General features: G+C 39.1%; 1 protein-coding gene and 1 long non-coding RNA gene across 2 annotated transcripts; one reads left to right on the plus strand and one right to left on the minus strand.

Moving 5' to 3' along the window:
• The first annotated feature begins 1,405 nt into the window (after window positions 1–1,405).
• LOC127647091 (uncharacterized) lies at window positions 1,406–2,260 on the plus strand. The gene is made up of 3 exons (XR_007970995.1): window positions 1,406–1,530; window positions 1,769–1,848; window positions 2,179–2,260. It is a non-coding gene; the product is annotated as an uncharacterized LOC127647091 (long non-coding RNA).
• Window positions 2,261–14,268: 12,008 nt separating this feature from the next.
• farp2 (FERM, RhoGEF and pleckstrin domain protein 2) lies at window positions 14,269–91,199 on the minus strand. The gene is made up of 27 exons (XM_052131178.1): window positions 91,079–91,199; window positions 89,683–89,947; window positions 53,962–54,066; window positions 49,736–49,778; window positions 49,569–49,647; window positions 49,393–49,490; window positions 48,488–48,602; window positions 44,359–44,506; window positions 43,813–43,908; window positions 42,443–42,606; window positions 42,288–42,356; window positions 42,072–42,129; window positions 41,735–41,948; window positions 33,202–33,383; window positions 31,335–31,424; window positions 30,968–31,101; window positions 30,755–30,836; window positions 30,187–30,424; window positions 29,901–30,031; window positions 26,329–26,397; window positions 26,154–26,243; window positions 24,427–24,509; window positions 23,053–23,171; window positions 22,699–22,862; window positions 18,805–18,912; window positions 18,528–18,679; window positions 14,269–16,558 (listed from the first exon to the last, which is right to left on the minus strand). The coding sequence occupies exons 2-27, from the start codon at window positions 89,884–89,886 to the stop codon at window positions 16,465–16,467; spliced, it is 3,129 nt and encodes a 1,042-aa protein (XP_051987138.1). The 5' UTR covers window positions 89,887–89,947; window positions 91,079–91,199; the 3' UTR covers window positions 14,269–16,464.
• Between the last annotated feature and the right edge of the window lie 44,248 nt (window positions 91,200–135,447).

A 135,447-nucleotide genomic window follows, 5' to 3' on the forward strand; every position in this document is an offset into this window, starting at 1 on the left:
CATCTGCCTGGACAATCAAAACAATTATTAGTTTTATTTTTCTTCAAAATGATCATTCATTTATTGCTGCAATTGTTAGTCAATCGTTTTAAAAGATGATAGTTGCACTTTATGAAATATGTTCTCCAAAGTTCTAAAATTTCAAATTTTGTTCTTCAAGATTGTTTCCTCCCTTCTTTCCATTTATTTATTTATTTTGTCATTTGTGTCATGGGAAGAAATTGGCAAGTCAAATCTTTTCTAAGTATAAAAGTTTCATATATTTAGAAAATAAATCAGATTTCTGTTTTTGTTTCAGGTCACTTCATAATAAGTGGAGAAAAGGAGAAAACAGCTCTATGTCATGACTGCCCTGGGAGTTTTCATTTATCCCTTAAGTCCGTTTTGCATCTGGCAGGCTGACATTAGGGGCCTCTCCATTCCTCTTGCCTTAATGTATTGAGCTTTATAAAAGCTTGCATAAATAATGCAATATGAATAATGCAGGAATGTTTCAATATTTTCTGATCTAAAGTCAGATTTTAGAAAAACATAATCAAAGAGGGCAGGTCTTCAGTTTAATCTAATAATGAGTGTCTCTCTCATTTATCTGCACAAAGTGTTGCCATTCAATTCACGTGGGCAGATGTTGAGTGTGTGTGAATTCAGCCAAAAATAAATACCAAGAAGCCTCTTTTTAATGTTGCACTTCATACTCTGACAGAGAGAAGTTGAAAAGAAACTTGCCGCTGAAATAATGTCCTTGTCCATTTTGTATATTCAGTTTAGCTTTGTACAAAGCACAACCCACTCAGAGGTTACTGCCAAACCAAGCAAACCTCGACCAAAAGGGCTCCTTTTAGATTTGTGAATGAAAGGGGCAGGGGCACGTCAGTGAAGATGACTGTATTTTGCCCATTAAATTTCGCCTTGCAAAGGTCACACCTTAAGACTAAGATCAGCTATTAATGACTTTATATGTATATTTTGAAGTTTTCAAAGTTATTTTATCTTTGTTTAGTATGATTATTAGACCATGCTTCCCTGCAAAGGCAAAACACAGAAACTACTGAAATATGGTATCTTATTCTATGAGCTATCCTTTGACAGGCAGGTTTGGCACAACTATATAATATTCAAAGAAAGAGGAGTGAGACTTTTTATTTTCCACATTTTGCTGGAAATTTAAAAACTGAAAATATTTTTTATTAGTTTAATTGGTAGCATAGTTACAGCATGTTTGCTTTGTATTGCAGTATAGAGATCATTCAATACATCATAAAAACTGCATAGATTATATTTTTGCTACATTAAATACAAAAATGTCTATTTCTCTTCTTTAAGATTGTTCCCTCACTCTTATGCACATTTGCTATTATATTATTTTGTCTATTGTGATATCTATTTTCTTTTTTATCTCTTTAGTCTTTGCATTTGGCAGGCTGACATGAGTGGCCTCTTCATCCCTGCTGCCTTAGCGACTTGCAAGGTTTGCTGGAAAGGCCTGGTTGCATGATCCTTCTGCACGACTGGTTCATCACAGCAAATGAGGTCAATTGTAATTCTAAATCATACAAAACAGAACAAAGAAGCAAGGCAGGAAATGTAACACGTGAGCCAAATTGCTTTAAATAGAATAAATTGAATGGATAATGCAAAAATGTTTGAGATTTTCTCACCTAGAGTCCTTAAAGCCTTAAACACCTTAAAGCTTAGAACAGCATGTTCAGAGAGAGTGAAGTGAAGTTTAAAATGACAATTAGATGTCTCTCTCTCTTTTTATGCCCAGTGTTAACATTTCATTAGCGCCTGCATATGCCAAAGCAGCAAATTGGTCTGGGAAAGATCCTTCTCCACAACTGGCTCAAGGTAGTGAGACTTAGACAATTAAAATCCATTTTTATCTGTTTCAGTGGTACTGTGTTTCTGATTTTTTTTTAGGGCAGTTTGGACATTTAGCTTTCTTACATTATCATTCATTGCCTGCTGCAACTGTCAATCCATATACACTGCATAATTATGTTTCTACCTCATGAAAAATGTTTTACCATGTACTAACATTTTTAACAATTAAGTTTGTTGCCTTTTTGTGCATCTGCTTTAATATGCTGTTTGTCATTTGTGACATTTGTGATCAGTCAAATATTTTCTAAGTATATTGTTTTTAGGCAATAAACATAATTTCTGTTCTTGTTTCAGGTCACGGCATAAGATGTGGATTAAAGAGAAAACAGCAAACAGCTGTTGGCATCAGGTCACAGCCAACCTGGGAGTTTTGTTTGCTTGGCACTTTTTGTATTAGACTTCAACATCCCCTTGCCACTGCTGCCCAAGAGATTGCTGCCATTGCTGTGACAGAGCTCCCTGTCAAGGTAGCTCAAAACATTTCTGTCAAAACCACCCCAGAGTTTCCTACCGCTTCTGCCACAGAGGTTTCTGCCACAGCCATTCCAGTGCTCCCTGTCAGGGTCACCCTACTGCTACCCTTAAATACCATCCCAGAGTGCCCTGTAACATCTGTTCCAGAGTTCCCTGTCAAGCTGGTCCAAAGCTCACCCTTAATGGCTTCCCCAAAGGTTTCTGTTACTGCCACACCTGAGGTTACTGCCACGGCTGTCTCAGAGCTTGCTGTCACATGGGCAATCATCTGACAAGTTGCACCAAAGTTGCATGCTGCAGTAACAGCAGCTCAAAAAATGCGTTTAGTAATCATGCCAGCAGACGTTGAAAATCTAGAGGGTGCACAGCCATGCATTGCATGTCACATCTTGTCTACAACACAGAAAAAAAACACAGACTAAACATCCTTCACTTTCTCTCTTTTAAAGATGAAGAGGGCTCAGTGTAATCAGTGTTGGAGAGTTTCTCTATAAATAAACATAATTTTCTGTTTATACACATTGATAGTGTTGTACCTTTGTGTTGGTACAACAAGGAGACGTTCATTAGCCGACTGCAGGCTTCTTGTGGGTGTGTAGCTCTGCAGAATTGATTTTAGGTATGCTGGAGCAGACCCAGTTACTGTTTTGTTTGCCAGCATCAGAGCCTTCAATTTGATACGTGCATCAACCAGCAGACAGTGGAGAGAGACAAAGAGTGGTGTAACGTGCTCACTTTGGTTCATTAAAGACCAGACGTGTTGCTGCATTCTGGATCATTTGCAGAGGTCAAGTTGCACATGCAGGGAGGCCTGCAATGAGAGAGTTATAGTAGTCCAGTCTAGTTATGAAAAGTGACTGAACAAGCAGTTGTGTGTCATGTTCACAGAGGAATGGTCTTATCTTCCTGATATTGTAGAGTGTAAACCTACATGATCTTGCGGTCTGTGAAATTTAGCTTGTTATCGATGGTTACCCCTAGATTTCTCACCGTTTTGGAAGGAGATACTGTAGTTGTACCCAGCTGCATGGTGATGTTGTGTTCAACAGCAGGGTTGGCTGGAAAGTCAAGGAGTTCGGTCTTGGCTGGGTTGAGTTGCAGGTGGTTTTCCATCATCCAGGCCAAGATGTCTGCCAGACAGGCAGTGATTCGAGCAGTCACTGCGTGCCATCAGCGTAGCAGTGGTAAGAGAAGCCATGTGCCTGAATGATGGGTCCCAGTGATGTTGTGTGTATAGAGAAGAGAAGTGGCCCAAGCACTGATCCCTGAGGTACCCCAGTAAGTAAATTATGTGGCTTGGATACCTCACCTCTCCAGGCTACCTTGAAGGACCTACCTGAGAGATAGGAGTTAAACAGTCAAGCACAGTTCCTGTGATGCCCAGAGTAGAGAGGGAGGAGAGTAGGATCTGATGGTTGACTGTGTATTGGTCTAGACAGACAATAGCTGCTTGCTAAATATAAATTGAGGCCAATTAAGTAGCTGTTTTGACTTTTATCAAATTGTATTTTTTAAAACAACTTAATTTTGTTAAGGTGCTACAGTTTTAAGTAGGACTCGGTCTTAGATGGAAAGTAAAACAGTGGAACTGTGTTTTTGGCCTGAAGATTACACATTTCAAAAGGTTTTTGAAAAACATAGCTGTCGTGTTATCCTGGCCAAAGAGGAAAAGGACCATCAAAGCTATTATTGGCGTCAGGTCCAAAAGCCAGTTGTCTGTATTGGCCAGGGGTGTGTCAGTGCCCATGGCATGGGTAACTTGCACATCTGTGAGAACACCATGAATGCAAACAGATATGTAAAAATTTTGGAGCAACATATACTGCCATCCAGTACCATCTTTTCCAGGGACATCCCTGCATTTTCCAGCAGGACAACTTCAAACAACATACTGCCCAGATTACAAGTGTATCGCTGTAAGCAGAGAGTGTGGGTACTATTAAGCACACTTTATGACCTTAAGCCATCTTGCCAAAACTTTGGAGGTATGCTTGGTTTCATTGTCCATTTGGAAGACTCATTTGCAACCAAGCTTTCGCATTATGGCTGACGTCTTGAGATTTTGCTTCAGTATATCCACATAAATTTCCTTCCTTTTGATGCCATATATTTTGTGAAGTGCACCAGTCCCTCCTGCACCAAAGCACCTTCACCAAATGATACTGACACTTCCCATGCTTCACGGTTGGGATGTTCTTCGACTTGCAAGCCACACCCTTTTTCCTCCAAACATAACAATGATCATTATGGCCAAAGAGTTCCATTTTCGTTTAATCAGACCAGAGGACATTTCTACAGAAAGAAAGATCTTTGTCCCCATGTACACTTAGTACAAACTGTAGTCTGGCTTTTTTATGGTGGTTTTGGATTATTGGCTTTTGCTTGCTTAGCAGCCTTTCAGGTTATGTCGATATAGGACTCGTTTTACTGTGGATATAGATACTTGTCTACCTGTTTTCTCCAGCATCTTCACAAGGTCATTTGCTGTTGTTCTGGGATTGATTTGCACTTTTCACACCAAACTAAGCGTATCTCATAGACAGAATGCGTCTCCTTCCTGAGCATTATGATGGCTGCGTGGTCCCATGGTGTTTATACTTGCGTTCTATTGTTTGTACTTATGAATATTGTACCTTCAGGCATTTAGAAATTGCTCCTAAAAATGAACCAGACTTGTGTAGGTCCACAATTTTTTTCTGAGGTCTTGGCTGATTTCTTTTGATTTTCCCATGATGTCAAGCAAAGAGGCACTGAGTTTGAAGGTAGGCCTTAAAATACATCCACAGGTACACACCTTCAATTCATTACATCTCCTATCAGAAGCTAATTCTCTAAAGGCTTGACATAATTTTCTGGAATTTTCCAAGCTGCTTATTGGCACAATTAACTTTGTTAAGTAGAAATAAGCTTCTGACCGACTGAAATTGTGATATAGTCAATTAAAGTGAAACAATCTGTAAACAATTGTTGGAAAACTTACTTGTGTCATGCACAAATAGCACAGTTGATGTCCTAAACGACTAGCCAAAACTAAAGATTTCTAATATTAAATCTGTAGAGTGGTTAAAAAATTTGTTTTAATGACTTCTGACTTCAACTGCAGGGTTGGGTGGGTTACTTTTCAAATGTATTCCACTACAGATTACAGAATACATGCTGTAAAATGTAATTTTAACATATTCCGTTAGATTACTCAAGGTCAGTAACGTATTCTAAATACTTTGGATTACTTCTTCAGCTCTAGTAGATTTTTTCACTTGTTTTGAATATAAAAACTCTGCAGTACAGTAATACACAAAAAAAATCATGTTCAAAAATCTGAAAAACCTAAATATCTTATGCAGTGTTGTTTCTAAATCAAGATCAATCAAATCATTTTAAGATATGTATACAGAACAACAATGCAAAAATTATTATCAAGAATAAGATTTTTGCCCTAATATCAAAGGTCTTTTGGTCATAAAGAAATTATGATCCAATGTGAATTTTCTTGATAAAAAATAAGATCATGCCTGGTAACGTGCATGGCTAAAAACAGCATTTTAGTTTAGCGTAAAGCTGATAATTTACACATGGTTTATTTTTATTTCTTCTGCTCCAAACTTACTTCTGTCTGCTCATATGAATGTAAAACATCTTAAGAAAGTGTTTCACCGCTGTTCAAATGCACTTTGGATCACATCATTTATGTATAAATGTTTTCCATCTGAAAGGACTAAATATTAAATGAACAAATTGACAATAAAATGCAAAGTAATCTCTTCAGTAATCAAAATACATTTTGAATGTAAATGTATTCTAATTACCAATAATTTAAATTGTATCTGTATTGGAATACAGTTACTTATATTTTGTATTTTAAATACATAATCCCATTACATGTATTCCATTACTCCTCAAACCTGTTCAACTGTATATATATATATATATATATATATATATATATATATATATATATATATATATATATATATACTTGCAGGGCCACTATACTCAAAATTTTATAATTAATTAAATATTTAAATTAATTACCTAATCACTAAATAATTCAATAAATGTTACTTGTATTTTTAACTAGCTTGTGCCATTTTCATTTTAGCAATTTATTTTGGTTGATTTTTCAGATAAGCACAAGCTTTATGTCTTTTCGTTGTGATTTAGCCCACTGTCGTTAAATTACATGCCAATAACCGTAACCCTGAATATGAAAAGATATGAAGCTCATGCTTAAATGTAACAACCCAAAGTTAATGCTAAAATTAAAATGGATGCAAAATAATGCTAAAGTCAAACCTTTAATGATTAATTTAGCTATATAATGATTAATGTAATCATTTTATAGTATATTTTTTTAAAGATTTAATTTCGAGTATCTTGGCCCTCCATAAAAAAGGGATGGAAAAGAACAGAAAGTAACAAGATCAACGGGGCAGTTCTGTCAAACACTGGAACATTATGAGTAGAAAATTGAAGTTTATCTTGACAATCCAGTTCCTTTTTTTCTGGTGGCACTTGAGATTTCCTCTGTATCCCAGTTTAAAGAAAGCCTTTAAAGATGATTCTTATGCCTGGTTTACATAACTTGTGACAGTTTATCTTGTCAAACCTCAACTGAACAGTCAAAGAGGTTGAAGGTCTATTTATAACAAGGCCAATGTTATTGCCCACATTTACATTACATTTAAAATATATCAAATCCAACTGTCTAAATAGTGTCTTTTTTTATTAATTCTTCATTTCCAGCAGGACCAGTTCAAATAATTTAAGTGTAAAACACAACATAGTTTCAGCTTTGCTCATTTCAATTGCATAATGGATGTCCTAAAACAGTATCAGAAGTAATTTTCAGTAGAATTGTCAGTAAGCTTTAACACACCACACCTTTTTATTCCCTGAGGGATAATGCGGAGGTTTTCTGAATAAACTGTACTTGTTATTGCATGCCCATCATATGACCTCTTTCTCTTCTTTTCCCATACGGTGAAGGCCTTTGCTCATACCTGTCTTTTCAAAATCTTAATAACAGATAGAAACACTGATCATCATAGATACAAATACAATTTTGCAGACTTGCAAATAAACAGTTACCCTGAAAACCTCTGAAATAATCTATTTATTTTACATCGGCGCAATATTTTTATACAATGATGCTCCCTACAGGGATAAATGGGTAGCTACATAGTAACCACAAAATCAGACCATTTCAGATTATCCTAAGGGCATCTTTAGATCCTAAATTGGCAAAATGCAATTATAGAATTGGAGCACACTAAAACAAATCCTATCAAGAGGAAATAGCCATCCAAAATGGAGATGATTTATGTGGAAACCTCCTCTCCAACCTTCTTAGCAACACAAACAACAACCAAAAACAAATTGCATTAGCCTGTATAATAAATCATTTGCTTTAAGAAAACATCAGAGATTACTAGAACCCTGGATTCTCCAATAATACTGATGTTATTTCAGACTATACAAACCCTAAAATAATCAAGTAAGCTGGAGGAGAAACATATAAAGCACGAAGAGTGTTGAAAAAGTTTGCAAATTGACATCCGTATTAAAATCTGTTTAAAATAAGTAATCAGAATGTGAGGTCCAGGATCCACTGTAAAATCAAGCTTTCACAAGAATGGACAGACATCTTATAGGGCAGGAGTCTTCAACTTTTTTTCAGGCCAAGGATCCCTTGGTGGATAGAGTCGGAGCATTTTCATACCCATTGAATAAAGTATTGCATTTTAAGCTAGCCTTTAATAACACGCATTTAGTACCATATTAATGTGTATAGTATTAACGTACTTTGTTTACTGCTTATATTTCAAAGTCATTTAAATAAATTTTATTGATGTACAGAGTACTTGAACATGCCATTTTAATCTAACTTTAATGTGGGAAAAAAAAAAAAATTTCCCAAGCTTTAGCTTTTGTTAAATTTAACTTCATATTGTATTTTTGTTTAATGCACTTTCAATGGTTATATTTGAAAAATTTGGTTTGAGATCAATCCATAATTTATGGAATCGCTGCAGTACCGCTGCAGACCCATTAGGGGTTTGACCCTGTTTGACCCCCAATTGAAGACCCCTTTTAAAGAAATTACAGAAAGAATTCTACAAAAATATTCTATGCATATATAACCTCCAAATAAGGCCAGCAGAGCATATTAGGACTACCTAAAACAAAAAAAGAAGGTATTTCGTTGTCACAGGGGGGCACACTTTTCAAGTAGTTATAGTTGCAGGCCAGAGACCTCCTAAAGGGGTCAGAATCCCAAAAGGAGTGCAGGGTTACTCCAGGAGGGGGCGTGGTTAACCCAAAAGGGGGATGCACCAACTCCAAATGGGGTGTCACTTCCACTCACAGTTAAGGTCAGAGAAAGGGTTAGGTAAGGGCAGATTGGAGCTCCTGCCCCTTTTTGGAGCAGTGCCTGCAGCTATATAAATTTCATCTCATCGGATAAAATGAGGTGGGAAAAAACACATGTTTGTTATGTCAATAAAACTGATGCGATCTTGTGATCTTCAATCAGTAAAGGGTAGAGTAAAAACGTGAGGGGGAAAATCATTCTTAATATGAGCATGGTGGCCAAAAGTTTGGAATAATGTACAGATTGTGCGCTTATGGAAAGAAATTGGTACTTTTAGTCACCATAGTGGCATTCAACTGATCACAATGTATAGTCAGGACATTAATAATGTGAAAAATTAAAATAATATATATATTTTTTTTCAGAACTTCATAAACTACTTAAGAGTTCTCATCAAAAAATCCTCCATGTGCAGCAATGACAGCTTTTCAGATCCTTGGCATTCTAGCTGTCAGTTTGTCCAGATACTCAAGTGCCATAGATGTGGCTGTCTTGTCGGGCACTTACATGAACTTACAATTAAAAATGTTATTTTTATTAACTAACATTAAAAAAGATGAATAAATGCTGTAAAAAGTTTGTTTATGTTATGCTAAGATAGTTTATGATACCTAATGCATTAATTAATGTTAACGAATGGAACCTTATTGTAAAGTGTTAATGTTAAACGTAATTTTTAACTGCTCCACTAAATAATTGCATGTACTGTACATGCAGTGCTTATTTAAATACACTATAACATTATACTGCACTCTTAAGTGTGACATATGCGGACAGATGGATGGACGGACGGACGGCTGGCTTTCACTAATGGTTTTCCAATATGGTCACAAATGTATTATGCATCCCTAGTCTCAACCTAGTTTTTGGCATTAAAGGATAATTGATGCTGGCTGTTTAGTTTGTAATACATTTAAAAGGGTAGTTTTGTTGCCCATGATCAGCTTTTGTAGTCTCGTTAGGATAATTGCACTTTAATTTTGTTTTTATAAGGAATTCGAATTTTAGATCTATATGTAGATCTTTGACCAGAAAGTGGCACACCCAACGATCACCCGTCCTAGTTAGCAGAGTAATAAACCCATGTTTCAGGGAGTTGTTAGAAGGCATACCAAGTTCAATTATCCCAGTTAAAACACTCCATAAAATATATAATTGTATGGGGCTCCAGTGTTTAGATGATACAGAGAGTAGGAAAGATCAGTTGTTAGATTGCCCAGTCGTTAAAAAAAAGTTCAGTAAGTCAAACAAATAATGAAATCAGATGCTGAATTGATACAGCGAGAGTTGTCCCAGTTATCTCCTGAACTTTGAGATCAAGAAGTGGATGTTGTATTTTCATAAAACAGTGCCACTTCCACATGAATTGTTTATTACAATTTACTTTATGCAACACAGAACAAGGAAGCAGAGGCTCTAATTATTTTCCTAGCAGACAGAGGGTAGAAAAATGAGAAAACTGGAGTGGAATTCCAGTAGTCCCCGGAATGGATTCTCATCTTCTCTGAACCAACAGAAGTGGAACTATCCTCTGGTAGACCTTCCTGAACTTTTTGCTTGATAAAAAGGGGCAAAAAATGTAGAGTTCACTGCTTATCTTAGAAATAAACATCTCGTCATGTATAACAGGTAAGAATTTTTAAATCTTTTAGTGTCAGAATCCTCATCTGAATCCTGAGGAATACTTCACCCATTGGATCGAATTGGTAAAGGCTCTTTTGGAGAGGTCTACAAGGGCATAAACAACCACACAAAAGGTGGTGGCTATTAAGATTATTGATTTGGAGGAGGACGGAGGATGATATTGAAGACATCCAGCAGGAGATCACAGTGCTCAGCCAGTGTGACAGCCCTTATGTCACCAAATACTACAACTACTATCTGACGGTTGGTGGTCGTTCTTTCTTTTAAAATGCTGTTTTAAACCATCTTTTCCCATTTTACAGGACTAGTTCTTTCAAATGTCATGCTTTTTCTGCCCAAGCTGCTCTTTGCTATACAACAAAAGCTGACAGTAACAAGTAGCTGTTATACACCCAAAACAACAAAAAGCCTCATAAAAGTGGACATTTCAGCACTCAAACTGAGAAAAAAGGCTTCAAAGTTTTTTTTTAATTGTCCAGACAAATACTGTATATGCACACATTGTAATGCGAGGATTAGATATATATACATGAATCTGAGCATTGTTGAGACAAACCTGTCTGTCACAGCCTGGACAGATCATAGTCTAATTTCAGTCATTCATCTGATTTGGAACTCAATTTCAAATTTTTTAGTTACTGTATTTTGCCTTTGCACAGCAGTATTCTTTTAAGGGATTTAATTAAACGTCTATTTAAATGATCCTGCAACTTTACAGGAATGTTTTTTGTGTGTGTGTTTCTCAGGGGACTAAACTATGGATTATTATGGAATATTTGGGAGCTGGAATTGGAGATGTTAGTGGGTTCTTGAAAGCAAGAAAGCACTGAACTACTGAAATGACTGAACGAATTACACTGGAAAATTATGAATATCACTACATTTGATATTAGTATCAGAAATGAGGGCATATTTTTTTCTAACCATATGAAAACACTCTGACCTCCTCACGATTCTCTGGTCAACCTCCTGCTCCATTGTCCCATCCCCTCACTTGGGGCAATACCTCCTTCCCTATCCAGAGTATGCACTCCATCGGTTTCCTGCTGAGAACCATGGCCTCAGATTTAGAGGTACTAATCCTCATCCCAGCCACTTCACACACCTAACTAATGCTTTATTACTAATTTCCACATGTTAGAATAATAGTTAAAGCTGAAGTATGCAATTTCTGTGCCACCAAACCGAATTGAAAAAAATAATATATATATATATATATATATATATATATATATATATATATATATATATTTTTTTTTTTAAAACAGCTTTCTGAATATGCTCCCCATCTGCAATTGTTCAAACAAAGAGATAGTCCTGCACCAACTCACGCCATTGGTTGAGAAATGTTGTTGGGGCAGGTATAAGCGGGTCTCAAAACAATTTTCACAGCGCCACAGAAACGGTGTTTTCAATTTTCTAGAAAATTAACCTTACCAATATTTGTCTCTGCATATTAAACTGGGAGATGGAGAAAGTATATTAACACAGAAAAAAAAAAATACTTCAGCTTTAAGTCATAACAAATATGAAATAACACAAATTGAAGGATGAGAAATACAGTAACTAAAAATGTTGAACTCAAAACTACCTTATATTTGGATTCCTCAAAGTAGCCACCATTTTCACACTCTTGGTATTCTCTCAACCAACATTATGAAGTCCCACCTGGGATGCTTTTCTTTAAGGAGAACCTTTGTCTGCTTTAAACCTTCTCTGACTTGTTCAACTTATCCATTTAAATAATTTCTTTTATAAACATTTTAGTTTTGTATAGAAATTCATACATAGACAATTTACACTCACTGAGCACTTTATTAGGAACACATGTACACCTACGATTATCTAAACGGCCAATCGTGTGGCGGCAGCAATGAATAAAATCATGCAGAAATGGTTCAGGAGCTTCAGTTAATATTCACATCAACCATCAGTATGGAGAAAAAAAATGTGATTAAGTGATTTTGACGGTGGCATGATTTTTAGATCCAGATGGGCTGGTTTGATTATTTCTGTAACTGCTGAACTCCAAAAACTTAAAAAAACAAAAAACATCCAATGCGCAGCAGTTTTGTGACAGAAATGCCTTGTTGATGAGAGGTCAGTGAATAATGGTTAGACTGGTTCGAGCCAACAAAGGCTTTAGTAACTCAGATAACCACTCTGTACTATTGTAGCCAGCAGAATAGCATCTCAGAATGTTGAACCTTGAGGCGGATGGGCTACAACAGCAGACCACGTCTGGCACATTATTAGGACCATAGTGTTCTTAATAAAGTGCTCAGTGAGTGTATATTGTTTTCCACAAAACTAATTTCAAGCATTAAGCAAAAAACTTTAGATCAGAAGATCTTTGTCAGGTGTGTTCAAAGTTTTGCCTTTTACTGTACATGTACAAAGTGGTTTTTTTTTACCTAATTTTTAGAGTACTGCATTGTGGAAATCAAAAAGTTTTAAAATGCATAAGGAATACATGTATGGTTGAAATTTAGCTACGTGTCCAGATACCCTTTATAATACAAACTCTTGCAACAATTTCCTTCAAAACTGTGCCAGCGGTGTACTATCTCTTACTGCATTTAGTGTAAAAATATTAATTAAACTTGGAAATTTGATAGGCTGGATGCTTTGCTGTTTGCATCCCATAGAGACCAACAGCCAAAGAGCTGCTAAAAACAAATTCATCACCTGCTACACGAAGAAAACCTCATACCTGACAGAGCTCGTTGATCGATACCGGCGCTGGAAGTCAGAGGGCCATGGGGAGGAATCAAGCCCTGAAGACATGTACGTATGCGTCCAATCCATATTTCTGCTTTGAATCAGTGTTACCAGTGAAATCTGTGTACAGAATGTTAACTTCATACGTTTGAACTCAGGGAAGGGGAGGGGGATGACGGAGACCAGTGTCCCATGTGGACTTTTCCCACTGTACGGCCAAATTCTTTGAACAAGTTACAGAGAGGCCTCAATCACTCAGACAATAAGGTAATATGTGTTTTAAGGCATAATTATACAACATTTAATTTCAATCAAACACAACAGCACTCTTGTTCATGTGATATGGCTTCATTAGTTTTGAAAAAGCTATTTTTTTATGTTGAATAGTGGCATTACAAAACTCATGGTTGCCCTATGAGTTGCATAGCAAGTGATCATCTTGCTATGATCTATAACAGACAACAGAGGTTTTGAAGAGTCACCGTCTCTGACGACTTTCATTACGCCCATCTTCAGAGAGGTAACAGGGTTTAAACATGTACTTTTGGTAATGAGCCTCCAACCACTACTGGGGCATCTGCCTTAACACTGTGGATTAGCATTCTGACATGTTTTGTTTGCAGCTGATATAGAAGCGGCGTGGAAGTGGTGTGTGTGCCCTGGAGGAGCTGGAGAACGCCTTCAAACTCGCTGAAGAGTCAAGCCCTGGAATCTCTGATCTGTTAATCAATCATGTCATGGAGAGAGTGTGCAAGTAGGAATTGGTTTTAGACACATGCAGTTTTTAAAAGTAATGTTCCAGGTTCAATACAAGTTTGTGTATTCATAAAATGAGAAAATACATTTAACTACAATAAATAAACTACAACAATGTAAGAAGGAATTTAAGTATTTCTTGCTGTCTGCCTTTCTGAAAGAAATGGCTAAAACCAGACTTCCTTGGTTGGTTGTGCTTAGCTGGTCTCACAGTCTGGCCAAATTGGTCTTCAGCCTGACAAGTGCTCAAAACCCTCCAGAAACCAGCAAACCTGACCTGGCTGTGAGACCAGTAAAGATCAGCAAACCAACTTAGACTGGCTAAAGCAGTGAAGAATCAAGAATGTGCATATAGAACATAAATTACATGGTGAAATACAGGTGAAAACTCAACTGGGGACAAAGGAAGCAAAGGAAAATGGTTTATACAGCTCAATTTTATTTGATATTCCTTCAGTGTAATAACATGGAACTTACTACATGCAGTGTTGTACAGGAGCAATGCCTCAGCAACATGCTACACAAAATAAATACCGGTAGTAACAAAGTTGGAAAGAAGCGATTTAATCAAAACTCTGTTTTGTGCCTCTTTGAATGAGACAGGAAACTGAGGTCTTTGAGTAAACTCCCTTTTCACACGCTAAGCAACCTGGGATGGAAAAGAGTTTTTCATCTCGGTTATTGCCGGATACAGAAAAAGAGGGAAAAAATTATTCCAGTCCTTGCATAAAATGTAGTAAAATGGGTGGGGACCATGAGCCCACACAGTGCACTTACATTTGTGAAATTAGAGGGATTTTAAACACATCAGATTAGCTGAGCTCATGTCAGGATGATAGCTGCTTATGGTATATTGTTGAGTATTGTTTCAGGCTAATGCAATAATTTTATTTAGGTCTTTGTTTGGACCCTGTGGAGCATGTTAAAGGTAAAAAGCCAGAGAAGCCTTACATATACAATAAATAACAAAAAAATCTCCCAAATAAAATAACGTACAGATCCAATCGTAAAGTGAAGCCAATAAGTAAACATAACACTGTTGTCTCACATGCTGTGGAACTCTGCTTTATCATGCTAAAATACAACAGATAACTCAACTGGCCCTCCAACAAAACAAGGCCATAAATATATATATATATATATATTTATTAAGATATGCCTTGCACAAAATGTTGGTAGTAACAAAACACGAGGCTATTGTATGAAATCACGATCTCATTGCTATAAATATATAAATCCTGAATGCAAAGTAACATATGGGAACAGGCAGCATATGGCCATTGATCCTAACTTCAACATCAGGATTTAGGGACTGACTGTGGACAGTAAAGCTATTGCATTTGGGCACTTGTATTTGTTTCACTGTGATAACTTGAACTTTGATGTTTTATGCAACTTTAGACAAGTTTCCTCTTCCCTGTGTTTACAAACTGAAACAAAAGTACAATATTACATTGTGGATGACTCAAAATAAATTAAAAAAAAGACCAAAAATAGTGAAACAGAACTTTGCATTTATGAATGCATTATTTAAAACATCACATTGCAATTTAGTTTGGTTAACAAATACTTCTTGGTCAGTACTAAAAAAAAAAAAAAGATTTAATCAAATCAATGCTGAGATATTTAAATGATAATTCACAAAGAACTTAAAATTCAACTAAATATTAACAATCAAATAATAATGACCTTCATGACATACTTTTCCCATAATATGACACAAACCAGAACCAAGCTGGAGGAGGACAGCAAAAGTACTGTACAAGCTGTTTTCAAGCACTTAGTTTTAATATGGCTACCTCATCATTAAAATAACATTTCCATTCCTCTCCAATTATTTCCTGTACAAATCTCTCTTCTTTAGTAATTTAAAGGGTTGAGGCACATATCCACCCTATCACACAACTTAAGTTTGTGAGCTCCTACCAACACCCTGTGCCTGTAAACACTCTCTGACCAACTTGCTGTGTTTCTTCATCATTGAGGCACTTTTTATAGTGCTATTGTCTTTCATCCCACTTACTGTACCAACTGGACTTAATACAAACCTCCTCAGCTTCCCGCTTAGTAATATTCAGTCACTGTTGTTCCAGGACAAATCAATGAAATTACAACATCAGTTTTTCCGGTCCTTTGGGACTTGATTTCTACTGAAATAACTGGCATAACAAGTCTCTGCTCCGACAAAGACTGAATGTTCATTAAATATTGACCTAATGACTGTTTCAGCAAAAACCATAAAAACCTGAATACAGTAAAAACACCCAAGTGTGATCTTAGCAATTTTCTCCCTGGATATTAAAGGACAACACACAAACATAACTTATTTCAGTCTAATGTGGTTCTAGAATAATTATTTCAGTTTAATATGGTTGTAGAAAAGGCAGATGCCCATTTTGTGTTTCATTAGTGAGATGACAATAGGAAAAGAAAATATGCAGAGCACTTAAAATTTCAATAAGCAACTCTAACTCCCAGTAAGCAGAAAGATAATGGACAGTCCAAAGTCAAAAATCAGACGCTTCTCAGCACCACAAAAAAGGATAAAATAAAGGTGATTGGTCCTGGCAGACTGCGGGCCCAGCCCGCAGCTCCAGGAGTTCAGTCCGACACACTCAGCTGCCCCAGTTTATCTCTGCTGGGCCTTTGGGTACAAGCAGACTCATGCGTCCAGTGGTACTTGCTGCACTTTTGATCACCTCCATCCATCTAAAGACACACATTACAGAACGTTTTAGAATAAAAAAAACCTTCCTTCAAAATTATTCTTTCACTTCTTACTTTCATTAAAGAAAGAAGGACTGTCAATAGTACACATTAATGTAATACTATATTCTACAGTTGTGGCCAAAAATATTGGAACCCTTGGTAAATATGAGTAAAGAAGACTGTAAAAAAAATCTGTATTGTTTATCCATTTAATCTTTTACTCAGAATATTAACACAAATCTAACCTTTAATTGAAGTAAACTAATTGAAAGTTGGGAACAATCTCATAATTAAATACATATTTCTTTCCATAACACATTTGCCACAATTATTGGCACCCCTTAGAAAATGTTATGAGTAAAATATATCTGAAGTACATTCCCATTCATATTTAGCATTTTTTAGTACACCTGGGTGACTAGTAACATGCAATTGTTCAGCTGTTTCACAGGGGTATAAATATGAGGTAACACACAAGCCAAATTCACTTAGTCATCAATCACAATGGGTAAGACCAAAGAATAAAGTTATAGAATTAAAGTTTTCTACTATTAAATGTCATGAGTAGCGAAAAACTTAGTTTAAATGTATTTGGCTAAGGTGTATGTAAACTTTTGATTTCAACTGTATATCATAAGTTGTTTGGGAAGGTTAAAAAAAAAAAAAAGCCTCTTAGCCATGGTTAAATATGGTGGTGTATCTTTATCATTGTGGGGCTGGTTTTATGCCAGAGGTCCTGACATCTTGTTTGGATACATGGCATCATGGACTATCAAAAAGCAACAGATAAAAAAAAATCTAAACCTGACTGCCTCTGCCAGAAAGTTTGCTTGTCTTCAGCAAACTGTTTGCGGGCCTTCTTGTGCATCATCTTTAGAAGAGGCTTCCTTCTGGGACGACAGCCGTGCAGACCAATTTGATGCAGTGTGTGGCATATGGTCTGAGCACTGACAGGCTGACACCCAACCCCTTCAACGTCTACAGCAATGCTGGCAGCACTCATACGTCTATTTCCCAAAGACAACCTCTGGATATGGCGCTGAGCATGTGCACTCAACTTCTTTGGTCGACCATGGCGAGGCCTGTTCTGAGTGGAACCTGTCCTGTTAAACCACTGTATGGTCTTGGCCACCATGCTGCAGCTCAGTGTTAGGGTCTTGGCAATCTTCTTATAGCCTAGGCCATCTTTATGTAGAGCAACAATTATTTTTTTCAGATCCTCAGAGAGTTCTTTGCCATGAGGTGCCATGTTGAACTTCAGTGACCGGTATGGGGGAGTGTGAGAGTGATTCCATTCATACCTGAGACCTTGTAAAACTAAAGAGTCACATGACACCAGGGAGGTAAAATGGCTAATCGGGCCCAATTTGGACATTTTCACTTAAGGATGTACTCACTTTTGTTGCCAGCGGTTTAGACATTAATGGCTGTGTGTTGAGTTATTTTGAGGGGACAGCACATTCATGTACACATTTACATTAAATACATTTTAAATAAATTACATAATATATCATATCATGTAATTAATTTGATAATCACTGTAGTGGCTTTTTCCTATAAGCCAGGGCCAGGTGGCAAGATGTTCTTTACGCATAGTTCGTAATAAACAATGTCCACACATCTATATTCATTTCAACTCCTTTGCTGTCTTTTTAATGAATATATATATCTCTTACATTGTGTCACACGTTGCTCTATGGTAAGAACCGCATGTTCCCGCCACCTGTGTGTTGTATCATGGGAAGTACCATGGGAAGTTTAAATAACAAGTGACTACACCCACACCACTGGTGCACACTGCTGTCTAGTGGTTTGAACAATAATTTAATTTGGCTCCTACAATCACCTTTTTCAACTGACAGCCGTACAATAAAATGAAACAAAGAATAAAAATAAAAAAAGCATAAATGTGAATTAAAAAAAAAGTTGATAATATATTAATAAATGGAAATGGATTTAATAGCTTTACCTTTCAAATGTATACTCGCTCTCTGCCCTAAAGAAGTAAACATGGGATTTGAATTGTAGCTTGAAGACATACTCCTTATGGATGCTATCCGATTCCCCTGGGGTGCTCACTGTGTAACCTAGCAACGGCAGACTGGCCAGAGGAAAGTCATCCTGGAACAAAAACAATAATTAATGATAAATTATCTGGCTCTTTAGACCTCCTACAGGAACCTGATGCTTTTAAAAGGAATTTCAAAAGACACAACAAATCAAAGAGGTGGTACATCTTCTCATACCTGGTGTGTCTTGTAGAAGAACAGACAGAAGTTTGTAAAGACGACCCAAAGTTTCTGCCAGCCGTTGCTGTTCTTGAACTTCCTCAGGAGGTAGCCAGATAGCTGGTTCTGTAAAAGAGGGCAACAGGAGCTCAAGATTTCAATTGATGCAACAGCAAGAACTCCATATTCACAAATGACAATTAGTGCTGCTTTAGAGTTTAATTAAATGGAAACTGTTCAATGGGAACAATGGGAAGTCTTGATTTCATTGGCAAAGTTCAAACTCGCTCCACAGCTTGGCTATACTTGCCAAATCTGTGCTGTTTCTGGGGTTCATTCAAAGCAAGAATGTACTTGGTCAGAGAATTTCTGTCTAAATAGGAACAGTTTGAATTTTATAAGTCTTTTATAGTGGTTTTCAAATGCAGTTATGTCTGCAGAACTTCATCCAGGTTTAAAATACTCTGGTTTTTAGATAATTGAAGGTCACAGTGCTTTATTTTTTTGTATATGCATTTGTTTCAGGTAGAAATTAGCCCCAAATCTCTAAGATCACGATGACTTTTAAGGGCCGTTTACACTGACACCAGTTTGCAGTTTGAACCAAACCAACCAGTTCTGAGGTGAATCAAAACATCACAAACTTTGTTTTGAGCAAAACATTTTTTAGAAAATCTGACAAAAGGTACAAAGGCTGTGTATTTACCATCTTTCACTAGGGCTCAAACTACAAACCCATGAAGCATTGCGAATGATGTCACTGACTAAAAAACTATGGGTCTAAACACTGATCAACCACAACATTAAAACCATCTTTCTAATATTGTGTAGGTCCCCCTCATGCTGCCAAAACAGTGCCAACATGCATCTCAGAATAGCATACTGAGATGCTGTTCTTCTCACCACAATTGTACAGAGCGTTTATCTGAGTTACTGTAGACTTTGTCAGTTCAAACCAGTCTGGCCATTTTCTGTTGACCTCTCTCAAAGGCATTTCAGTCCACAGAACTGCCACTCACTAGATGTTTTTTGTTTTTGGCACCATTCAGAGTAAATTCTAGAGTCCCAGGAGATCAGCAGTAACAGAAAAACTCAAACCAGCCCGTCTGGCACCAACAATCAACCATGCGATTATCTAATCAGCCAATCATGTGGCAGCAGTGCATAAAATCATGCAGATACCAGTCAGGATCTTCATTTAATGTTCACAGAAACCATCAGAATGGGGAAAAACATTTGATCTCAGTGATTTGGACCTTGGCATGATTGTTGGTGCCACATGGGCTGGTTTGAGTATCACTGTAACTGCTGATTTCCTGAGACTTTCATGCACAAAAGTCTCTAAAATTTACTCAGAATGGTGCCAAAAACAAAAAACATCCAGTGAGTGGCTAGTCTGCGGATGGAAACACCTTGTTGATGAGAAAGGTCAAAAGACAAAGTCTACGGTAACTCAGATAACCACTCAGTACAATTGTGGTGAGAAGAATAGCATCTCAGAATGCTGTTGAGATGTGGGTTGGTGCTGTTTTGGTGGCACGAGGGGGACCTACACAATATTAGGCAGGTGGTTTTAATGGTGTGGCTGATCAGTGTATAAAACTATTGATTTAAGGTTGTTGTTTATAAGTATAGAAACAATATATTTTAAGTTTATTGAAAAATATACCAATATGTACAAATATATAGAAGGGAGTGAAGGGAGAACGACTCTATAGTCGTAGATTAGTGTGTCATAGGAGCATGCGGTCACTGAGACATGTTTCATGTTTTGTTTTTTTACCGCGGTTCTCTGATTGATTCTCTTTCTCTGCTGTACCATGGGAAATGTAGTTGTTTACCATGAATTCCACTATCAAACAAATGTTTTAAACAATGAGGTTGAGCTAACACAGACGAATGGCTTCAACAGAAGCATTTATCATCAATGAACAACCTCCTAGCTCATGGTAGGTTTGTCTTTAAAGTTAAAAAAAATTATATAATTGAAAATCAATTCGTCTAAATCATTTTAGTTTTTACTTCTGGAACCAGACTGTTGCGCTCAATAAATCTCTTGATACAGTTATATATTGCAGTTGAGTAGGAATGCCTTCAAGCAACCAACAGAAGAGTGACACGGCAACCTTCGAAGATTTCATCACTGTCTGTGTTAACTTGTCTTTCATAGACTTGTATAAAAGTATCAAATCCTTTATGTTTGTAGGACTTCCTTGTAGAGGTATCAAATATTTAAACGAATAGATTTAGATAAAAGTGTCTTCAAACTTTTTTCAGGCCAAGGACCAATTGGTGGAGAGAGATAGACAAACCAGGGACCCCCTGTTACATATTGTATCAAATCAAATGTGTTGGGTTTTAAGCCAGGCCAACAGTATAATACATATAAATACCATAATAATATATATATACATAGCAATGCCATCAAAATAAACATTATTGAGGTACAAATTAATATACATATTTATACACTATATTTATATACTTAAAACATTTTAATGTGGAAGGGACAATGAAATGTTAAGCTTGGTTGAAATTATCTTTTGTATTTTTGTTTAACACATACATTTTTTCACACAATGTTTGAGATCAAACAACACTTGGCGGCCCCCAGCATTACCACTACAAACCCCCTGTTGAAGATCCCAGAGTTGATGATTACCCTTATATTAGTATTGACCTCACTGGTACCTGGTTCATGCGCAGGTAGTCAATGAGAGAGAGGTTCTGGTTTCGATACCAGCACACATGTGTGATGGTGTTTGGTCTCTGGCCCTGACCGAGCAGGTAACGAGGGGGGAGCTCCGGAGACATGGCTGGTGAACTGAATACTGAGAGCGAGCAGGCAGGCAAACAGAGCACAAGCATGCAAGCATGGGGGGCGGGGGTGCAGAGTAAGGGATGAGGAAAAAAATGGCAACAAGGAGCAAAAGAAAAGAAAAGACAAAGTGAGTTAGAATGTTAGCTTTCTATCCCTGAGTGGGGGAAAAAAAGACAGATTGAAAAATCATTATATCTTCAAGAAAATAAATGTTAGAAGACCAGAAGCATCCATGATTAAATTACTTAATTCAGTCACTTTCATTTCAAAAGACAGCTACTGTTAATTCAAAGGAGAGAAATATAGAGAAATAAAATGTTACAGACATAAAAACATGTAGGGGAAGGAGGGAGAAGCTGCTACTGGATGGAGTGTGATTGGAAAATATGAGGTTGAATAAAGACAGACAGATGCAGAAAAAGATCCTGGAGTCTTTGCCCCTCATCCACAAGATTCGGTTGCAGTCCAGACCTCAACAACCAAGGCTCAGAGATGGTATTTATGGGTGTACGTACATGTGTGTAAATATCTAAACGGGTAAATCTCAAAAACCTGTCAAGAAAACGTCTGTCATATTTCACTCCTACATCTGAAGAAAAAATGAAGAAATTATACATTGCATTAAGAAAATGAAGCTTAATTTTAGGACTATTGAAATGTTTTGCATTGAGATATGATTTTCAAAGCAACAATGTTACGCTCATTAATGCAAAAATAATATTTAAATGATCATTTTATACAAAGTGGCAGAATTTTTTGTACAGTAATTTATGCTGGTTTTATTGTCATTACTGTGTATAATTAAATATCTGTGTCTTGATAGGATGATTCTTATTAGTAATGAGAATTTCTGGGTGTAAATGTGCTTATCTCATGAAAATAATGTTAAAAGGCAAAAATCTTAAAAGGTCTTAATGCAAGTACAGGTTCATTTTCTTTTTGCAAAATATAATGTATATTTTTTTCTTTAGATTGTGCAGTGAAATGACCCAGAAGTGTTGTATGAGATTCACCTAAACACATTCTAGTTTTGTACTCTGCATTTGCAGTCAATTGAGCTCCAAGAAAATGTGTGTGTTGTAAAATTCTACCTCCACGGCTAGACTGTGGTCAGACATGGAGACGCTAGTGTTGCGGTGCCAGCACACATGCATTGTGGTGTTGGCCCTGTGGTGGCTCTGCTTGTCCAGAGAGCAGCGGGAGGAGTTCATGTCATCTTCTGACTCCTGCTCCAGAGACACCTCATCTGATGACCCTTATGATTGCATGGAAGGAGTGGAGGAACAAAAGACAGGAGAGAGAGAGAGAGAGAGGGGAGGTATTGGAAGGGGTAGGGTTTACATCTACTTAAGGAGCAGTGGTAAAGGGATATAAAAAAAAAAAACATCACACACCTGCACAAGTGTGGACATAGGGGAATTCACAAACCGGCTTAAAGTACTTACTGTTGGAGCGGTCATACAGGCTTGGGTCCAATAGAACATCTGATTTCTCCTGAGACTTCTTCGACATGTCAATGGCCATGTTCAGATCTTCGATCCATTTGTTCATCTCTACTTTGGAACTGTGAAGGAGAGAAAAAGTCTCTTCATGAACAGCAAAGACAAATAGTTAAAGAAATATTTGTTTCTGAGATAAACTTGGGCTCGTCACACTTGAAATATAACTTTGAACTTTGGGTTAACGTACTCCTGAGTTATTTTTTCAATGTTTCACACAAACACACAAAGCAAAAATGATTTGTCATGATGTTTAGTTCCCGTCTCCGCAATAAATGCATCCGAGCAAACTCAAGCTTTGCTTGTGACGATCAGTGTGTAACTTATTTTCTTTTGGCTGTGCTGGGCAATGAACAATCAGCTTGATTTGATGTTTCCCATTATTAAAAATTACACACACCTTTCATGGTATACATGGCACTTCTACATGGGAATGAAACCTTTAAGTTTAGACTTAGTTATTTTATTAAGTTGTTTTTGAAAAGCATCAACTTATTTCACATTTGTTTTTTACTGTTCTGTTGAAATCTGAAACAATCTAATTTTTTAACAAGCTGATGAGTGCTGTGAATGCGAATAGAATAGTTTTTCAAAATTGCCCATTGTTTCTCACATCAAATTTCTAAAAGCATCATGAATGGCTTCATTAAGGACTTGAATTGCCGAAGGAATATTCTGGGTTCAATAAAAGTTAAGCTCAATCAACAGCGTTTGTGGCATAATGTTGATTACAATAAAAATTCATTTCAATGCATCCCTCCTTTTGTTTAAAAAAGAATAAAAGCAAAAAGACACTTACAATGGAAATGAATAGGTCAATTTTTAGAAGGTTTAAAAAGGCATAAATGTTATAAAAAAGCTTATAATTTTATAAAAGCACTTAAATGAATTATCTTAAAACTTTAGTATTATTTGAGCAGTAGTTTAAATTATCATTTTTGCGGGATTACAGCATTGGCACCAAAGTTCTAAAATTAGATTAGCGATTTTTTAGCTCTGAAAACATGTTAACACATTGTTTACGTCGTGACTATACTTTTGAAATAGTGAGTATTTGAATGTTTAATGTAAATGGGCATTAGCCCCATTTACTTCCCTAGTAAGAGCCTCAGTGTAACCCAGATTTTTGCTTTTTTAAAGAGAGTCAAAATTATTTTCAATGGTAATTAATATTATGCCACAGATGATGTTGATTGATCTTAGCTTGTATTGAACCAGGAATATTACTTTCAGTGAAATCAGATTCCCAGGTTACGATTACCAAGTATAGTGTGATAAGCCATACCGAGAGCTGTAACTCTCATTGAACATGTATCTCACCTGGCTGCCACCACGATGGTCCTCTGAGCGGAGTATATAGTGAAACAGTGAGGAACAGACCACTCATTCTCACTCTCCTCCACCTGCAAAACCCACCAACACAAAGAGAGGCCTGCCAGTCAGACCTACAGGACTCTCTGTATTATAGGCATTCTAGGAGAAGTATAAGTGACTGATCCCATCCACAAAAAAAACAAACTACTCATTGACATCCTGACTACTAGCAATTCTCAGGTCTATTGAAGCCAGAGAGGAAGGAACCAAGAGGAAGGTGCAAAGGTAGTGGACATTCGAGGTGTGTTGCTTGGGAGTGGGAGATTGAGGGTGTTTCCTCATACTCACCGGAGCATCCAGCACAATAAGCTGCAAGCAGGAGCGAAGCACAGACATGCAGGTTAGTAGACAGAGATGCCAGAGGCCATTCTACTGTCACACCCAACCATTAAACATTATTTAACAAACGTCAAACCCTCACCACATCACTCTATAAATTCCTAATAAATCCTTGTGTCATGGTTCTACATAACTCCTTGTAAGCAAATCTTAAGCCGTTTACACAATTTATGGCACAAATGCAGTGCTATTGTTTCATAAAAACTTTATTATAAATAAAGCATCTGCAGCATGTACACTACACATTTTCCATCTCTCTGAACCTCAGAATAAAATTGGTCATTTTTGGCAGCTGTGCCTTTAAGACTTCCACGTAAATGCCTTCATTACTGAGGGATGAGTCAAAATTATTATCTATTAATGGACAGCATGACACAGAGGTAGTACATTAGTACAATATACATTAGGTTAAAAATGACCTGTAATCCTACTTTGAACCCATCATATCAGTGCATTTTCACATAATTCTGGGCCAGGACAGAGACATATTCAAATTCTGTTTAACAGTAGATACTGCAAATAAGACCTGAAAGACCACTGCACTATAAAAACAACCCTACGATGACAGATAGTTCAGATGTTTAGAGCATCATTTATCACAGACTGAATGTGTGCGTAGTTTTAATCTGAGAGAACCCTTGCAAGCCACATTAATTCTAAATTCATTACATCACAACATAATCAACACTGAGAGAGCCCCCTTCTCATTTTTTACTTTGGGCAAATCCTCAGCCCAGCATGAGTAGACTGTTTGGACAAATCTATTTATTAAAAGGGCTTTTCAGGCAAGCTGGTTGACATGAGAAATTAGACTCATTGATGTGGAGTGAGTGCTAAATCTTCAACTAAGTAAAACCAAGCTGAACTGTGTTTAATGTCTTTGGTGGGTGGGTGAAAATAGTAGTTAAAAAAGATGAATGATTATGACCAATTAATAATGTTGTCACTTCATCTAATTATTATCATCCATTATTTAAAAAAATAAACAGCATCCTCTCAAATACACATTTCTTCTCATCAATGACTTGTGTAAAGAGGAGAAAGAGGTAGTTTATTATTTGGTGACGGTGGCTATGTTACTGCAGTATGTATAGTGTGCACATTTTATTCTGTATGCATAGAATAACCAGATGACCATAGCCAAAGAATTATACTTGATTTATACTTAGCTGAAAAATTTACATAAGTTTATGTGACAACAAAGAAACTTAGCAGTTTGAAATGTGTGTTGTATAATGCATTCAGTTTTAATAAAATAGTAAGCTGTATAAAGTGTGTACTATGCAGTAAGCAGTTCACTAGTATTCCATTCTGTGTCTAATGGGTAAACTCACAATCATGCCACGCAGAGGAAGCTGTCCGTGAACTTTGAACTGATTGGTTGCTGTCACTCCTTTGCTTGTGTAAAGCAGAATGTCTGAAAACTTTAGAGATATATATATATTTTTGGTCAGCAAAGTTAAAAGTAAAGACTGCCAAAACAATAACAGATTAGAAGTTAAATCTTACTAGAAAAAACATCCTTTGCTGCAGACCCTTCTTGGTGAGCTTGAAGAGACAACCTTCCCTAATGAATTCCTGGAGAGCAGAAAAAAAAAAAAAAAAAATGTAAATCACAGGATTACAGACTTTGTGTATTATAACAGTGGTTTGAGAATTGACTTGAACACAGTGTCTGAAAAAACACTTAATTATTTGTATTTATTACAACGTAACTAACTGCAAATCCAGTTACCCAGGACTCTCAGGCTTTGTTCACACTGCAGGAAAAATCTGATTTCTTTTCTGAAATCAGATTTTTGTGACTGAATGTTCAAACTGCAGGTCATATGTGGACCGATCAGATTTTTGCTAGCATGTCCACATTAGTTGTCAATCTAACTATGCAAACTTGCATATGTTCAGCATACATGAGAGTTGTCACATACAATGGCTTAAAACAAACCGGCAGAGGTGGCATATGTAGATTATTGCTGCTAGGGTTTACAACAGTCCTGTTTTAGGTGGACGTCTGGTATTTTTTCACAAAGGTACACCTATTTCCCTGTATTTTAGCAGGTAAGGGATAGTCCTGTATTCGAAGGCTTTGTGTCCCAAATTAAAGCATACAAGGGTCAGACAGAAAAAGTCATTAAGCGGACCCCTGTTCTGTATTGAAGCGATCAAAATACTCAAGCGTCCCGTATTCGTGTGAGACATTCAAAACCTTATCGCGTTGAGGTGGCTTGCAGCTGGTGTGTGTTACCACACCTTAGCACAACTCTGAGTAAATCCAATGTCTGTATTATTTTAAAAGAGGTTTGCACTGCTTTGGCTGCCCTAAAACATATACATTGCACAGGGGTACATTACATTCAGAAGTGATCTTTGCAATGCTCTATTCCACTAATAGATTTGACCTTCCACTGTCAGATGGCTGAAAGGTGTTTTAAAATGGTCATTCTGAACTAACTTTATTGAAAATGATCTTGTAACAGTCCTATAGTGTGGCCTTCATTGCCGTTTTCCCTTCAAGGTGGCCAGAGAAAGCATAATTTATGATGCTTGGAACACAGTATACAGTTGAAGTCAGAAGTCTACATACACCTCAGCCAAATACATTTAAACTCATTTTTTCACAATTCCTGATATTTAATCTTAGAAAACATTCCCTGTCTGAGGTCAGTTAGGATCACTACTATATTTTAAGAATGTGAAATATCAGAATAATGGTAGAGAGGATGATTTATTTCAGCTTTTATTTCTTTCATCACATCCCCAGTGGGTTAGAAGATTACATACACTTTGTTATTATTTGGTAGCATTGCCTTTAAATTGTTTAACTTGGGTCAAACATTTTGGATGGCTTTCCACAAGTTTCTCACAATAAATTGGTGGAATTGTGGCCCATTCCTCCAGACAGAACTGGTGTAACGGAGTCAGGTTTGTAGGACGTGTACGCTTTTTCAGTTCAGCCCACAAATGTTCCATCGGATTGAGGTCAGAGATTTGTGCTGGCCACTCCAATAACTTGACTTGGTTGCCCTTAAGCCATTTTGACACAAATTTGGAGGTTGTAACTGTGGCAGACCCTGTACTAAATTTAAATTAATAATTTTAAAACAAATTTGGGTGCCAGACAGGTTAAGGCCAGTCAAAATGAATACCTTTATCCCAGACAGCTCTAAAAGCCAGCAATTACATGCATTATATGTATTTTAAATAAATTCACGAAAAAGTGTTTCAATTTCCAAAGCTTAAGTATATTATTCAAGTAGCAAAAGATTCACAGTAAGCAAAAAGCAAGTCACAAAAAGAACAGCATATAATAATTAGCACATAAATTACAACAGAACGAAACATACAACAAAAATTACTAAAGTGTGGGAGTATGTAAAAGTGTGAAAAGAGAGATTTCAGGCCATAGGAGAGTTTTGAAATTGTGCACGATGAGTCCCAGAGAGTTTGCATTTACCTATATGACGACTGTGGGCAATGCTGCAGGACGCAGAGTGAGAGACCAACAAAAGGGAATAAAGGTAGGTCAGCTAGGAATCACCTGGTGCTTCCACTTTAGACCTTTAATATACAATTACACCTTGACCATGGAGCTCTTCGGCGATTGAAGATCCTATTAACTCATGCCACTCCACTTTCAAAAAGTTAAATCAACGGCTATGAAAAATCCAGGCCTCACGCTCTGTGATAAGCACTGTCAAATTCGTCCCTTTGTTGTTTCTTGCACTCTCTCCTCTGATCGCATTCCTAATCCACATCACAGTACACAAAATCAAACTTTCTCCTTAGACAGCTTGGCACAACTCAATTTCACCACACAGCAGTTTCTAATCTCTCTTCTTTCTGAGAATGACCTCTCCCATGTTCTTCACGGTTACCTTTATTTTGACACCTGGTAATCTCACAAGCAGCCTTTTAGGTGGTGGTGGTGGATCCTTAAAGGAACCATACACAGTTTTGCTCCATCACAAGGTATGCTTGGGGTCATTGTCCATATGGAAGACCCATTAACGATCAAGTTTTAACTTCCAGGCTGATGTCTTGTGATGTTTCAATATATCCACATAATTTTCCTTCCTCATGATGCCATATATTTTGTGACGTGCACCAGTCCCTACTGCAGCAAAGCACTCCCACATGATGCTGCCCCCAACCCCCCCAATGCTTCACGGTTGGTATGGTGTTCTTCGGATTGCAAGCCTCACCCTTTTTCCTCCAAACATAACGATGGTCATTATGGCCAAACAGTTAAATTTTTGTTTCATCAGACACTCGGACATTTCTTCAAGATCTTTGTTCCCATGTGCACTTGCAAACTGTAGTCTGGCTTTTTTATGGCAGTTTCAATATAGGACTTGTTTTACAGTGAATATAGATACTTATCAACCCATTTTTTCTTTGCAGATTTCTTTTGATTTTCCCATGATGTCAAACAAAGAGGCACCGAGTTTGAAGGTAGGCCTTAAAATACATCCACTGGTACACCTCTAATTCAGTACACCTCCTATCAGAAGCTAATTGGCTAATTGACTAAAGACTTGACATTTTCTGGAAGTTTCCAAGCTGCTTAAAAGCACAGTTAACTTAGTGTATGTAAACTTCTGGAATTGTGATATAGTCAATTAAATGTGAACAAATCTGTCATTAAACAATTGTAAAAATGACTCCTGTCATGCAAAAGTAGATGTCCTAAACAACTTGCCACAACTATAGTTTGCTAATATTAAATCTGTGGAGTGGTTAAAACATTTGTTTTAATGACTTGAGATAAGTGTATGTAAACTTCTGACTTCACCGGTATGTCTTCTAATCACAACACCTGACAAAACAACCCATTGCACAAAATGAATGACGTATAAACCTACGAATGTGGTTTGGATCAGGCAGATTTTTTCTGCCTGTGTGAACATAGCTATAGTAACTCTTTATTTTGTAGGATGCCCATGTCTGGGATTGATCTCACAATGTTTATGGTATTGGAGAACAACTCCAGAACTACTAATAATAATAGAACTACTATTCTACCATTATCCAACCAACAAAAATAACAAAAACAAAACTCCAAATGCAAGCTAAGAACTCACTCTTCCTGGAGCTGTAAGGTTCTCAATGCCTATCAGATCCCTCTGAAGTTCTGTCAGCTTCTGGAAGTTCTCCAATCGAATCAGACTGCTCTGCAGCTGAGTAGCAATCTCTGCCACCTCTTTCAGGGCCTCTGCAGGAAAATCAAAGTCAGCACACATGAACATTAAATAAGTGTGAACTCCAAGTCGAGTCTCATAGACTTCATCCGTTTCAACACCTAAACACTACAAACCAAAAAACACCTTTTAAGGTTTAGCTGACAGTTTATTTTTTTAGATGGCTCACCTTTGCAGTCGTCATAGTCTCTGTGCTGGGGAGCATAATGCTTGCACAAGCGTTCCAGAATGAGTTTGTAGTGCATGAGCCTCTGGATGGGCTTCAGCAGGAAGGTGTTGAGGGGCAGGTAGCACACCTTCTGCAGCTCAAACTCCTTATACACCGTCTCCAACTTCTTCACATGCTTTGTGGCTTTCTCCAGCTCTGTTAACACCTCATCATGCTTCTGCAGGTAGCCTGTGAACTCCTGTGGAAAAGAAGGTGTCAATACCTTGCCATAAAATATGGAGCATCTTAATACTTACACCAAAAATTTAAATAGTTTCTCCCATACCAGCTTAAAATGAAAACAACTATAAGTAACCCATTGTTAGGTTAATTTCCTCGAAATAACTAAAAACCGTGGCTCTGTGGTGCCATTAAAACAATGCTCTGTTTGTTTGAGTATCCAAACAGCCAAAATGGCAAAATTGGCTAGAGGCATAGAAATAACATACTTCACCTTCAAACTCAAATTAGCCAGGTTTTTTTTATGTAGAAGTATAATTTCATAATCTCATATAATGTATAATCTCACCTTTAGAGCACACATGTTACGCAGCATTACATCTCCAATTCGTTGGTAATCTCCTTTTATGTGAGCATTAGAGCGCCCCTCCCTGCAAACAAGCAAAAACCAACAAAGACCAAGAAAAACATCTTTCCCACCATTTAGGAAAAGCAAAAAATCTTTAACATCACATATGTCATAACAAGTGTGTGAAATGTGTTAAATGAGATGGGTAAATACCAGAGAGCCAGCCTTTGGTCAATCTCTTTGAGGAAGCCTCTGTGGAACTCATAGATGGGGTCAATGTTGGAGAAAAGGAGAGTCATGAGACCCTCAGGCATTGCGTTTTCTTTAATCACTGCACTACGGAACCACTGAAAACACAAACATAACAGTGTGAGATTAAACACACGACCCAGCTCAAAAACAACAACCTCAGAGATCTTATAACAGGCACACATTAAACATCAAAAAGATGACACAAACACACACCATCTAAACAGAATAACATGTGCACAGGGCTGACAGAAACCAGACAGGCCTCACACACAGTGAGCTAAACTCATTACACTCATGATGAGTCATGATCACAGGAGACTCTGCTCACCACTGTGATGACCTCCAGATCCTTCAGGTACGTTCGCTCTGTCGTCAGAATCTCTTTAGCAATGAAGTAAGCTTTGTCGGTAGGGTATCTCTGAAAGTGATAAGCATAAAATCCCTCACTGATATGTGTTGTTAAAATAATAGTTCACTCAAAAAATTACAATTCTGTCATTATTAACTTACCGTTGTCAGTTCTATGACTTTGCATTCAGAGGAACACAAAAGGAAGATATTTTGAATGTTTATGCTGCTCGTTTCCATATAATGGAAGAACACAGTGACCAGTGTCTGTTATACTCCAAAAGGACAATAAAATGTCCCTAAAAAGACCATAAATGTAGTGCAAAGGATTTGCGTGCTACAGTCAAGTCTTGAATCCATATGATATAGCTTTGTGTGAGTTAAAGACCAAATGTTTAGTTATTCACTGAAAATCTCCTCCTTAAATCAATTGCGCTTTCGCATATTCAAACCTGTTGTATAACATGCAGTTATGATACCATTTTGTGTTATTAAACAGATAATCAAACCAAAAATTCTCTCTTATTTCACTCACCCCCATGTCATACCAGACGTGTATGACATTCTTCTAATAATCTTAATTTATTTTCTGCAGAAGAATGAATGTCTCAGCCCTGCAGGTCCATACATTGGAAGTGAATGTTGACCAGGCCTTTCAAGCTCCAAAAATCATATAAAGGCTGCATAAAGTAATCCATACAACTCCAGTGTTTAAATATGTCTTCTGAAACAATGCAATCACTTTTAAATACACGTTTCTTACTATAAATATCTACTTTCACTTTCATAATGTCAAAGTGAAAGCGGAGATTTACAGTAAAAAAGGGCATAAATATCGATCTTTTTCTCACCAACACCTATTATATCTCTTCAGAAGACAGTTTTAAACACTGCAATCTTATGGATTACATTCATGCAGCCTTTATGTGCTTTTTGGAGCTTGAAAGGTCTGGTCACCATAGACACACATTGTATGGACCTATAGAGCTGAGATATTCTTCTACAAAATCTTTGTTTGTGTTATGCAGAAGTCATACATATCAGGGATGGCATATGGGTGAGTAAATTTGTATTTTTGGGTGAACTATCCCTTTAATGCGTGACTCATTTTGACTTGGCAAATTTAAATGTGTTTAAATGTGTTTAAATTTAAATTAGATTTGAGAGCTGTGGAGGAGGGGAAGATATCCTGTTAATTTAATCAACTGAAATTCTTATCTGTTCCTGACACAAAGCCATCGTATGGCTTCAAACATCTTGGTATATAGCAGACGTCATATGGACAACTTTTATGTTGCTTCTTTGTCCTTTTTTGGAGATCGAGTGTCCCTGGTCACAATGCTATTTATTTTATGGAATAGTGCAGTGTGAGCATTTTTAAAAATGTCTTCTCTTGTGCTCCACAAAATAAATTTAAGACATACAGGCTTACTATGATATTATGGGGATGACAGAAATTTTTTGGGTGAATGCCACAAATGAAGGGTCAGGTTTGGACAGTTAACCAATTCAGTTTTGAAAATGTTGTTTTTATTTTGGCAATATTTTAAGCAAGTTTTTAAGTATTCAAGAAATGTTACTAAATATGCATAGTATCCATGTCCAACACACTTGAAGGCATTTATGGTCAGCTGTGCACACCAAAGTTAGCAGCGAGCCAAAAAGCTTCTTAAACAACCCAAAATCACATGGTCATTATCTTTACACAACAAGCAAAGCTTTAGTCCCATCAAGCACCACAAAACCCAAAAGGGCATCTCACACTTGTTAATCAAATCCCAAATGTCCCTGAGATGAGTTTTATGCTCTTTATCAGGGCCTGGCAGGCTGGCATGCAATCAGTGTACCTTCCTCCTGCCCTCTTCATCCTCTTCTAGTCTGGTAGTGCCCACCTCATTCAGGATGGGGCTCTGCAGGGGCGAGGGTGCCTGCCCGGGAAGACTGAGGGTGGACATCTGGAAAGAGGGTGACAGACAAAGCGGACCTTTGGAGTTGAAGGGAGACAGCTGTGGGCTGTCAATGGCAGAATCTGTGGGGTGATAAAAGAGATGGAGAACATGAGTTAATACTTCAGACTACAAGCATATAAAAATAGATCTAATCTGAAAACTTGGGTCATCTGCTGTACAGGTAAAAGGAATAGAAATGCAGTAGCAGGAATCTATGTTTACAGAGACTGCATCCACACAAACACGTTTTCGTTTATATATATAAAAAATTTAAAATAAAGTCTACACATTTCATCCACACAGGAACGCTTTCCATAACCTCAATTTGGACAACGAACAAGTTAGAGATAAAGTGGCCGTGGCCAGAGACATTTAAAACTTGTTCTTGCCCCGATTCCATTAATTCGGAACAGCTAAAAACTGTGTAGCTGAATGTAACAAACAGCCCCAATTTATGTGAAAACATTAATTTTTGCAAACTTCAGCAATGAAAATGTCTCAAGATTGCGAAATCCAATTGTGATGCAAGTATTTAAAAACCGCTGTTTTTTTTTTTTAATACACTTCTCATCTATATCATTCTATCCAGTCATTTAATCTTGAATGTAATAGAATTAATGGATGTTATAAAAAGCTAAGATAGTAGGAAAAAATTATTTTGGGCACCAGTTGATGTATTTATTCATCCTGTAGCACTTCGGTGTTGCTCTAACAAACTATGTGAAACTACTGTTAAAACAGTGAATGACCTGATATACCAAGACTCACAGCCATTCCTTCAGCGCTATATATATATATATATATATATATATATATATATATATATGGAATATATACACATTAAGGAATGAAGATTAGAAACTAGCCCCACACATGCATAAAGAGAGATGGATAAATATTAGGAAGAGGAAATGTATTTTTCCCCTCAAAGAGGATCAGCTCATGGGGGAAAACAAAAATGCGGAGGCTGGGCATAAACAAGGAACAGAATTCCAGAAAGAAAAGTGTGGCTTTACGACCCGGAAATAATTCTTGCAGAGGATTATCGGCAATACTGCTGGTTTGGTGAGCCGGCAGTGGTTTACAGTTTAACAGGAGTGTCCCGGTGGGGATGACATAGGAGAAAAGGGGAGGGGGAGGAAAGTCTACAGCTGGTTTTTGGCTGCCAGCCTGTACAAACACTGAAGCAGTGCTCTCTACACTAGAATGAGGCTGTGGAATGTAGCATAAGTAGTGAAACTCGAACAAAGTTCAGGCAGACTCCTGCTTTGTCTACTTTATTCTTCCATGAATAAAGACATTTTAAACTAGGTTAAACAAAGACATTTAACCTAGTTTTGGATATTTCATAATTTTTAATGTTAATTTAAAGGGATAGTTCACCCAAAATATTTATTTTTTATAAGAATATCTCTGCTACGTAGATCCATACAATGCAACTGAAGGAATTTTGAAGCTCCAAAAGCACATAAAGGCAGTGTATAATAATCCATACAACTCTAGTGGTTAAATCCATATCTTCAGAAGTGATAAGTGTGGGTAAAAAAAAGAACAGATTAATATTTAAGTAGTTTATGATCAATCCCCACTTTCACATTCTTCATGCATATAGCCAACTACTTGGCAGTGAGAAGAATTTATAGTACTTTTCATACAAAGTGATCTTATGTCTTCAGAAGACTTACAACATGACGCATGAGTTGCATAAACTACTTTTAAGAGACTTTTGGGCCCTTTTTAAGCAGTTTTATCAACTGCTATTGTATAGAATAGCATTGTTTTTTTTTTATAACTATTTGTTCTGCACAAGAAAGAAAATCATATGGGTTTGCAATGACATGAGGGTAAATAATTACAAATTTTTTCATTTTTATATGAACCTTCGATTACTGCTCACCCATAAATCTACTTAAAATGAACGATTAAAGACATTTCTCAATGAAGAGGTTACCCTTAAAAGCCAAACCCATGATAAACTAATAATGAAAATAAAAATAAATAAAAACAGATCCTTAATTAATAGATTACCAGTCAATTTGCAACAAAAAGCGGAGCAGGGACTGGACTGGAAAAGAGGATGCGGAACTTCCGAACTTGAGCGAAAAAATACTGCTCAGAACTAACCTAAATTAAAAATATTTCATTTTTAGTCCCTGCAGTGGAGTCCAGGATGATGCCAGACACGGTGTCTCTTGGCCTCTGTCATCATGGTGTTAGTTTCAGCATTGCTTCTTGCCTGCTCTTCAGGCCCGTTTTTACATAACAGCTCCTGCAGGATGTCAGCGCAGGGTTCATAACAAACTTTCAAAATCAGCAGCAACAGTTCAGCAAAGAAATTATAATAAATAGAAGGCTGCTGAAGTTATTATTGACAGTGGCACTGATCTGCAAAACAGCTCCTATAGTTTACAATGAATTAAAACATTGGAAACCACCAATCCTGACAAACTCAAAGTAAAAACCTCAAAGAAAGTTTTGCAGCAATTTAAGAAAACCAAATTAGATTTTTGTAGTAGGTTACATATGGACACAGGTTATTGTATGTGTTAATGTAGTTGTTGTGTTTTAAACTATTTAAAAGGACTTGCTGTTTAAATGTTCCTTGCTTCACACAAGTCAGGTAGATACAGGAGAAAAAAATGTTAAGTCTGCAATCCCAGTTACCCAAAAGTGATTATTTTATTTCAAAGGGAAAGTGTGAAACACATTAAACACACACATAGAAGTTTACTCTATTTTCACATTAGTACATTAAGGACCTTGTTTTTGCATTAATAGCTCTTAATTCCAGAAATAATTATACAAAAAAGCTATACTGAGGAAACAAAAAGTAAAGCACAAGGCAAGAGTAAGGGAGGGCAAGAATCAGAGTAAGGCAGGTCTGGTCAGGCTCTTTCTTTTCATGACCTTCCCCAAAAAGCTCTCTCTAAATTTTACAGAGCACAACTGTACTTAATCACATGACAATTAGGAACACCACTTTTCATTTGAGCCTTTAAAACAATCATGTTTCTAACATGGTACACAGAGTGTTATGCTAAAACATGACAAAGTATTTGACTTTCATATGAAAAGTGCTTGCTTATACTGTCTTTGACTGAATTTGTTCAGCAGTTATTTTTATCAGTACTTACAAACCTCTGTATCAATCTTATGAAGTACAATACAAACATTTTGTGCAACATATTTTGCTATAATACATTTTTTTTTAAAACACCATCAGCCTTAAATACTAAATATTACTACTTTTAAATTGAGATTCTTGGCATCAGTGTATCAATTCTGAAATGATAAAAAGCTTACAGATAAATTATCCATTTATAGTCAATTTTTTGCACGAAATGGAAAGAGGATGCATAACATGTAAAGTGGATATATATATAAAATAATTGTTTGTATTGTTGAAATATATTTGAAATGCTTAAAATTAATGGGGCGAGTGCTTTAGTTATGTACGTTTTTTTTTGTTTTTTCTCAAAACAAAAATTATCCATTATATTTATTATATGGACAAAGTGCTCTTCAGGCAAGGTGTGGGGGTCAGAACATGTTTTTGTAAAAACACTACTTTAACTGACGTTGAAAGACTGATCACACTGCAACATAAGCGCATAATGAAATATTACATTAATCAGGAAAACAGTGGCAACTCAACTGGAATACTGTTTTTGACAGTAAAACAAGTATAAACTAAAGGGTTAAACATTTGCCAATGAACTGTCTAATACGAAGACAAAAAAAGGCCTTGATTTTCTTTGATCTTATGCACAAACACACAAAAATGTTTTGTGAACAGCAACATGAGAGTGAAATATTCATGAAGACTTCTAGACTAAAACAGCCCTCCGTTACGTAAACAGCAGATAATAGGAGGATTACAACTTGAACTAGATTTCAATACATTATTGAAATCTAGTTTCTATTAGGGCAGGCTTTGTAAAATGAGTTATTTGAAGTGAAAACTCTATATATATATATATATATATATATAAAAAAATTATAGAATATAATTGTGCCTCATCACTTGATAGGTTAGTTTATAAAAAAAAAGATTTAGCCATACTTTATAATAACTTTCATTATAAAATAATTTAACATTACAACACAATCTAATGCTTAACAGGTCATTAGTTAATGTACATTCAAATAGATAGAAATCTTATGCAATTTTTATTCATATCTATTTTTACATGTTCATTTTAGGATGCAAATGAACTACTGATCTGTTAAGCATTATACATTGTGTGCAAATGACTTAATGATAAAACCTTTTATAAATTATTGCCACAGTTACCCTACATAACCAATACAGCATACTACAACCTCACGTCATATTGACTGTGGACCAGATCGGGAGGGGGGATCCAAGAGAGTTCATGATGGGGGATCTGAAAATTCAGCTATTGTGGAGGCTGTTAGGTGGATAGCCAAAAAGTGCCTTGCCCAGAGTTTAAAAGCAGCCCAGGACAGCTTTTGCTTGTGAGAGTAGAGAGAGGCCCCAAATGGATGCATAACAGAACTAAATGGGCCATGTTTCGTTGGCTCTCAAAATGACAATGAGAATGAATTCTTTTGGTAATACTTACAAAAAGTTTGTTTTGTTTTCTTTAAAACAAAATCACCATTGTTTGCAGCAAATGGAAAAAGTTCAGAGTAGAAAGTTTTCTTAACCAACCAGTGAAATATCTACAGTGGGTTAAAAAGGCACTTTTTTTTTTAACAACAATCCCTTTTTGTACTTTGTTAAACCCTCTATTTGATGTATTCCCTGCTATTTCCTCCTCCTGTATGGTTTGTGGCATTAATAAAAAAAGAAAAAAGAGAGAAACTACTGCTAAAAATCATAAAATGGGGTTTGCCAAAGAAGTGCAAAGGACAGAGGAGAATGATTTACACATGGAGGTAAAGATGGCAGGATATTTTAATGAAAGCTCAAGAATGAAAAGTAGGGGAAATAAAAACTAAATAATAAAAAATAACTAGGGAAAAACACCACTGTGATTCAATGTACTTACGGCACACAATCAATGTTATTCACTCCAGACCCAAGAACAGAAACCCCAGGCATTTATGTGGTCTGGATATTGTTATTGCATTGATATACAGAAACAAACAGCACAAAGCTGATGTGTAATACTTTGCATCATTCACAGTAGCGGATCCTGGCATAGGCGATATAGGCAGGTGCCTAGGGCGGTAACACTCCCTGGGGCGGCACGACAGGGTACCTGATCGATCGCCCATGCACAGAGCTCGCAAGATCGCGATGGGTGAAAGGTACCCCAAATCATGCCCACCCACGCCGAGCTTGTGATGGGAGAGAGGTGCCCCAAATCATGCCACCCCACACAGAGCTCCCAAGATCGCGATGGAGGAAAGGTGCCCCGAGGTTAAGGAGGGGCTCCACATCGGATCTCGCCTAGGGCACCAAGTGAGCCAGAACTGCCACTGATCATTCAGAGTGGCATTCATTTTAATGCATTAGACGAGGCATCAACGTGGCATAAAAGATCAATAACAATTTTGAACATGCACCTAAAAGTTATTGAGAACCACCAAATGATTCAGAAATAAACATATGTGCCTAAAAACAAAATACTCCAAAAAGCAAACCTGCAGTACTATAAGTAAATAAGCAAAAAAAAAACAACACTTCAGTAATACTGAAATGTACTGAATATCATTACCAGAATCAGTTTATCATGTTGAAAAGGCCACTTAAAAGGCTGAAGCTTCACCAATGTTGTATAAAAATCTATTTAAGAAACAAACAAATGGCCATTAACAAATCATTACTTTTGTGGAGAAAGAAAAAGTTCACTAATCACTACATTCACAGAAATGTGTCTAAAACTGGTCATACTGTTGATTATAGGAGCTTAGTTGTGATAAGAACTATCCATTAAGGCTTTTAACAAACAAACTGGTCTCTATAGTTCCCCCTGCTTTCCAAGCACTGACCAGGGAGAGCTCCTATGCTTATATTGTGAATGATGTTATACATCATTCAAGTCCTGTATTACATTCACTTTCTTTGCAGTGGTATTGACAGAATATAACAATACTCTACCACTTACATTCATTGATGATAGAAAAAAAAAATTAGAAGTACAATTAATTAAAAGGTTTCTTTGGACTGAAGTGCATGCATAATATATGGGTCTATGGAAAGAAAAATGTGCAGCGAAGCTGTTAATAGTTATAACTGAAATGGACCCCAAAACAAGTCCAGACAGCAGGGGTCAGTGTGGAATGAATCGTTCTAAAATAAAACAAATCTGTGAAGTAACTTTGGCTCAATTTAGCTTTTTACAGCTATGGCCGTCAGTTCCACCGCTAATAAATCAAAGCCCTGAGCAGAGAGGTTTACAACTGTACTACTGACCAGCAATGGAATAGACTTATGCAGTCATTCCGATATAAAAGTACCTTCATATATGTAATATACTAGTATCTTAAGCTATCAGACAATTGTATGTGTTCTTTCCTCATTAAATTTGATTAAATGACAAAGTCATATAAGTGATGCAATCTCATGAGATGAAAGTCATAGGTGTTCCAGGGGTATATTTTCAGTGATTTGTTTGATGCATTTAAAGCTTTAAGTGTTAAGAACCCATTTCAAGTGATTTTAATAAGTAGAATATTAAATGTTACCAATTTAGCTTAAAAAAAGATGACAAGCCGAAAGGTGAGCACTTTGCATCCCTGAATATTGTGCACATGTATATCTAGGACAACAAACATGTAGGTTTCACTTTCCTCCTCAGAGACTTAAGTGGAGTGGTTTGCTAAATATTCACTATTAAAATTATAATTAATTCACTGAAGTCACAGACAATCATAGGGACAATTCAGATTTTGTATCAAAGCCCCAAATATTCATAAATTATAGAAAGTCGGTAGCATGATATGAAGAGTGCATAATATGCATTAAGAAGTTGTTCTTAATTCATTATAATGCACTCATAACAACCTATTTAACTACAGTTAAAAATGATAGTGCCTTTAAAGAGAAACACAATCGACCAAATTATGTGTCACAAAATGAATTACACTCTCTAAAAGGTGAATAGGTAAGAATATAATACATTATGACTTTGGTTACAATTATGTAAAATGAGTGTATTATAATGCATTATGAATATCTTAATGAATTTTATATATACAGGATGCATAGAAAGCATTACGTATATTAAAGTGGCAAATATTTGTAAGACTATCACTATTCTTATAATTTTCTCCTTCAAAAGGTCATAGCGCAAAATTAGCTTTTTATCATCCAGACTACAATGATTAAAGACCAAAATAAAAATTGAAAAGCAATAAAAAAAGTACAAAGTACAGAATTTAGTGACAAGATATAAGTACACTTAAAAGGGCTTGAAAGAAATAGGAAGTGCCAAAACTATTTGTACTGATTCTATCAGGGTGAGGAGGAGAGTTAAGTGCTTAGTTATGTTCTGCATTAAAACCAACCGTTCATTCTGCTGCCGTTTAATGGGGGGGAGGGCACATTACATTTTAAGTTGAGTGGGGCCTGGGGTATCCCCAAGGCCTAGAGCCCTGAGATTATGGCACTCGAGCAGAAAGTTGTCCACCCCTGACCCCAACAGTGGGTTGCTGAAAAAGAGGTTCTGATCTGGAGGCAGACCTCCATCTGAACCCCAGTCAGAGTCAGACTCAGAGCTGCCATTGGCAGACCCATCAGTGGCTGTGGGCGGATAACTGAGCTGCTCTAACTGCTCAACCAGATCATTGAACTGCATGGCAGAACTGTCTTCGGAGCGCACCGAATATGCAGGAAAGTTAACCATGGAGCTGGCCTCCGAGAGGTTCTCTGAACCCGGCAACCGTAAGGAGGATGAGGAGTCAGGTCCTCCAAAGCCGAGAGAGAGCGAGTCACCGGCAGAACCTAGCTGAAGGTTATCTAGAGAGCTACACTCAGAGCGGTTATTAACCAGTGAACTGGTCTCAGATCGGCCAAAGCCACTCTCAAAGAAAGCATTGGCATTGCCATTAAGGTCCTCAAGACCTAGAGTGTATGTAGTGGCCTGCACAGGGTTTCTATCGCCATATTCAAATTTCTCAGCATTCTCATCATCAAACCCATAACAGTATGCCTCTGCACCACCAGCGTAAAATGACATTTCGGCTGGATCATCATCTATGTACTCCTCACTAACGTGCAGTTGACTGCAGGCCACTGGGATCTGGTATGGTATCTGTCTGGAGCGCATTAACTCTGCCTCAAATGCCTCGGGTGTAAGAAAACCCTTTTTCGCCACACCTCCTCCAACCATTAAGACACCCACCCCTACTCGCTCGCTATCCTCATTGCCATTTTGGGAGGGCCGTGCACTAAAGGAACTACTCTCTACACACACAAACGAGGGGCCGCAGTCTCCTGCTGCCTGGTTATGAGTGGCACCTGGGAAGGCGTAGGAGGATTGAGAGTTGGTCTTGAAGGGGTCCTCTTTCATTGGGCTGGGGGATCTGGCAGGCTGCTGCCTCTGCTCGAAATGCTGAGGCTGGTCCGTGTTCTCCGTCCGCATGGGTGAGCTGGGTGTGTGCAAGGAGTGGAAGGAGGCGGTTGCAGAAGGAGGAGACAAAGGGACCCTCAGACTGTCATTGAAAGACAGATGCTGAGATGAAAGTTTGAGGTGAAGAGACAAAGGGGTGGATGAAAACATAGTTAGTTCTTCAAATTCCTATTGGCTGTCAAAAGTGTGGCTATGAGTCCGATTTTGGACTTGGACTATACTGACCTGTTTTGGCACATCAGAAGCCAAGGAACGAGCCGACATGCGAATCTTACTGTTCCTCCTGTCAGCAAAGTCAGTGCAAAGACAAGAAACACAGAGCACTGCAATTAATGCATATGGGCTCACAAAGGAAAGAGCAAATAGTAACCTTCAAGAAAAACTGGTTTCAGGTGCAACTTAATTTTTGGGGCCATTGTAGTTATGACAGTATGAACTGACCTCTGGTAAGGAGTTTTCCTCAACCCACTGTCCCTCACATACTCAACCAGTTGTTTCTGCGTCCTTCCACTGTTAAATATACAAAACATATTATAACAAATCAAGTCAATCTTCCATTCTAATACCAACAACCCCACATAAAAACACAAGGGCACCTGTATCTGAAGGACGATCCTCTGCTGAAGAAGATGGCTTTAGATTTGGGCTGAGGCTGGTCAAACAGACGGAAAAAGGAGTGATGCTCCACACAGTTCTTCCAGAAGATCTTACACTGATCCCGACTGGCCATTAGAAATTCCAGTGTATCCTGATGAGGACCCTGTGGAACAAAAGGTTGAGCAGTCACAGGAGAAAGGATTGATCTTGAGAAATATTTTTCATCTCAGATGTAAAGCAACATGAGGAAACATATGGTCCTGATTCTTAGCACCCCATGTAAGTGATCCCTACAGAATAACAAACGTCACTCTGAATACATTTAAAATGTTTACATGGGATAAGAGATGGCCCCATTCAACCAAGCTCCTGAGCTTGAAAACATTACAGCTATGCTTTATTATGTGCCAAGTCAATGCTCTGTTGAACCTTTTATTGAAAGACACTAACTGAAACCTTCAGATGTCTCACCGCTATGCCTGGACAGTCTCCCAGGATTCTCCAGAGTTTAAGACTAATTTCACTGCTTTGTATGTCTTAGACATATCCATGAACATTAAAACAGCTTTTGTTTTGTTGGAGGGGTGGTGGTATGTATTGGTGTCTTGACTGAACTTTCACTCAAATGAAATAATGTGTCCTTGTTGTCCCATTTAGCCCCTTATTAGATTTTATTTTGTACCCTTTGTGTTGAGGTAAAGTGTCTAAGGGTGCTTTCACACTTGCACCTTTGGTTCGCAACAGTGATCGAATGAAGTCAAATTTTGGTTAGTTTGGATAATGTGAACGCTGTTTTACGAACTCAGGTGTGCACCCACAAACCGCACCTTGTCCTGCTTAAAAAGATGGTCTGGGGTATGGTTCATGTGAACTCCTGTATGGTTCTCTGCTGATATGAATGCAGTCTTATCAAAACACGGAAGTGAACTGTTTGTGATAACGTATTTTTTGCATCTTTGCAGGCTCGCGATAACATTTATTGTGGTATAATTATTTCTCATACCTGCTTCTGTCCCCTTCAGAGAGCAGCTCACATTCTTCACATCTCTTACAGCATATGCGGGCTCGCAGCTGACAAACACTAATGTTGTTCTGTGAATTGCAAGTTTTCGTGGTAAATCCAAAGAGACAATATTTAAAACTTCACTTAACACAGTGACCTCCGTTTGTTACCAAGTTACAGTGGTAAACCGCTGCCACTTGTAGGCACGTTGATTACGTTATCGGACTGTGGTTTAGACCCAAATAATATGATGCGAAAAGAGACGAGTGGGAGGAAACGAACTCTGATTCGGTCCAAGCAAGCGAACCAAGTGTGAAAGCACCCTAAATGTTTGTGTAGATGTACATCTATAACTTTGGTACCCACATGAACTTCTGGGTGCAGTTTAATTAAAAATCTTTTCCTCTTGAAGCTCAGCTTCCGAATCTTGGACCAGTTGAAGGTGTTGATTTTGGTGTGACCCTGAAAAAGTTAGAAAATTACACAATGGCTCTAAAATCGTATTAGATGAGCCATGTTGTAAGCTGTTGTAAACTAGCCGATATACACACACCTGTGACTTCACATCAATTGAATTAAATATAAAAGAACATTGCTTGGCAACTGTAAAAAGTATACAGTTAGGCAAACAAACTAAATTACTTACTCGCAAATGAAACCCCAAAAGGGTGATAATAGACCCTGACAAGGAGTGGAGGCATTGTTGATTTATTATATTGCTGTAGCCACCATTTTATAAATGAAAGCCATTTAAAGCTGTGAAAGCACAGTAATTTCACCACGGTTACCACTTCACAATAACAATATTCCTTAACCATGGTAAAAATCACAGTAATGCAAAGCCTCTAATGGTTTATTTGCTTTAAATAATATTATAATACATATCCAGTAGCACAATAAAGTTACATGTACCTGAAATACCTGCAGGCCCATGTGGGCTACAGCCAGGTTGATCTTGGTACCTTCTCGATCAGCGGCAGGATGGAAGCGCACCCCATACATCTCCAGTTTACGAGCAATCTCCAGAACTTGGAAATCTGACTCTGCTGGGGTCTGCCCACTACAGGAAAGTGGAGCAAGGACAAGAGTTACAGAACATATTTAAAAGTTGCTGTAAGCGATTTCAGTCTTTAACCACACAAACTCTAAAGCTGCGTACACACTGCAGGTCGCCAGCGGCTGACGGTGAAGTCGCTAGTGGGCGTTCCCACTACTGGTTGCCTAGTAACTTTTATAAATGACATTCACGGATGTCATTCCATTGCTCTTGACAGCAAATCGCTTTTCTTGGCGCTAAAAGCAAACATTTTGGGAGGGAAAAGTCTAAATATAAATGGAATCAGTACATAAAATGCTTTATTAAAGATGAATGAGAAACAAGGCGTGCTCTTTGCCATAGCGGCTGTTTATCTGCGGCGAAAACGCAAACGCTGGTCTGTCTGGGTCCACAAAACCATTAAATCTCGGAGTCAGCACGGCGAGTACCACCGGTTGGTGCAAAAGCTGCGGCTGGATATGCCATATCCATATCATAGAGCACTAGAAAATTGCTAACAGCAAGAATTAGCCTTTTATCCATCTTTCCGTTACTGCAGGAGCTGAGAGAGAGAGAAGGATCACGTGAGGTCTCCCGTCTTCTCTCCTAATTGGCTGTCGCTTCCGTTAGTCGCTCTTCATTTGAATAAAGTTGAACTTGTCTCAACTTTCTCGCATCGCTGAACACGCCCACATCTAGTCGCCAACGGTCGCGACAGCTCGTGTCGCCGGAAGTCGCTGTGCTCTCATTGAAAATGAATGGGATGGAGCCCATGTCGCTGGCAGTGTGTACGCAGCTTTAAGGACATGGTAACTAGGGCTGGGCGATATGGCCAAAAATATTAATCACAATATTCTTTTTCATTTAATTCGATATTGATATGCATCATGTTATATATACATTCACATATGCAAATTGCAAAATTTTCTTGAATTTCCAATTTGGCAGGAGAAAAAAAAAAAACCTAAACAGTCAAAATAGTCTATAAAAAAAAAAAAGAGCATTGGGAGCCCAGAGACAGCCAAAACAGTGGTATCTGAGGGATCTTCTACTAAAATATTACAATATTTTATAGGGTTTATCAATCGAGTGCAGTTGGATATGAATGTAAAAAGATCTGTTTTTTTTAGTCACAATGACAACAGAGCATATAATTTTTATATTAACATTTTTATATTTCGTTATATTCAGATGCCCAAATATGGGGGCATAGAGGCCCTTGTGATGGAGAAATTATACTGTAAGGGGTTCAGGGGTATAACTGATAGAAAATTTAAGACAATTTAGACAATTTTTGTATTTTCAGTAAAGCGAGAAAGACTAGGCTACAAACAAGTAATTTATTATATTTCCTTGTCATCCATGACAGAGATGATGACATCTGATTAATTTCACAAAATGAGAAAATAAATATGTTTGTTTATTATTAAAGGCTCCTAACATGCTGATTAATAAAGCTACATTTTGAAGGAAAAAACATCATGGCTAAAAGGCACTCTGGAACTGCGTTAGCTTATGCAGCGCCTCATGTCTACTCTGATGCAGAGAAGAGAGGAAACACGTGCAGAGCGGGACATGGTATAAATAAAGCGTATATAAATAAAGCACTTTTGTTTTGTCGCACTGCTCTGAAGAGATGATGAGAGGGTGCAACTGTCGTCATGATGTCTTGTGGTCCGGATGGAATTGATCCGGGATCCGGATTGGCGTAGCCTAATCTTTAGCTAGGCAGCTGACGCTAGCCAACCCGATGTCAGCAAATACAAACAGACAAATATCTGTTCTTTAGTCCAGAATTTCTTGAATAAATCTTTAAGCAAATGATTAAACAAACTGTGTGTGGGAGGGAGGAGGGCAAACATTTTCCAGTAATTTTGTGACAGGTTCTGGCTAAACCTTAGCAAATGCAGTGCCAGATCATCAGTGTACTCTAATTTTGCTCATCCGTTAAGCTGGTAAATCTGCTTAAGCCCCTCCCCTTCCCTTTTGGCCACATGGCTAATAAAGATGCCTGAGCCACTGGATAACAATCACAGCCTTACATAGGCACTTGCACTGCAGACCTGCAATACTTCAATAACAGTCAAAGCCACATATTTAATGCACTGAACTGCACCATTGTTTTCAGTAGGTTTCATTAAACTAGTTTTTATATTTTGTGACCAGTGCTTGTCTTTGCAAAACTCGCTGCCAAGATGTTAGGATGTTCTGAGTGACTGCTTAAGGCCCCAGTAAACTTACTGTGAAGTTCTTCTTCATTCTTCACTCAGAGCCAAAAAGCATTTCGAAACAGCTGAGCAACAGTACACTGTTTGTGAACATTTATACACCAGCCACACCGCTGGGGGAGATTTATAAAGAGAAGCATTTACATGAGGATGCACAAGACTACACGTAAAATTTAACTAATGTGAAATTAAAATGTGTTAAATTACTTTATGCCTCATTCTATTAGTAGAATTCACTTGAGATCATTAAAAGAAGCTGTTTTATCTACTTGATTTAAATTAATATATATGCAGTAGGTAATGTGTAATGTGTTATGTTAACATTCAGCATCCATGGCAATAATGTGCTAATACACTATGAGCAGCCATACTATGCATTTATGAAGACAGTGATTCTACTGCAACGATGGGTATATTTAAAGGGTGTTAATGGGAATAATACAGACAAAAGAATGACGATAAGATGCATATCTCACTTTGAGTAGTTAAGTGAACAGCTTTCTGCTGCAAACAACACATGTGTGAAGCAGCATATCAAACAACAGAGTGAATTGGCACTTAAGAGTATCTGAGTAGATTTGATTCCTTTTGTAGCTGGTTCAAACTTCCCTACATCTCGCTAATAACTCTGCATGCTGGTGTGTTCATGTGGACTGACCGGAATAAGCTGTCAGCCTCAAAGTATGTGGAGCTCCAGGTCACTCCTACCAATGACAAGGACTTATGGCAGTATGAAGATGTTTATCAGTCGGTACAAAGTTTTCCTGAAAGTTTACGCTGGCGAGCGGTTCCAAACCACCAAAACAAACTCAAAAACATCTTTGATTTTAGTTCTTCAACTTCATATAAGGTATACAGAAGCTTTTACTGACCTTTCTAATAAGAGTCCACCTCCAAGTCTCTATGATATTCTAGTTCCTAGATATGATTCAGGTCCCACTTCCCTTGAAAAGTGATGGTATTTCTTTGCCCATTTTATCATCCACCAGGTAAAATGTTTAATGCTATTGCTTAGAAAAGCAATAGCATACCTCTCCTTAACAGTTGCACAATTTGAGGTATCGTTCATCTATGTCGAGTTATACGGCAACATTTTAAACTTAGGGTTAAGGGTTTATACATACCCCCCAAGTATGAGCAATAATAGAGATGCTTGGCTGAACAATAGCACCACTAAATACATCTCTAATATTAAAATACTGTTCTAACATTTCTCTCATCGTTTATTTTCATATCAGAAGAATGGTCCATTTAGAGCTTTCGAAAGGATCGTGTGTCCTACATCACCATGTCTAATTGTGTCTGGAAGTGCTTAAAACACCTATCATGTCTTTCTAAAGTTCAGGCAGATGGAGAAACCACAGCCTGCAACTGCCTCCAAATCCCTAAAACTGCCATATATACAACAATCACTTGAACATTATCAGATCTCCGCTCACCAAATAAACTCTGCATCAAATGGCAACAGACTGTCATTCAAGGTATGCAAGGGAGTCTGTATTTTAAGTTCAGTTAGATGTTTCACTTTAAAAATATGTTCCATCTAATTCCATGCTTTGGCAACTGCTTCTAACAAAACTGAACATGACAGATAAACTTACAGCCTTCTCAAAAATTCTATGAACTGAGTGCCAGCTGTATTAAAACAAGCTAAACACGGAGTAGCACGACAGCTCAATAAAATCAACAAATGTTGAGTTGTCCAACATTCAGAGATAAATTCAAGAGAACAATGCAAGAACATTAACTAGCAGGTCAAGATGATAAAAAGTCTTACAAGAGTCTGCGGTGGAGTTCCATGATCTTCTCTTGTACACGTTCCTGAAATGGCAGCAATTTATTCATCATCAGAAACTCCCTGTCCGCTATGTCATCGTAGTCACCGATCTCCGCTATGTGTGGGGTAGAGGAATAATTAAAACATTGCAGAGCTTCAGAATCAAAAATGGAATTATACAATTAACTAGTAAATTAATGATATCAACTAGTTTAAGTAGATAGTTTCTATTTTGTTTTGATATTTTTATTGGTGGTGCTTTACTTTAATTAATGACAGTATGATATGCTTTAGCTGTTAGACAGTTTGTACAGTAAAATCTTCTTGAAGTTGCATCTTTAAATTCATCCCTATAAAAGCGCCACAGTTGCAACTATACACATTCAGGTGCATCACATCTTGCACAGTTTTAGAGCATTCTGCTATGAGCGATGAGGTTTTAAAACAGTGTGTCAAGTTAATAATCCAACTTTAAAAAATGAAATGCATCTCAAGACCCCTTGGGGAATTGACAATTCAAAGTATTTTGAAGGCATGCAATGGTTTTGATGAGAAACACAACAAAATGCAAGTAATTATTCAGTGAAAACCATCAAGTTAATTTCATGATTATGAGCGCTGTGTGAGTAGGCTAGTTTACAGTGGTTCACTTGTTCATGCAAGAACTTCAGTTGTTTAGTGATTAAAAACAATGCATTGGAACAATATGAGGGCGAGTAATTTATTACCGAATTTACATTTTTGCATGAACTACACTTTTAAAATAATTAGTAACAGTTCAGGCAACCCACCTACAACCTACTTTTAAATTATGTAATTTTGCACATCTCTAGCAGCCTTAAAAATCATTGTTTAAGAGGACATGGGTTATGGCTTCAGTTACACAAACTGAATGCTATACATACATTGCACCAAATGAGAGGACAGCAGGGCAGCTGTGTTTTCTGTACAGAACAGTCGGCCATCCATTAGGTCCCTCTTGATTTGCAGAGAAAACAGGTACCTGTTGAAAAGGCACATTGCAGTTCACCATGGCTTTGTCAGTATAGAATGTATGGATGTTGATTTCCGTATGCCATACCTAGTAAATTCTTCCTGAAGCTGGCCAGGATCTGGAGGAAAGAACTTCACTGATAACCGAAAGAGTGTATTCACCGGCCCTGTAGATAGTAGACAAAAATGGACATGTTCTAAGACCCAAAAATTATCTGATCTCTAAAAGCAACATAAAGCAGAAAATTTACTCACGTCTCACTTGTTTCACTAAGAGCTTGGTGGCATCTAGCCAAACCTGTAGACACAAAAATAGTCCAGAGTAATAAGATTAGCATTTAACCATCTTGAAAAACATTTAAAAACAAATAAATAACAAATCTTTTATTCTTTCAAACACTTAAATATCTGGGTCAACAATAAGGATGGCACGATTGCTTGGGGACAGTGTGAGAGAATCGGGCACTTGTCACTATATGCGAGATGCACTCAATCAAAATTAGTCAGAAGTCAAAATGGGCTGTTTAAAAAAATTATAAAAACATTTATATTGTCAAAAACTTGACATAACTTGAAGTCTTTCAAGTTATGTCAATGTTATCAAGAAATTAAAACTGTGCTTATTTTTTAAATGTGGTGCCTCAAATAGTTTCATCTGCTGAAAATGTAAATGTGAGCACTGCATATATTGTCTCCTCAAATGCCCATTGTTGGCCTGAAAAAAATATCAGCTACAAAAAAAAAAAAAAAAAAAACAAAACATCTACAGAAGTGCATATTGATAAAATTGTATATACTATCACTGCGACAAACAGATGCAGAGTGGATACAACTCTTTTCAGTGTACTTTAGCCGATGGATGTACAATCTTCGCATGGATGCTCAAACTTAATAGGTGTGTGTGTGTGTGTGTGTGTGTGTGTGTGTGTGTGTGTGTGTGTGTGTCCGTGCAGGTGCGTCCCTAAGCATAAATAAATAGATTATGTTTTAAGTATGCTCTGTGAGCCTGCACTGATGTTAAATATAGAAATAGATATATAGTTAAGTTATATATAATATGAATGTGCGTACTGAACATGCAAGATCATTGTCCCCCGTTTTTTTTTTTTTTCTTTTTACTTAAATGGTTATGTCTTAAGTTAACATATGCTTAAAGGTGCTATATATGTAAAATTGACAACAAGCATTTGAAATGGGTACTGCAGTCCAAATTCAAATTATTGGAGAGTTGTCTGCCCTGCCCCAGACTCAAAGCTTATGCAAGTTGCCAGAATGTTGACACGCAAATCAGCCAACTCCGCATCCGTTTTAAAAGGATTTCTGGGCTTTAAGCTGTCTCTATCTTCCAAAGGCATCTCCAAAATGTATCCTGGTTTTAATACGCCTCTGGTAATGGCGGTTTTTAGACAGATGACAAGGCTTTTTAGGTCGGTTGGAATCTGTTATCTCTGATCCAGTTTGTTTGCTGGTGTCAATGGCTACAGCATGCAGTGTTGTTTGCCTCCAAACTTGCTCAAATCTGACAAATCTAACGGTTTCTAAATACTATTGGTGAGTGGACAGTATGCGGGATCACACAGGCCAAAACATAAACCGAAATTCTGGCCTGCAATAGACACTTCAAAGTAGAATTTACTGGCTGTAGCATTGTTATCGGAGAAGCCAGTATTTCAACTTGGCATGTTTCCTAATTCTCTAATTACATATTATGGTAATTTTATGATTTAGTACAGTAAAAATATTACATATAGCACATTTTAATAAACCTTCCAGTTTTGTTAAATAATTTCTGAAATTGTTTGGAATCTTTAAAGGCCATTTTCTCAAAAACAAGGATTTATGTCAGCCACCATCTAAATGATTATATTTCTGCAAAAGTTCAGGATAGAAACACAAAAATATATCATAATTAGCCTTTTTACTTTAGTGCAAAAATATCAAATTGTGATTCTGTGTCACTGCGATGATCACTTTAATTGATTTTGTACATGTTTTGATGGCTTGCAACACTAACATTTGGACTTTTGTGATCTATTCATCAGTGTTGCTATTCTTCTGATTAAAGGCGCCTTCGCACTATGAAATTTCGGATGTTGAGAATGTATGAAACCGGCAAAGACAATTGTCAAGCAACTTCTTTTTACTGCTGCACTTTATACTCTGTGAGACTCAACACTAAAATTACATTCTTGTCCATTGTTAATATTCAGTGCAGCTATGTACGAAGTACCACCCACACACAGGTCACTGCCAAACCAAGCAACTTTCCATTGGCCACTGGAAGTCATTACACAAAATTCATGATCACACAGATTCCCATTGAGATGACTGTATTTTGCCCATGGAATTTCACTGTGAGAAGGTATGTGTGACCGCACCTTTTAATATGTCAACAATGTAATTTCAAGCTGGTGACCTAGATAGATTAACCAAGGTTTTGTCAAAATTGTGAGAATGACTTGTGATAGTCTTGGAAGCATGAGTTAGAATGAGTTGAAAATTCTAAACAAATGAGTACAGAATCAGTATACTATAAGAAGAAATAAAAATCAGTATCCCAAAATTTGCATAAATACACATGGATGTAAACCCAGTTAGTGAATAAATTTGCAGGGCAAGTAAAAAAATCTGCACTACTAGCCCAACATGGCCAGCAAAACTTTTTTTTTGGTTTAACCACATGTTTCTGAACTTTGCAGCATGTTCTGAAACTGAAGAGAGAAATATCAGTCACACAGGCCACAGATGAGGGTAATATATGGTGACCACGCCTTGGTCAAAACCATACTTGAGAAGGTATTTTTTGGAAATGTATTATGGGCTGCTATTCAAATGCCTCAGGATATGCACTCTCTGAAAACACAAGCCTTTGTGCATGCCTGTGTAAAACACTGCTTTAGGGTCTATGTACAGTTTTCAGTGCAAGTGCCTGCAGAGTTTGTAGAAGCTCTCCTCCTCCTCTTAGCACATCTGGAGATGATTGCAGCAAGAATGCACCTTTTCTAACTCCACCTTCAGCCCTATCCACTCCACTGACCTCTCATCTCTTACCGAATCATCACAACAAATCAATACACACATTCCACACCTGATTCAAGTCTCTCCAAATAAGCAGGCTTAACAGATGTCCAACCAACAGATAAAAAAAAAAAAAAAATATGAATAAATCAACTTATACCCTAGTAATAAGAGCAGCAGTGTCTTGGTGGGGAAAACTGTGATGGCGTTTTGTCTGAGGATATATGCGCTCATGGATCATTTGCAGGGGAAATGTAAAACGCTTTACATGAAATCACTCAACAAGAATGATTTGTGACACTTTGTAGAGACAGAACAGTGGAATCTTTCCTCATACTGTTTGCTTGCCAAATATTCCTAAAACGATTATTCTGTGTTCAATATAAGTTAAACTCAATCGACATCATGTGTGGCTTAATGTTGACTACTGCAAAAAATTATTTAGGCTTGTGCCTCCTTTTCTTAAAAAAAAAAAAATAAAGAGTAAAAATCAAAGCACTTACAATGGAAGTGAATGGGGCCAATCTGTAAACTTTAAAATACTCTTTCAAAAGTATAGCCACGAGATGTAAACAATATATGTTTTAATGCGATTGTAATGTGCTAAAATCCCTTACTAACCTTTTATGCATCGTTATTTAATTTCACAACTTTGTTACCCAGACGACATAACGTCATAAACCCTAAATTGCTAAAACGACTGTAAAAACAACAATTTAAACAGTTTAAAATAATACCCAAATTCTAAGAGCCTCACAGTAACCTGTCTTTTTACTTTTTTTTAAAAGAAAAGGAGGGACAAGTGGACATTATTTTAGTGGTTATCAACATTATGCCACAAATGCTGTCAATTGAGCTCAACTTGTATTGAACCAGGATTATTCTTCTAGGTTCAGTACAAGCGGTTTTCCAACTTATACTGGCAACCACATCTACAAATGTATACATGGTGGTTGCTAATAAACATGCTAAACCTTTTCAAATACTATTTAAAAGCAACAAAAATGTAAGCCCTTTTGAGCCCTAAATAACTCCGCTTTGAACATTTTCTGGCTTTTAATATAACTCCGTTTCATTGTAAAACGCACAACGATGAACAATTTGCCACAAAGTTCAGCCATTTTACTTCTACATCACCCAGGATCACATAATCCTTTAAAAGTTTCAATGCACTCTGAAGTGATCCATATTGGTGTGTGTTACTCTCAATAAATGCAGTAGGTTTAATGATGCCCATTTTTAGTTATTCTTTAAAAATATCAAGCTGAGTTTTCAAGTTTGCATGTCTGTATCAGCCAGGTTTAAACGGAGCAGCAAACCTCTGAGGCCCAGAGAAAGGCAGCGCAAACAACATAATACACCTCCTCATCTTTTAAGAGCTTAGGAGGGTTTTCAGAGAAGCGTACTGTTCACAATCCCCTCTTTGTTTGAGCAGGGGGACTGTTTGTCAAGTGGTCACTTACCCAGTTCATCTGCAGGTTCTGGAACTCCAGTCCAAAGTAATCGCTCTCGATGAGATTGATCCGTCTGAACACTTCAGAGAAAAGAGTTTGACCATCCGCCTTTGACTATAAAAAGAGGGAAAGATAGAGAGGGGGAAAATATATTTATAATTTTTTTTAATACCATAACTTGATTTTGTAGTTCATGTAATTTAATATTAACAAACATTCATTTGGGGAAATGTTGGTCAAATTGAAAACTGTCATTATTTACTCACACCGTTCCAAACCCATACCACTTTCTTTTTTTCCATGGAACAAAATAGTTATAGTTAGGCAGAATGTTAGCAACTGACACCCTCAGTCACAATTCAATTGCATTGTATGTCAAGTCATTTTTATTTGTATAGCACCTTTCACAACACACGTCGTTTCAAAGCAGCTTTACAGAAGATTATGCATTAACAGAAGATAAAAATGCAATATCTATGTCTTAGTCATCATTGTGTAGTTTGATCAAATATGATTGTGAATCGTTTTAAAAATAAGCCATTCAATGATAATTGTATTTATAACGCCAGTGAGCAAGCCGAAGGAGACTGTGGCAAGGAACACAAAACTCCATAAGATGTTGATTAATGAAGAAAAATACCCTTGGGAGAAACCAGACTCACTGTGAGGGCCAGTTCCACTCTGGCTAACATCCTGAAAACAATGCAAATATTACTTATGTTTAGTGCAGGTCGTGGTTTAAAATTACTAAACCAAGTATGTGTTAAGGGTCAGTGTTTAAACAAAGATTGTGTATGAACTGTAAGATTAATAACTAATGTCTAATCTAACTGCAGAAGCTGATGAAGGGTTTGTTAGCAATTAATTGATAGTCTATGTATTCCATTTCAAGAGTGTAGTGCATCATTAGATCGAGGTGATGCAGGCAGAGATCAGTGAGATGAATCACAGTTCAACCTGGCCAGTAATTTCGTTGAGGTCCAAGGTTCAGGCAATGGCATGAAGTCATATGGATTTGGAAATTGGAACAACATGTGTGGTTAAACATTGAAAGAATTAAAATTTTCAGTGAACTAACCCTTTAAGTTGCATTTGATTTTAATACATTTGAAAAATGCTTGCATCTAAAGCAACTTACATTGCATCCGCAAAATATTCACAGCACTTCAGTTTTACCACATTTTGTTATGTTACAGCCTTATTCCAAAATGTATTAAATTCATTATTTTCCTCAAAATTCTACAAACAATACCCCATAATGACAACGTGAAAGAAGTTTGTTTGAAATCTTTGCAAATTTATTACAAATAAAAAAATAAAAATCACATGTACATAAGTATTCACAGACTTTGCCATGACACTCAAAATTGAGCTCAGGTGCATCCTGTTTCCACTGATCATCCTTGAGATGTTTCTACAAATTGATTGCAGTCCACCTGTGGTAAATTCAGTTGATTGGACATGATTTGAAAAGGCACACACCTGTCTATATAAGGTCCCACAGTTAACTGTGCATGTCAGAGCACAAACCAAGCCATGAAATACAAGGAATGGTCTGTGGACCTCAGAGACAGGATTGTATCGAGGCACAGATCTGGGGAAGGGTACAGAAACATTTCTGCAGCATTAAAGGTCCCAATGAGCAAAGTGGCCTCCATCATCCGTAAATGGAAGTTTGGCACCACCAGGACTCTTCCTGGAGCTGGCCGCCTGGCCAAACGGAGCGATCAGGGGAGAAGGGCCATGAACCCGATGGTGACCAAGAACCCGATGGTCACTCTGACAGAGCTCCAGCATTTCTCTGTGGAGAGAAGAGAACCTTCCAGAAGAACAACCATCTCTGCAGCACTCCACCAATCAGGCCTGTATGGTAGAGTGGTCAGACGGAAGATTGACAGCCCGCCTGGAGTTTGCCAAAAGGCACCTGAAGGACTGACCACGATAAACAAAATTCTCTGGTCTGCGGAAACAAAGATTGAACTCTTTGGATGTTTTTCAGTGGCAGGAACTGTGAGACTAGTCAAGATCGAAGGAAAGATGAATGCAGCAATGTACAGAGACATCCTTAATGACAACCTGCTCCAGAGCGCTCTGGACCTCAGACTGGGGTGAAGGTTCATCTTCCAACAGGACAACGACCCGAAGCACACAGCCAAGATAACAAAGGAGTGGCTACGGGACAACTCTGTGAATGTTCTTGAGTGTCCCAGCCAGAGCCCAGATCGAACCAGAGTGAACATCTCTGCAGAGATCTGAAAATGGCTGTGCACAGACGCTCCTCATCCAACCTGATGGAGCTTGAGGTCCTGCAAAGAATAATGGGAGAAACTGCCCCAAAATAGGTGTGCCAAGCCTGTAGCATCATACACAAAAGACTTGAGGCTGTAATTGGTGCCAAAGAAAACAAAGTATTGAGCAAAGGCTGTGAATACATGTGATTTTTTTCTTGAAAGATTTCAAACAAACTTCTTTCACATTGTCATTATGGGGTATTATTTGTAGAATTTTGAGGAAAATAATGAATTGAATCAATTTTGGAATATACTTTTGTAGGGCCTTGCCCCACTGAAAATGGCAGCAGAGACAACATGGCCCTTTGTTCTATGATCAAAGGTGAGACATTGAACTCTGTTTCCCAGAATGCATCGCAACCGGACGGAAGTCCCGCCCATGGACTCAATCTCAGACGTCATTGGTCAAAAGCGGCCTATGACCGATGACGTCATCTTAACAAAACTAGCGCTCACATTTGAGATCTCGCTCTCTGCATCCAGCCTGACTGTTACACCTACAGCTTCGCTGTGCTCTAAAGAGACATATCTACACCAAGGAATTTCCCTCCTTCTGGACAAAGACAGACCACGTTTTTCTAAACCTCACCATTTGGCCACGGAAGAGTAAGATTAACTTAGCTTTGTTCCAGCCGTGTAGTGTACAACCGGTTCATTTCATCTTCACTGTGAGACAACAGTGAATTTATATAGAAAACGGAAAAGGCGACCAGCTTCCCTTCTCAATCATTTTCCCTCAACGTTGACTACCTCTCACGTTTCTCGTGATCACCGGACACGAGAAACAACACAGAGACGCATCTTTTCGCTGACAAGCGTGAGACCAAGGACCCAATCCAGATTGTTTTCTCCTGACCGCTCAATGCAACAGGAATCCAACAGACAACCCTGCTGAAATCGCACAGGATTTCACAAGTAAGGCTTGATATCTGGGCAGATTTAGTTTAGAAACTATGACTTTTCTTATAAACCTAAATGATATATATTTGATTACTGAATGTTTGATGTTTTGTTTACATTTGTATGTTAACCACGATTGCTGAATGTTTAATGTTTTGCTTACAACTGTACATTTAACTACGATCACTGATTGCTGTTTGGAGTTATGAGATCGTCATTTTTGGGGAAATGTTTATTTATTGAGTGATTTGAATCAACGATTCAATCGCGCTGTTACCAGCGTGTCTCCTCTGTTAAATTGCATGAACCCCTGTTTGTTTGTTTGCCCTCTCTCTCCCTCTCTCTCACACACACACATTGAAATTCACGGAGCGAGCAGCACCGCGGTTTATGTGTGAATCAGGCTGGTGTTTTTCAAATTCTCCCGCCTGTTTCGTTCAGTTCCTTTGTGTGTCTGCTCATTACCACCCGCAGGTGGTATTAGTTCTGTTGTGCTGGATCTGATCCAGCCGTCTTCACATAATCCACACCTTCACATAATCGTTGGCTCCACCCTTTCCGGCCTAGCCCTCCATTTTGACTAGTTCCTCACGAGGAGTTTAGTCCACCATTTTGTGTCTTGGTTACCGACTCAAGACACACACACACACACACACACACACACACACACACACACTAGCATATAGCTCCACCATTTAGTTAGGATTTCCACCTTATGTTTTAGTGTTATATTCATTTAGTATTGGCAGTGTTCATTACCGTTTGATTATAATAAAGCTTGTTATATTATAATAAGTATTCCTGGTTTGTTTGTTTGAATATTGTGTTGAAGCCAGCCTCTGCCACGTCAAGAACTCCTGTATTACTTCAGTATTGTTAAATTGTTGCTGTTAGAAGCCAACTGTAACCAGATTACTGTTGGGTTCATATGGCAACAATTTGACTAACTTCGTCCCCTTTTGATTATTTTGATTCTCAATCAAAATACTCAATCTGCAGTGTAGAATTTTATGAGACTTGATCAGTAACTTACTATCATTTTTCTCTTGTCAAAGAGTGGTGCCCCAAGGACAGAATTTAACGAACTAAATTCTATTATTTAATTTCATTATTAATTAATAAACAAATTATTAATTTATATCTGATAGTAAAACTGATCTAACCAACCTGTGAGCCTACATAAACTGGTGCCCGTGTAACATTGATTCTAATCAATGTTCTATTAATTAATAATTGATGGTTGTCTATGATAATTATTGCTAATAAACACACCCGCTCCAAAACTGTGAGCCCTACACTGTAACATAACAAAATGTGGAAAAATTGAAGTGCTGTGAATACTTTCCGGTTGCACTGTAAGTTGCATTCAAAGCACATCAGCAACCTTGACGTTGCCAGTGCAATGCTGTATCAGTTGATCTACAGGAACAAAACGCAAACAATGTTACATTTCTTCCTTTTATTTTTGGAGTATGGGGTTATAAGGGGAAAAATAATTTTGTGGAACAGTGGCTACGTCTGCTATGAAGTTGCTGGATGTTAGAGGCTAATGGGTGTCAGTGGGAAATATTTGTGGGCTATCGGAGAAATTCTCTACAGCATGCAGCCACGACTAAACCAGACATAAGGCCACAACTCAGTCAGTCTCTGAGATCAGCTGGATTGTCTGTTGTAAATATCTAGCTGTGAAAGGCTGGCTGAACATCTGTGGACATTTATTTATTTTTTTAAGTACACAGGCGGTTCAACCTGCTTAAAGAGAAAAGGGTTTTCCCTGTAAGCGGACTCAGGGGTTTGTCATTACAAAATGAAAGACTAATTACTATGAACTAAAAACACAGGGCTTGGATTTTGCCATTCGAATTTGTGACTTTCTGGGAAAATTATACAGAAGACAGCTGTTTGTAATGTAAAAATGTATTTTTAAGTACATAAAAACTAACTTGAGTTGGGAAGATTGTTACCCTCTAGTTCTTTGGTGCAATCTGAACTTGACTTATTCTTTCTGTCAATAATAGCTTCTTAAGGATACTCTTCTTAAAAGCAGGTCAGGTAAGCGTCATCCAAATGGCTTCTTCACACCTCTGCCAAGACCCATATCAACATGTACAGTAACTTGATTTAAAAATATGCAGCTTGAAACTCAATGCACAAGTACTGCTGGTGTGATCACATCTTTGTTAAACACGTTGTCAATGTTCTTTCCATAACAAACATGTGGAAGGTGTGTCATGTGCTTGAAGGGTTAGTTCACCCAAAAATAAAAATAATGAGTTAGGTCATTTCAAACAGTGAATCCAGTACTGGCCAGAAGCAATGATTTAAAGTAAAAAAAAATAATTATCGATTTGTTTCAACCTATCGGTTTTCTTCAGAAGACATTATTGATCGACTGGAGTCATGTGGATTAATTTACTGATGTCTAAATATGCCTTTTGGACAGTCAAATAACCAGCAGACTGATGGCACCTGAATACTTGCATTCTATGGACAAAAAGAGCCGAAATGTGCTAATACAAATAGTCACTTCGGTTCTGCTGAAGAAGTCATACACATCTGGGATGGTTTAAATGCAAGTAAATAATGAGAGAATTTTCATTTGTGGGTGAACGTATCCTTCATGATATAAAAACCATTATAAATGTAAACATAATAATAATTAAAACATAAATTTTATGTTCAAGGTGAACTTTCTTAGGTTGTATACACATGTATATGCCACAAAATTAACTTGCAGAAGTTGCATTAACAACGCATGTTAAGTGAAAACTGCTTAGAAATAAAGCAAACTAAACTTCAAGCACCTCTTGAGACAGTCTGAGGTAATTTGCAGCACTCTAATAGATGACAGCATTCAAGCAAACAGTTTTCAGACAACTGAAAAAGAAAAGTGATAACACTTTAAATGCACGTTCCATGAGACAAGCTCTTGATGCATGCCCCTGAACAAATAGCACATCAGAGATGTGTTTCGACAGCTTTTGTCAGTTCTTCAAAATATAATAAAGTGTATTTATCAAGTGTGTATCTTTGTGTCTAGCAGCATTTCACGTTATGCGTCATGAGACGTCTAAAGCTGGTTTTACACTAGCAGACTCAAAACAACTGGCTGAGGGTGTCTCATTTGGCACAGATATCATGCTTTCTTCAGTCAGAGGTATGAAACACTTGCCAATTAATACTGGTGAAGGGGTGACACACATAATGACTCAATGCAACTATCTCTCTCTGATCCCTGTCACATGGAGCTTGCCAAAATACAGTAACTTGAATAAATTGCAATTACTATAGTGATTTGGGACATTTTCAGACCTGTAGCTTATTTTATTGTTCTGAAACAGGGGCTAAAAGTGTTAATTTTTCTTCATGTTCGGTTGGCTTTCACAAGGTTACATTTTAAAATGCATCAAAACTGTAAAATGTACGCCACAGTGATTTTTATCCATCATTAGTTGCTTTTGCATTATTTCTGCAGAATGACAGAATCACTATGGATTTCAAACAGCGTTTGTTATGATATGCAGCGGATTGTGATAAAGTTCTGATCAGCTTCTCATCTTGTCAGTTGTTCTCAGTGACAGAATAATTTTTTCAAACAAAACATTTGTGTTTTTTTCAGTGCTTGAAGGAGTCCCGACAGTCAAGTGATTAACACCTGTAGAGAGGTGCTAATGGCCACTCTGTCTACCTTTTGATTATGTTAATGAAGCTCATTGAAAATCATTGGAAAAACCAGCTAGTGTAGAGCCAGTAGTGGAGTTACTTCGTCTCAGTGACAGGCAGATTTGTAAAACTACCAACCATGTGCACAATATAGGCTACCCACATTTGCCATGTGCTAACTTCATACTCTGGGTTACTATGCAATATATTTGGCAACTTCACAGCTCCACAGTATTTTAATTTCCTGATACTGTCGATCATCGCTTGTCAATTAGTGTCACAATCAGCATCGGGATATTTGTCAGATATTGATATCCGTTACATCATCCTATTGTCCCTCTGAGCACACAGACACTGTACAGCAAGCAGGAGTTTCCCCTGTTACAGTTCTAGTGTCGGACTAGCAGGTTTATGGGTCAACAGTGGCTGGGATTACTGAGCAGCAGATGTTCATGGTCTTTTGAATCTTTAACCCTCTGGGGTCGACGGACGCACCTGGATTTTTTCGTCATTACAGCGGAAACAACTTAAAATACTCAATTTTGGGGCATACAGATAAGTGTAAGACATCATTAGAAACTATAAAAGGGTCTACTTTTATGTGTAGACTCACAATAACAACAAAACCTTGTGCTTTTGTAAAATAAAGAAAAAGGTGCACTTACAGCAGTTTCTATGTTCAAGAGCATATATCTGAAACACGTCACAAAAATGAACTGTAACTCTGCGAATACTTAGCACACAAACATGAAACATATGTCTAAAGAAAGTTAAAAACAATTCAAATTTAAAACAAATATTCTCCTGCAATGTAATCTGTATGAAACAAAGCAATGTACAATTTCTCCTGGCTCAGCTAATTATCCCTAATGTGATCACACCCACACATATTCATATGTGCAAAAGCAAAAGCGATCAATGCAAATGGTAAACGCTCCCGACTGTGCCATAAAAAGCATCATGTTAATCATCAGATTCATTCACTTTCCTGCGGTTTTGGCATAGTGATGAATAGTTAACATTTTCTTCTTCAGAAGAGCGGGACTATGAACATTTGCATTTTGAAGATCGACTTAATCCAACCAAGGATACAATTTCGGATGAGTAAGTCTTTCCTTACATTAGTTAACACCTTCGGTAATACTCTTGTCTCTCCCTATGTGCACTGCACACTTTCATTATTTTTCTTTCATTTTGCACTGTCAATGTTTGTAATTTTGCCCTGAATGTCTCTTTTGCACTGTCTCACTGCTCTATGTGTTTTCAACATTGTTAATAATAATAACTGTTTCTTGAGCAGCAAATCAGCATATTAGAATGATTTCTGAAGGATCATGTAACACTGAAGACTGAAGTCATGATGATGAAAATTCAGCTTTGATCACAAAACTTTAAAACAATAAAACTTTTAAAATGGTAGTTGAGGTCTTAAGTTTTTAAATAAAGTCTTAATGTAACGAAAATGTATAGTCAGATTACTTTTAACTTAAACTTGATTTTGATCATTAAGTCTCCTCACATTCATTCTCTTCTGTCACACTCCTCATTAATATGCCCAGGGGAGGGGTCTTTGTCTCCTCAGGGGTGAAACACATCATTATTCATGATCGTCCATGCCTCCTTGCATGTGGCCTTTCTAACACTAAAAGTGCCTTACAAAAAAGTTAAATTACTATATTGTTTTGTATGAATGAGTGCTCAGGATGGTTTTCATATAATTTTGTAGCAAAAACTCTAGGATACAAGATCCACTTCTCAAATGTCTTGTGAACAAATGTTTAGGATGTGTTATATGACCTTATTTCAATCACCTAACATTTTTGTTTGTTCAAAAACCATGCATAATCGTTATTTTCTCAAAAATACAAACATATACATGTTGCTCACATATTATTTGTAGCCTAGTTTGTGCTGAATACAGTGTTATCAGACTTTAGACATAAATATGAATTTAAGCAACTGCAAAAAGCACAAATGTCAAGGTATGTCAAAACTTCTCCAGGGTCCAAAACACCCTCAGACCCCAGAGGGTTAAAGGAATCTTATCAGTAAAATTACTAAGAGTAATATGCAAATACATATGGTCCATCTCTGTACAGAATCTACATGACCAGATTATGCGTTTCTGAACTCTGACTGTGTTAGGGCACGTTCAGATCTCAGCGTGAGTTAGCTAGATCTTCCTTACACCCTCCAAACAAAGTTGAACAGGTAGCAGCTCTTGCCATGTTGCAATAATCCTAGCCACACCTTAACATTGACTGATAAGAAACACTGCAACTCATTAACTTGTCAAACTACAGAATTCAAAGATGCCCCAGTCAAAAATTTTTATAAATGTAATATAGGGCGCAACAAACAAAAACATTTCTGCTGGCCCAATAAAAATAATTTTGTGTACAAAATATATTTTATGTTTATGCTTTGATTATATTTATTTACAAGTCTAAGTGTAAGGTTGAGTCTGGAATGGCATGCTAACCATACTACTACAACTACTGCCATATGACAGATATGGCAGAAGTTCATAAGCAATTCATCAACATTCATAAACACAGGTTTGCAGCAAAACAATGGCATATGGTCCAATTTTTACAAACCTAATGATAACTAGATAGAAAATTTTACCTTGGTGACATGAAAAATCCACAGGAGTGAATGCATTTTCATGCACACCAATATGTTGTATACTAGTGATTGACAAATATGGGTATTTAAATGGCTGATGCAGATATCTAGAGAGCAGGATGGCAGATATAAATGGTGATAAACATAAGAAATTAACAACAGCAAATCAGATGAGCACAAAATGTCTAAAGTTTAACAAACACATATTTTATGCAATATTTACTGAAGTTTGCATGGTGTTTACCATCCATTGACAAAAAAAAAGTTGGTAGATTTTTGGAACTGACTCAAGGGAATGATAATACTTCTGTTAAACTGTGAAGTAAGCATGATTATAGACTAATGCAGATATTTGCAAAATGTCCAAATATTGGCCGATTAATTGGCCTGGCCGATATATCGCACTATCACTACTGAACACTTCCAAAAATCAGCTTTTGCTTACATAAGATATTTGACATCAAAATGTTAACAGGCATGGGCACATGGATGACCCAGTAAAAACACTACGTGTACTGATCCAAATACACAAAACCTAATGTTAAGTGTGTTGGTCGTAATCCAACACTCATACATGACCACTTATTTTAAGATGTTGTGACAACACTGCACTAGGTCAAAGTGACAGTTCCGTCTACTGACCTGAAACACTCTCACACTGGCCACAAGCCGGCAGTGGCAAATCCTTGTTGAGCCATGCAATAGCCAACTTTTATTACCTCTCTAGCTGAATATTTAGCTCAATAAAGAGGAAAGCGGGGAAGATCTCAGGAAATGTGCTGCAGATGCAGATATTTGACCAATGTTTTTAATCACTGTGGTAAGAGCATACATCCCAAGAACAAAAAAGTAACTGTAGCTGACCCTACTCTCAAGTTCTTGACCTAGAACACATTTAAGAGCACAGATTAACACACTGCCTCTCAATCAATAGATTCACTGGTACAGGCATCAACTAAACGCTTCAGGAATCTGACCCTAAAAATAAAAAAAAAAACACAGAGCTAGGTCATTTTAATTTACACAGTTAAAAAATGTGCCTAAGCCATACTGAGTCTGACTCCCTATTGTATGCATCACACTGAATGACTCTTAAAAGCATGTGCCCATCCACTGAGGCTAGCATAACAGCAGACAGCTGCACAGAAAGAGTTTGTCAGCAGTTTAAATGGGAGTTAATAAGGATCAGACAAGGGTTTAAGCCCTGGCCTGGGCATTATTCAGGCTGTCAGACAGGCATTACTGACCAACTTCTCCAGTGTACTGTGTCACCTGGACAATTAAATACACCTCGCTAAAGCCTTCCTGATAAACAGGAACTAAACTCCCACAGTCTAGTTCTACAGGAACAGTAGCTATAGGACAGTGCACATATAGGGTTTGGTGTTCAGTCTCCAACAAGCACAGCACCAAGAAACACATTATCAGTGTTGTTGAGGTGTAATAAGATTTTGTAAAATCTAATTAAATAGCTTATGTGTAGACAAGTTCCTAGGAGTGCAGAGAGAGGATCTTCGTGAAATGTAACACCAAAAATTCACTTTTCTTTATGAAAATTGAGCACACTTGCATAGTACCAATTGTTTAATTGTCTAAACACATTCAATAACTAGAACTACAGCCAACAAAACTGAAGTACATTCCCTTGGTCTTATCGATTATTTTTTAGAGATAATCAGTTTGACAAATATTTTTGAGATTTTCCACTTTATCGGTTCTTAGATAGGTTTACCACAATCTTGTCTGTTCCTCACACAATGCCATTTAATGACATCAACATATTTTATTCAAGTGTATGACTTGTATTTTAACTTTGGCATTACATAACCAACTTAATTTACAAGCTTGTTCAAGTGCGAACAAGTTATGCAGTAGCTCAACTGATTACACGTTGCACTTGCGACGCAAAGTCCTGAGATGCGAGTCGACATGAGCCAAAGGTGTTACATAAGTACCAAAAAAAAATACAATAATTAAAATGACGTGATTGCTTCTGCAGGTCTGTTTTTCATTTCACAATTGCTTTTCTGACACTATCTGTTAGGTATAAGGTTGGGGGTAGATTGTGTTGATTTTAAATCATTAGAGCATTAACCTTAAAAACCTTATCTTTTTTTGGGTAAAAATTTTAATTTTAGCACCACACGGTGGACAATTAACCTCTGAAATTTCGCTGCGATATGTTTAAGGAGCCACCTAATACAATTTTGCAACAATTTTGCCCCAGTCATGTTTTTATTTTTTTTCATGAGATGAAGTTAGACAGCCACAAAATTATTTTTTTTTTTAAATGAACCCATACTGTACAGTGAAGGCAAATTGTGCCAAGCATTAAATTCCAAACGTCTTAAGTTAATTTGAAGTTAAAATAATTAAGGAGCCTTGGGCAAGTGTAACAGTGAATAAAATGGGTTACAGTAATTTTGTCAAATATGCATAGTATTAGCCTCAAAACAAGCTGTTAACCTTCAGAGGTTATTGATGAATAAGTTGTGCCAAACGCACAAATAAAATGATAAATCGGACACAGAAATAAACATCAGGGATGTCATAAAATAATAGTTCACCAAAATGTTTTAATTCTCTCATCATTTACTCACCCTCATACCATCCCAGATGTATATGACTTCCCTTCTTCAGCAGAACACATTTGAAGAAAAATAGAAAAATATGTCTGCTCAGTAGGTCCTTATAATGCAAGAGGATGGAAACCCAATTTTTTACACTCCAAAAAGCACAGGCAATCAGTAATAACGTCATCCATATGACTCAATTGGTTAAATTAATGTCTTAAGTGATTAAATCAATTTTGGTGTGAAAAATATAAATATTTAAGTACTTTTTTAACAAAATCATTGCTTACATTACTGTAAGCAGCAGTATGCACATTACCGAGAGGGCTGAGGTCACACGGTCTTTCCTGCGAAGACATGGCAATGTTCCATTTATTGCAGCAGACACTCTACTTATGACTGTCTCCTGAGCTCTCTGTCTCTCCAAGGCTTGTTGTGGTGCTGCTGTTGCTCCAGCCTCTTCCAACTCCTGGTCAGAGTACTCAGGTTCAAATAAATATGGCGGCGCAAAATATCCTCTTAAATCGAAGTCTTCTCACATATTGGTTTCGATTACCTTGAATTTGTTTACTATGTTTGGTCTGTACAGTTCAGTTATATACATTTGGGATGGCATGATGGTTAGTAAAGGATGAGAGAATTATCATTTTTGGGTGAACTATCCCTTTAATTACCACAATTTAAGTTGTGTTGAGAAAACTGTCTGAGGAGCCCAAGACTATTGCGTAACAAGCAGCCTTATTTATATAGGAAAAATAAAAATAATCCTGATATAGATATAGATATATCAACAATCATGAGGAAAATCTTCAGATTATAGATATGTGAAAAAGGCATTGATCCCAAGCCTAATAAACTGCATCCGTATGGATCTTAAAACTGAAGTATGTAATTTCTGCACAACCACATGGAAATGCAAAAATAAACATTGTTTTCAAAACAGGTTTCTGAATAATATTAATTTCACCAAATTAACTGTAAATAGATATGAAATGTTTCTCTATGGAATGGCTCTGTAGTGAACTGAATATGTGCTTGAGACAATCCCATGACTTCAGACTCAAAGCCAATGATGGCCGCCAACTGGGCTGACCCAATGAAAAGCCCAATCTGTCACGCTTCAACACGCTCAAATTATATCAGAGTGAGAGATGGTAAAAGTTGTCATCTGAGTTGGGGGTGGTGGGGGAGGGGGGTTAAAGCAATCAAGAGATGCTGGCCCCTAGGATTTTCCTCATGGGCAGCTCTCTCAAAGCAGTCACTAATTTGTTCCACTAATTGTGTTGTATGGCAGACTTTAAAGGAATGATCCGGGTTCAAATCAAGTTAAGCTCAATTGACAGCATTTGTGGCATAATGTTGATTACCACAAAAATTTGTTTCGACTCGACTTTTCTTTAAAAAAAGCAATTATCTGGGTTAAAGTGAAGCAAGATCTTTGCATTTTTAAAGACAATTTTGTGGTAAACAAATATTAAGCCACAAATGCTGTCGATTGAGCTCAACTTGTATCGAACCCGGAACATTTCCTTTAAGTGGGCCAAATGAGTGAGTGCACTCAAAAAGTATTTTTGCTGCTTGTTCAATTGTTTTAGGTTTTTTTGTGCTAGATGAAAATAAAGGGGATACTTGTTAGTGTTTATTGTTTTATGTTGAGAGTTTTAGGGGTTACCATTATGGTGAAGAACAGAGCTTGAGCTAACGATGAGGACAGGTATGTCATACAAATTGATTGCTCGCTTTGTTGAGTAATTACTGTGCTAACCATAGCACAGTTACTTCACTCTGTAGTGCTTCCAATCAGCATGTATTTAACATGCTATCCTCTACTTTCAATAGTACATAAAGAAATAAGTGCAACGCTGATAATGAACATAGACAGACAAACAGAAGTTGAGTCAATAAGCCCAGACAACAAAAGTCAAAACAAAATAATAAATCCAACCTCTGATAAACCCCTCCCACTGGCTCTGCCAAAAAAATAAATAAATAAATAAATAATAAGCTTGGTTTGAAATGGAAAAACTTATTTAGGGCTGTCGCCATTATTAAATTATCGTCTGTTGTCAAACCGGAGAAGTTACACCCAATTATCTCACATTTGCATGATATGGACAAAACTGTCCAGAATGTTTAATTCAGGCATATTGAGCATATTATGTATTGAAAAGTCCCCTTTCTGCTGGACAGTGTTGAGATCCTTTGAAAATATGGTTACAATTTTGGGATTCCCAGGTCTGAATTCTTTAGGTATTTACAACTGCACCACCTGCTATTTTTGGGAGTAGCATACACCGCCCTAAGGGCCGTTACATAGTCAACGTGAGCAAGCAACGCGAGTGACGCGAGCGACACGCTCCCTTTCATAGTCTAAACAGTGGATGCAAGCAGACACACGCGTCAAGGGCGATGCGTGAAATGCAATACACCGCTCCCGCAACAGGGGGTAGTAGAGTCTGGTGATATTAGTAGAGTCGGGTCACGTCATATTCAGATCAAAATGGCAACTGAAGAGGAGTGCATATTGCTGATGTTACATAGGCGGCATCAAAGGCAGCGCAGAGATAGACGGTGGTATGTTCGCCCTTTAAACCAAAAAATTTGTCTTCCAATATTGTAGGCTACATGCTGTTACTGACGTTATTTGTTATTGACATTTGTTAGGTCATGTTCTGTGTGAAACATGTTAACAACATTCAGTAGCCTTCATATGAAAATTAATTACACTGTCACCATTTCAATGTTGGCTAGGCTGTACGTTCAGAAGGCCTAATTTTAGTATTGTATATGGATATGAATTAAAGTTAAAATGTGTAATGGTTTTCACATAATACCAAATTAGTTAAAATGTGTGAAGTGTTAACTAATAAACAAAACTCATGCTTCCAAGCGACCTTTTATCAATTTATTGGTCAGTGCTACCCAATCGTAGCACACTGTACTGGTGGGGAAACACGCCAGCATCTGATAAAAAGAAGTCAGCCAGCTGCTCCCTGACAAGTGCCGCTCTCCGGGAGGGTCTGCTGCTGCCGACTGAACACCGTGGTCCGTCGACCATGTTCCGGTCCCCCGAACTGTCATATAAATGCGGATGTATGCGTATAAGCTCGCATAATTTTTCCTCTTCGCCCGCCATTGTATTCAAATCTTCTTCTGTAAACATAATATACTTGAATTAAATGTACAATACTTGCAATGTCGCCCCCACCGACAATGCATAGTATTGCGTGCATTGGTGCGTCGCGTATCAAAAACTAGGACGACACAATTGGCTACGCATCGACGCATAATGGCGGCCGAAGCGTAGCGACGCGTAGCCTTTCAGACGCATACGTGTACTGATGCGTTGACTATGTAAGGGCCCTAAAGTGGAAACTGCCTTTGGAAAAGGTCATGAGGCATCAGCGTATTACTCCATGCTAATTCAGAGTCTGGGGAGGGAGCTTCAAATTCTCCTAAGAGATTATGAGAGACAGATTTAAACTTTGTATTGGAGGAGGGTAGAAAAAAAAAAAAACTTTAAGTCGGCATCTAGAGATGCAAGGGTTTGCCTTATGCAATTTAAAATGTAAATAGATTCTATTGAACCCCCTTTAGATTGTATAGGCTTGGTCTTAAAGACACACCAAACTGCTGGTGTTGCAATTCAGAAGATGGGGACACAACCCATGTTTTTTGGTGGTGTTAAGACCCAAGAATTTTGGTTGAGGGTTCAGAGATTTATATGTATTTGGCAGACGCTTTTATCCAAAGCGACTTACAGAGCACTTATTACAGGGACAATCCCCCCAGAGCAACCTGGATTAAGTGTCTTGCTCAAGGACACAATGGTGGTGGCTGTGGGGAACGAACTAACGACCTTCTGATTACCAGTTATGTGCTTTAGTCCACTACGCCACCACCACTCCATTTATATGTGATGTAATGGGCACTCAAATTTCATTTTGCAACACTCTGTATTTTAGACGATGGGGCGGTCATTAATATAGGGGATAAATACATAAAGGAATTGGGTTCTAGTCAGTGTTATGATTGGCAGACAGGTTATTCTTAGGGGATGGACATCAGCTGCAGCATCCTCATTTCAGGAGTGTGCATGGAGATGGGCAGGGTGGCGGCATTTAAAGAAGTGTTAGATAGAAGGCTAGGCAACCTGGGGGTATTTAATAGGAAGTGGGGCAGTTATTTGACCTTTTTGGAAGCCTCTAGGGGAGGGGCAGTGGAGATGGATTTATAAATGTCGATTACCGAATAACAAATAGTACACTGAAAATAAAATTTCAAATCAGAATTAAATTTCAAACACTGAAACTCAAAATTAATTATTGTAAGGGGACATTGTTTATTGTTGGAAAATATTTTTAATGAAAAATAAAAAAACTGAAATATCATCCTTGCATAAGTATTCAACCCCTAAACATTAATATTTGGTTGAGCCACTTTTTGCTGCAATACCTGCTTTAAGTATTTTGGGGTACACATGCACCAGCTTTGCACACAGTAACTAAGTGATTTTGGCCCATTCTTCTCGACTTATTTGCTCAAAGTTGTTCAGGTTGGTTGGGTGATGCTTGTGGACTGCAATTTTTAAATAGTTCCACAGATTCTCAATAGGATTGAGATCAGGACTTTGACTGGGCCACTGTAGGACATTTATATTTTTGTTCTTGAGCCACTCCAATGTTGCTTTGGCCTTGTGCTTGGGATCATTGTCATGATGAAAGGAGAATTTCCTCCCAAGCTTCAGTTTTTTTAGTGGACTGAAGCAGGTTCTCTTGTTCCATCCATTCTTCCTTTAATTCTAACAAGAAGCCCAGTCCCTGCTGATGACAACCTTCCCCACCAGCATAATGCTGCCACCACTATACTTCACTGTATGGATGGTGTGTCTTGAGGGATAAGTGTTAGATTTGCTCCACACATAGTACTTTGGGTTTTGGCCAAAAAGCTCTATCTTGGTCTCATCGGACCACAAAACCTTCCCCCACCTCGTAGCTAGGTCACTCGCATGCTTTCTGGCAAACTCCAGATGTGCTTTCAGATGGTACTTTGAGTAACGGTTTCTTTCTTGCCACCCTCCATCTCAGCCACTGAACTCTGCAGCTCCTTCAAAGTGATTGCTGGCCTCTCGGTGGCTTCTCTCACAAGTCTCTTTTTTGTTAAAGTGCTGAGTTTTGAGGAACGGCCTTTTCTTGGCAGTGCCTAGGTGGTGTGGTGCAGCTCCACTTCCTGATTATTGATCCAACGCTGCTCACTGGGATATCCAAACATTTGGATATTATTTTGTACCCTTTCCCTAATCTATGCATTTTTACTACTATATCTAACTTCTGTGGAATGCTCTTTGGTCTTAATTTTCCTTCAGATTCACAGCCTGACCAATGATCCTTCAATGGGATTTTTTTAATCCAGAAAATGTGATTGCAACTTTAATGATTTACAGGTGGATGCCAATGGTAAAGTAATTGTGTCCTAATAAATAAATATATATATATATTATGAAAGCAAAATATTTCAGAAATATAAAAAAAAAAATCATTTATATATAATATATATTTATATATAATATATATTTATATATAAAAGAGATCTTTTTTATATTTCTGAAATATTTTGCTTTCATAAGTATTCAACCCCTTTGCTATGGAAGCTGCCAGGTTACACCGATGAAAGAAATTGCCCTTATGAAAATACTTTAGCTTTGACCACAGGGATGTTTGTTGGGGGTCAGGGTGGGGTTGGGGATTGGGAGGGGGGAAAGGAAATAATGGGGTTAAAGTTGATTCTGTACATAAATGTTTTTGTTTTTCTGTTTTATTTGTTGGAATCAATAAAAAGTGTGAAAAATTATCGTCTGATCGCAGTTATTTGAGATACTGGCAATTATTGTGCACTTCAAATATCAATCACATTTAACAGTTCAAATAAAGAAATTAAGCAAATATATAAATGCCATGAATGGGTTTGTGTGTTTAATTTACTTGAGCATCTCTTTTATTGTATTATAAATCACAATGAGATGGTCAGTCTCACAATGATATATCCATTTATGTTCCCCGTGTTCCAAAAACAGGGTAAATGCATTTTGTTATAGCACAAATCATTCATTATTAAGCAACTGCATAGAGACGCAGCACCATTAAGGTTAAACTGTAATTGCTGTGATTAGACCATATATTAGAAAACCATATATTCCTATTTTATTATATGATTCCAAGTTAAATAGGAGTAAATTACTTAAGGTGTATATGCTTGAAACACCATAAGTAGTATGACAATTTGTATGACAAATATTTGTGAATGCCCTTACAAAAATTCAATTGACAATTAAATGACATTCGCAATTATTTGTTTGACAATTAACCTCAATAATCAGCCAAATTTCACAATCGTGACAGCCCTAATGTAAATAAAAAACAATTTATAGATCTTTAAAATTACCAGGCGCACACTACAATTTTCAAGGGGAGGACTCGAGGTCCCTTGAAGGTCTCTCCGTCAGCTCAATGTATTGCAATATTCATGCCTTAAAACCCACCAACAGAAGCTGCCCAAGAGTCCAGAGACACAACTGTTACCCTCACGCCATCCCTCACACTCACCCCTCTAAGCCGCCTTTAGCCTGTCAGCCAAACTATTTATGAGCTTGTTTGCTCATGCTGGACAAGACCTGCTCCACTCCCTCCTTCGAAATCCCATCCGCATTCTGCAGTGATTGAAGCAGCCCCCTCACTCCACTGTCCCATCCACAAAGACTCATTTGTGCCTTACACATACAACACATACCATTATATATTCATTAAAAAACACACACAAACAACCTTTTTTTTTTTTTTTCATCTCTTTTTCGGTTACAAAGCAGCATATGAAAGCAGCAGTGGTTCTCTCTGCTGTTGTTATGAGTTGGATAAAATGGCCCAGTAATACTTGCTCAAATGTGGCTGAGCTTCCTTGTGTTGTGAGGTCTGGGCGGAGCCTTGAGTATGCTAACCTATCCCATTCCATCCCTTGCCGTAGAGCTGCCCATTTACCTGATGTCACTGTGGTTTCCTCACAGTAAGTAGCACTTGCTTCGAGTCTAAACATACATTTTAAAACCTTTGACTCCAATATAAACAAAGGGATGTAGGACGACATGTAGATAAACAGAGGGAATGTCTACTTTGAGCCTTTCACAACACATTGTTTTAAGAAGAAAAAAAAAAAGTAGTGCAATTAAACAACCATAGAGGAATTTTGCCAGTTAGGATAAAAGTTGGCACAGGGAGCCAGCATACTTGGAAGCCATGTCTTACCTTCTGTTGTGCCATTAATGACATTTAAGTAACAGGAAATTTATTTTAATTTGACTGTTTCCAGGTCTGTGCAGGTTCACCGTTTCTGGCCACTGGACATTCTCAGTGGTTTAGCTCTGAAAAGGGGGAGCCATTTTTACAAGGCTTGAGCCAGTTTAAACATCCAATGCAGCAATTAGAGTCTATGTTTAGTTAGACATCACTAGAAAACAAGCCCAGGATCAAATTAGAAATGTGTAAAGCCAGCACAGGTTAGGTTTATGATCCACCTGACAAACCATATAATATTAATAATGTTTATCACATTATCAAATAATGTAAATAATCCCAAAGCAACTGATAAAAGATGTCAAGAAACAAGTTCATTTACATGAACACTAACCGCAAACTTCATTTCAAGGGCTATGTAGCCCTACGCCTTGGCCCTAGCCCTTAATCAAAATGAGAATTGAGACGCCACTTCACCTCACATGAATGCGCAAAACCGAGGGGGAGGTGTAAGGGGAAGGGGTAAGACAGAGAAATGTGACGCAGCCTAATATGCTGAACGATTAAAAATCAGCTAATTAAAAATCTGACATTGAAAGAAAGATCTCGTGTAAACATGTTTTAAATCATTGGGTTATTCTCTGCTTCTAATGTGCAAATACAAACAGGAATGTGGGCAACACTTGCGCATATCGGAGTAATGGGCCGATATGTGTACTGATCTGTTTTGCTTAAAAGGTCTGACCCCACATAGGAAAATAATGTAGGAATTATTAAGAAAATAATCATACATGTTTCCAGTTAAGCATTAGTGCTGTCAAATAAAAAAATAGAATTTAAGAAAAATACGCACATTTGAATGCTAAACCTGCACATTAAAATTTTGGATTTGTCCCAAGCACTGCCGATGACTTCAGGCCGATCACAATCTTGAACTAAAAAACTCTAGATGAACACAACAAAATTCAGTTTAACCAGGTGTCTCGAGTTCTTTTTAACTTGACATGACATATAAATACAGTGCTCCTACACGAGATGCTAAATAAACAAAAATAAAGCGAAACAAAGACATTCGTCTAGCACGTTTACATAGAAAAATAAATGGTAAACTGGATGGTTGCAAAAGCATTCAGTGTGATCAACCCCTTACACTAGGTGGAGGTCTTTAGCTGCAACGTCTTGCACTCTTATCAGTATTTCTCATGGTTATATGTATTCAATGCACTCTCTTTTGGACTAAGGAAATAACGTCAGTTTTAAAATAAATCATCTGACAAAAACTCTAATTTAATTCGAATTTAGAAAATTTTTAAGTAAAAATTTGAATTTAGTTTCTCTGCCCAATTGACAGCACTTTTAAGCAAGGGCTAAATTGTGTAAGATCGTGCCTGTAAATACACAATGTTACAAATGAATAAATCTTCAGAATAAACATAATATTTCGATTTTTCCCCACTAAAATTCATAGCCACTAATACATATGCAGACTTGTATAAGAAGTATTTGTCCAGACAAAGAGGACATTACGTGAGTGAGGTGTATTTATATCTCATTGGTTAGTGACATTGCACAGATAAAAGGGACTTTCCTCTCTCTCCTTCCACAAGCAGTTGTGAACAGACCCTCATTAGAGAGTATTTGGCAAGTGTCCTGGCATAGAGTCAGTTCAGTAAGAGACCTGCTGTGACATACTACCACACACAACCTCTCTTGCTGCTATCCTGTACTTAAGCAGGATCTTTGCCATAGTGCAGCATGCTCAAGTTCAGGCATAGGGTTATGTAAGGGATCACAGAAGTTTCGGTTTAATGACATCTATTTCTGCCATTGCCCCTGCAGAGCCCCAGCACTCCAGTACATTCCTCAGAAGGTCAGAGTAGGGACTGGCTGTCGCAAAGCATGCACAGGTCAAATTACATGCAAATATGCATGCATTCATCCATGCAATTTCTCTCTTTGTTTCAAGCACACAGTCAGCATATAGTAGACTAAATTATGAACAACGATTGTCTGATTTGAGATTTAAGTTATTGTTATGACCACAAATTTAGGTCAGAGCATAAATTCACACATGCTCCAATATGACTGAATAATCAACAGATCTGACTCCTGTAGAACAAATGCACATAAACATACACGTGTAAACAAGAGGCCGTTCTGTGACTGACATCTTGGGTGACTATTCATGGGGGCAGTCTGGGCTGTTGTAGCAGCTTCATCACTTCCTACTGGCCTAGTGAACAAGAACTCATGGGGAGCCAGACATCTGACAGTCAGAGTGTATTAAGTGGCCAAGACCCAAGAAATCATTCTGTTCTTCAACCAAGTCAATCAACACAATTACCAACAAGCAGTAACGTCTGCCTACACTCACAGAGTAAGGTGATTGTCTGCAAGTAACACACACATAATAAGCACATTGTCAGATGTTCACAAATGGCTACAAATCCTAAATAGAGGGTAAGATCAACCTAATCCAGCTAAGGGGTGAAAGTCCATAAATACACAGGCTATTCTTTGATTTCAAAGTCAGAGAAAATTATAACCTAGGCAGACGATGTGGAGCAGAGAGCAAACCCATATCCATAACTACACGCTGAGGCTGGGATGGCTGCAGGCCTTCAATGTTTTAATGGCAGCACAAATTACTAACTGGCGAGGCAGAGGAGCGGTTCAGAGATGGAGAGGATGTCAGTGGGTTTCCGTCTGAAGACTGGGAATGAGGTTAAGAGTCAGAACAAGTGACTGGTGCCCAATATGCACACAAACACACACGTCTACATAGACTCTGCTAGATCAACCCTCTTGGCCTTTCTGCTAGTTCTTAAAGGATTTTATCTACATGGAGTGTCCGCACATGGGGGCTGCCATGATAGAATCATATGACCAGCTGAATACTACTCTCTTTAACTCAGTAACCATCCTGTTATTTGACACTTTTACTCATTGATTTAAGTAATCATGGCTGACTGAGAATACTACATTTCTACAATCGCATCTGAAACTGAAAACTATTGATTTTAAATTATGCTGCATCCAAGTGTATGTCCAAGATGAAACCAAGACAAAAGTTACTGAGTCCACCTTTAAGGTGATAGAACAGTTTGCAAATCTGAAAAAAGATTTGGATATTTTGTTAACTTTTGAGAAAGAAGTGAGAACAGTGCTCAGAGCAGACATTACCATCAAAACCAGCACTGCTTTAAGAATTTACAACAAATTCATAAATATTTATTCTTACAAGGAGTGTTTCAGGTTTAATACAAGTTAAACTCTATTGACAGTATGTGGCATAATGTTGATTGCCACAGAAAATAATTTAGACTCATCACTCTTTACTAAAAAAACTAATTGTGTGCACTAAGGCACACACAATGAAACCTTGTTGAAATAAAGTTCTTGCACAGAAAACATATATACACGTTTTATAAGTATAGACACAATACTTAAGAATACAACATTTTACCATGACTCGTGATAAAAATCGCCTACTAACCTTGTCTATGTAAAGTTATCCAGTATTTCAACTCCATTGTCATGACGTCATAACACCGGTTAACCATGTAAGCATAAATCCCAGAAAATTATATACATTTTAAAGTAGTTTAAAAACAGTTTACATGACTGAGTTTCCGGTTTATATAATTCTTCTGTTTTGAACAAGCTGTCATGTTATTCCATTTATGATCAGAAGCACATCGAAAAGACGCGATTGGCACCATCTAAACAGAACAGCTTCCCCGAATACACCTAAAATACAAAGCTGCTTCAGGTTTGGAGTGCGACAACAAACATGCTCCCTTTGGTGCGGTTAGGCACTCTGGTCAATTCTGATGTGGTCAATTTCAATCTTATGTCCATGATCCGACTCATGGAGAACAAGCAGTGGAATCAACACTTCCTCTAAGAGCCCTCCATCATAAACAGCATGTTTGTAGCAAGGGTAGCAGAACTACAGCAAAGAAATGCTCGCACTGGTCTGTTTTTTACAATCTCATCAAGGTGTCCAGTGTAAAAGTCTGCTCTCATGACGGTTTCCTGAGCGATGTTAATGTCTCGCACCTGCGGAACAGAGGTTATGGTCATAATTTTGAATCCTCCGCTGTGGCTGTAATGCAAGCTCATGCATAAGGCAGCACTGTTATTGGATGGAAGCTTCCTTCTCATAAATAAAGTGGAGAAACTCTCAGAATCTAGTGACGTACATGCACTGTCCTACAAATCATAACCCGAGTTTATGCATTTTGAAGAAACGAAAAGACACAAAACAAAAACATAACCTCTTCCATTTAACAATAAACATAATGAGTCCTATCATTGTTTTCAGTGATGTGCAATCTGTACATATCTGTTCACATGCCAAAAGATGCATTTTGGGATTTCATTACCATTTTAAAGTAATAGTTCACCCCAAAATTTAAATCCTGTCATTTACCCTCATGTTGTTCCAAACCCCCTCTGTACACAGGAGATGTTAGACAAAGTGTTAGTCTCAGTCACCATATTCTAAATATACAATGGAAGTAAATGGTGACTAAGGCTAACATCCTTCCAAAAATCTCCTTTTGTGTTCCACAGAATAAAGTAATATGTTTGGAAAAACAACAAGAGGGTGAGTAAACTAAGATAGAATTTGCATTTCTTGGTTAACTATCCCTTTAATGTAGGCCTATAGAGCTGTTCAACTTGTAGCCTAAAAACCTGTAAGAGATTTTGCCATGGCTTCCCTCTGGATTTGCCAAAGGGTTTTAACAATTGTTTTTTTTTTTTTTTTTTTATTTATGAGAAAAACGTCAGTGGTAAACATTAATTGGCGATACGTGGACGTTTTGTTCTACAACATAAATTACATAATTTCAAATATCAAATGTAAATTTTGAAGCCGTATTGAATAACAAATAAAAAAAAAATACAAAATAAATAAACGGTGCCTTCAAATGTGTGTAATTTATGTTGTAGAACAAAACGTCCACGTACCGTAAAGCAATGTGTACCGCAGACCTTGTTTTACACAAGTTCAAAAACATTATAAAAATCCATAGAAAAATCCAGAGGGAACCCATGGTGAAATAGATTTCTAGGTTCGCCTACAAATTGACATCATGGCTGAACAGCTCTATTGTTCAAAAACAACTACCCTAAAATCTAACAACCTTAAAGGTGCAGTATGTAATATTAAGAAACCCTTGTTATTAATGACACATGTGGCCATTAAGTGAACTGCAGCCAGCTGCCTGTTGCTCGTGCTCACACTCCACAGGGACACGAGCGAGTATCGACAACAACAATGACGTAACGTACAAAGAGGCTGAACGTGATTCACTGACATCATGCTGACAGATGAGGTAGCATAATAAAACTACACCGTTATGATAGTTTTACAACAAACTTTGAGACTGCATATTATATTTGACTCTCCAGTGCTATAAAAGGGCTAAAGCAAAGTATAGGTCTGACTATGCGAGACTGTAGTTTGAAGTGATCACTTTACTTTGCATGATATATTGACTGCATTTATAGGATAGCCCATGTCGGCATTAGCTAGCTAGCTAGCTAGCTTTATCAATAGATGTTAGCTAAATCGTTTAAATTATTTGAAAGTTAGCACAAAAGGTAGCTTGCAATTCGTCAGCATTAGCAGGCAAGCTCAAGTTAGATAAAATCAATCATTATGGCACTATATTTCACATGCTTTGCAGTTATGCAAGCTTACCAGTCCAATAAGTAGTATGCCAATTCAGGGTCAGTTTTGATCCCCCAAAATCGAACGGAGGTACCTCCAGGAATCAAATACTCTGCCGATGTTCACTAGTTTTTGCTCGACCACGATCATGTTCCCACTTAGCCAGACTGGATTCAGCAGATAAATGTTTGTGTAGGAGTTGGTTTTTTGTGGGAGCCGGACGTTTGCTGGATTCCATCTCTAAGATAGCATTACCTAGTGTTGCATACTGTCTGGTGACACTGTTTAATAGCTCTCAGGAGTGCGCATAAATGTCCCATCCTTCTGATTTTCCTTGCAAAAGCGAACCGCTCCCTTCGCATGAAAATAAGTCTACAGGCTTTAATAGGCGACCTATGAAGTCTGGGATGGGCTCATTTTTTAAGTTGCATTACAAAATTTTACATATAGCACCTTTAAGTTTTATAGTATATAAGGTTTTTCTTTTTGAAGAAAAAAAAACAGCATAGATTTAAATGATCCTGTATTTTAACTCTTGACCTTTTTGTAGTAAAAACTGCCTCACCATCACCAGGCAATGCAACAGTAGCACATCTGTCTTCATGTTGCAAATATACAGCATATTATATATAATGTACAACTAGGGCTGGGCGATATGGCAAAAAATATTATCATAATAGTCTTTTTCATATTATTCAATATAGATATTTATCATGATATTCAATCACATTTGCACATTTCCAAAAAAAACAAGAAAAAACGAAATCCTAAAAAGTCTAAATAGTCTTTACAAACTGCGTTGGGGGCCCAGACACAGCCAATGCAGTGGTGTCTGAGGGATCTTCTATGAAAATTTTACAATATTTTATAGAGTTTATCAATTGAGTGCAGTTGGATATGAATGTTATAAGATGATCTGTTCATTTTGAATCATAATGACAGTGTGTGTGTGTATACATATATATATATATATATATATATTAATTATACGTACATACACACACACACACACACACACACACACACACACACACACACACACTCACACACACTCACACACACTCACACACACACACTCTCTCACACACACACACACACACACACACACACACCTAAAGGATTATTAGGAACACCATACTAATACTGTGTTTGACCCCCTTTCGCCTTCAGAACTGCCTTAATTCTACGTGGCATTGATTCAACAAGGTGCTGAAAGCATTCTTTAGAAATGTTGGCCCATATTGATAGGATAGCATCTTGCAGTTGATGGAGATTTGTGGGATGCACATCCAGGGCACGAAGCTCCCGTTCCACCACATCCCAAAGATGCTCTATTGGGTTGAGATCTGGTGACTGTGGGGGCCATTTTAGTACAGTGAACTCATTGTCATGTTCAAGAAACCAATTTGAAATCATTCGAGCTTTGTGACATGGTGCATTACCCTGCTGGAAGTAGCCATCAGAGGATGGGTACATGGTGGCCATAAAGGGATGGACATGGTCAGAAACAATGCTCAGGTAGGCCGTGACATTTAAACGATGCCCAATTGGCACTAAGGGGCCTAAATTGTGCCAAGAAAACATCCCCACACCATTACACCACCACCACCAGCCTGCACAGTGGTAACAAGGCATGATGGATCCATGTTCTCTTTATGTTTACGTCAAATTCTGACTCTACCATCTGAATGTCTCAACAGAAATCGAGACTCATCAGACCAGGCAACATTTTTCCAGTCTTCAACTGTCCAACTTTGGTGAGCTCTTGCAAATTGTAGCCTCTTTTTCCTATTTGTAGTGGAGATGAGTGGTGCCCGGTGGGGTCTTCTGCTGTTGTAGCCCATCCGCCTCAAGGTTGTGCGTGTTGTGGCTTCACAAATGCTTTGCTGCATACCTCGGTTGTAACGAGTGGTTATTTCAGGCAAAGTTGCTCTTCTATCAGCTTGAATCAGTCGGCCCATTCTCCTCTGACCTCTAGCATCAACAAGGCATTTTCAGCCCACAGGACTGCCGCATACTGGATGTTTTTCCCTTTTCACACCATTCTTTGTAAACCCTAGAAATGGTTGTGCGTGAAAATCCCAGTAACTGAGCAGATGGTGAAATACTCAGACCGGCCCGTCTGGCACCAACAACCATGCCACGCTCAAAATTGCTTAAATCACCTTTCTTTCCCATTCTGACATTCACTTTGGAGTTCAGGAGATTGTCTTGACCAGGACCACACCCCTAAATGCATTGAAGCAACTGCCATGTGATTGGTTGATTAGATAATTGTATTAATGAGAAATTGAACAGGTGTTCCTAATAATCCTTTAGGTGAGTGTGTGTATATATATATATATATATATTTGTTTTTTACAATAAATTATTCATATTTTTTTACATACAGATATCCAAGTATGGGGTAATAGAAGCCCTCGTGACTGAGGAATGATACTGTATGGGGGTTCAGGGGTTTCTCCAGAGAGATACTTTTGAAAATGTAAAAGTCTGAATGGACCATTTTTCTATTTTCATTAACGTGAGAAAGACTAGGCTACAAACTAATAATCGTTTTGTCTTCATCCTTGTCAGAGATGATGACATCTGAATAATTTCACAAAATTAGGACTAAAATCTATTTGTTTATTATTAAAGGCTTGGAACATGCTGATTAATAAAACTTATACTACAGGGGTGTTGAATGCTTGATTCTGATTGGTTGAGAACGTTCTAAGGTGTGCAATTATTTTCAGGGAAACGCACGGCTAAAGTAGTTCCAGGCAGGTCTTGACCGCATTACAGTTCCATATCACTTTGCGTAGTCAACTGTAATAACGGAAAATAGGATACAATTCATAACAAGAAGTGACAGCGACAAATCCACTTCAACTTCAAGAGAAAAAAAATGACAGACTATTTTGATTTTCCGGAAGTAAATTTTAATATTTATGGTGAACATAAAATTTTAACAACTGGGCGACCGCAGTATTGGATAGCCCAGATGAAAAAACAAATAAACGGAAGAGGACATAAAAGGCAGCCGGCAACAACAAAAGACATAAAACAATCAGCGAAGAACAGCTAGACCGACTCGAGGGCGAAAAACATGAAGAAAACACCAAAAAAACAACAGCTTGGGCTGTCAATGTGTTTAACGACTGGCTTAAGCCAAAAAATACTGTGGACAAACTAGAGAGAGACGGGGCAGACTCTTTAAATACCCAGCTGCGGGCTTTCTATGCCACTGTCCGAAACGCATCTGGCGCAGAGTATTCAGTGTCAAGTTTTCTCTCCCTACGAGCTGGACTGAACCGCTATATATCCAAATACAATATCATAGGACAGACAGAATTCAAATCATCCAACGATGTATTCAAGGCCGTCCTGAAAAAGTTTCGCAAGGCTGGGAAAAACTCCAGTTCTCATCATCCTCCCATTTTGACCGCTGAAATAGAGCGCATTCGCAACTCTATGTATCTGTCACCAGACACAGCAGCCGGGCTGGTTCGCAAAGTCTGGTTTGATATTCAGCTGAACCTGGCAAGGAGGGGGCGTGAAGGAAATCGGGAATTAAGAAAGCATTCGATCGTCATTAAAAAAGACGAAAATTATGATGAATATATTTGCTTATCTTATAATGCAGAAACAAAAAACCACAAAAAGCCCACCGATCCCAACAAAGACTGCTACCGAGGATTCATGTTTGCCAATACAGGGGACCCCCTTTGCCCTGTTAAAAGTTTCAGAAAGTACATCGCCAAATGCCCACCTAATGCCACATCCTTCTACCTTCATCCACTGAAAGTCCCACAGGAGGAGCTTGATGGGAGAGATTGCTGGTATTCCCACAAACCGATGGGTGTAAACTATCTTGGAAACATGCTTCCGCGTATCAGTGGGGCAGTCGGCTTATCCAAAGGATACACCAACCATTCATTAAGAAGCACTGCAGTTCAAATGCTGTCAGAGGCAGGGCTGGAGAGCAGACAGATCATGTCTGTCACAGGGCACAAGTGTGAAACAAGCCTGAGAAGCTACTGGGCACCTTCCGCTAAAGAAAGAAAGACATGGAGCTTGATCCTCTCAGGAAACAAAAGTACAAACGAAAATCAAGCCAAGGATCACCAGGGAAAAAAACCTCTGCTAACATGCAGCCCAATGCGCTTGATCTGCCATTTTCGATGTCTGACTTCACCATCAATGGAAACGTGCAGTTTAATTTTAATAAATAAATTTGAATTATAACGTATGAATTAATAAATAAATTAAATAATATGACGCACATGATTTTCTGTCTCATTATTGCAACCTCTGTCTCTCTAATAACTACACGAATAACTGCATTAGTCTGCTGTCAGTAGCTCAAACCTCCGATACTAACTCTAAAATGACGTTTTGGAATTAGCAACGGAGGCATGGGATTAGATGCGTAAGAAATTAGTCCTACATACAAGAGCGTTTTAATGACAAAAACTTGACAAACGTCTAGAATCACATCATCTGAACAATGTTTCGAGGTGTGGTAACTGTAGTATAAGAGGAATAATTGACTCCGGGCCGTTGAATTATTGAAAAATAATGCACACTTACTAAATTTAGAAACAAAAAAACGTTATGGTCTAAAGGCGCTATGGAAACGCCCCTCATGTTTACACACATGTGGGGAGAAGAGGAAACAGGTGCGGCCCGGGACAGGGCATCGGTGAAGCGCGTTTCAGTGCTAGAGAAAAATATTCAAGAATAGTCAGGATTTGGCCCACAAGCTGATATCCACCATGCCAGAGTGAATTGCAGAGGTTATGAAGAACAAGGGTAAATGCTGTAAATATTGACTTTTTGCATAAATTGAGTGTTTATGCCAAAAATAAAGCCTTTAAAACATATGAAACGCTTATCATTGTTTTCCAGTATACCATAGAAACATGTGAAAAAAATAATCTACAAATACTGCAGCAGCAAACTTAGCAAAACACAAAATTTATGTCACTGCCAATAATTTTGGCCACAGCTGTACATGTCACTTTCCTGTTCTTCAGTTCTTGCACATCCCATTTTCCCTTGGCACACCCAGAGCCTTGTTTCAATCTATGTCACTGGTTGGAGCCATATAAATCAACAGAATTTTTCTTTGGACTGAAAGTTCAGTTATGGGGTCAATTTAGGATATTTTCCCACAGCTGTCACACTCTTATACCTGGGTGTGCTTACGTGAACACAGCCCCATCTTGGAAACAGATGTGGAGTAATGACATCAGAACCACAATGCAGCAGGCACACACATGCATGTGTGCACACAATCCTGCTGAGAATAAACAAATCCCTTTCATGAGTAACCACAGAATGTTACCTCTAGTTTGGGCATCATGGAAAAGATCATGTAAAAGTAGAGTTGGCCTATGAATGATTAAACAATCTGCCTGATAAACATCCAGATCATATCAAAGGTGCAATTCATATGCAGCACTAAATTTTTAAACTACAACCAAGTGCACTTACCATGAACCACTAGCAGTACTAATTTAAGTGTAATGGTAAACAAATCCTAATGCACTCACTTAGAAACACTGGCAAAGAGTAACAAATGTTTAAACCGAAAGTAATGTTCTTTCATTATCTAGACATAATATGAATAGTCATTTACCTCCAGCTAGGGTTCTCTGCTCCAGCATAGTGTGTTTGGTGGTGCCACCACATTCCAGAGCCTTATAAACCTGGATAATCACCATTTCCACTCTCTCATGTTTGATCTTTGCAACAGAGGGGAATTCAAAGTGCACTGTTATCTGATCTAATCATGAGATTTTCTCATCCTCTACCAAAACACTTAGGTCTGACTTGGTCTCAAAACACCACATTCAACATAATTTAGATAATCGTCCATGTCAACCCTGCAAATAAAGTGTATCAAGAAGACGTTATGATGAATTCAGGTGCTTACTGCTGTTAAGTCAGCCATAACTTTTCCAAGTCTTTGCTTGAACAGCTGGCAACAGTAAAAGTGTTTTTAAAACCACAAAGTTAATCTCAACAGTGCACAACCCAGAAACACAATCTTAAATCTAATCTTGTCCATGTCATTTTGTCCTAAAATGCCTGCGTTACGATGTAAAAAATAATTTAAGCAATGTCTCCACCTTAACTTTTTTGTTTTTTTCCATAACATTTCTCCATTGTGATGAATCAAGAGGACATCAATGCAAAAATGTGATTTAACTAATGCATTTTTCAATGTGTAACAACGCCCAGGCTAGCACATAAAGTGACTTCAGTTCTCTGGTGTAAAACAGAGTTAAAGTCCCAGGATTTAAAAGCTAAAGCAATGTGGCAGCTGCCACCCACCGCAAACAGCAAGCAAAGATATACTACCAGAGGTCTCCGGAGAGATGGTTGTTTACATTCTTCAACACAGCCACAAATGGACAAAACCAAACACAGTACACTGGCAACAGAGCAGTGTGCATTTATTTTTAAATAAACTTAGGGTATATACTAGAAAACATATATTTGTGCAGTGTAAACAAACAGCAACAACCCAGACAACCATTCTGTTGTGCAAAGTCAAAACACAGCAACAACACATTTTGTTAAAATAAAGTTTCATGAAATCAGGTCTTTTAGACTATGATCTGTCCTGTGACAGACTGGTTTGACTCAACTGTCCTCAAATTCAAAGAAAACAGAGTGTGAAAATGGTAGTAGCTGCAAAATCCATATAAAAAAAAACAAGTACAGTGAGGGAAATAATGAGACAAACAAATGATCATTCTATAATTTTAATGGTAGGTTAATTTGAACAGTGAGAGACAGAATTACATAAAACAAATCCAGAAAAACGCTTGGTTCAATTTATAACATTTTAGACATTTTAATGAGGGAAATAAGTATTCGACCCCTCTGCAAAACATGACTTAGTACTTGGTAGCAAAACCCTCGTTGGCAATCACAAAGGTCAGACATTTCTTGTAGTTGGCCACCAGGTTTGCATACATCTCAGGAGGAATTTTGTCTCACTCCTCTTTGTAGATCTTCTCCAAGACATTAAGGTTTCGAGGCTGATGTTTGGCAACTTGAACCTTCAGCTCCCTCCACAGATTTTCTATGGGATTAAGGTCTGGAGACTGGCTAGGCCACTCCAGGACCTTAATGTGCTGCTTCTTGAGCCACTCCTTTGTTGACTTGGCTGTGTGTTTTGGGTCATTGTCATGCTAGAATACCCATCCACGACCCATTTTCAATGCCCTGGCTGAGGGAAGGAGGTTCTCACCCAAGATTTGACGGTTCATGACCCCATCCATCGTCCCTTTGATGCGGTGAAGTTGTCCTGTCCCCTTAGCAGAAAAACACCACCAAATCATAATGTTTCCACCTCCATGTTTGACGGTGGGGATGGTGTTCTTGGGGTCATAGGCAGCATTCCTCCTCCTCCAAACATGGCGAGTTGCGTTGATGCCAAATAGCTTGATTTTGGTCTCATCTGACCACAACACTTTCACCCAGTTCTCCTCTGAATCATTCATATATTCATTGGCAAACTTCAGACGAGGCTGTACATGTGCTTTCTTGAGCAGGAGGAACTTGCGGGCGCTGCAGGATTTCAGTCCTTCATGGCGTAGTGTGTTACCAATTGTGTTCTTGGCGACTATGGTCCCAGCTGCCTTGAGATCATTGACAAGATCCTCCAGTGTAGTTCTGGGCTGATTCCTCACCGTTCTCATGGTTATTGCAACTCCACGTGGTGAGCTCTTGCATGGAGCCCCAGACTGAGGGAGATTGACAGTTCTTTGTGTTTCTTCCATTTGCGAATAATCACACCAACTGTTGTCACCTTCTCACCAAGCTGCTTGGCGATGGTCTTGTAGCCCATTCCAGCCTTGTGTAGATCTACAACCTTGTCCCTGACATCCTTGGACAGCTCACGGTCTTGGCCATGGTGGAGAGTTTGGAATCTGACTGATTGTTTGCTTCTGTGAACAGGTGTCTTTTATACAGGTAACAAACTGAGATTAGGAGCACTCCCTTTAAGAGTGTGCTCCTAATCACAGATCGTTACCTGTATAAAAGACACCTGGGAGCCAGAAATCTCTGATTGAGAGGGGGTTGAATACTTATTTCCCGCATTAAAATGCAATTCAATTTATATAATTTTTGACATGCGTTTTTCTGGATTTTTTTGTTGTTATTCTGTCTCTCACTGTTCAAATTAACCTACCATTAAAATTATATACTGATCATTTCTTTGTCAGTGGGCAAACGTACAAAATCAGCAGGGATCAAATATTTTTTCCCTGACTGTAACTTTTTTTTAGGTCTGTCGCAATTACTAAATAATTGGCTGATCGCGGTAACTTGATTACCGTGCACTTTAAATTCCAAACACAATTTTCCATCCAAATAAGGGAATGAAAATGAATGGCACATTCGAGTGTCCCATTCATTTAAACTCTGACTGTCTCACTGAGCCGCACCGAGAGCAGCTGTTGAAGAGCGCGTGAAAATTAACCACTTCTGAACCGGACAAAAGTGCAGCAACACATGCGCCATCTGCAGAGGTTTGTGCCAAACTCCAGCGAAAATATAAACAAGGATTTTAGTGAATGCAAAGTGCTCACTTTCATTTAACGATCTTGTAATGCTAAATGTTATTTGTCGTTGTGGGTTCATACACGCAGTGTTAATGACACGCAGTGACACAGAGGAGCCACGTGTCAAGCCAGAGAATAAGAGCTCTTGGGTTTAATCAGAGAGCCTTAAAGTAATGTGTGAAAGTGAAGAATTTTAGATGGAGATATTTTACTTTTGCTTTAATACAACATAATATAATAACTATTCAGGTTGGCTGGGTGCCAACAACAAGAGTGTAAATACAAAATGGACCAAGACTATAGTTGACCAAAAAGAGAAACAGATATTTTAAGTATTTAAATTTTTTTATTTTAATTTAAATGTCATTTATAAATGTGTTGATAAAGTCTTAAAGGAAATCATGTGAAAGTTAAATTTGTATAAATTACTTCTACAGTTTATGAAGCACACACCTATGACAAAAGCACAACAAATTGTATGACAGTTAATCTTCATAATCGTAATTATTTGTTTGACAATTAATTGTCAGCCAAGTTTCATAATTGTGACTGTACTTTACAGTGATTTTTCTCATTTTCAGCATTTGCCTTTTTTAAGGCATAGTGGAGGTAAACAGACCCGGTCTCATATATATTAGTATGAGATGGAGTATGGCTGGGACAACGCGTCAACGTCATCGATGACGTCGATGCAAAAAATACGTCGACGCAAAACAAAGATGGCAGCGCCGGCGAGTAGTAGCAACACGAGTGGCTCCTCAGACTATCAAAAGTGCAAGGCGGCATGCACTCATTCCTCTAAAGTATGGGAATTCTTTAATTTAAAAGGAAACAATTCCGTGATATGTCGTCTTTGCAAAATGGAGATGGCCTTCCATTCTAGCACCACGGCAATGCACCAGCATCTGAAGAGGCGCCACCCGGGAGCAGCTGCAGATGACAGAGCACCGTAAGTTTTTTTCAACTCCCCACTTTGCACTCGATGTTGGAGTAGGCTATAATACGTTGTCGACACCTAAAGTTTTCGCTTATAGCTATTAATAATGCGCTTATAGCTATGAATGTCGTGAAAAATACATAGAGGACACTGACAACGCGCTGACAGACAGGACCAAGCAGGTAACATTTAATAAAGTCTCAACTTTCAAATTTGGTCATTCAAAGAAAATTAAACCATAAATAGGCCTACTATTTTGTGGCTCTTTAATGTGTCGTGACAGATTGCCTCAGTTAAAGCTGCTCGTGAACCGATCATCTTTTCCTTGGTTAATTTATAGCATCAAATAGGCTAAACATGAATGTAGCCTACATCAGAAGGACTGTTGTTTTAACCGCGGAAAGATGTCAGTACAGTAGCCTACAATCCATTATTCAAATTCAAATCCACCGACGTTAATCTTCTCTCTCCTGACTACTTTGTCGGACAAAAATGGCGTATTATGATTGATTGATCAGATCGCCAGTCAATCAAACTCCCGGCAAATGTTTTTTTTTTTTTACATTTTATTCACCCCCCACCCCTGATGAAACCGGTATTCCCGGTGTTGTCACAAGTCGATTAATCGAATCGAAATCGAACTGAAAAAAATAAATCGTTAGATTACTCGATGCATCGACAAAAAAAAATCGGTAGATTAATCGTTTAAAAAATAATCGTTTATCCCAGCCCTAAGATGGAATAATCATAAGAAAACGCATTTGTTGGCTCATACAAAACCATGCATCTTTTACTCCCATAGAGAAAAATATAGGTAGGGACAAACAATGTTAAGATTACGATTGTTCTCTCCATTTTATCCCCAAACATAACCACGATTTTAAAAGGAAAATAACTTTGGTTATGGGTTATTGACATTCAGCAGTCATTTGTATTGCATAAATGAATTAGGAATGAGTAACCACATTTTTTCACAGATGTTTACTTAAAATAGTGTTGGATAGGAGGCTAGCTACAAATTAGTTCATACATGCATACATTTGAAATTCTGTTGATTCATTGGTCTCTATGGGAATAAAAGTTGTCCCTTATATTGCAATTTTGCCATCTCACATTAATTATTATGAGTTTCCATGATACTATGTTTAAAATAAACAGAAACATAAAAGTATAGGAGCATCACAGGATGATCTAAAGCGACTCACATCAAGCTCATAGAATTCTTGAGCATCATCCAGGCCCTGGACACGGATCTGCAGGCCCCTGCTGTGGTTTTTCCCTCCTGCTCCCATAGCCGAGCTAAGGCTCTGTCCAGGCTCCAGAGTGCTGATGATGCCGGTATTGATCTGAGCTCCGAGCCGTGTGCCAGGGGTCTGAAGGGCCCGATAGGTGCCCTCGATCTCACCCATAGCTGCTCCCGATGCAGCCTACCCCCTCTCTCTCTCACACACACACATACACAAATCCTGCCTGGAGAGAAGAGCACAATCAACTGAAAAATAATTCAAAGAAATTATACAATTAATGATATGCAATCTCAAGTCAGATATACTGGAATTGACATCATGTAAAATCTACAATGACTACTTTAGGATTCAAAGAAACAATAATGGAAACGCTTTTTAATGCTTTTTCTATTACAGTATTTTTAGAGAGCAAGTTATTACACAGCTAGCCAGCACAATACCTGGGTGATGATGAACATAAGTCACAAGCTCACATTAGCAATTAAATAAATCCTACAGTATAGACATATTTACCACAGAATGTTTGCAAGAGATCCGTGCATTTAATGTGCACCACATGAATGTCTGCAACACGACCTGCTTGATTCACACTATTAGCCTAGATCTAAAATAAACAAGCTTCGCTTCAACGTGTCTTTAGATGTCTAAAGCAAAAGGGCTAACCTAATTCGATCAATGGATTCAGCGAGTTTCTAATGCAACAGGTCATTTGACTTGTATTCCTTTAAACCACAGACTGAATTAGAAGCCGTGATCCACTGAATACAAACTGACATTAGACATTTTTGAGACTTAACAATGCCTGAATACTTAGCAATTACTACAAATTTATTATTCAATCATCAGTGCTTCAATTACTATTTTATATAGGCTAATTGTAGTAATGAATAGACGATGGCAGGCTACATAGAAAATGCAAACATGTTAAAAAACGACGAAACCAATGAAATGAGACAATGAAAATATAACTTATTAATGCAATTAACTTTAGAGAAGGGTAAAACAATCGGAAATAAACTGCCTGCACCCAACTTTCACATTATAAAGTCTCTGCACTACCTTAACCGCTGACTAAAACACATTTTTGGCTTGCTATAGATTATATTTCAGTAACATCGACTTAAAAGTTACTTTTAAGCGACGAAAAATGAACGCACAATGTTTTGCTGTTTGTCATTACAGAGAAACAAAGAGTAAGAAATTTTAGTCAAACCACACAAACACGAGAACAGATCACAAAACTCTCTCCTATGCGACACATAGTCTCGTTAAACGCTTAAATAAGTGACTGCCAAAGTTACAGGATCATATTTCATATTTATAATCACTATTTATTGATAAATCGAGGTAATACCTTTTATTTTCGCCTGGTATTTCTTCAACTCAGTATGAGTTACACGTCCGACGGTCGTTGAAGGCGAGCTGCGGTCAAACCTGCGCTGTGATTGAACGAGCTCAGACAAATCCCGCCTCCTATTGGTTCAGACTCAACATGAAATGATCGGTAGCTATTGGCTTTGAGTTCTACATGCTACTGAATTTGATTGGTTTAGAAATGTCTTGATGTCCAAGATTCATTGGATGAGTAATGTATTGTAGTTTTCTGTTGTTGAACTTGTTTTATGATAATATAATATAATATAAAATAATATACGTGTTTTCAATTAATAAGAAAATGAAAGTTTAACAAACTATTGGTTTGTATCGGTATTGGAATTAAGTCCTAAATACATCCACTTCGTTATGGGTACAAAATTAACGTATTCAAAACTCTGTGCATTGTATCCTTTCAGGAAATGTAAATTGACAAGAATACACAGACAAACTGTGTGATCCCATGCAAATAAGGCCTGCTTCAAACACTATATGCACAAGTTGTTATTAAAAGCTGTGACTGAACGAGCATATTAAAGTGAAAAGCTGAGTCAAAAGACCAGAGCAAAGGATTTTAAAATATTAATTTGAGGAGGCTTAGTGGTGGTGCACACATTCAACAGCCACTGCTTCACACTATTTCTTAAATAGTCCATCCATGTCCTCTCTAAATACTTTTATATACTGTAAGAACACAGTGAGTGTTACAAACACAGGAGATGTAAAGACACACCAAACCACATAATGAACCATAAAACCACTGAGAGACACTCTGGTGATCAAATAATCTCCAATGCTCTAATCTACCATTGTTTGACTTGACTCTCCTCTCAAATGATGAATGAATACAAATCTTTATTTCCTTGTTATAATCATGATGTTGGGTTGTGTGCTAACCTGTCACTGACATGTAGTTCTAAATTATTGCGCAGTGTACATGAACATTACAGCTCCAATACATTTCGTTTGGTTTTGAGCCAATACAATAGATTATCATCACAAAATGTAGTTCAACAGAATGAAAAGAATAAACATGACCTATACACTAAATTACATAATAGAACAAATGAAATAATAATAGCAACTTCACATTTGCAAGCTGTAACAAGGACAGATGAGAGAACAGACCACATTATTTGTTATAAACAAGACCATCATAATAAATATAATGTAGAAATCTGATCTAATTACTTGAGAATGGAGTGTCAAGTATTGCCAGTAAGCAGTTTCAGAATGCTTAAAGCCCAAGTCAATAGGCTTGAAATTGGATAAATAATTATTCTCTAAAACCAGACACATTACAATAGGTTAAAAAAGACCAACTGATATTGAAGTAGTTTATTTATTATAATTTTTAACTGAACAAATCTATATTTAAAAATGTCTTCAGTCAAGTCTCTCTCCTATTTAAAACATGTTGTGGTCCATTGTACAAGGCTCCAGTTGCATTGTTTTAGTCTGCAGAGCATGATAGTGTTGACCAATGTGACGTCTCTGCTTGTTCATTGGTGATCAGGGGCCATATGTATAAAGCCACTTAGAGTAATATTTTTTCTTAAGTGTGTCAAAATTCTAAGAATTTCTAATATTTTTATTCTTAGACTTCAGTATAAGTGTGATTCATAAAGTTTCATAAGTGTCAAGTCTTGGTCTCAGCTCCTAAATTGTTTAATATAATTGTTTCAGAGTGCTGGAGAGGTATCCTCACCTACTTAGGAGTAGCATAGTGACTGTGTTCTGTGGGGACAACACACTCTACATCAAAGAACCAATGTATTGGACTTATGATCATGGAATTTGGGCAAATGTGTTTTGTAGTTTAGTTAAATGAAATCCATCAATATAATTTTAGCTACTGCAGCACATTTTCCCATTTAATAAATAAACTGAAACTCGTTGTTAATTAAGCATTTGAAAAAATTGATGGGCTAAACTTTCAGAGAGCTACAACGACAAATTACTCAAATCTAAATATATCACTTAAATTAATTGAAAATAATCAACAACAAATTCAATTGTGATTAGTTGAATATCTTTGCGCTGGCACTGCAACCTTTGTCAGTGATGTCACCCAACTTTACAGTAATGAAAACGTGTTTCTATGGGAAAAAAGTCATTTGAAAAATGGTACCGTGTTACATCTGAAAAGAGCCCAAACCCAAACACTAGCCTATATAAAATATTTAATAAGCACATTGTTTTGTGTGGGGTGTCAGGTGCCTTGAATTTTCCTTCTGCAGTTTAATGTGCTTTAGAGATGTTTAACCCCAGCTTATTACTTACATTTTACTGATATATTCTTATTTTTAAATATTATAAACTCAAATTCATGCAAGTTTCCATATCCAATGGCAAAACAGCAAGTGAGTCATTATTACATCAGATAGGCCCAAAAAATAAAATAAAACAATAAAACTAGGCTTACTTAATTTAGTGTGCACCAATGCCGCTCAACCAAATGGAGTGCTATGATAAAATATTGTTGATATGTTGAACGTCAAATTTACCACTAAATTGAACTGTGCTTAACTGAAATCTTACATGTAGCTGTAAAGAGATTACAGCAGATTGTTTTATTATCATTTCATTTCGTGATTTAAATAGTTTTTCTACATTAAAACTGTGAATACATTTTGTATCATAATGTAAAAAGCATATGCAATTTATTTTGCCAGATTTAGCACTTAGATTTTTTGTAAAATTTTTGAGGACAAAATTCATCAAGATGTGGAATAATGTTTTAAAATACAGGAAATTAAATTTGGCTCTCTCATTTGATTAATTAATGTATTAATCAACAGAAAATAACTTGCAGGCTCAATGTTGTCTGATTCAGTGTTTGAGGGTGGCCATTTTGGGTCAACATCATTGTAGTCCTTATTTCACAATACTCAAGTGTCACATCAGTCAGCTCTTAAGAATATGTCTTAGACTTTGCTGATAGTAGCTTTTAGCGTCTTTATAACAGAGGCGTGTCCAGATGGAGGGCATGGAGTGCATGGAGTGAACATGTTTTTTGAGTGGATTCGAGGGAAACACTGCGTGCTGTCATCCGAAATGAAATATAGCTTGAACGTGTACTGTAGATCTCGCTGATATGTCACATGATCCTCGAGTGCACCCTTTACGAGGGCTTGTGGAAATCAGGTGAGGGACCATTTCACCATCCACCATTTTCTTGAACGTGGAAGTGTTCCACGATTTGACTGTTTTAAATTTCCAGTCTACAGTGTTTTCAGTCGCATCAGCATATATTCTTAGTGGGTAATGTAATGTTTAAGGTATTACATTTGTAAAAATGGTCAAAAAACATGCCGATACTTCACAGAGTTGAGATGACTGTTTTTTCATTGACAGTGCCTCACTTCAGTGTGTAGATGACATGAAGCGATGGTCCGAGTTTTGTTTCATTTCTATCATTAATTATGTTTAGTTGTATGACACCCAACAATGGCACAAGTTGAGCCTGAAATACATTTTTACACCAAGTAACACTTAAATGTTTGTTGTTCTTCTCTGGATCACTAGTTTAGGCAATTTTTATTTGGTGTCTCGAGACCAAATACAAAACTGCCAATTTGAATCATCATGGCGCCGCCCACTGGTTTCCCAAGAAAACTGTGTATAAACAATGGCAACATTCACAACAAAAACTGTAGAAGTGATAAAATGCATCACTGATCATCTGTCCCATTATGGGACTTTTCCCACTGGCGACATGCAGCGTCAAAGTAGTTGGCAGTGTGAACGCAGCTTTACACATCCTTTGATGACACGGTGTGTCCACGGCATGCTTTGTTCTGTCATTCTTCTTAAAAACAGTATACTAATTGCCTGCTATAAATATTGTATGATTTGATGCATGTGCTGTACAATTATTGGCTGTGTCTTGTTTGGAAGGCTGTGTCCTCCGGAGGTCGCATTTGTCGGCCGCATACGTCATCGAGGCTGTCTTGTTTCAGAAAAGAGAGCAGGACACTTCGAATGTAATCCCCTACTGCAAGAAACGTCCTGCAGGAATGTCCCTCTACACGTCCTGGCCCCATTGCTTGAAGTAAAGAAGCCAGTACTCTCGTCTATCCCAACTAGACAAAAACTCTAATGCAGTAATCTTTTGCATATTTAAATCTTATTCTGGCCATGAACCGTTCATTTTTTCAGATATGAAATGTCTGATTACTTTTCCACATGGTGTTTTGGGAAGTGTGTGTCGATGTGTGCATCATAAGTATATATATATATATATATATATATATATATATATATATATATATATATATATATATATTTTTTTATTTTTTTTTTTAAACACATACATTGCCATGAAGCTTGTAAACTTTTGAAGGTTCTTTATCATAATCATTTGTTGGAGTTATAATTAATAATTAAATGAATACACCTACTATATCAGTTTTTTTAATTAGCAGAATGTTCAGTCTTCATATTGCCTGTTTTTATTTCCTTTTATAATGTAATGCATTCAGTATGATAAGATTAAGAAATATCTTCAATATCTTCTTTATTGTATCAAAATAAAACAATAGCCTACTTGATAGTATTATGTCTTATCTCTTCAAATTCAAAACTCACAAAATTGCACTGAACTACCTTGTTCATATTAGCAGTTTCCTTAACATTTATGCACTTTCAAGAGACACTACATAACAAATTATACTGAAAAAATACAAAATGTAAAAAAATAAATGCTATTTGGTGTCTTCCGTGTTTTGCATTTTGCAACATTTAATAACAGTTAATCAAATATTTTGGTAAGTAACTCTTGACATAAAAAAAATGCAGAAAATTTACATATCTTATTATTATTATTATTATTATTATTATTATTATTATTATTATTATTACCAGAGATGTTGAGTTACGCTTCATGCCACCCTTGAATGAGTCTGTGCCCCACATGGGCCACCCCAATCAAAAACGTCTGGACACGCCATTGCTTTATAAATAGCTCCAATTCTTACACAAGTCCTACTCTTTGCTAAGAATTTTTTTTACACTTAAGTCGAATCTTAAGACTATTCTTGAGCATTTCTTTTAATCCGTTTTTAGATGTTTTATACATACGGGCCCGTTTTCACAAAGAGTTTTATCTTACCACTATGAGTTCTTCGAGGACTTAACTATGACTTTTTGCTTAAAACCTATTCACAAAACTGCTACGAGCAAGTTTTAGTAAGGAAATCTTAGCCAGGTAAGGCGGAGTTGACCTTGCTGCTATGGATGACATCACATTTTATTAGTACACTATTTTAAATCACCCTCAGTGATTGGTAGACAGGGCACCGCTATTTGTCAGCTAAGACAATGATATTTACAGTATTGTAAAGGACCTTCACAGCAGGAGGACACAGGAGAGCGGTTTCTTCACAAGTAAGGCTTTAATTAATAATTAAAGCACTTTACAGAGCTTGCGACTAATGTACAACACCGGGCGCTGCTCCCACTCCACCACCTGCGAGACCACGGCTCCCAGCCCCCTGTCTGAAGCGTCCGTCTGTAAGACAATATGTAGAGAGAAATCAAGTGAATGTAAAAGCAGCCCCCCACAAAGTGTGGCTTTCACTTACGTAAACGCCTGTTGACACTGCTCCGTCCACTGGACTGGGTCCCAAATGGAACCCCAGATACCGTACCTCCAACTGTCCAATCGTGCACTTCTTGGGGTTTGCTGTGTGTCACGCCCATCGCAGCGACCTCAGAGCCGCCCTCGGAAGCTGCATGTGCAGCTGACAATCATTGCTGTAAATGATGATTTCATCTAAATAGGCAGTGCCGTAAGCTGAATGCGGTCTGAGTATTCAGTCCATGAGACGCTGAAACCGAACAGAGCATCAAAAATTGGTGTAATCAAAATGGTGTAGAGAAGGCTGTTTCCACGGGGCATCTGCCAATAACCCTTTGTCAAATCCAATGTCAAATAAAATCGAGCAGTGCCCAACCGATTGAGCAACTCATCAATGCAACTTAGGAACTAGAACAACCGGGCTGGACCGATCGTTGTGGGATTCCTCTGTTACCCCATATTGAGCATTGCATACAATTCTTCCTGAACGATTTTCTTTTTGTGCTCGGGCGATCGGATGACCCGGCAGAGGAGAAAACAGATCTGCAAACTCCTGTTGCAACTTGGCAACCTCTGCGACTTGACATGGTGAGAGGTGGTCTCCGCAAGTGACCGAGGTGATATGATTGGTTTTGTATTCACCTCCAGGCTGAGCTACGCCCTCTCCGGAACTACCGTAGCCAACGACACAGGGACTACCTCCCTCCATAATTTCAGGAGGTTGAGGTGATGTATTTGGTCCTTATTTGTTGAATCAAATGGTCCTTGCCTCTTGGCAAGTAATTTGGAGCCTGATATGGTGAGTAATATGAGCACTTTGTCTCCCGATGCAAATTCCTGCAGCGGAGTTCCCCTGTTTTACAGTCGGCTTTGACGTTCCTGAGCTTGGAGCAAATTCCCTCCTCCCAAGCTTTGCGTATGACATCAAGCATGCCGCGTGGTTGCCGCCCATACAGCAGCTCGAATAGGGAAAAGCCAGTGGTGACTTAATACCCAACATTTCATCAAGCTCGCGGAGTGTCTGTGACATAAATGTTGTGCCTTGATCTGTGAGGATTTCTTTCGGAATGCCCACCAGGGAGATTATTTTGAAGAGTACCTCCCCAGAACTGCATGCTGAGACGTTGTGTGGAGGCACTGCTTCTGGATATCATGTTGCATAGTCCACCAGGACTAATACATAGCAATGTCATGTGCTGACTGAGATCCATGCCAATTCTCTCGAAGGGGACCTCGATCAGCAGAAGGGGGCACAATGGCGCTTTTGGGGTGGCAAGTGGATTCACCAGCTGACATTCACAGCATGCTGCACATCCCCTGTGAAGATCACTGCCAATGCCCGGCCAATAAAAATTTATAATTAGCCAGTTCAGTGTTTTTCTCTCCCCTAAGTGACCTGTCATTGGATTATAATGAGCCACCTTCACGGCATTAAGAGCTGGGTTGTATTATCCTTTGTTTGTGTGTCCTGCATCACTCTATACAACCGCTCCTTTATTATAAACTATAAAGCTGGAGTTGTTGACCATAAATAACTCTCACTTGGTCGAAGGTGTGCCTGAGGGTTTCATCTTTCATCTGCTCCAGAGGGAAATCCCCTTCTGGAAACCCCCTGAGGATGGGAGGGGCCACAGCTTGTCAATTGACAGCACCTGCATATCACCCACCAGGACATGGTATGCTATCTAAGTGTCCATTTGGCGGGACTTTGTTCAGGCGCTGTTGGAGGAACGCAAGGATTACATCGATGCACTTCCAGAGTGTGGAGAGCCAAGGAAATTAATCTGAATTTATAAACTGTCCCTCGAATACGTATCTCAAATCAGCTTGAGACAAGGTGAAATTACGCTTACGTCATTTAGATCTATTGGCGCAAATCCGCCAAAGGGTGGATGCACGGCAAGATCTGTTTTTGAGATAATGTTTTGAATGGGCGCTTTGTGAGCATGTGATTCAAGCATCTCAGTTTTAAAACACAACACACAGAAGCAACATTCTGCGTAATATCCAAGTCCCCATGAACTCCGGCGGGGCGGGGGAGAGAAATTAGAATGTTTGTGTGTCTCGTAATTTCATCACAAGCCACTTTCTCTTTGTTTGTAAGAATAACTTTTATTTGTTATGTTGACTTTTCTGCTGGTTCCGGCCTCCTCCTTGCCATCCTGAACCTGTCACAGTCTCATATAGTGAATGGTTTCTTTTTTATGTGAGAACATTCTTATGTGAACACCACAAACAGAAACATATTTGGGTATCAACCCAGCGAACTCTGGAAGGGAATGAACAGCATCTGAATGTGTGTGTTCGTCTCTTGCAACAAGTGCTTTCTCATTTGTGTGAGAACATTGGTTGTGTGAACACAACACACAGAAACACATTTGTGTATCATCTCAGCAATTTACGGCTGAGAAATGGGAGGGTGTACAGACCTGAGGGGGTGGGGAATGAGCAGCGTATGAATGTGTGTGTCTCAATTTTTGTGACAAGCACATTTCAGATTATTAAGATAGCATAGTATATGTGAACACAATACACAGAAACAGCCTGTGTGAAGCCTCTGGAAAGGATGGATGAACCACGAAATTCAATCAACTTGAGTTGACGGCTGGTTTTGTCCTCTGACTCAAAGGCCAACGCTTAATGAGGTGAGTTAACATGCAAGCTGGATCTCCAGGAAGAATGGCACTATCTTTTGAGATGCAGCCTTTTGAAAGCGAGATATTTCCGGCTCGACTGGAGGGTACCACTGTAAACTGAGCTCCTCAACCACCCGCAAGGGGACTTGAAACAGCTCTTATCAGAGGCATGCACATGCTCCTTACCCTCACTGGGGGAAGGGACTGTGACATCCTCCATGGACCACTTGCTCATATTTGAAGCTGTGAGAGACATGACGTCAAACCCATCCGAACCACCAATGCGATAAGACCGTGCGCTCCGATAGAGGGCCGAAGCTTATCATACGTATACGGCCCCTAAGTGCCTCCTTGTGTGAACCCTCGGGATCTAACATAGAGGAAGCGGGTGGGAGGGCATGGGAGGTGTGTTCTTCTCTCTCAGAAGAACTGTAAACCTTGATCGGTGTGTACGGAGACTCATGCCCTCGCAGTGAGGGCATTCTGTCTCTATGAGAGCGCTTCAGCTTGGCCTAGGCAGTGAATGCAAGTCTCAAGCTCATCTGAGGGCTGGATGTGCAGCTCACATATGGAACACTTGCGGAACAACATCTTGAAAAAGACTCAAGACATAACATATTAATACGTATAAAATTATACAATATCTCCTACTGGAGCGCTAAGGGAAGCGGGGGTGTCTCGCTGAAGCGCTGCATTGTTCAGAGTCAGACCTCCTCTGGCAGCAAGTGGGGACACTCCTACGCCCCTGGCAGTGACTCTATCGCTCCAGTCGGTTGGGGAGTCCCATCCCTCCTTGCCTCTTGGACGGCGGCCGTTCCCGGGCTGATGGCGGTGGCGCTCCCCTGGGTGGACGGCAGTGTCGAGGACTCAACGACGGTCACCCCTCTTCCCTCCCGGCACCAGTGTAGGGGGGTTAAAGGGAAAGGAGGAGGCGAGAACCGGCTTAACAATATAAATAATATTTATTTAAATAAAAAGACACACACAAACACATACAGGGCAACTGCCCGTTATTCTATCTCTCTCAAATTGTCATCACCGGCTGCCTTTCTCCCTCATGCACCCCATCAGGCTGATCGGGGACCGGGCGTGTGTCATTCCAGCCCGGCCCCGCCATCCTCCACTCTACAATTATATATAGTTTGATAGATTATTCTGCTGATGGAGCGCAGAGTTGTTAAAACCTTATCTCTGGTGTAATTGGGTTGTTTGTGGGAGATGTAACTGCATCTTTAACTAAGTTTACAATAATAAAAACACCCTCGTGATTAAGACGATACCATTTTAAAGGACAATGTCAACATTTATAATATTACAATATTATATTATTAAAATACATAGACACAATTCAGATTCAAGCGATACCTTTTTAAATGGATAATGTCGTAATATTCGAATATATTGTTTATAATGTGGATTGACAACAGCAGCCATGCTTTGGATTGTTTGTGAGTAACTCTTAGGGAGTCTAAGCTGTTGTGGGAGCTACTTTTAGTATTAAAATGCTTCATGAATTGCTCATAGATGAAAACAGTCCTAAAATTAGGAGGGACGTCCCTTATTTTTAAGAGTTGCCCCTACATTTCCACGTTAGGAGCTACTTTTAGCCTTAAGATTTTTATGAAAATGGGCCTTGATCTCTACCACACATGTAGTGGAGAACTAGATCAACTGTCCATCTTGTACCCTACAGCCATCTAAGAATCATAATAAAGAGCAGAGTAAAGAATGAACATGCAAATTCTCATGGCTTTCACGTACAGTATTTGTAGACACATTTGTGAAATGCCCCAGTGTGCGAAGCTAACTATAAGTAGTTTTTTTCTATGATGTTGATCATATCTCCCCCAAGTAGACTGTTGTCCATAGCTCCCCTCTCTGTTGTCCACTGTACACCTCAGTGCATTGCACCTGAGGACAGTCTAAGACACAATGCACAAGTTGTGTCACGCTGTCAGTCTGGGGTTTTGTCTGACAGGACCATGACATTATCGTCTTATTTCTGTCTTGTGCTTTGTTACAGGTATCTGTCTTTGTGTGAGCATGCGGTTTTGGTTGTATTGCCTGCTGTGCGCTCTTCGGTCCATCTTGTTTCATGTCAGGAGCACGGTTTCTGGATCTTGACTTCCTGTCTGGATCGGTTTCAGTCTGTGTCGGGATCCAGACACTCATGCTCCATGTCTGTTTGATATTGATGTGGGTGCATTGTGCTTATGTTATCTTGGTAGCATGTACTCGCGTCAATAGTTTGTCTGGCTCTCACAAACGAGATTCAACCTCGCATCACACTCGTGTTGCTTTGCATGCCCAGGTCACGAGCTGTCTTCATGCTGTGCTGAGGTTCGGTCACTTTGGTCACTTTTGGTTTTGGGTGTGTGGCCGAACTCTCGCACAGGTTTCCTGTCTTGTTTTTGTTGCCTGTTGCATGCATCGCGTTGTATGCTCAGGTTTCATTTAGTGCAAGAGTGCGTGGCATCACTTTGTTTGACATTGCTACGCATTCTCTCATCTTGTTTGTTGGTTGGCATGGGCGTATATTGCCTTATTGTCTTGGCGATGTGCGCTCATTCCATTCGGGTGTTTTGTTGTCTTGTTGGCTTTGTTTTGTTTCTGTATTGCTGCATGCCTCTCTGTCTTACAACATACCCTGCCTCCTTGTTTGATTATCATTAGTTAATTTGCCTCACCTGTCCCCTGTTAACCCATTTGATTTCTCTCTATATTTTAGTCTCCTCGTGTTTGCTGTCCAGTACCAGTTTGTCTTGTTTCCAGTCTTGTGTGTATTCTAATTGGTCAAGTCGGTTGGTCCTGTTTTTTTGCATATTCGTCCCTGTTCATCCCTGCCTGATCTGGTTGGTTCTGTTGCATTCTGCGGCAGCCCTGGATTACTTTTTTCCCCTATGGGGTTGTTTATGTTTCTTTTCCACCTTGTGGGAGTTTTGGTTGAGTTTTTCCCTTTATTTTGTATTTAATAAATTCATTTTTATTTCTTCAACTCGCTTGGGTTCTATCTCTGCATTCTCTTACAATTTGATCATGATTTTCTGAAGTACATATCTACAGTTAATTTGTTGCCTTAATTAAGAACAGATGTTTCTAATTTTGTGGAGAGACAGGCTATATGCCTATTTGGCTATGCTATTTACTGCAGAAATGCTGTAGTAAGCTTAGTGGTAGTGTGCTTTTCTGAACAGGACCACAATCTTCAGGACATTTACACTTTTGCCTCCTAGTGGACAATGTGTAGCTGCACACTTCTTTAAAATATGGTTCTGATAAAGTGGTTAATGCTTAATTTACTTTAAGTAAATTAGTTGATGAAGCATTAACCTTTTGTTCATGGCAAAGTCCAATTAATGAAATTATTGAAACAAAGAAAGTGTATCACAATTCTATAATGTGGAATTACAAGGAATGGTCATTTGGTATTGCACTCACAATTCATACTGACCTCATTCCTCATACCTGCCCATTTCTCTGTCCACCCAGCTCGACCCATCTGTCCTTCTTAGCTCTAAGAAAGGACACATACCAGATTTATCCAGGGAAAACCTATATTATGTCATACTATTAATGGTTTTGATCTTGCCATAAAGACAATATTGTATCTTATGGTTTGAACGTATATAGTCCATCGTTCAGTGTAGTGTGGACAGGCATTGTGGGCACTTATTCTGAATTTGTTTGCAGCAGAATTTGAGAGGTGGCTCTCCTGTGATTGTGCAGAAGGGCCAGTCAAAGAAGGGCCTCACATCCCTCCAACTCCTCCTCCAGGTCTTTTGCCCTCCATCAATAAAACCTGCAACCATATTTACTATGATAGTAACCCAGGGATGTTCAAGATGGCTTAAATTAATGCAGTTTATTCAGATGTTAGCAAATGAAGCACATTTTTCAGGTTACTTGACAAGATATTTTTAACAATGTACTCTGAACAGAGCAAGGCATTACTGTATAATACAAAAAACATCTGCTACATAATTAATATGAATCTGAAAGTAATAAGATTCAATCTGTTTAAACTGCTGTTTAAACAGGGTGGGGGGGTCAAGACCCCCCTATCTGAGGGTTGTCCCCCCCTAAAATATCATTAAAATATGTGTATTGTAAATAATATAATTATGTATTCTTAAAATAATTGTTTAAGAAATAAAATCATACAAATGCAAACGGGGCAACAACAAAAAACCCCTTGGTGTCCCCTTGAAAAATTGCTCTTGAGAATTGTTATGTTTACTGTCCCCCCCAACATTTTGATGAAATTTTCACCCCTGTACATAGGTACTGAATTTTTTTAAATCGCAGGTAAATTGCCTCAGGTTTCAAATGAATTGTAAGGATGCCCCATTCCAGGCTCATATGACATTTATGACATGATCATAAATAGAACAATTAAGCTCTAGCTCAGAGATGCCCAAACCGGTACCTCAATGTAAATGAGGGGGAAAAATTTAAAATATATAAACAAAAATGCTTTTGATATTGCTCTTGATTGCATTAATTTGGCAGATTGCAGGGTCATTTTTTATTAAATAAAATCATAAATTAGAAGAACCAGGGCAACTTTCATACATTAATATAATACATTTTGCATGGCCTGAAATTCGGTGAGAGAATATGTACATACTGTGGAAAATTCTTGCACACATTGAGTTACACTGGAGCTGCGAATAAGTGAACTGATAGAAACAGATAAATAAACTTGTTTTTGTATCAAACTGCTGGTGTTGATAGCTGGCATGGAGAGGTGGCTGGCCCAGTTGTGGTGGTCAGGCTTTCTGTGCATCTCTCCTTTAGATAAAGTATATGGCCCTGTGCCATTTCTCACTCTTAAGCAGAGGTGTAGGAAGTTTTACAGTAATTCACAAGACAGTTTTGGCAAGGACACAGTTCTCTGAACCTGGTATAGCCTTTTGATGCCTACACAGACAGCGCTCCCTTTCCGCTGCCCTCCAAAGCAGACAAAGAGCTGCTCAGAGCGTCTAAAGCTGCGTAAAGCATGCACTGGACACAGCAACGACAAGGCTGGGTCTGCCTCCTCCTGGGGCAGTGCTTGCAGTTTAACCACCTGATCCCAAAATGGGGTTGTGGGAACCTTGGGCACATTGCTGGTCGGGGTCTCGGGACCAGAAGTGGGTAGAGTAGCCAAAAACTGTACTCAAGTAAAAGTACAATTACTTCAAAAACATAATTATTCAAGTAGAAGTAAAAGTACTAATATAAATAATTACTTGAGTAAGAAAGTATCCAATTAAAAGAGTACTCAAGTAGTGAGTAACTTGTTACTTTCACAAATGACATAATAGACATATACTCCCCTATATTCCATTACATAATACACATGTATTATATAATTATTATTACTATTAATGGAAATTATGTCACCCTTCACCATCATGTTGTTCCAAACCTGTATGACTTTCTATCTTCCATGCAAAACAATAAGGAGATATTAGATAGAATGTTTGCCTGAGTCACTATTTACTTTCAGTGACTGAATATATATATATATATATATATATATATATATATATATATATATATATATATATATATATATATATATATATATACCACAGTTAGTTCCAGTCCTCGAATCTGATTGGACGAGAGATGTTCCATGAGCATTGATGGTGTGACAGCATCAGCACTCAGACGCTTCACTGTGTGTATCACTCCGCTTGTGTTCGTGCTGTTCTAAACTAAAGTGTAAGTGTAGTGCATATGTGTTTATTAGGAGTTACTGTCTTTATTTTTTAAATTACATATGTTAGCCAGCAGGTTTGTTTATTTGTTTATTTTTAGGATCCCATTAGCTGAAAGTCTGTGCCATCAGCTAGTCTTCCTGGGTTCCATTCTAAAAAATTACATTACAACAACAACAACACATTTAATCATCACAGTAAACAATATATACATTTTATATATGTACATACATACACAAACACACACTCATACCTACATACAATCTAGTTTCGATTCATAAAACTAAATATAAATACCATGTTATTTACAATTACCTTAATCATAACATATAAAAACCTACATCGACACATAACACCTTAGATTTCTTTTAAATGCCAGCTTATTACAAAGCTGACGAACTTCAATGGGAATGTTATAACGGTTTTCTTCATAAAATTTGTTTTTGGATAGGGGGTCATTATATGACCATTATTTGCCTTTCTGGTGTTAGAATTATGCACAGAATTACAATACACTATTTGATTAAACAGAGAAATAGGCATTTTCATTGTCAATGTGTTATATATCATACTGCTTAAAATAACTGTTATTCTTTGGTTTAAAGTGAGCCATGAAAGAGTAGAATACATCTGATCTCTACTTGTTTTAATTGAACAGGCTAGAACCAGTCTTGCTGCTTTATTTTGCGCAACCTGAATTTTTGACAAGTCCTTTTTAGTTGCAGAAGACCACACCTCAGTGCAGTATGACAAGTGACATAATATTAATGATTCTGATACTATTTTTAAAGTTTCCTGATTCACATAATGACAACATTTTTTAGTTAATGCAATGCCACATCCTATTCTGTTAACAATAGTATTTATGTGTTCTGTCCAAGAAAGACTACTATCAATAACCAGACCCAACAGTTTAGCCTTTTCTACTCGTTGTATTCTTTGCCTGGCTATATGTAACTTTAATTCCGATCCAAGCATCAATTTTTGTTTTGATCCAATGATCATACTTTTAGATTTGGATATATTTAAGACTAATTTGTTTCCACTAACCCACTTATACACCGAATCCAACTCTCCAGACAGAACATGATTAAGTTTGTCACATGAGTTTGAAGCATAGTAAACAGTTGAGTCATTTGCAAACATTGTCATTGATGCATTTTTGACAGCTAAGGGCAAATCATTAATAAAAACTGAAAACAAAAGAGGGCCCAAACAACTTCCTTGTGGTAAACCACAAACTAAACCTTTATAATTAGATAAAGAACCATTATAAAAAACCCGCTGCGTTCTTTGTGAAAGATAACTTTTCATTAGTAAAATAGCAGAAGGAGAAAATCCGTAGATCTTTAATTTCTCAATTAAAATAGAATGGTCTATTACATCAAAAGCAGCACTGAAGTCCAACATGACCACACCAACTAATTCAGAGTTATCCATACTTCTAAGCCATCCATCGGTCATTTGTGTAAGAGCTGCACAGGTAGAATGTGCCTTTCTATATGCATGCTGAAACATAGTCATCAAATTATTGTTCTGAAAGTAATTACGAATTTGTGTATGAATAATCTTTTCCATAACTTTACTGAGTGCAGGCAGAATACTTATAGGTCTACAGTTATGCCCATTATAAGATAATCGATTGTTTTTTATCAATGGAATAATTTTCCCTTCCTTCCACAAAGATGGATAAATCCCACTCGCTATACACTGATTAAATATATAACACAACGGAGCAGCAATATATTCAGCTGTTTTATTCAATACTAGGTTGTCCAAGTTGTCTGTGCCTGGACTACCATGTGTTGGAAGAGACTTTAACAGGGCCATCACTTCTGCAGTTTGCACGCGACTAAAATGAAAGTTACACATTTTATCAGCCATGATTTCATTTTTGATCAGTTCACAGTAATCAAAGTCTTGTGTTCTAAAACCTTTTCTTAAATTATTTACTTTATTTATAAAATAATTATTAAAATAATCTGCAATGTCTTTAGATTCTGTTATAAAACCTCCATCAGACTCTACAAAAGAAGGCTGATGCATTTCTATTTCTACCCATAATTTCATTTAGGACGTGCCAAAGCTTTTTGCCATCATACTTATCACTGTTTATTCTATTTTTGTAATACTCTTTCTTTTTCCTTTTATTTATTTTAGTAACTTGATTCCTTAATTTACAGTATTTTAATCTGTCCTCCAATAATCTCGTTTTCACAGCCATTTGTTTAGCTTCATCTTTTTGTTTCATCATATTTTTCAATGTTGAAAAATTGATTTTATTTGATTTTATTACCCTATTTTTCATCGGTGCATATTTATCAACAATGCACAAACGCATACTCATGAAAGCATCCAAAGAATCTCCTGGGTAGTGGCCACAGTACACATCTTTCCAATCAACATGTTTTACTTCTCCCACAATCTTTTCAATAGTTGTTACTTTATAAGACCTTTTATAAGTACCAAAATTAGCTTTAGCTTTAGGGACTTTCGCTTTCTTATTAACAGCAATGAGATTATGGTCACTAAATCCAACTGGTATTGACACAACATCAGTACACAGTTCTGGTACATTAGTGTAAATGTGGTCAATACATGTTGCTGTTGTAATGCCCACCTTGTTGGTAACGATTCTTGTTGGCACATTGACAATTTGATGTAAATTGCAGACACTTATATAGGAAAGTAATTTCTTTTTCTTTGTGCATCTGTCATCATTCCAATCAATATTCATATCTTCAAATAAATATAGTTCAGAATTGACATCAGAGACATTATCAAGCATTTCACCTAAGCATGTCAGATAGTCCACGTGTGCATCAGGAGGTCTATAACAGCATCCCACAAGTTCAGGTTTCATATAAGGTACATGGACTTCTACCCATATAGCTTCAATGTCATCATATATTAAATTGTGTTTTAACTTACAAGGAATGTTGCTTTGTACAAAGATGGCCACACCACCACCAAATTTATTTCTATCCTTTCTAAAAACATTAAAACCTTTAACTGGTAATTCAGAGTTTTGAATAGAGCTTTCAAGATGTGTCTCAGATAGAGTTAATATATTAATTGAATACTTGTGCACTAAATTAATAATATCTTGAATTTTATTCCTTATACTACAAATATTTAAATGTGCCAAAACCAAACCTTTACTAGTTGTAGTTGTACACATTAGTGTGATATAAGGAATGCAATCACAAACACATCAAAACATAGTACTTGACCCTAAAATGTATCTCAGTCCTGAATCCTTTCCTCTCTCGGCAAAATTATCAATTTATCATACCTTAATATTGCTTTTTCACCTTGGGCTCTAGCAGTTTTGAGCTTAGGCCACAGTTCCTTTCTTCTTTGAAGCACAGCCCCAGAAAAATCTTCATTTATGTAAATGTTAGCCCCCTTGAGCTTTTTAGCAGAGGAAAGAATGCGTTGTTTATCTTTGAGACGCAGCAGATTCACCATAAGTCTCCTGGGCCTTCCACCCTCCTGATACTGACCCATCCTCTGGACACGCTCAGGTGGTGGCAAAGATAATTTTTGTGTGTAATATGAGCCAGTTGGTGATGTAAAGTGAATCCGTTAGTCATTGTTTACATAGAACAGCGCTCTGTGAGTTTCCACATTGGATATATACGGTTTATGGCAGAATGGCGGAGGACACTGCTCTATAGTGAATGACATTTGCGCACCGGCTACCCCGAAATAGAGAGGAATACCCCTTTTGTATGTCTATATTCCACTGAGAAAACTGACCTTCAGAAAGCTGTAAGCATCTCTGATTGGGTGTGGCAACAGATGATCGCACACGCCCCATCTCTCTCTCTCTCTCTCTCTCTCTCTCTCTCTCTCGAGAGAGAGAGAGAGAGAGAGTATATATACACATTATATAAATATACACACATTTTATTGTTGTTGTCATTTTAGTGTTACTTTTCACATAAGATCTGCAGAGAGCGGGGGTGAGAGAAAAGCATCTTCGTGTTAGAGGGCGCATCGGCCGGCGGAACATTAAATCACTCACGGTCTCGACTCCTGCTCAGATTGGGTCTCTTCCGTGACTGGTTGAAGCAGCTCTGACCGCATAGAGAATGACAGTTTTGTAGTTGGTGTTTATTTACATGGCACGCTTCCGTATTATATGAACTTTAATTAAGGATGAAATAAAGATCTAGCCAAGCTGTGATCTGTGTTTCTATCAGACACTCGAGCTTCAGCTCTCCTCGCGTGTCATCATTATAGTTAGATATGATCTCAAGTTATGTTAAATGACATCAAGCAACTATTCAACAAAGGAATTTATTATTATCGTGAGAATTGTAGTTAAAAATGACAATCCACCGAGTGCAATGTTTGTTAGTGTTTTCCACTAAGACACCCACCAGAGTTATGTAGACAGCCGGAGGCCCTCCTGACCTCCCATCTTCACCTGATTTCCACGCTGCACACCAGAAACTCACATGACATGACCACACGTGCCACTCCCGTGGTCATCGTTTTATTAGCAGTGTAGAAAATGGGCAATGTGTCGAGAGAATGGGCTGTCACGTCCACACATGCATTTATTTATTTAATAAAATTGCATCATTTTGCCATCATATAATCGCACAAGCTGACATTGCGTTTGCGATTGTGATATGATTAATCGTGCAGCACTAGTTTAATCAATGTCTTCAGAAGTGATATGATAGGTGTGGGTGAGAAACAGATCAATATTTGTAATTTTTTGCTAGACAGCAGGGGGAGATATGCAGAAAAGAATGTGAAAGTGATCTGTTTCTCTGTTTCACATATATCACATCGCTTCTTAAGATACTGATTTAACCACTAGTGTCTTACAGATTATTTTTACGCTGACTTATGTTTGTTTGTTTAGCTTTCAAAAGTTGCTACCCATTCACTTGCATTGTATGGACCTACAGAGCTGTGACATTCTTCTAAAAAAATCTTAATTTGTGTTCAGCAGATGAAAGAAAGTCATACACATCTGGGGTTGCATGAGGGTGAGTAAATAATGAGAATTGTCATTTTTGGGTGAACAATCCCTTTAAGGGCTCTTGTCAGATCTGGATGAATTTGTCAATAAGAAGAGATGTTTGGAAACATTTCTAGTAATTATTACAGTGAAAACATGAAAATGTCCCACAAGGACATTATATATAATGTTGAAATATAATGCCTTCTTTTGCTATTTCATAGCTTTTAAAGTCCTGTGTGGATTCTTATTTCAGTGTAGTTACAGTTTTCAGTGTTGTAAGTATTTAGATAGTTAGATCTGTACAGCAGTACCACCGCTCTCTAAAATGCAGAGTACACAACCTACATGGGGCACCAACCCTGATCGTGGAACACTCGCTCTGTATGAAACAACCCCTATCCATTATATAGTGCACTAGAGCGAGTTTTCGCTATTTTATAGGAGTGTCTTAATTCTGAGTGAGCCACTCGTTCCCTACTTTTGTTCACTCATTCAAGTGTACATTTCAAGAACACTCGATGATGGTTAATTTCCCAGTCGACCACAGGGAAGACGTAAGAGAGTTTACTGCATCCTTCACTCCTGCAATGTTTTATTTTATTCTGAATGTAGTAAATTATTTTGACAAATCATTACTTGATTAAAATAACATAACCTATAGAGAGACAAAATATACAGATACATTTTATAATGTACTCTTTATTTGATCATTATGTGTTTACTCTTAATATTAACACACAGTATATATAAAAAAATTACAAACAGAATGAAGATTTCTTGTATTAACATATTAATTAATAAGACAAATATGCTCATCTTACAACTGAATATTTCCTTTTGCATATCAGTGTAAATAGTTTGCTAAATTCTAAAGAGCTTAAGTATGGAAATGATGGCGAGAAGTTGACATAACAAGAACGGTTCCTCGGGGAGTGAGTCGGTGGACCCGTGTTGTTCCTAGTGAAGTGAAATTCAGGGAATAAGTGTGGTCGAAGAGACCTGTGAAGTTTGGTTATTTAGTTTAATAAGTATGTATTCTTTTTCATTTTTATTTTATTTCGTATTTATAATTATTCTTTAACTAGGGGCTGCTTTTTATTTTTGGTCTACAAGTTCGCGAAGATGTCTATTCTGTTGTATTTTGGAGACATGTGAGTGTTGAATAGAGAAAAATGGTACATTGCATATAACTAATAGTAATGTCTACAGAAGTAAAGCTTAAAATAACATCCTGGAAATGTAATATATGAAAATGAGAAATATATTCATGCATTGCGATGGAAAAGATAACTTATATTCTTCAGGGTAAAGAAGACAAATTTAAAAAGGTCTGTAATCCCTTTTTATTATTTATTGAACGTGGGGATAATGATGGAGTGCGTACTCCAGATAGGGAATGAGGTATTGCCCCAATTGAAGGAGTTCAAGTACCTCGGGGTCTTGTTCACGAGTGAGGGGACAATGGAGCGGGAGGTTGGCCGGAGAATCGGGGCAGTGGGGGCGGTATTGCACTCGCTCTATCGCACCGTTGTCACGAAAAGAGAGCTGAGCCGAAAGGCAAAGCTCTCGATCTACCGGTCAATTTTTGTTCCTACCCTCACCTATGGTCATGAAGGTTGGGTCATGACCGAAAGAACTAGGTCGCGAGAACAAGCGGCCGAAATGGGCTTCCTCAGAAGGGTGGCGGGCTTCTCCCTTAGAGATAGGGTGAGGAGCTCAGTCATCCGTGAGGAGCTCGGAGTAGAGCCGCTGCTCCTTTGCGTCGAAAGGAGTCAGTTGAGGTGGTTTGGGCATCTGGTAAGGATGCCCCCTGGCCGCCTCCCTAGGGAGGTGTTTCAGGCACGTCCAGCTGGGAGGAGGCCTCGGGGAAGACCCAGGACTAGGTGGAGAGATTACATCTCCACACTGGCCTGGGAACGCCTCGGGGTCCCCCAGTCAGAGCTGGTTAATGTGGCTCGGGATGGGGAAGTTTGGGGCCCCCTGCTGGAGCAGCTGCCCCCGCGACCCGACTTCAGATAAGCGGTTGAAGATGGATGGATGGATGGATGGATGGGGATATTAACAATATAATAGAGGAGGAACAAAATGCTTGATTAGGTATAATATTCATATGAAAACATATTTTAATGTGCACTACTTTAACCCTAATTTAACCCTACTTTATTGCTTATATCTGTGGTTATTAATGACTGCAATGTATATTTTAACTTTGAATCCCAAAGTACATATTGTGTTTTCCATGTTCTATTGCACTTTTCATGTAATATGTTTGTTTGTTTGTTTGTTTTGTTTTTGTACATTATATATGTTGTCACAGACATGTGATGTACATTGTTTTGTAAGTGTTCAAGAAAATATAATACAAATTTCTTTGAAGCCTTTCTCGGGTTCTTAGCGAACGGCCTTGAGATGGGTGGCGTCCTTCTGGTGGGTTGTGGCGGAGCCGGTGTTGCCACTGCAGGGGGACGAACTTGGCGACGAGCAGACGGGGTGCGGGATCTTGAGCCGCGCCAGGGCAGCATGTGCTGGATAGCCTCCGTCTGCTTCTTAACCGCCGAGAACTGCGATCGAGATTTCATCCTCTTTGCGAGCCCCAAATGAGATTGCTAACTCACCCTGAGACGAGCCGGCGGTCTCATCACATAACTTGACCGGGGCAAACGAGCGTGTTGGGGAATGGGAGGTCCGTGGGAGGTTTCCTGGCAGAGAAGCATGCAAATTCCACTCACCAATTCCCATTGTCCTTTTCTCAAAGATCAGAGGTGTTTGGGGCTCCCAAGGGTGACACCTAGTGTCATTACATCGACAACATGTTGAGTGAGTGACAGATAGAGAAAATGGGTTTAATTAATGCAAATGAAAGATCACTCTATTAGAGCTCTCGACAGGTTTTGTGTCCTGAAACTGTTAATTGGGTGAAATCTACAGGAATAAATCAATTTGGTCAAAGGCTGTAGTGAAACATCCCTCTTGGTTTCAATATGAAGACAATATTATTAGCCATTTTCAAATTGTTTCTGTGAGTTCACTATTTTACTTTGGCATACACAGTATGTATTTTTAAGTGTCTGCTTGGTTTATATCACCATGCTTGGGGAGTAGAATACTTGTAACCATATTACCTAATCAAGATACCAAAAAAAAACTGTTTTCCATAAGAGTTACAATAAAAAGCTAGCTCTTTAAATGATCTAAACAATTTGGTATAAAGAACGCCACCCTAGTCCACACCTCTCAGATTCACACTCCACTGTAATCTCACTCATCTGCAACAGTTTAACAGAATGGCAACAGCTCGCAGTTTCAATTGAAAAATAATTATAATCTAGTGGGTAATTTTTTATATCAGTCTTATGTCTGATCTTGCCCAGGATAATGTGTGTGTCTGACCATCAGATGTGCAAATGACACCTCTCACACAACTCTGGTCTCAAGTCAAACATGGTCAATCCACTGACACCTTTGCAAGCCTGATTCCTTGCGATAGCCACTACTGGAAATAATGCTTTCATTGCTCAGGAACTTTACCATTATTTTCTGTCTCAAATATAAATCAGTGCCTAGTAACATTGTTTTGCTGGAATAAAGAAGACATTTACATGTAAGTAAAAGTCATCAAGCTTTTCTCTTGTTTTTATTTGTATAAGTGGCATTATTGTGGTATTCCACAAGCACCTACTGTAGTAAGCAGATTTTATTAATTGTGATATTTGTATTAGGTTACTGAATACCTTATAGTATGCAATTTGTACTTGTCTGAAATACATGTTGAAGTAACCCTCCCATTTCTGGTTATCGCCACATCTCTTCACTTCGGTTCCTCTCTCATGGTACATTAAGCCCAAGATGGGCTTTGTGTTATCTTACTGGAATAAGAAAGCGCAGAGTCTGTTGACACCTGAGACATATGTTCAGAAAGAATTATAAGGGCGAGAGATAAAATGTGTGATAATACATTGCTAATATACAGTGTTGGGTAGATTACTTCTGAATTGTATTATGGTACTGATTTACACAAATTACCAGATTACAATTCCTAAAACAAATTGTAATCAGTAATGTAATTTTTTTCAATTACATTTTTGGATTACTTATTGACGGTTTGATGTAAATCGTTCATTTTAAGTGAATATCATTTTCTAAGAGCCCCCCTACCATATTTGACGTTTATTTGAAAGCCAAGACTCAAAAGGTAATTTCCATATGTAATCCATTTAAACTGTAACTGTAATCTGACCATGCACACATTTAAAATGGATTGTTTTCGAATTACAAGTACTTGATTTTTGTAATCCGATTACACAATCCAGATTATATGTAGTATATTACTACCCAAAACTACCAATATACTGTAATAGTTGTTGTCATACACTGAAACATATTCTGAAAACACATTTTTTAAGTACTTAATAGCTGACATCTGTTGATATATACACATTTTTGTTTGCTGTTCTCAATTAAATAAGCCAAAATACACACATACACACCATCAATTCCTTTTGTAAGCACAGCTGGATCATGCAGTTGAAAGAATTGTTGCCGAGATGTCCCACCCTTTCAATCTCAAGAGGTCCAGTCACGTGTTACTGTTTACTGTCAACTCAATTATATCATCTGAGACATTCCTCCCAAAATAAGTCAAGGACATAATAATGTATCCTCAGGCTTTCTTCTAAACCTTTAAAAACCCATCATTATGGAATGTTCCTCAATTTTCCCATATACATTCTAAATCTGAATGAGAATGTAGGTCCAAACATGCCCATTAAGTAATTTGGTTTTCTGTAAAAGCAACTATCAAGGGGCCCACTGACCATAAACTGTGTAAACTATGCACTTTTGAGAGAGAGAGAGAGAGAGAGAGAGAGAGAGAGAGAGAGAGAGAGAGAGAGATTCACAGAGGGATAATTGATTCAAAATGTTTTTCAAAAAATAACATCAAATCTATTCAAAATCAGTTATTTCACTTTTAAAGTAAACATTATATTCTTATACTCTTAGCGAGAATCAAGCTACTGATGATTTCTGTTGTAAAATAAACAGGTATGGTAGAGTGGGGTAAATTTAGCCACCCATCAGCAAACAATCGTTACATTATCATATAGTATGTTGAGGAAACTAAAATAAAGTTAAACTGAAATGCAACTTAAATTGTAATCAGTAATATAATATTTTAAATTACACTTTTGGATTACTTATTGCATGTTTTGATGGAAATCATTAACAGATTTTGTGCAAATTTAAAAAAGTAATCTCATTAAAAGTTTAGGAAGTGCCAACCATATCTAATTGCCTGTGATTGAGACGAGCACACATATGTAATGTAAATTTTATGTCTATATGTACATTTTCATGGCAAATGATAAATAAAATAAGCTGCTGTATATTATAAAGGCAGGTGACCAGTCCATAGCCTTAATACAGGCTTTCCTATAATTTCAGTTGATAGGATACATCCTGAAATGTAGATTTATTATATCTTTCTCATTTCTCCTTGACTAAAAAGACATCTGAAGTAAAAACTGACTGCCACTTTCATGTAATGTGCTCACAAGAGCAGACAATACAGTCTCTGTGCCCATAGTACCCCTAGTCAATTCTCTTTTTCAACTGTTTCAAGACACAACAGATGAGAGATAAGTAAGATGCATTAAGACAATGAGGAATGGAGGAGGCAGATACTGTACTATATTGTGTATGCTACACAAATAAATGTGATAATTTTAAAATGTCTTTAAACATTTAACAAATGAAAAACAACGTAAAACTCAAAAACATTCACAAACAACTCACAACAACAAATCTAACAAAAAGATTTTGACATTCATACAAGGATAGCGATATAAACATGATCAATATTCAGTCAGTATGTGACTTGACATATGGTTGATTGTTCTTATGCATTTCTGTAGACATGTTATAAAAATACACTCCAATTGAGGTCTATTTATTTACTAACTTATACATTGTTGCTGTCCGATGAAAAACTCTTTTTTCTTTTTACTATAGATGGTTTTTACTTTTTACTATAGATGGAATATTCTGAATGACCTCTTATTACAGTTTGAATTGTGCATCAAAATGACCAATGAAAAGATGCTTAATCATGTTGTCTGTTTAATAAGTATCTTGTAAGATTGTTTATGAGAAAGAATTTTTCCATGCTCTTGAAATTATTATTTATTTATTTTTTTAGACATGTGTTTTTCCATCAGAGCAACAATATTATATATTTGTACTTGCATACATTCTGTGCACATATCTGGGGATTTATTCTGTACAATGTTTATAGTATTTTATAATTATAAAATGTATTGTGGAATTTATATGTCAGGGCAAATCGAGACATTTTCTGTAAACAAACCAAGAAATCCACCCACCTTAGTCTTTTTCCCCTGTTTTTAACTTGGAACCTCTTGACGATTTGCTAAATTCACAAACCAATGTTTTCAGCTCACAAATTTTTTCTACCCAAGACTGAGGACACTACGAGAAGCACATCATACAGCTAGTAACAGTTGAATTTACAAATCTTCAAAAGTAAGCAAAGCAGAAAGGGAGACAATAGGATTGGTATTGAAATGCCAGTGTGCTGTCAATCAGTGAGGTATGAGATGATGCACCCATAGTGCATCATCTGTCATTTCAGACTTTGTTACAATCAAACTTATTGCCATTCTCACCCTTTTTAGCATGGGAAATTAGTCACATGAGTAAAGATAAAAATGGAAAAAAAACATTCTGAGCAGAAAGTATGTAGGTTCTGTAACTGAAAAACATTTATTTTCATCATTTAATAACTTTTTACCTTGACTTAATAATTTGAAAAGGTCCTGCATTGTGAAATAGATTTTTAAAAGTATAAATATTCTATGTAGCATTTCAATTAATATAAGGCCATACAAGCAACATAATTATGAAAGAATTAGCCAAACGTTGTTTAAATCATTTAGGCTAACAGAACAAGTAAACTTAGCAAAGTAGGCCCATTTCATGTTAACCACTCAACCCAGGCTCAAACATAGGCAGAGTCACATATTTCCAATGAGCCTGAGTTGCACACACTTATCTCCTGTTTAAAATACTATTTACTATTTGCATCCTCAGTATAAGATGCCTAATCAAGAACCTTTAAAATGACAAGACCAATTATTTATGCCTCTCTCAGTACAAAGGTGACTCACAATTCCACCAAAGCATTCACACTTCCAGATTAAAATATTAAAGTCATAAATTTGAATTTAAGCTTTATTGTTATAGCTGGGAGAGATCAGCAAATACTAAAAAGTTACACATAAACATGCCCTCAAGAAAATGGAATATGTAAACACACTAACGATGCAAACTAGCTTTTTGTTTGCATTTTGACCCATGTTTAGAATACATATTTTTTTGGAAGTGTTGAATGCTGTGTGAAAAATGATCTACAAAAAACAAACAAAAAGATATGATAGCTTTCTGGTGCATTTTCTAACTTTTACATCGTACATGACACTAAACAAGTGCATATAGTATGTTTGAGTCAAATAAACTTGCTGTGCATGCCAGTTAGACAATTCACATGGGAATATCTGGAACTGGCATGACTGGGACTGCACCCATTTGATTATGACACATTTCTCTGTTTTCTTCCAGGAACAGGTCATGAATTGTGGACAGATCTTATCACTATGGAATACACAGTGTAAAGACTTCATGTAGAGAGGGAAAGGAGGACACGGGGAACTGGATACTTTAAATCAAATGTAAGACTTTCAATAAACAAACTCAAAATCGCTTTTCAGAATTACACTCTTTAGCTTCACATACGACAATCTGTTTCAGATTGTTAGCTCTCCCTTCTCTTGCGCTGGCATGGTCCCTTAGATGCCGCTCTCCCCAAGATCACTGCAATTGGAAGCAGGTGTTAATCATCATCTTGCTCAGGTCTTCTTCTTCTTCTTCTTTTTTTTTTCCGTGGATCACAGAAATATAAGTGCATTACCGCCACCTATAACCCAAATGGACATTGACACTCTACTTACAATCTTCTTGTTATGATGTGGGGAGTCAGGAGAAGGCAGACGGGAGGTTCGGATCCAAATGCGGCTCTTTATTCACAAACAAATAATAATAATACAAACACAGGTACAAATGAAAGGTCCACGATGGGAAAAGAAACTAAAACACGGAAGAACATTGAGGGGCAACACAGGTTGGGAAAACATCCACGAAGGGCAAGAAAAGCTCGAACGAACACGAAGACAACAGGAACATGAACAGCGAACATGAAACGACAACGATCGACAACGGAGAGGGAAAACAACAGGGTTTAAATAGACAGACACGAAGATGACAAAATAACAAACAGGTGCGGACAATAACACAGTGCAGGCAGTGATGAGTGCTGGGAAACATGGGAAATGTAGTTTCTTACACGGACAGTGAAACACGGGGCGGACAACAAGGAAAACGTGACATGGAACGTGATAAATGACATGTGAAACAAAAAACACGGGGCAGACAACAAGGGATCGTAACAGAACCCCCCTCAAAAGGACCGGATTCCAGACGGTCCTGAAAAAAACAAGAATAACAAAAACAGCCAAATGTTCAAGGAGAGAGGGGCTAGAACCGGGGGAGAACAGACAGACCAAAGGGGGCACGAGGGACACAGAGACAGTCCAAGGAGGCACAAGGGGCAATTAGGCAGTCCACGGAGGCACAAGGGGGGACAGGCAGACCAGGGAGGCCGAGAGGGTAGACAGGCAGTCCACGGGGGTGTGAGACGGGGCCAGGGTCAGGTGGCCTTGGGGGGCATCCACCGGGTAGGGACTGGTTTAGGTGGTCTAGGAGGCGGCCACACTATGGGGACAGGTTTGGGTGGCCTGGGAGCTGGCCACAAGGCAAGGGCCAGTTCAGGGGGCCTGGGAGGTGGCCACAGGACAGAGGCCGGTTTAGATGGCCCGGGAGCTGGCCACAGGGCAAGGGCCGGTTCAGGGGGCCTGGGAGGAGGAGTGGCCACTGGGGGAGCCGGCGGAGCCGCGTGAGGCGGAGCCAAGGAGGACTTCAGAGGCGGAGCCGAGGGAGGCTCGGGAGGCAGAGCCGAGGGAGGCGATGGCTTAGAAGGCTCAGAAGGCGGAGCTGAGGGAGCCACTGGAGGTGGAGCCGAGGGAGGCTCAGGAGGCAGAACCGAGGGAGGTTCAGGAGGCGGAGCCGGGAGAGGCTCGGGAGGCTCAGGAGGCTGAGCCGAGGGAGGCTTCGGAGGCGGAGTCGTGGTGGGCAGAATCATAGAAGGCTCTGTAGGCAGGGCCGAGGGAGGCTCCGGGGGCGGAGCCGTGGTTGACGGAGCCGTGGGAGGCTCAGGGGGCAGAGCTGAGGGAGGCTTCGGAGGCGGAGCTGAGGGAGGCTCAGGAGGCAGAGCCGAGGAAGGCGGAGCCCTGGAAGGCACGAGAGGCGGAGCCCTGGGTGGCTCGAGAGGCGGAGCCCTGGAAGGCTTGAGAGGCGGAGCCCTGGAAGACTCGAGTGACTTGAGGGGCGGAGCCCTGGGAGGCTCGGGAGGCGGAGCCCTGGAAGGCTTGGGAGGCTTGAGAGGAGGAGCCCTGGAAGGCTCGGGGGGCGGAGCCCTGGGTGGCTCGAGAGACTTGAGAGGCAGAGCCCTGGGTGGCTCGAGAGGCTCGGGAGGAGGAGCCCTGAGTGGCTCGAGAGGCGGAGCCCTGGGAGGCCCGAGAGGAGCCCTGGAAGGCTCGGGAGGCTCAAGAGGCGGAGCCTTGGAAGGCTCGAGGGGCGCTGGCTCTTGGACGGTCATGGCTACTGGCACTGGCTCTTGGATGGGTATGGCTACTGGCGCTGGCTCTTGGACGGTCATGGCTACTGGCGCTGGCTCTGGGACGTCATGGCTACTGGCGCTGGCTCTGGGAGGGTAGAGGCTACAGGCGCTGGCTCAGGGACGGTCGAGGCTACAGGCGCTGGCTCAGGGATGGTCGAGGCTACAGGCGCTGGCTCTGTGACGTTTGAGGCTTCTGGCACTGGCTCACTGACGTGTGAGGCTTCTGGCACTGGCTCACTGACGTTTGAGGCTTCTGGCCAGTTAGCCGTGGTATGCATGAGCTTGGGTCCGCTGGACACTGAGGGCCGAGCCACGGGGGTTTCTGGGGACGGAGCTGCGGGAGGTGGAGGTCGGAGAGCAGAGGACTTTCCCCTTCTCCTCTTCCTTCGGGCGGGTGAGACTGGCACACTGGAACGCCGTGCGTGGTTGGCGTGGCATCAGGCTCGCTGACCGTGGCTGACGTGGGCTATGGCTCGCTGACCGTGGCTGGCGAGGGCTCTGGCTCGCAGACCGGGGCAGGCGTGGGCTCTGGCTTGCAGACCGGGGCAGGCGTGGGCTCTGGCTCACAGACGGAGACGGACGCAGGCGTTGGCCGGGAGGCGGAAGCCCGTCTTCTCTTCCTCCTCCGGGCCGACGAAGTTGGCCGCGCTGGCTCATGGAAAGCAACTGGCGTGGGGGTGAGCTTGCTGACAGGTGGAGCTGGCGTGACAGGAAGCGCCATGGACGACTAGAGAGTCACCACAGGGGGAGGAGAGGTTGGGTCCTCCTCAGCAACGCCCACGGTTAACGGCGAGCCGCAGACCAGCAAAGTCACCTCCATGAAGTCGTGGAGAGTCCAGTAGCGCGTTGCCAGTGGCAACCACTCCTTCAGCCAGGCACTCAGGTTGTCCCTGAAGAAGACCACAAGGGAGGAGTCAGGGAAGTCTGAAGCGTTCGCCAGAACGAGGAAGTCGTGGATGTGGTCTTCTACCGGTCGGTCCCCTTGCTTCAGGCAGAGCAGCTGGTAGTTTGCGCGTTGCACCGCTGGATCCATTGTGGTCGATCATTCTGTTATGATGTGGGGAGTCAGGAGAAGGCAAACGGGAGGTCCACGATGGGAAAAGAAACTAAAACACGGAAGAACATTGAGGGGCAACACTGGTTGGGAAAACATCCACGAAGGGTAAGGAAACCTCGAACGACACGAAGACGAAGACAACAGGAACATGAACAGCGAACATGAAACGACAATGATCGACAACGGAGAGGGGAAACAACAGGGTTTAAATAGACAGACATGAAGATGACAAAATAACAAACAGGTGTGGACAATAACACAGTGCAGGCAGTGATGAGGGCCGGGAAACATGGGAAATGTAGTTTCTTACACAGACAGTGAAACACGGGGCGGACAACAAGGAAAACGTGACATGGAACGTGATAAGTGACATGTGAAACAGAAAACACGGGGCAGACAACAAGGGATCGTAACACTTCTAATTTACCTTACTCTACCAATCTACATACAATCACCCTTAATTCTTAAACCCGCATAAAGGCTGAGGCTTCGTCCGGGGCTGCGTGTTCTGCTCATCCGTTCCCACACTCAGCCCCCATGGAGGGGTAAAATAAATTAAGATAAATTAATAAAAAAATAATAATAATAATAATAATAATAATAATAATAATAATAATTTTTCTTACATATATACATTTGGGCAAACCTGTAATTCCCAAATACTGTAACAATAATGGAGTTATCTTTCTACCAAGATTTAATACATTTTTAATTGTAAACTGCTCACCCTTTTTTACTAGTTCATCCTTCCACTCATTACTTTCAACAGTATATTTCCTGCTTTAAGTGCAGTAAAACATGTTCAACTGTTTTATTAACACCACATATCTCACATAGACCTGTTGGATGTTTGCCTACTAATCATTGTGCTGTTCAACATTGTGTGCCCCAAATTTAATCTTGAAATGATGTTCTCCTCAAATCTGCTCCCACCTGAAACTCTTCCCTTACCCACTACTGACTGTATACCATACAAATGTCTACCTTTTTTGTCAGTGTCCCAACAATGTTGCCATAATTTCATAATATACTTTTTGATTATTTACTTTTTTTCTGACCTACTAAAAGGAATCAGGATATCAACTATCTCTCTCTCTATGGCCTTTTTTGCTAAAACATCAGCCTCTTCATTACCTCTCACCCCAATATGAGCCGGTACCCACAAAAACTGTACCTTTATACTATTTTGGTGAAGAGAATATAATTCTTGATAAATCTCTTTTATCATATCTTGTCTAGTTTCTGACTTCTGCTCATACAGACTTATTAGAGCTGAACTGGAATCTTGAGCATATTATTGCTTTAGATATTTTAACTTCACTAATCCACCTTATTGCCATAATTATTGCAAACATCTCTCCAGTATACACTGATAGGTAATCTGATATCCTGTTATTTTTATACACTTTTAACTTTGGTATTATGAATGCAGCACCCACTTGACCTGTTTTGGGGTCTTTTGAAGCATCTGTATAAATGTGCAAATAATCCCCATATCTTGACCCCACATACTCCCTTACATCATATACCTCAGCATCATATGGACCTTCCTCTTGCCTTCTTTCTAATAATTTAAAATCAACTTCTGGTTGGGGCAAAACCCACAGTGGCACAGGAGATAAAGGAATTATTGGAGCATATCTGAATTCTTCCAGTCTCATACTTTTTACTAATTTCCCCACACTCCATCCAAAACTATTACACTCTTTCTTCTCATATTTCCAACTAGGCATCAGTACCTTTTTTGTAAGGTAATTCCCACCCTGACCTCTTATATTTACCCAATAAGAAACCATTAATTGTTGTCTTCTTATATGCAGAGGCATTTCACCCATCTCTTCTTGAAGAGCTGACTGAGACTGGAGAAGTCAAATATGGTCCACAACAAATTCTTAGGGCTTGAGACTGAATTCTATCCAATTTAATTAAATTCGATTTATTTGCAGAACAATACACTATGCAACCATAATCCAATATAGATCTTATCATAGATGTATATATAGTTTTTAAAGCCAACCTATCTGCACCCCATTCCTGTCCTGAAATACACCTCATTACATTCACCACTTGTACTATCTTCCCACCATCTTCAAGTCAAGTCAAGTCAAGTGGTTTTTATTGTCGTTTCAACCATATACAGTTAGTACAGTACACAGCAAAACGAGACAACGTTCCTCCAGGACCACGGTGCTACATAAAAACAACAAATGACCAACACAGGACCACATGAGACAACACAACGAAATAAAATACCTATATAAAATACCTATATATACCTATATAAAGTGCACGTGCAAACATGTGCAAAGTACGGGACAGTACAACAAATGTCTGACAATGAACAGGACAATAGACACAGTGCAGCGCCGACCAGTACACAGTAGTGCAAAAAGATAACAGTTTCGAAAAACGTAAACATAACATACTATGAGATAGTGTTCTATGCACATAGCAGTTATTGAGGTAGCAGACAGTTATAAGTGACAGTAATTAAAGTGCAACTCAGGACACGTGTGTGTGTGTGTGTGTGTGTGTGTGTGTGTGTGTGTGTGTGTGTGTGTGTGTGTGTGTGTGTGTGTGTGTGTGTGTGTGTGTGTGTCAAACCAGTCTCTGAGTATTGAGGAGTCTGATGGCTTGGGGAAGAAGTTGTTACACAGTCTGGCCGTGAGGGCCCGAATACTTCGGTACCTCTTGCCAGACGGCAGGAGGGTAAAGAGTTTGTGTGAGGGGTGTGTAGGGTCGTCCACAATGCTGGTTGCTTTGCGGATACAGTGTTTTTTGTAAATGTCTTTGATGGAGGGAAGAGAGACCCCAATGATCTTCTCAGCTGTCCTCACTATCCTCTGCAGGGCTTTGCGGTCCCAAACCCAAACCAGGCAGTGATGCAGCTGCTCAGGATGCTCTCAATAGTCCCTCTATAGAATGTAGTGAGGATGGGGGGTGGGAGATGTGCTTTCCTCAGCCTTCGAAGAAAGTAGAGACGCTGCTGGGCTTTCTTGGTGATAGAGCTGGTGTTGAGGGACCAGGTGAGGTTCTCCGCCAGGTGAACACCAAGGAATTTGGTGCTCTTGACGATCTCCACAGAGGAGCCGTCGATGTTCAGCGGAGAGTGTTCACCTTGTGCTCTCCTAAAGTCAACAACCATCTCTTTTGTTTTGTCGACATTCAGGGACAGGTTGTTGGCTCTACACCAGTTCGTCAGCCGCTGCACCTCCTCTCTGTATGCTGACTCGTCGTTCTTGCTGATGAGACCCACCACGGTCGTGTCATCGGCGAACTTGATGATGTGGTTCGAGCTGTGCATTGCTGCACAGTCGTGAGTCAGCAGAGTGAACAGCAGTGGACTGAGCACACAGCCCTGGGGGGCCCCAGTGCTCAGTGTGGTGGTGGTGGAGATGCTGTTCCCGCTCCGGAGTGACTGAGGTCTCCCAGTCAGGAAGTCCAGGATCCAGTTGCAGAGGGAGGTGTCCAGGCCCAGCAGGTTCAGCTTTCCAATCAGGTGCTGGGGAATGATTGTGTTGAATGCTGAGCTGAAATCTATGAACAGCATTCGAACGTATGAGTCCTTATTGTCTAGGTAGGTGAGGGCCAGATGGAGGGTTGTGGCAATGGCATGGTCCGTTGAACGGTTTGGAAGATACGCAAACTGCAGTGGGTCTAGTAAGGGGGGCAGCTGGGTCTTAATGTGCCTATTTGTTCTCTCCAGGTTAATCTACTATCAAACCATACTCCTAGAAATCTTATTATATTAACACGTTCCAGTTCTTGTTTATATAATTTTAATTTAACATCCACCTTCATCTTCATATTTGTAAAATTATTATTTTGGTCTTTTCCACTGAAAACTTGAACCCATTATCCCCTGACCCCTTTTCTACTTCATTTAACACACATTGCATTTTCTTTATATTATATTCTACATTCTTTCCTTTAAACCAGAGTGCCCCATCATCAGCAAACAATGATTTCCCCATACTTGTATGTATTCTTGAGAAAACATCATTAATCATGATGATAAATAAAAGTGGACTTATTACACTGTCTTATACATTCTTCCTTTTATATTAATTCTTCCCATCTTTATTAATAATCCCTCCATCCACAGCATATCATACGCCTTTTCTATATCAAAGAAAACACCGATGACACGTTCCTTAATTATAAATGCCTTCCTTATATCAGCTTCTAAAGATACTATTAGATCCAAAGTCCCTCTTCCACACCTAAATCCACTTTGATAAGGAGAAAAACAGCTCCCTTTTTCCAAATGATAAGTCAATCTATCAGTTATCATTCTCTCCATTACCTTGCATAAATGAGAGGTAAGAGCTATTGGAGGATAATGTATGGGATTACTTGGGTCTTTCCCTGGCTTTTTAATGGGTATTATTAATGCTTCCTTCCAACTTTGAGGAAGTACACCTATAAAATGCTAAAATCACCTTTATAGAAACTTCACTTAAATACTTCATCATACAATAACTAACTCCATCCAAACCTTGAGATTGTTTCAATCTTCTCACTGCCCTTTTTAATTCACTCATAGAGAATGCTGAATCCAACAAATTATTAACAGTCTCTTTTTCCCCCATTAAATCTGGATATTCTTTCAACACATCCTCTCTTATTTTCTTACTCTGATCAGTCAAATTTTCTGAACTATTTACTTTAATAAACACCTTTAGAACCATTTTCCCTTTCTCTCCATCCTCCACAGCTGTTTCTCCATTCATGCTTAAAACTGGATATCCATTATTCTTTTGAACTCCCTTCATTTTCTTAATCATGCCCCACACCTCCTCTACTGATGTATTTTTACCTATTTCACTGCAGTATGACATCCAATACACCTTCTTGGTTTCCTAACTGTTCTTCTTACAACTGCTTGTGCTTGTTTATAGTCTATAAAATTTTGAAAATTATGTGACTTCCTGAACTCTCCTAAATGTTTTCCTTTTTGTTCTTATGGCACATGCATACTCTTCATTCCACCAGGGAACTATCTTAATATTTCTACCCCCTTTACTTTTTGGTATATATTTATTGGCACTGGAGATAAAGGAATTATTGGAGAATATCTGAATTCTTCCAGTCTCATACCTTTTACTAATTTCCCCACACACCATCCAAAACTATTACACTCTTTCTTCTCATATTTCCAACTAGGCATCAGTACCTTTTTTGTAGGGTGATTCCCACTCTGACCTCTTAGGCACATGCATACTCTTCATTCCACCAGGGAACTATCTTAATATTTCTACCCCCTTTACATTTTGGTATATATTTATTTGCTGCTATTTGAATTGCTATTGAATTGTACTATTTTTTCTTTTGTAATCAACCTTCCTCTTTGAATTTCAGTATTACCTTCAACTCATCCAAATTTTCACTTCTCACTTCTTGTTCATTTCCACTCTCCCCAGAACTTCTTACCTCCCTTTCCTGTTGATATTTCTTTATTTTCTTTGATCCTGCATCTTCCTTTGTAGCTCTGTTTCCCTCTATGCTACCAGCATCCATTTGATCATCTTTCTCATCTGATTCATCAATAGTAACTAGTGTCTGTGGTCCATTTTCATTACAGTTTTTCCTATATTTTGTCATTGTTGGCTTCGCTGCGTTCGCCGCCATCAAATACGCCGCCGATCAGGTTAAACCCGAGGACAACTGGCTCAGGTGTATGCACCCTTACTGCTTTCTCTCTCTCCGGACGAACGCTCGACCACGCCCCCGCTGCCACACACAGTGTCATGTTCATTGGTGTCGTTTTGTCTTCGTGCTTTTATTTTGAAATTCAGTTTAGTCCTTGTTTCCTGGTTCCTGTTTCCTGTTTGGTTTCTGTCATGTTCATTGGTGTCTTTTGTTGTTGTGCTCTTATGTTGAAGTTTAGTTTAGCCCCTGTTTCCTGGTTCCTGTTTGGTTTTTTGTAGTCCTTTGTAGTTTGTTATTATGATTGGTGTTCCCTTGATTATTTCTTCCAGGTGTCCCTCATTCCCTTGTTTGTTCCTCTTGTATTTAAACCCTGGTTTCTTGTTCAGTCCTTGTCGATCGTTGTTTGATGTATGTGCATGAATGTTTGCTGCCCTAGTTCTCTGTTTATGTTTGCCCTGGTTCTCTGTTTAAGTTTATTTCCCCCTTGTGGGTTTTTCCTTTGTTTATTCGTTTGTTCATTTAATAAAAGTCTAAACTGCATTTGGATCCGCATCTCCTCGTCTGCCTCGCTGTTCAAACGTAACAGAACGATCGAACCACACATGGATCCAGCAGCTATTCGGGCCAAATGTCGGCTGCTCAATCTGCAGCAAGAACACTACCCACTTGTAGACCACGCTCGCTACTTCCTCCTCCTGGCGAACGCTACTGACTTCCCGGACTCTGCACTGATGATCTTTTTCAGGAACAGCTTGAACCCCTCGCTGAGGGAGCAGGTGCCACAGGCAGCGCCCGGCTGCACTTTCCGCGACTACCTGGGAACGACCCTACTAGCGTGCAGCTCACCACTCCCTGACACACCAGCCCATCCTGTCAGCGAACAACCCCCCACGCCTATGGCTTCCCTTGAACCCGCACGGCCAACTTCGTCTGCCCGGAGGAGGAGAAGACAGGCCCACGCCTGCCCCGGTCAGCGAGCCAGAGCCCACGCCTGCCCCGGTCTGCGAGCCAGAGCCCACGCCTGCCCCGGTCTGCGAGCCAGAGCCCACGCCTGCCCCGGTCTGCGAGCCAGAGCCCACGCCTGCCCCGGTCTGCGAGCCAGAGCCCACGCCTGCCCCGGTCAACGAGCCTGAGCCCTCTTCAGCCACGGTCAACCAGCCAGAGCCCTTAGCCCCAGAAGTCAGTGAGCCAGTGCCTGTCGCCTCAGAGGTCAGTGAGCCAGTGCCTGTCGCCTCAGAGGTCAGTGAGCCAGTGCCTGTCGCCTCAGAGGTCAGTGAGCCAGCGCCTGTAGCCTCAGAGGTCCCTGAGCCAGCGCCTGTAGCCTCGACCGTCCCTGAGCCAGCGCCTGTAGCCTCGACCGTCCCTGAGCCAGCGCCTGTAGCCTCGACCGTCCCTGAGCCAGCGCCTGTAGCCTCGACCGTCCCTGAGCCAGCGCCTGTAGCCTCGACCGTCCCTGAGCCAGCGCCAGTGGCCATGACCGTCCAAAGGCCAGCGCCAGTGGTCACGCCCGTCCAAGAGTCCGAGCCTCCGAGCTTTCCAGAGCTCCGCCTCCCGAGCTTCCTAGAGCTCCGCCTCCCGAGCTTCCTAGAGCTCCGCCTTCCGAGCCATCCGAGCTTCCTAGAGCTCCGCCTTCCGAGCCTCCCGAGCTTTCCAGAGCTCCGTCTCCCGAGCTTTCCAGAGCTCCGTCTCCCGAGCTTTCCAGAGCTCCGTCTCCCGAGCTTTCCAGAGCTCCGCCTCCCGAGCTTTCCAGAGCTCCGCCTTCTGAGCCTTCCAAGCTTTCCAGCGCTCCGCCTCCCGAGCTTTCCAGCGCTCCGCCTCCCGAGCTTTCCAGCGCTCCGCCTTCCGAGCTTCCTAGAGCTCCGCCTTCCGAGCCTCCCGAGCTTTCCAGAGCTCCGCCTTCCGAGCTTCTTAGAGCTCCGCCTTCCGAGCCTCCCGAGCTTTCCAGAGCTCCGCCTTCCGAGCTTTCCAGAGCTCCGCCTTCCGAGCTTCCTAGGGCTCCGCCTCCTGAGCCTTCCAGGGCTCCGCCTCCCAAGTCTCTCGAGTCTTACAGGGCTCCTCCTCTCGAGCCTCCCAGGGCTCCGCCCCTCAAGTCTCTCGAGCCTCCCAAGGCTCCACCCCTCAAGTCACTTGAGCCTTCCAGGGCTCCGCCTCTCGAGCCTTCCAGGGCTCCACCTCTCGAGCCTTCCAGGGCTCTGCCTCTCGAGTCTCCCAAGCCTTCCAGGGCTCTGCCTCTCACGCCACCCAGGGCTCCGCCTCTCAAGTCTCTCGAGCCACCCAGGGATCTGCCCCCAGAGCCTCCTACGGTTCCGCCTCCCGAGCCTCCTACGGCTCTGCTCCCAGAGACTCCAGAGCCTTCCAGGGCTCCGCCTCTCGAGCCTTCCAGGGCTCCGCCTCTCGAGCCTTCCAGGGCTCCGCCTCTCGAGCCTTCCAGGGCTCCGCCTCTCGAGCCTTCCAGGGCTCCGCCCCTCGAGCCTTCCAGGGCTCCACCCCTCGAGCCTTCCAGGGCTCCGCCCCTCAAGCCATCCAGGGCTCCGCCTCTCAAGTCTCTCGAGCCACCCAGGGCTTTGCCCCCCGAGCCTCCTACGGCTCCGCCTCCCAAGCCTCCTACGGCTCTGCTCCCAGAGACTCCAGAGCCTTCCAGGGCTCTGCCTCTGAAACCTCCTACGGCGCCACCTCCCTCGGCTCCGCCTCCAGAGTCTTCCAGGTCTCCACCTCTAAAGCCTCCTACGGAGCCACCATCCTCGGCTCCGCCTTCCTCAACCCCGTCTCCTAGGCCTTCCTCGGCTCCGCCTCCTGAGGTACCGTTAGCTGCACCTCCTGAACTTCCCTTGGCTCCGCCTTCAGAGCCTCCTTCAGTTCCACCTCCTGAACCTCCCTCGGCTCCGCCTCCAGTGGCTCCGCCATCGCCTCCCTTGGCTCCGCCCAACGCTGATTCGCCTCCTTCGGCGCCGCCACCCAAGGCCACGACTGCTCCGCCTCAGAAGTTCACCTTGGCTCCACCAGCTTCCCCAGTGGCCACTCCTCCTCCCAGGCCCCCTGAACCGGCCCTTGCCCTGTGGCCGCCACCTTGGCCATCCAAACCCATCCCTGTCCTGTGGCCGCCTCCCAGACCTCCTGAACCGGTCTTTGCCTTGTGGATGCCTCCTTGGCTTCCTAAGCTTGTCCCTACCCAGTGGATGTCCCCCAGGCCACCTGACCCCGGCCCCTTGACACACCCCCATAGACTGCTTGCCTGCCCTCTCGGCCTCCCTGGTCTGCCTGTCTACCCTCTCCACCTCCCTGGACTGCCTAATTGCCCCCGTGGACTGTCTCAGTGCCCCTTGTACCCCTGTGAACTGTCTCTGTGCCCCTTGTGCCCCCTTGAACTGTCTGTTTGCCCCTGGTGCCCTCATTTTGTTTTTTCTTTGTGGGTCTTTTTTGTCTTTTGTTTTTTTTTGTTTTGGATCGTCTGGAATCCGATCCTTTGAGGAGGGGTTCTGTCATGTTCATTGGTGTCTTTTGTCTTCGTGCTTTTATTTTGAAGTTCAGTTTAGTCCTTGTTTCCTGGTTCCTGTTTCCTGTTTGGTTTCTGTCATGTTCATTGGTGTCTTTTGTTGTTGTGCTCTTATGTTGAACTTTAGTTTAGCCCCTGTTTCCCGGTTCCTGTTTGGTTTTTTGTAGTCCTTTTGTAGTTTGTTATTATGATTGGTGTTCCCTTGATTGTTTCTTCCAGGTGTCCCTCATTCCCTTGTTTGTTCCTCTTGTATTTAAACCCTGGTTTCTTGTTCAGTCCTTGTCGATCGTTGTTTGATGTATGTGCATGAATGTTTGCTGCCCTAGTTCTCTGTTTATGTTTGCCCTGGTTCTCTGTTTAAGTTTATTTCCCCCTTGTGGGTTTTTCCTTTGTTTATTCGTTTGTTCATTTAATAAAAGTCTAAACTGCATTTGGATCCGCATCTCCTCGTCTGCCTCGCTGCTCAAACGTAACACACAGCAATTAATTTATGGTGGTAAGACCATTGATCTTGATGTATAGGTTTAGCCCAAGCCACATTTAATGAAAATTCCATTATGATGACAACATACCGGATGTGTAATAAAAAATATTTGTGGACCTTGTTAAGATTTTTTGGTGCTAGGTGTGTTGGTTTCTCAGAAACAGTTAATAATTCTCAGAACTACATTGTTTAGTGTTTAACTACAACAGACATAAACGCCATGAATGCATGCATAGATCATCGTGGATCATGCATTGTATGATAATACAGGTGTTTTGCTATGTAAATTCTATGTTCTATCTTGCACTGTAAGTACAGTAGGTTTATATAATCTATGTACATGTATGATCTGTGACTGTTTTAATGAAAGTGATCTATCCCCATCTTGTGGAGGTAACATAGCAATACTGCTACTAATTGATTTCTACATTATTTAAATCTGCCCAAATAATGGACCACAAATTACTTCAAATGTTCCAAATAATGTGCTCTAAAACAAAAAAAAAGCACAAATATAACAAAACGAAAGCATTCATCAGAATGCACAACAAAATCTCTAAATATACACCTTTATTAAGGGTACAACATAACTCTAGTCATCCTTACTAAGAGGCATATTTCCATGTGATTGTATGTGTGCCGTGAGTAGACATAATCTAATATGTATATTATCTTAGTACATAAACATAACAATCACTTTAGCTTTGATGGTAGTTCAGATTCAAGAATGCCCTCAAAAAAATGTTTCCAGCTTGACTGAGGGACCCATATCTAATGCTTTTAAATCAGCAGGGAGTGTCACGTGACGTCATGGGAGGATCAGACGTGTAAACGGCGAGTTCTGTGCACTTTGCTGGTTTTAACTCTTTTAATGACATAAACTGGTGAGATTAGATACACTCTGTTCCATAACTGTTCTAGGAGGACAATATGTCAAAGAATTCAAAATCCTCAGGCTCTGGAAACATTAAAGACATTTATGTGCTCAAGCTGACACTCCAGAGAAGGCCCCAAGCCAGGGAGTTGATTTGGTCGGAGAGAAGAGGGAAATATGGCAAGAGATGTTGAACATGTCAGCAATGCTGACGAAGGTTGTTGCTGTCTCGATCGATCACTGCCATGGAGATTACATTCTCTGAGGTGGTTACAAGCGTGGTGGATGTTGAGAAACGGATCAATTATCTGGAGTCTTCTTCGGAGAGCGAATTATCTGCTAATCCGCTAGCGACCAAGGTGGATTTGGAGGCCATGAAGAAATGTAGCAGGTGGAATAATGTCCATATTGTCAGAATTCCTAAGGATGAAGAGGGCCAGGATATTGTGAAATTTCTGGACGGGCTCTTTCCGAATCAGCTTGACATAACAGGCCATAAACTGTAAATCGAGCGAGCTCATAGGGTTCCTTCTCGGTGAGCTGTGGAGGCAGGCCCCGATCAATTCTGGCCAAATATTTGAGATCATCCAATAAAGATCTTGTGTTATGCGAGGCGAGTAATTGAAGGCTTTCTTGGAAAAAGAACAACATTTTCTTCTTCCCAGACTTTGCGAATTCGACAAGAGAGAAACGTGATCGATTCAAGGAATGCAAGAAACATTTACATCAACGGAAGATCACTTTTGCACTGATATCCCTGGCCAAATTTAGAATAGATGCCATAGAATGGGCTTAAAACATTCACATGCCCACAGCAAGCGATGTTCTTCATAAATTCAATCAAATCTTGTGGTACTCACATTGCAGCCAAGTGGACTGACTCACTTGACAGTTTTGTGGAGTAACACTCCTTTGGGACAGTTTTGTGGATGAATCTGCATGCTCTTTTTGCTTATGCCTCCTATTGGCTGGAATTTGTTTTGTGGAGTATTTCTTGCAAGACATTGGAGTTATTAGGTCATTTGTTGCACTCATGTTGCAGCCAAGTTGGCCGGCTCACTGAAAATTTGTTTGACTGTTCTAGGAAACTGAGCGCCTTTTTTCTTTTTGCACTGGTTCCGCCTTGCGGCTGGAGTTTGTTTTGTGGAGTGACACACCTTCGGGACAGTTTTGTGGATGAATCTACATGCTCTTTATGTTTATTCCACCTATTGGTTGGAGTTTGCTTTATAGATTTTATCTTTTGTTGTGTAATTCTGTCTCACAAAATTTGTATAGAAACACCAAACTTCAGCAATCTGACGGAAGTTGTTGTGGGGGCTCTCGAAGGTGTACATGGACTGTTTGAGTTCCGAGGTATGGATGCCAGTTGGCGCTGTTGTGCACGGGGTTAATGCGCATATTTTAAATTTTTTCTATTTGTTTGATTCTGGGGGAAGTTTGGGTATGAAAGTTTCATTAATGTTGGAATGTGGTCTTTATAATTTAGTTTGATTTGAGTTAAAGGGAAAGGAGGAGGCGAGAACCGGCTTGACAATATAAATAATAATTTAATTTAAAACTGAACCAAAAGACACAAACTCACACAGGTGTCAGACAGCTGTCCGTAAATCTCTCTCTCTCTCTCACACTGCCGTCTTCAGTCGGCCCTTCAGTTTCAATGGCTAATTAGCCTGATATGGGGCCGGGTGGGCAGAATCACAACCCAGCCCTGCCCTCCGCCTCTGCCACAGGCCAGGGAGCCCCCAGCATGACGTACACCCCCGCCCCCACTCTTTCCCTGGGGAGGGGCGCATGGAAAGGTCATCCCTGTCTACCTGAATGAGGGAGGGGACAAGGGGAGGGAAATAAAAAAAAAAGTGTGGCACCTACACGGCGTAACGACGATCGTGCCAAATTAACGAAACATTTTTAAAAAGAGAGGGAAAGGCCAACAAGGAGCAGCAGTGGGAGAGAGAGAGATTCTCGCCAGTTCTCCAAAACCCTGTAGCTTGGTCCTCGGCCACTCCTCCACCCTCTAATGGACGACAGCCATGCCTCCCTGGCCGGATCGGAGGCAGTCCTCTGGCCCCTGGTGGACGGAACTCCCCGCTGTGTTTTTGGTGGATGGTAGGGGTCTCCCCCGCCCTTGGCAGTGGTAACCGCTCCAGGCGGTTGGTTGGGAGCCCCTCCTCCCCTCGCGGTCAGCGGCCATTCCTCCGATTCCAGGCGGCCGGTCTCCTCCGTCCTCGCGGCGGATGGCCATGGCTGCTCCTTTGGGGTGGATGGTAGCAGCGAGAACTCCACTACGGCGCATCCCTCCTCCTTGCCGGGTTTCAGCACCAGTGTAAATTTAGTTAAAGGGAAAGGAGGAGGCGAGATCCGGCTTGACGATATAAATAATAGTTTAATAAAAAACTGTCGGACAGCTGTCCTTAATTATCTCTCTCTGTCGCTCTCTGCCGACTGCGGTCGGCCCTCATCCCTCTCGAGGGCTAATTAGCCTGATTATAGGCCGGGTGGACGGAATTACAAACCGGCCCTGCCTTGCCACAATGTCGAAAGTTAATATGAGTGGATTGTCTCTCTTGTCACTGGCAATGACAAAGATGATGAAGAGGATGATGTGTGATGAACCCAAGTGCAGTTTATTATCAATTGTGAAATCCAAAAACTATAAATCCCAATGTGAAAAAAATACAAAAACATGAACTTGACTTTAACTTGACTTGACTTGACTTGGCTAAACTTGACATGACATGAACAATCCAACAAACTTACATTCACAATACCTGTCAATGGACAATGGCAAACAAGAGGCTTAAATAAATTGACAAAGGAAAAACATGACAATGATAACCAATGACAAGACAGAACTGATAACAAGGTAACAAGACAATAATCCAATGAAAACAAGACACATGAACATGGAGGGAAACATGAAATCACATGACCAGGGAACCACATGACATGAAACAGGAACAGGAACTAAAATTTCCAAATAAAAGTCATGAAAAACAGAAACAAACACACAACCCTGACAGGAAGATATGGGGTGGACTTGTTTTCTTTAGTGCTGGCTCAAGTAAGAACAGGGGACTCATTACACTGATTAGTAAACATCTACAATTCAAATGTCTCAAACTGATTAAAGATAAATTAAGAAGAGTCATTATTGTTTTAGCTGAAATTCAGGGGCAAAGTCTTTTTTTGGCTAATATTTACATACATAGCGTTGATTATCAGGGCTTTTATATAGATCTTGAAGGGATGTTGCGAGCCGCTGGCACCCCACATGATATAAAATTTGGAGGAGACTTTAATCGTTTGATGGACTCAGTCATCGATCATAGTGAAGAAAAAGTGTGCAAGCCCCCAGAGCAACATTGACACTTCACAGGATGTGTAAAAATCTTGGTCTTACAGATATTTGGAGACTTTTGTACTCATCTGGTAGGGACTATACATTTTTTTCATGAGTCCCTAAGATTTACTCTAGAATAGTTTATTTTTTATATCTAAGTCCATCATTTCGATCTATTGTTGATTGATCAATTGGAAACATTTTAGTCTCAGATCAAACCCTGGTGTAATTAGAGGTGTTGCCACATATGGAGAAAAGGAAATCATATAGTTGGCACTTTAATGTATCCCTTTTGCAAAATCCTGAACTCCAACAAATGTTAAAGGCTGAAATCAATGTTTTAATGGAGACCATCTGGTCCTCAGTGTCCTCTGTGGGCATGGCTTGGGAAGCAAGTGGCTCAGGTGGTACAGCGGGTCAGCCACTAATCGTAGGATTGGTGGTTTGATACCCGGCCCACACAAATCTAAGTGGCGAACTGTCCTTGAGCAAGACACTGAACCCCAAGTTGCTCCCAATGGCAGGCTAGTGCCTTGATTGGCAGCTCTGCCATCATTGGTGTGTGAATGGGTGAATGAGATGCAGTGTAAAACGCTTTGAAAACCTCTAAGGTTAAAAAGGCTCTATATAAGTGCAGACTATTTACCATTTGTTTACAAGAATACGTGGAATTGGAAGGGAATATTAAAAGTGCCGAAGCAGAGCTGAAGCACCGAATGTCAACTAATGGCC

The sequence above is a fragment of the Xyrauchen texanus genome, chromosome 7, assembly GCF_025860055.1.
Source record: "Xyrauchen texanus isolate HMW12.3.18 chromosome 7, RBS_HiC_50CHRs, whole genome shotgun sequence".
Classification (NCBI taxonomy): domain Eukaryota; kingdom Metazoa; phylum Chordata; class Actinopteri; order Cypriniformes; family Catostomidae; genus Xyrauchen; species Xyrauchen texanus.

What these genes read in the sequence shown, in the direction of transcription:
- farp2 (XM_052131178.1), bottom strand. Translation starts at nt 89,886, where the DNA reads ATGGGTGAGATCGAGGGCACCTATCGGGCCCTTCAGACCCCTGGCACA. An exon ending in GAACTCCACCGCAGACTCTT is followed by an intron (nt 44,507 to 48,487) that starts GTAAGACTTTTT and finishes ACTTTCCTGTAG; the next exon opens with TGGGCAGACCCCAGCAGAGT. An exon ending in GGATCGTCCTTCAGATACAG is followed by an intron (nt 42,357 to 42,442) that starts GTGCCCTTGTGT and finishes TATATTTAACAG; the next exon opens with TGGAAGGACGCAGAAACAAC.